At 56.6% G+C, this 130,780-nt stretch overlaps 5 protein-coding genes across 12 annotated transcripts; 1 reads left to right on the top strand and 4 right to left on the bottom strand.

The window, feature by feature from the left end:
- The first annotated feature begins 9,284 nt into the window (after nucleotides 1–9,284).
- Nucleotides 9,285–19,371, top strand: ACD (ACD shelterin complex subunit and telomerase recruitment factor). Its single transcript, XM_086620960.1, has 14 exons — nucleotides 9,285–9,309; nucleotides 10,767–10,896; nucleotides 13,361–13,485; nucleotides 14,049–14,139; nucleotides 14,688–14,767; nucleotides 14,951–14,995; nucleotides 15,572–15,606; nucleotides 15,991–16,154; nucleotides 16,325–16,412; nucleotides 16,518–16,598; nucleotides 17,182–17,280; nucleotides 17,488–18,209; nucleotides 18,591–18,667; nucleotides 18,762–19,371. Exons 2-14 carry the CDS (start codon nucleotides 10,789–10,791, stop codon nucleotides 18,823–18,825), a joined length of 1,779 nt encoding a protein of 592 aa, XP_086477086.1. The 5' UTR covers nucleotides 9,285–9,309; nucleotides 10,767–10,788; the 3' UTR covers nucleotides 18,826–19,371.
- Nucleotides 19,372–19,998: 627 nt separating this feature from the next.
- On the bottom strand, nucleotides 19,999–42,666 carry CARMIL2 (capping protein regulator and myosin 1 linker 2). Of its 4 annotated transcripts, none has more exons than XM_086620958.1 (40): nucleotides 42,627–42,666; nucleotides 40,745–40,836; nucleotides 40,571–40,621; nucleotides 40,231–40,290; nucleotides 38,943–39,064; nucleotides 38,577–38,674; nucleotides 37,949–38,019; nucleotides 37,270–37,343; nucleotides 36,473–36,548; nucleotides 36,308–36,396; nucleotides 35,879–35,973; nucleotides 35,628–35,714; nucleotides 35,287–35,396; nucleotides 34,873–34,950; nucleotides 34,572–34,648; nucleotides 34,379–34,483; nucleotides 34,066–34,135; nucleotides 33,776–33,857; nucleotides 32,155–32,251; nucleotides 31,817–31,874; nucleotides 31,162–31,334; nucleotides 30,384–30,452; nucleotides 29,631–29,724; nucleotides 29,446–29,541; nucleotides 28,928–29,056; nucleotides 28,083–28,196; nucleotides 27,823–27,998; nucleotides 27,275–27,362; nucleotides 26,727–26,843; nucleotides 26,200–26,266; nucleotides 24,938–25,209; nucleotides 23,273–23,378; nucleotides 22,431–22,852; nucleotides 22,087–22,206; nucleotides 21,721–21,757; nucleotides 21,472–21,540; nucleotides 20,908–21,213; nucleotides 20,618–20,725; nucleotides 20,277–20,375; nucleotides 19,999–20,174 (listed from the first exon to the last, which is right to left on the bottom strand). In XM_086620958.1, exons 1-40 carry the CDS (start codon nucleotides 42,664–42,666, stop codon nucleotides 19,999–20,001), a joined length of 4,470 nt encoding a protein of 1,489 aa, XP_086477084.1. The 4 variants fall into 4 exon arrangements, with proteins under 4 accessions (XP_086477084.1, XP_086477085.1, XP_086477083.1 ...); XM_086620959.1 differs by having other exon boundaries at nucleotides 22,431–22,836; nucleotides 23,275–23,378; XM_086620957.1 differs by having other exon boundaries at nucleotides 20,908–21,267; nucleotides 22,431–22,836; nucleotides 23,275–23,378; nucleotides 38,943–39,074; nucleotides 40,232–40,290.
- Nucleotides 42,667–49,500: 6,834 nt separating this feature from the next.
- Nucleotides 49,501–84,867, bottom strand: CTCF (CCCTC-binding factor). Of its 5 annotated transcripts, XM_086620993.1 has the most exons (15): nucleotides 81,924–81,996; nucleotides 80,450–80,595; nucleotides 76,079–76,191; nucleotides 72,281–72,375; nucleotides 72,101–72,162; nucleotides 61,259–62,051; nucleotides 60,419–60,589; nucleotides 59,357–59,490; nucleotides 57,335–57,455; nucleotides 56,351–56,500; nucleotides 54,796–54,956; nucleotides 53,625–53,807; nucleotides 53,124–53,259; nucleotides 51,569–51,736; nucleotides 49,501–50,165 (listed from the first exon to the last, which is right to left on the bottom strand). In XM_086620993.1, exons 4-15 carry the CDS (start codon nucleotides 72,348–72,350, stop codon nucleotides 49,984–49,986), a joined length of 2,331 nt encoding a protein of 776 aa, XP_086477119.1. In that variant the 5' UTR covers nucleotides 72,351–72,375; nucleotides 76,079–76,191; nucleotides 80,450–80,595; nucleotides 81,924–81,996; the 3' UTR covers nucleotides 49,501–49,983. The 5 variants fall into 5 exon arrangements, with proteins under 5 accessions (XP_086477119.1, XP_086477120.1, XP_086477121.1 ...); XM_086620994.1 differs by lacking the exons at nucleotides 72,101–72,162; nucleotides 81,924–81,996 and adding an exon at nucleotides 84,830–84,867; XM_086620995.1 differs by lacking the exons at nucleotides 72,101–72,162; nucleotides 81,924–81,996 and adding an exon at nucleotides 84,830–84,867 and having other exon boundaries at nucleotides 61,259–62,048.
- Nucleotides 84,868–92,026: 7,159 nt separating this feature from the next.
- Nucleotides 92,027–113,543, bottom strand: RIPOR1 (RHO family interacting cell polarization regulator 1). Its single transcript, XM_086620777.1, is given in 24 exon segments — nucleotides 92,027–92,131; nucleotides 93,668–93,758; nucleotides 94,050–94,133; nucleotides 94,246–94,442; nucleotides 94,749–94,907; nucleotides 95,019–95,121; nucleotides 95,123–95,181; nucleotides 95,324–95,459; nucleotides 95,599–95,773; nucleotides 96,122–96,261; nucleotides 96,986–97,783; nucleotides 98,597–98,737; nucleotides 98,905–99,034; nucleotides 99,163–99,311; nucleotides 99,496–99,621; nucleotides 99,832–99,875; nucleotides 99,954–100,017; nucleotides 100,104–100,256; nucleotides 100,366–100,419; nucleotides 100,903–100,926; nucleotides 101,229–101,307; nucleotides 101,465–101,614; nucleotides 103,692–103,818; nucleotides 113,505–113,543. Coding segments are annotated over 23 exon segments (3,255 nt in total). The 5' UTR covers nucleotides 103,793–103,818; nucleotides 113,505–113,543; the 3' UTR covers nucleotides 92,027–92,033.
- Nucleotides 113,544–124,739: 11,196 nt separating this feature from the next.
- Nucleotides 124,740–130,549, bottom strand: LOC104381717 (uncharacterized). Its single transcript, XM_086620905.1, has 6 exons — nucleotides 130,403–130,549; nucleotides 128,221–128,272; nucleotides 127,188–127,378; nucleotides 126,708–126,866; nucleotides 126,296–126,406; nucleotides 124,740–124,853 (listed from the first exon to the last, which is right to left on the bottom strand). Exons 1-6 carry the CDS (start codon nucleotides 130,547–130,549, stop codon nucleotides 124,740–124,742), a joined length of 774 nt encoding a protein of 257 aa, XP_086477031.1.
- Nucleotides 130,550–130,780: the final 231 nt, after the last annotated feature.

Raw genomic sequence — 130,780 nt, 5'->3', positions numbered from 1 at the left:
CTGTTCTCTCCTTCCCAAGGAGCCTGGAGGGAAAAGGGGAAACTCCAGTCCTGTTGGTTCCCAATGGGAGCTCTGCCCTGGATGCAGCTTGCGGATAGCAGCAGGAGCGGGCAAGTCTGTGCAGCGCGATTGCTGGCACAGGTGATGACACCCTCCATAATGCCTGCTACAGCGGGTCTGAGTCCAGCGCCATCTGAATCCACGCACAGCGCGCCTTCCTCTCACCAGGACCATAGTCTACCTACTGAGATGGAAGGAAGCTTTTTCCTCTCCATACTCTTGTTTCCTGAAAGCGCATCATCCGAACTTGGAGTCCCTTCACCATCGCTGGCCCAAGTATTCCTTTGCTGATTGCCAGACCTGGAACTACTCAAATCCTTGGGGAATAGTCAGTTCTGTCCCCTCTGCCAGGCTGAGTGAGGCTGGGCAACAGATGTCTCCTTTTGGGCACATCCAGATGTGACGGACCCATCACTGCTACCTTCCTCCTCTTATTTCCTCCCCCACCTTAAATTGAGGTTGCCTCAATTGTTTCAGCTGAGGCTTTTTCCATGGCAGCTCTTTGCTTCTTTTAGCACCTTACTCACTAAAAATTCCTCCTAAAAATTCATGCCCCCAGGCTGCTCTGGGCTGCAGGAGCTTTGGCTTTGGGGCACCTCTTGGTCTGATAAGCATCCAGCATTGTCCTGTAGTGAGGAGAAGGGTGCTGTCTGTGAGCCTGCAGCCCCAGCAGCAGGTGGACAGGCTGCAGGGAGCTGGGGGTCCTCTCTGCTGGCTCCTGGGTGCTCTGGGTGAAAGCCCTGGCATGAGTTGAGCTTGCAACATCAGGAATGCCCTCCTTGTGCTTCCCAGGCTGAGCTTTGGATTTGCATCCCTGGGTTCAACCATCCCAAACTCACCCCCCAAACTGAGAGATCGCTGGTCATAGCCAGATTGGGACCTGTTTTCTGCTTCCTGGTGGTGTTTCCACGTGCTCTTCCAAGTTTGTGGTGGAGGTGATCCTTCTCCATCAGTTACAGAGACTATATTCATGGTCACTGTAGCCCTGCCAGCTCGCTGCCAGATCTGGCCCTGGCTGTGTGGTCCAGCAGTGGGGCAGGAGTGCTCCGGCGGGGTCTCATAACCCCCCCAGCCCCACGGTTACAGCTGTGCCTGACCCAGCTGAGTGGGATGAGGCTCGAGGGGCAGACATGGGGCCCATGTCCTCAGTGTTCGCTCCTGGCCATGCCGATGGCTAGCCAACCCCTTCTCCATGCTGGGAGCATCCAGGATGGGGGGCAGTGCCTAAGTCCAGCAGCACCCCTTCTTCTGCCAGCTGTGGGGATGGCACTGTGCCCTGTCTGCTGGGAATGCCCCAGCACACCTCCCCCAGCAAAAACAAATCCATCTGCCCCATCTCCAGCTGGGGTGATTTGGGAGCAGGGGTGGGAGCTCTGGCCATGCTGCTGGTGGCTTTTAATCTCCTCCCTTGCTCCATCCCTTTGCTTCCAGGCCCTCCGGGAATTAGCTGCCCAGCACCCCAGCATCAAACTGGTTCAGCTAGGTATGGAGCGATCCCCCTCCTTGCACCCAACATCGCTTCTTGCCCTCCGCTCGCTTCAGGGACGGGACCAGGGGCAGCTTTTTCGGGCAGCCTGCCTTACTGCTGGCAGCCAGGCAGCTCCAGTCCTGCCAGATGGGGAGGGATGGGTGCACATCTGGGCAGGTTTTCCCCTCCAAGCAGAGCTGTCCTCTGTTTGGAAGCAGTCAGACCGGCTTTGGAGGCAGGCAGAGGTGGGTCCGGATACCTCGGCTGGGTGAGTTTCATGGGAAAGGCATGACCTCTGTTCCCCAAGACGCCTGAGTTTTGTGCTGGGACACGCAGGTTCGCAAAACAAAGCCAGGCAGGGCACAGCGAGCAAACCTACTTCCTAAGAAGGAGGGATAGTTTGGGGTCTGTTTGGAAGTGGCCACAGTTGGCATTTCCTTTGCTGCTGGTAAAAAGGGAGAAAAGAAATAGGCTAAAAGGATGCTTATGGGAAATCTGGCCTGGTGATGGTGGTGGTGGTGGTGGTATCCCAGGTTGATGCTCAGACCCAGAGGAATGCTCTGGTTCAGGATGTCCGCAGCCTGGACTGGGGAGATGTCCTTTCCCTGGCAGACCAGATTCAGTGGCCAGTGTCAACAGTGCTGCGGAGCAGCAGGAGAAGGTGGCAAGCAGACGAGGAGAGCACAGGGACTTGGGGGGAGAAAACGGAGAGCAGCCAGGGCAGCCCCAGATGTTGCCAAAGTTGGGGTATTCGCAGGCAGGAAGCTTCCAGGGTGCTGGGCAGGGATGGGGGCCTGCTGGAGAGGAGAGCGTTGGGATGAAGCATGGGGAGATAAGGAGCACCAGGCTGAGGACCATGGTTTCCTGCAGATGTGTCTTGAGGAGGTGGACAGCGGTGTCTGAGAGACCAGGGGCTGCTCACAGCTGCTTTTTTTTTTAAGAAGATTTGGTAAAAAAACCCCATCCAAACCCCAAAGAAGCGTTTCAGGGAAGCGTTTGCACCAGAATGGCCATCGCTGTAATAAATGAGGTGGGAAGTAGCCAGAGCTTCTAAATATTTCCAAATATTTCCTTAGAGCCAGTAACAAGAAAACTGAATCAAGGCAATTCAAAGAACTTATCAGTCTCCACCTACCTATTTATTTGTTTAAAAAACACCTGAAACGTTCAAGTAAATTTTTAGCATTTCAGAAGGCATTCCTGAAGTCAGGCTTTACTAAAAAGAGGCAGCAAATCTCTCTCTTACTATTAAATAGATTATTAAAGTAGAACATCTTCTCTGTGATAAAAAGTAGCATCTTTAAAATTACCTGGGAGCCCCAACCAGTAGTATGGGATGGGAAGAACATACTAAGCACGGCCAACATGAAAGGGACTGCCCACTAAATAAACAACCTTTACTGAAATAAATACATCCTAAAACCCAGACTATCAATCACATCTCCAAAAAAAGCTAAAAGAGATGAAACATCCAACGGCAACTTAAATAGGAGAAGCTGCTCCAGGTTGTCTTTCTCCATCTTAAGGAAAAGTGGAAAAGTTGGCTTCTAACTGGTAATAGGAACGCACTTTTCAGAAAGGAAAGTTAGAAATTAACTCCAAAATGCATAAAACTTCTTGCTTCCTCTCGTTCTCTCTTCCTTTCATTCTCATGCTCATCCCCTTATTTCTTCCAAGGAGACCAGAGTTTGTTCCTTCAGCAAATTTGGCTGGCCTAGCGCTGGAAACGTGCTGGTCCCACATGCCTGTGCCCTTGGAGCAATGACTTAGCTACTCCAAACAGAGCAATTAATTATTCACCAAAGCAACTGAAAGATCCATCACACATGGTGGAGTGATGGAATCTTGAAGTCCGTTCAGTTGTTATCCAAACAGAAGTCACTAAAAATCACCCTGTGATCCGTCCTGCAGCTGGCCATGCAAGTCCTCTCGAATCCCAAGGCTCCATCCCACAGCAAATCCTCTCATCAGATTCCCCCCAGATGTTTCTATGACCCTTCTACGAAGGTCTGCGTTGCACAAGGCAAGGTGGTACAAGTCCTGGGCCACTCAAATGCTCACTTACACCATAAAACCACCGGGCTAGTTAAAACTGCCGGGAAAAAGGATTATTCTGTGGCTCATCGGTGTACAAAATACTCCAGAGGAATCTTGGACCTTGCAAACTCTGCTAAGTCAGTCTTGTCGAAGCATGAGAACAGAAACATGGCTAGGAGGCCAAAGTGTTGCAAAAAAGAAATCCAGCTGTGCGATCCCCTCCACCCAGAAGGCTCATCAGATGAGCACCTGCGAAAAATGTGTGCGGAAATGGGCGCGGGGAGCGAAGGCGCACTCCAACATGTCCGTACACGTGAATATTCACGGTTATTAAGGGCTTGGTGGTGTACTGGGGCTATTATAAAGTTTAATATTGGTGTAACCGGCCCATTTCAGATCCTGAAGTTGTTTTAAATCCACAACAGCCACTCCACTGGGGCAACCGCCTGGCATGTCCTAACAGAGGCAAAGCCAAAAGCTGAACGCAAACTTAAAAAATCCACTCCTATTGCTTTAGCCAAGACATCCTGCAATTACAGCATGGCAGATTTTCAAAAAGATACCCTGACCGTACTGGCCAACCTCTTGCAGGACACCTCCGGCACCTTCCTGGGCTGGGAAGGGAACAGCCTGCTCCGGTGACGGATGGATGACAGCGCCTCTCCCGCTCGCCGGCTCACCCCTCTGCATGGCCACCCCACCCTGGGCTGCCAGGGAGAGGGGAAGGGCACGGGGGCAGCTTCTCTCCCCTTCCCCACCCCACACACGGCCCTGCAGACCCCCTGTACCCCACGCCTCTGTAAACGCCGGGAGCTGACGCCTCTCGGCTCCATGTCGGCACCCACAGCCTCAGCCCCCTGGCCGAGCCCAGCACCCGCTCCCCACGTGCTGCCCGAGCGCTGTGTGTCCGTCTGTCCCGCCTGAGACCACACATCCCCTGGCTGACGGGAGAGGGCAGCTGGTCCCTGCAACCCCCAGCTCCTCGGTCCGCTCAAGGCAAGCACAGCCCTGGGGGTGCCCCTCAGCCGGGCAGGGGGAACGGCAGCCCTGCGGATGCTGGGGATGTTCCCCAGCCCTGCGGATGCTGGGGAGATCTCTCTGCTCCCGGGAGAGGGGCTCTGCCCCGGCTCCGGTGCCTGCTGGAGGGGACATCTCTTAGAGGGCGGTGCTGGTGCCACAGGACCCACGGGCTGTCACTCGTGGGGATCCCAGTGAGAGCCGTGGGGTGGGCAGGCGGCTGCGGGCACCGCCGCACGCCGGGAGAAGGAGCGGGGCTGCACAGCAGAGCCGGTGGCTCTCGGGCATGGCTTTATTGAGGGCGTGGGGCAGGTGGGAGCAGCAGCACGGGGCCCCGCTGGCAGAAGGTCGGGCTGGCGTCTCACCAGGGCACGACTTTCCCTTCCCAGTCCCGGAAGGTGCCGGTGTCCTTCTCGGAGAAGGAGGAGAGCACCTGCAGCATCCCGCGCACACTGGTGTCCACCATCACGGGGGGCTGTGGGGCAGAGGGGCAGAGGCAGCCTGTGCCCGAGGCCTGGCAAAGGGCTGCCCTGGAGCAGCTGGGGCCGGGGGAAGGAGCTGCTCGAGGGCGAGGGGAAAGCCAGCGGCCCCGGGCAGAGGGGCTGAGCGGGGAGGCGAGGGCATGGGGGCAGCCGGCAGGCAGGGCAGGGTTGGGGGAGCTGCCCAGGCAGGGCTGGGGCAGGCAGGGGGGTGGTCAGGGGCTCAGGGCAGCACCTCCCTCCCCTGGAAAATCAGCCCAGGGGCTCTGATGGACCCACCCTGGCAAAACTCTTACCGTGTGTCCAGCTGCAGACCCCATGTCGGTTTGCACCCAGCCAGGGTGGAGAGCGGCGCAGAGGACGCCGTGCTCCTGGTAGCCCAGGGCCTGGCACCTGGTCAGCATGTTGAGAGCAGCCTGCGGGGAGACAGGGCAGGGATGGCGGTGGGAGGGGAAGGGTGGCTGCAAGGGGACACGTGCAGACATCATGGCAGGGACAGGGCAGGGGAGGCAAATCTGTCCCCACTATGGCACGGATGTACCTTGCTGCAGCGGTACGAGATATCTTGAAAGAGAACCCAATCAGTGAGAGAACTGATGGAGCCCACACAGCTGGACATATTGATGATGGCTGCCTTGCTGCAGCTCAGCGCTGAGCCCGGGCTCCCTTGGGCAGCCTTCTTCAGCAGGGGCAGGAATGCCTGCAAGGAGAGGAGAGGAGACAGGGGCACTGACGGAGGTGGCACAGGGGACAGGACCAGCTCCTTCCACAGCGGGCAAGGTTGGCCCCAGCACCAGAGCATCCTCCCTCCTTTTCCCACTGCCCCAGACCACCAGGCTCCAGCTCCTGAGCTCTGGCCCACGGCTTCATGAGCTTCTCGTAGAGTGAGTGCCCATCAGGCACTGGAGCAGTGGCAGCATCCTCTCCCACCTGCTCTTCATGCCCCCTGGCACAGCCCAACTTGGGTGAGGGTCTCACCTGGCCCATCAGCAGAGGCCCAATCGTGTTGGTGGTGTAAGTCTGGGACATGTCCTCCAGTGTCTCATTATCAAGTGAGTTCCACTTGGCGATTCCAGCGTTGTTGATGAGGAGGTTGAGCCCTGAGCCCCCCAGCTGCTCCCCGACTCTGGCTGCAGCTGCTTTGACGCTGGCGGGGTCGCTGACTTCTGCAGAGCCAACACAAAGCTGGTCTGTGTCCCCGTGGTGGCTCATACGCCACATGGTGCCAGGAGATGGAGACCCTGTGTTCTCCCAGGGACGTGCCCTCGGGGCTGGCCATGGGAAGAAGGGATGGCAGCACCAGAGGCACGGCTCCCTACCAGCACAGAGCACCCAGGGTGTATGCAGCACCGGGACACTCGCCAGGGGAACTGGGGTGAGGGACCCCCACCTCGGGGCACCTACCGAGCAGGATGATGAGCAGGTTGGGGTGCTTGGAGGCCAAATTCTGTAGCTCCTGCAAGACAGGGGACGATGTCGGCACAGTGAGGCAGGAGGGGCTGCGCACAGGCTCAGCCCTGCCCAGCTAAGTCCATGTCACTCTGGATCTGTCCTGCAGCACCGTGCACCCAGCACCCTGCTCCAGCTGCCCCGTTTTTGTTGGATGGGGCTCTGTGCCTCCAGCACGCACCCTGTGCCACTGTCCCCTCTGCACAGCCCACGCACAGCTGGTCCCACAGCTGTGCCAGCCCAGCTGCCCTGTGCCGTGGTGCCCGGCTGCAGCTGGAGCCCTCTGCAAAGCCCGTCCCTGCTCCAACCTGCTGCTCTGTCCCTCTGGCCCGCTCCGTCCCAGCCCAGCCTCACCTGCGCTCGCTGCCCCTTGGGGTCCCGACAAGCCGCAAAGACCCACTGGGGTGGCTTGGGCATCCCCAGGAAATGCCGGACGAGCCCCAGGCCGATTCCCCGGTTGGCCCCAGTCACCAGAACGGAGCGGACATGCAGCTCTGCCATGCTGCTCTGTCTGCCGCCGCGCTGTTCTCGCCCTGACTCTGCAGGTGACTTTTGCTATTCGGTTATTTCACATTTTCCCACGAGGGCTTGCATCAGCCCACCGCTCAAGGAAATTCTCTGCCTGTGCCCCAGTCCCTTGGCTGTGGTCCATACTCACGATCCACCTTTCTCATCAGCCAAGGAATGACGCAAGGGGAGCTGAGTGTTCTGCCCAGGCAGGGATTGCCCTGGGCTGGATATCTGGAGAGCTGCTCTTTGTACCTTCCCTGCTCTGTCAAACCTGAGCTGCTCGGTTTTCCGGGCCGGCGTTATCCCTGTTCCTCCACTGAGATGTCCCCCCCCGCTTCCACCCTTCCTCTTGGGACACCAGGCTCTGCCCTCCCCTCGCCCCAGGTCAGGTAGGCAAAGGGGGACTCGCTGACTTTGCAGAGTGCAGTTTCTTGGCTTTCATTTGTGCAATGTTAAAGGCAGGGTCAGGGATGGAGCAGCTGGGACAGGCGAGTATCCCTTGGCCACCATGACAGGCTGAAAAACCTAGAAAGTCCCCCGGACTGTTTGGAAACCCTCCATTGCTGCTCAGCGGAACCCCTTCCCCGAGGGCCTGCTCTAACAACAGCTATAGGATTTAAGTCATAGGTGTGATAGGAGGAAAAAATTCAGTTTTGCTCCCTGGGTATAACCATGGCATGGCCAGGAATCAGGGCTGTGCCCAGGTGCACAATGGACATCCATTCCCAGGGTGGTCCATGTATTGCCCAGCTTGTTCCTGCAGCAGTGAGGCACCGGACTGACCTGCGTGGAGGCGATGGTGTGAACTCCAAAGGAAACCTCTGATCGGTGGATACAGGAGCTTTGGGACAGGCCTGAGGATTCCCCGGGAGCTCTGGCTACGCCTGAAGTCAATGGAGAAGTGCGACCTGTGTGTCTCCAAGCACTGGTGAACGTTCTGCAGGCAGGATCTGGGCATCCCAGCTGCTTGAGAGAGTCCAGTGCAGGGCCACAAAGATGATGAAGGGAGTGGAGCATCTCCCTTCTGAGGAAAGGCTGAGGGAGCTGGGTCTCTTTAGCTTGACGAAGAGGAGACTGAGGGGGGACCTCATTAATGTTTATAAATAGGGGAAGGGTGACTGCTATGAGGGTGGAGCCAGGCTCTTCTCACTGACATCCAATGACAGGACAAGGGGAAATGGATATAAGCTGGAACGTAGGAGGTTCAGCTTAAACATGAGGAAGAACTTCTTCCCAGTAAGGGGAACAGCGCACTGGAACAGGCTGCCCAGAGAGGTTGTGGAGTCTCCTTCTCTGGAGATGTTCCAAACCCGCCTGGCCGCGTTCTTGTGTGATCTGATGTAGGTGGTCCTGCTCCGGCAGAGGGATTGGACTAGATGATGCTTTGAGGTCCCTTCCAATCCCTGACATTCTGGGATTCTGCGATTCCTGCTGCAGCGTCGACCAAACCGCGCACAGAGAATTCGTTAAGAGCAGAAGATACATATTAGGAGATATTTTGTACGTAGTTTAAGATAATTAATAACAGGTCAGGCAGGTGATTGTGCAGGGGCCGATGGCTGAAAGCTTGGGGAATCTCATCTGCTCCAGCTGGAGATGCTCCTACGCGGACCTTTGCAACGGGAGAGCGACCAACCGCCCCGTCCAGGAGCTTTGACCCTCCGTGCACCCGCTGCCCAACACAAAGCTCCCAACGCCTCACCTTTTCTCTCCAAACCCAGACCCTGCTGCCTGCTCTTCCCACGGACTCAGCCGCAGGCTCCGGCCCGGGGACGGGAAAACGCCGACCGGAGCCGGTCGGGAATTACGCGGCCCCGTTCCAGCCGGGAGCTGCGCCGAGAAGCGCGTTTGTGCTCCGGCCCCTCGGCGTGCGCCGGAGGTTTCCCGGCTCGCTGGGCACGTAAGGGGTTAACTCCTCGGGAGGCGGCACGGAGCCCGCGGGGGAAGGACGCTCCTTCCCGCGGGGACACCCGGGGGCCGCTCGGAGCTGTCGGGAACCAAAACCAGAGGAAACCCAGGGAAAACGCGACGGTTCGTCGTTCTGTGACACGGACCCGGCCACACGCCGCGGGACAGCGTGTGCGGCCGGCAGCGGCGGGAGGGGCGCGGCGGGCTCCGCCCCGGATCCCGGCGGCCCGACCCCGCTTCCTGTTCCCGGGTCGCGGCGCCGTCTCGCCCGCTGCCCGCGTCCATGGCGGCGGCGGCGGCGGCGGCCGCTCGGCCCGGCGAGGCCGGCGCGGGGGAGCAGCCGGGGGGCGCGGCCGGGCAGTGCCAGGCGCCGGGGCCCAGGTGAGGCGGGAGGGCCGGGGCGGGGGGCGCGGCAGCCTGCCGGGCCTCGCACCTCCCGCCTCATCCCAGAGCCCCCACCTGTCCCTAAATCCCCTGCCGGGCCTCGCACCTCCCGCCTCATCCCAGAGCCCCCACCTGTCCCCAAATCCCCTGCCGGGCCTCGCACCTCCCGCCTCGTCCCAGACCCCCCACCTGCCCCCAAATCCCCTGCCGGGCCCCGCACCTCCCGCCTCATCCCAGACCCCCCACCTGTCCCCAGACCCCCCTGCCGGGCCCCGCACCTCCCGCCTCATCCCAGACCCCCCACCTGCCCCCAAATCTCCTGCCGGGCCCCGCACCTCCCGCCTCATTCCAGACCCCCGACCTGTCCCCAAATCCCCCTGCCGGGCCCCGCACCTCCCGCCTCATCCCAGACCCCCCACCTGTCCCCAAACCCCCCTGCCGGGCCCCGCACCTCCCGCCTCGTCCCAGACCCCCCACCTGTCCCCAGACCCCCCTGCCGGGCCCCGCACCTCCCGCCTCATCCCAGACCCCCCACCTGTCTCCAGACCCCCCCACCTGCCCCCAAACCCCCCTGCCGGGCCCCGCACCTCCCGCCTCATCCCAGACCCCCCACCTGTCCCCTGCCCGTCCCATCCCCAACCCCCTTACCTGTCCCCAAACCCCCTGCCTATCCCCAGTCCCTTCCCACACCCCCCCATCTGATCCCAAACCGCCCACCTGTCCCCTGCTCGTCCCATCCCTAACCCTCCTACTTGTCCCCGAACCCCCTGCCTGTCCCCAGCCCATTCCCAAACACTCTGCCTGATCCCAAACTCCCCACCTGTCCCCTGCCCGTCCCAGCCCCAAATTCTTACCTGTCCCCAAACCCCCTCACCTGATCCCAAACCCCCTGCCTGACCCCAGACCCACCGCCTATTCCTGAACCACTGCCTGTCCCCATCCCATCTCCTCCATACCCCCCCCACCTGTCCCCAAACCCCCACCTGTCCCCTACATATCCCCAAACCCCCCGCTTGTCCCCAAACCCACCGCCTGTCCCGGCCCTTTATCCAGGAAAGAGTCACTCCTTTCTCCTTTGCAATTAAGAGAGTGATGGTTAAGGGCCCAGGAAAATAATTATTGGGGAACAATAAACAATATGGGAAGAGGTGGGAAAAAATGTCCTGAACTGAGTGGGAGACTTGCGAAAGGCCTGACCCAGCTCCGGAGCTGGCTGATGTCCCAACTCCGCAGCACGAGCGGGATGGTGCAGGACCTGCGTACCCTCAGCAGCACGTCTTCCTCGGCACAGCTCCCTTGGGATGGGTGTTCCTGGAGAAGCGAGCGGGTTTGGGCTGGATTTGAGGCAGGCTGTGGGGTTGTGGCTGTGTTTGGGGTGTAAAACCATTCCTGGGATGGCGGAGCTTTGCAGCATCTTGTTCTTCTGATTTGGTGTCTCGTCTCTTGTCCCGTAGGTTTGTGTGTGAGAACAAAGCCATGTCTTCTCCTAAAGTCTACGTCTTGCAGCCTTGGATTGTAAACCTCTTGGTGAATTACGAGCAGCTGGATGCCAGTGAGAATCTCCTGGCTGGGCAGGTCCTGCGGGTAAGTACCAAGGGAGATTGTCCTACAGTGCACCAACAGTGTTTGAAATCCGAATTCCTGGAAGTGTTGAAGGGTTCCCAGTTCATTGGTGGGCGACCCTTCCTCCTCAAAGTCCCTGATTATTGGGTTTTGAGGTGGAGGAACTTGGCTTTCTTCATTTCTGGTGGTTTTCGCTGACTTTTGCACCTCTGATATGCATGCCCTGTTCTCGTCCAAAGAGCTTGTCATCTCCAAGGTCAGCTCTCTCTTCTCCTAGCCTTGCCTTCCTCCTCCTCCTTGCATCCCATCCTTTCTTGTACCATGCCAGTTGATGGGTGGTCCTGACAGGGGTTAGCATGAGGCAGAAGCAGGACCTGCTGAGGTATCTGGAGCCTCGTCCTGTCTGGTGATGAGCCTTGGTGGAACCACGAGCTCGTCCTTCTATGGATGTTGGCTCTTCTGGGAGAGCCTGTTGCGTGGTGATTCAGGGCATGGGGCTCCGAGGCACAAAACCTGCTCCTGCGTAATTCCTGGAGAGCTTTTTGCACAGCGCTGGCGATGTCTTTGATGTTTGATCTGTCCTACGTGACAGGAGAGAGCTTTAGTCAGGGAACTCTTGCCTCTTTGAGGCCTGATGGGCAGCGGGAAGGAAGACAACCGAGCGGAGTCAGTGGTGCTGATCATTAGCTGTGGATTTGGAGGGATTGGATGAAGGTGCTGCGAGACAACCAGGTGCGCAAGCAGACGTGAGACCTGCATGGGCAAGGGCATGTGGTTCCTGGATGGGCTGCAGACATGACCTGGATGCTGGAGAGACCCATCTCTAGTGCTCTGGTTTGCTGTTCTCTCACAATCTTTGGGTGCTCGTAGCAGCGTTCCACCATGGACAATGATGCTGTTAGCAATCTCCTTATGGCTTTTGTGGACGAAATACTTGAGACAAGTCAGGTGTCTCCTTAGTAGGACAAGGAAGGAGAGAGATGGGTGTTGTGATTTAAATGGAAAGAGCAATGAGATGGGAGAAAAAAACTGACAGTGAGAGAGTGAAGACCCTGTGGTCCAGTCCTCCATCCCATCTGAAGACATGGAGGTGGTGAAGTCACTGATTCCTACTTCTTGGCCCAGTCCCCGCTCCCAAGCAGGAGATCTCTTGCACCTGGGTGGATGAAGACCCAGCAATGAATAAGTGGATCCCTCCTAGGGCTGGAGAGATCAATGAGGAGAGTCGCCTCACTGTGACTGCTCTCCAACCTACACCCACTTGATGAATGAAGGTTGGGAGCCTGTCTTGAGTAGCAGAACCTTTCTCCTGCTTGCTCTGGGCTCCAGCTGTACCTACCACCTTCTCTGTCTGTTTCAGATCCATAACTTCCAAACCTACCCTCCTTTTTACCTTGTTTTTCACCCAGTCCTGTGAGCAGCCCTGCCCGCTGCTGGTACCGGCACTGTACTTAGCGTGCGCTAAGCTGCTCTGTCTCCGAGAGTTGCCCAGAGTGAGCGAGCACGTGGTGGGACTGGCCACCCGCACGCTGGGCTTCTCCCACCAGGGCGAGGGGACGCAGCCAGAGGGGGACTGCTGCACGGCTGAGCTGTGATACTGAGGCACAGGATCCTGGCAGCGTGGGCATCCTTAAACCCAGCGACTGTACAGGGACTTCATGCAGTGGGGTTGGCAGGTTCTTCTTGTCAGAAGGTCCCAGCTGGTGCTGACCGGTCTCGTTAGCATGGTGGGCACCTATTGAAGGACATACGCACACCTCTTGTCCAATGGAGGTGGCGTTCATGCCTGATGGGACATACAATTACATCATGTCCCAACATCACCGGTCAGGTGAACGACATACACCATGTATGTGACCAGACCGTAGGTGTGTGATGGGAGAAGCCCAGGGCTGTAGGGATTGGGACAGGCCAGGACTGATCCACAGCTCCCAGCCTGCGGAGCAGGCAGGTATGGGACTCGGAGGAGCAGTTTATTGCTTCCCTTGGGGGTTGTTTTGACCCAGCATGGACGTGGCTCAGTAGAGGCTCAGGGCTGCTACACCAGGAACATCGTTCAGAAGAAGGCAAGGGCTGCAGCGATCCTGCTGGTTGCTGCTGATCTCTGTCTCCCTCTGCTTTGCAGAGGAGTGTGTGTCCCAGGCCTGCCCAGACCCCTTTTGCCTGGATTCCTGCTGCTGGTTTGGCTAAAAATAACGCTTGGTTGTGGCTCCTCTCCCACCTTTCCTTCCATTGCTCCCTTGCACAAAGTGGTACATCCCTTATTCTGTCTTGGGCTGAAGCCTTTTTGGTCCAGCCAGGAGGCACGAGCACATACTGGACCCCTTGGCCTTGTGGGAAGCTTTACCACCTGGCTTGATGGTGAACGGTGATCTTCTCTCCTAAGAGTCCAAGCCCTCAGCCAGGCATGGTGTCCTTTCCTTGTTCACAGAGAAGTCTGTAAATGAGATTTTCTTTCCCCCCCCCGCCCCCGATCTCTTGATAGGTTTTGAGTGACTCAGCTGCTCCGGGCCAACCTGAGGTCCTCCAAGATGCTGTCCTACAGGTGTCGGATGGGTCCTACCACGTCCGCGTGGTCATTACAGCCGAAGCTCTGCATGCGGAGGAAAAGTGGGTTCCACCGTGACTCGGCTGTGGCTGGGACAGCGGTTCTCCACAGCTGCTAGTGGGGCTCCTGCCTGGTCTTGTTTCAGGTTGTGTTAAGCTAAAGCAATCACAGGGTGGGAAGGCTGCATGAAAGAGCTGCTAAGAGAAGAAAGCCGGAGCGCCGACGCTCGGTGCTCCGGTTTCGGCTGGCCAGGATGGGCAGGGGTGGATGGTGGAAGCTGTCATGCCACATAGATGTGATTAGAAAGGACTAAAGAGCCCATGGTCTTAGCAAAAGGAGCCAGAGCATTAACTGTGGTAGCCTGGGCTGCTCCTTTAGTGCTTTCCTCAGTTTCCCCGTTTGGACACCCCTAGACTGGTGGGGTGCTGTTGGCAGAGCCAAAGATAAGCAGCAGGAATGAGTTGCAGGAGCCGGGAGCCCTCGGTCCCTGATGCTCGTGCCCAGAGGCGTGCCAGCGTGCCCCGATGTGGCTGGCGTAGCTATTTGGGGAGCCTCACTACGTGTCTGGGTGGTCCATCTCCATTTGTCATCTCTCCAAGACGTTCCTGCTCTGCTCTTTTTCTAGCACCCACATGCAGCTCAGGCTTTCCAGCCTCATTTGCAGAATTATCGTCTTGCAGAAGTACACGGTGTGTTTCCGGGAGGAGGCCAGGCTGGTAAGTGCTCTGCTGAGCAGAAGCAACTCCTTCCTTAACCTTACCATGCTTACCTGCTGCTTTGAGTGGCTCCCAGGAGCTGGAGGCAGATGAGGGGTGGCCTTTCTTCCTTCTTCTTCCACGTGCAGCTTCTGCGAGGGTCTGTGGCAGTGACGGTGGCTTGGCCTGGGTGCTGGGGATGACATGAGCCCTCCATGGAGATGTGGTGCATCTCCCCCAGGGCCACTGCCTGTTACCTCCTGCTGTTGTGCAGCTGCAGGAGGCCTGCCTGGAGCACTGGTGGCAAAGCTGCCTGCCGTCCCCTTGCAGGGCTTCAGGAGTGTCCCCTTGGGTTGGCCCAGCCTGGCCTGTGGCTCTTGAAGAGCCATTGACTGACGTAGGAGGGTACAAACCCCACGTCAAAGGGGGTTGTCCTCTGAGTGGGGGGGCCCTGGCTTTGGTTGGAGGGGTGGTGGCAGAGCTGTGGTGGGTGCTGGCTGGCCCTGGGGGAGGTGGGAGCAGAGGTGGGACTGCAGAAGTGCCTTAACGGGCTCCGTTTTTCCCCGCAGGAGGACTGTGAGTTTTATCTTACGGCCCAGCGGTTCATCGTGCTGCCCATGGAGAGGCAGAGGTTGGAGTCATCCGACGGGTATGGCCCGTGGGGCGGGTTGAGGGAGCTTCTTATCTCCCCAGAGCAGCACTGACCCTGGGAGCCCTGGTGTGAGCTGGTTGGGGTGGGGCCTTTTTGCTTTTGGAAAGAGGAATTGTCTCCATTGCGAGCCATGAAGGAAGGTGGGGACACGGAAGGTAACTGGCTTCTCTCTTGCTGCAGGAACCAGGAGCCCTCTGTGCTGCAGAAGATAAAGGAGCTGTGGCTGTAAGTATGGGGCTGGCTATGGCTGAGGGACACATCCAGACACCACGACGAGAAAATGCAGGCTCCGAGTGGGGCTGGAGCCGGCTGGCAAGGGCCGGCACAGGTTATGCAGCTCCTGGTAAACCTGTGGGACTCGCTGCCCCAGGACGTGACAGCTGAGTAGACCATGCAAAGCGAGATCCTGGTGACACGGAAGGTTCTCCAGCCCCGCCTTGTCCTCTGAGCTGGCAGAGCTGGGGGCAAAAAACCATGGGAATCTCCCTTCTTCCCACTGTGGGCCACGTGGGTGGGTGAAGCCCTGCACAGCTCATTCTTTGCTCCGCACTTGGAGCCCCAGCTCTGGAGATCCTCAGGAGGCTCGCCATGGGTCAATCTCCAGGACGAGGGCTCTCTGATGGGTGTTCCTGGGATACTGAGCAGTGACTGGATCCGGCACCCAGCAGGGAATCCACTCCTTGCACAAGCCGCTTCTTCCCAAGCCAGGATGCTCGTTCCGTGACCGAGAGCTGCAAAGGGCTGCTGGCCTGCGTGTGCTCCAGCCCTAACCTGGCTTTGTCTTCTCCTTGGTCTTTGCAGGAGGAGTCTCGCTCTGAAGAACGCTCCCAGCTCAGGTAAAGGCTTGTGAAGGGGCACACGATGACTTTGGCTGCCTGGTGGGCTCCTGGCTGTCCCGAGCTTGGTCTGTGTTAGGCAGGGGTAGCGCAAACGTGACCAGATCTCACCAGGCAACGTTGTTAAGGCCAAAGCAGAACAAGGTGGTGCTGACAGCTAGAGCAGCGTGGGCCATCGCGTGCCCGTGCTCACGCCGCTGGTCCAGGAGCTGTGCAGAGAAAGGAAAGATACAGTTTCTAGAAGCAGAGGAAATGCAGAATTTTGTGCGTTTCCATGGGTTTCAGTGCATGTGACAGTCATGCAGCAGAGTAAAAGCGTTTGTGAGCGAGGCTTGCCTGCGTTACGGTGTCTTCTCCACTGACACTCCTGTGCTCTCGCTCCAGAGCCGTCCATCTCTCAGCTGATTGATGCCATAGGACAGAACCAGCTGGAGGTTTTGAAGGAAAACGCGGAGGAATGCTTGGATTTACAGGTGCCCGAGGAGGCGCCAGCAACAGTGAAGGACGAGGTTCCTGTGACCCAGTGGGAGGCAGAGCGCAAGAAAGAGGTCAGTCCAGCTGCTGCGACAGCTCCTGGTGGGAACCCTGCGCTGGAGGGGTGGGAGAAGGAAGGGGAAGAGTGGTGGAGAGAGGTGGGTGTTCAGCTACCACCTCTGGGTGAGCTCCTGCAGCTCGACTGGAACTGCCCAGCAAAAAGCCACGTAACGTGTCATTTCAGCGAGGTGAGGACGTCTTCGTGGTCCCGGCCAACGCCCTGGTGATCCCTCCTGAGGAGGAGGCAATTGCTTGCAATGCTTTCAAGGCAGGTCAGTGCCCAAGCATGCAAAATAAGGGTCTACTTGGGGCGGGGAGAAGACTTCCTTTGCTCTGGCTGTGCTGGGACGTGACCAGCAGAGTCCCTTTCATTGCAGACACAAGTGAAGCAACTCCTGGGAAGAGCAGCGATGGCAGGACGGTGCCAGGCGACTCGTGTGTCACATTCCAAGCCAGCCGTGAGTAGCGGGACCTCCAGATCCCATCCAGCCTCTTAGTAGTTTCCTCTGCAGTTGACTCAGCTCATCTTCTTGGATTGAGCGGAGAAGGTACTGGTGTGGCCAGTCTTTGGGAGACCGGGACTCCAGCCCTGCCTTGAGCAGGCAGGGAATGGTCCCATTCCTGCAGCCCCCTGAAGCTGAGCAGCTTCGGTTCATCGTGCTGGGAGCAGAACAAGTGATTTTGTCCCTTTGATGCCATCACGGAGCCTGAGCCTTCTCCCTCAGCGTGGGCTCTTGGCTGGTTGTGTTTCAGCACTGGGACAGGCTCGTGTCACCTCACTGGGCTTGGTGTCACCGAGCTTTACTGCAGAAGTACCTGCAGGAGTTCCAAGTAGAGGAGGAGCAGAAGGGAGCTGCTGTCCTGGACAGCGCAGGGTGTAGGAGAAGGTCTTCCTCCCACCTGCCTGCTCTCTGGGCAGCGTCTGCCTCTCCGCTGCGTGCTACAGGGGCTGGCTGAGGTCGCAGAAGGAGTGTGGCTGGAGCTTGGGAGCGGGCAGCTGGCGCCTTTGCCAAAATCAACGCCCCGACTTGATCGTTGCAGCTGTAGAGTTGACAGCCTTGTCGGAGAGCTCGGAGGGATCCCTGGACAACCCCTGGAACAGGCTTCCCCCGCTATCCTTGACCCTCAACTCTTCGGACGGTGAGTCCCCATGCCCCAGGCAAGGAGACAACCCCTCTCCTCTCTCTGGGTGGCCGGCTCCTCCTGGACCCTGCCTTGCTGTGCTGTATCATTCCCCTTGCCCACATCATTCCAGCTCCGATGCTCTCCTGCCCGACCTGATGTGCTGGGGGTCAGGTCCCACCACCAGCCCCCTGCCCAAGCTGATGATGCCTTTTCTCTTACCAGAGAAGACCTTTGAACGTGACCTTTCGCTGAAGACCCAGGAAGACGTGGCTGCTGACAGCAACACCCCTGACTTGCTGGAACCGTGCAGCCAGGACTCTGCCAAGGGCTTGCAGCAGGAAGAGCCGGTGCAGACCTCCTCTCCTTCCCTGCTCAGCACCTACGGCCGTACCAGTCCGGTGGAGACCAGCACCACCCAGGCAACGTGCGCTGTGGAGGCAGCCCGTGATGCCGCCTGCCCCACTCGGAGCCTGGAGGTGTTGGGGGACTCTCATGCCCCACCGCCATCTCTTTCTCCAACTTTTTCCATCTTGCCCAGCGGCCGTTTGCAATCCCCACCCAAAGGGATGCCGCACAGGGAACCAGCGGACTCCAGCAACACAGCTTTCCCTCCGGATACGGTGAAGCACAGTCTGGCTTGTGCCAGGACCCAGGGAGGAGCTGGGGTGGGTGCCAAGAGGAAGCTGCTGGCAGGAGATGACCAGGAACTGCCGGCCCTGAGTGGGCAGCAGCATCCCCAAGGTCCCCCACGGGGCAAGGGCAAAGACGTGGGCAGGAGACTGGAGTTTGTGAGCACACGGGACGCTAAGAAGAGCAAAAAGCAGGAGACGGGGCTGCATCGTGGAAAGGAGCTGTCTGAGAAAGAGGAGGAGGAGGAGGAAGAGCAAGCATCCCCAGCGAGCGGCCCCAGCTCCAGGCCGGAGCAGCGCAGAGTTCTGCAGCCGGTAAAGATGGAGCAGCTGGTGGGGTCTCCTGGGGGGATGGTCCCCAGGGAGGCTCTCTGTGTCCCTCCCCAAGGCCTTTCCTCACCTGCCTGGTGGGGATGGGATGTTGAAAGCGGGTGTCAATGTAGATGGTGGCCCTGACCCTCCAGAAAGAGGATCCAGGGTCCTGGGTGAAGGTGTGATTGAGCCCGAGCTGGGTGGGAACCAACATTTGCTGGAGCGTCTTCCAGCTCTCCGGGTAGAATAAAATTGGAAGAGCAGGAAACGATCGGGGTGGGGGATCCGAGGGTTCCCCTCGGTGTCTCGGGCTGCGCGGTGGGGCTGGGCTCTGGGCTTTGTGGGGGGAACAGGGCAGCCTGACGCTCCCCTTCGCTTCCGCAGTACGTGAGGGAGAAGCCGGCGCAGTACAGGTACGAGGCGCCCAGCCCCGAGCTCTGCCAGCAGATACGATCTGTCAGGTCAGTGCCAGTCCTCGTCCCCCTGCGAGCTGACCCCCCCTCCGTGGGCCACGGGTCCCGTCTCACGCTGGCTCCCCCCTCTCCGGTTTCGCAGGATCTCGAAGGCGATGCTGAAGTGGGCGTGCTGGATAGTGGCAGACAGGGAGATGGATTCCTGAGTCCAGCCTGGCCCTTCCATGCTTTGCCAGTTCAGCGAAAAAGACTAAAAAATGATTTAGAGCTGCCTGGCAGGAGCAGTTGGGGGAGGATGGGGGGGTACACACACACCTCAGGCCCCCCAGTCCCCAGGGGGACTGCTGGAGTGGGTCGGCTTGGCCACAGAGACCCTGGCCCCGGAGATGCCAAGGAGATGACCTGTCGAAGGCCGACCAGCACCTTCCGCGCTGAAACGGGGAAAAAAACTCATCCGTTCAGAACTGGCTGTGCGTGAGCCGGTGTCCTGCTCCCTCCTCTCCCTCTCCGTCCTTTCCAAACGCCCTGGCCCGGTGAGCAGGGACCAGAGGTGACCCGGTGCCACTGTAGGACAAGCGGCAGCGACAGCAGAGGCCCCGTGCCCCGATTGTTGCTCCCAAGGCAGCGCAGGAGTTTGGATGGTTTATTGGTCCTGTGTTGTTTGTTACCAAAAAAAAAAGTATATCCTGCAGGGTTATGCTGTAGAAATGGAAAATAAAAATTGTATATTTTTTAAATACACACCTCTTGTATTAAAGAAGGAAAAAAAAAAAAAAAAAGAAGCATCTTGCTGCTTTGTCGTAAACATCCGTGTCAGGAATGTGTTTGGTCCGGCGTGGAGATTGGCATGGGATAAAGCCGCTCGGGTGCTGGGGTAACGCTGGTGCCAGCGGCAGAGCTGCGCCTGAAACGCTGTGAGTCGTGGTCCTGCCGATGGAAACCCACCTCTTGGGCTGAGGGGGCAGCTGGAAGGACGCGGTGCCCTACGGGGTGAGGAGCTGGACAAGCCGAAGGGCTGCTGGCACCGCCACTGCCTGCTCTGCCTGTGCCAGCTGCAGCCTAAAAATCACACCAGCTGCCCCCCGCGGCGACGGACGCCATGGGGGAAGGTGATGCCACTCGGCGCAATCCCATGGGTTCCGGCACGATCCCGGCACGGTCCCAGCCCTCCCGAGCGATGCTGGTGGCCTGGGCAGTGCTGGCGGCCCAGCCATCCCTGCAGCAAGAGGTGGCTGATGCCATCGCATGCCGGTGCCATGGCTGCAGCCCTGCGCCCCATCTCCGCTCTCCGCGCCCCGGCCGCCAAAGAGCCTGGCACCGCGCGCTCGCTTGCAGGGTGGTTTGTTTTATTGGGAAGAGCGCGGCAGCATGCAGGGGCTTCACTGTCCCGGGGCTGGCTGCCCCCGGCCTGGCACCGGGCCTCTTTGGTCTACGGCTGCTGAGTCTTGTGCGTTCGCAACGGTTTGTGCCAGGGCTCGCGGCGGCTCCTCTTCGGTGCCAGCTCCGGCATGTGGCTCCTCCAGCCCGGCGTGGGGTCGGTCCTGCGGCATGGCACCTAGAGAGGTGACGGGTGTGAGCGTGGGGTGGGTGGGGGGCACACGCCGTACCCCGAGCCCTGCTGTAGCGGGGTGTGAGGGAGGGGAGCGTCACGTCGCACCTGCAGCATCCAAGGAGGGTCCGGGCTCCGGGAGGGAGTCGTGTTTGGTCCGTCGCTTGAACACGGGCGACCGCCGCAGGCGCAGGGGGACGGTGGCCGCTGCAGGGAGGGGGGACACAACCCAGCCCTGTGTTACGATGGGGCACAGCCGCCTGGCTCCTGCCCCCTTCCCGCCCGAGCCCACCCCAACGCCAAGTCCCCCCATCTGGGATCTTCCCGGTTCCACGATGCCATCGTCCATCACCCACGTGTACGTGGGATGCCGCAGTGCCGCTGCCAGCCTCTTCGGGCACAGGATGCAAGGGAGGGTTGGGGGGTCCCACCCCAGCCCCCCCACTCACTTCCCAGCTCTGCTGGGCACTCGGGCTCCCTGAGCTGCTCTTCGTGGACGGACACAGCTCGGCGGCCAGTCCCCCGTGGCACCGCCAGCCGCGGCGTCAGCCGGTTGTCTGCAAAAGCAGCGCGGAGGTGCCGTCGGTGGGGCAGGAGGCTGCAGCACCCCGACCTCCCGGCAGCTCCCTGCCCATCAGCACCCAGCACTGGGGTTCCTGCTGCCCTTGGTTCCCAAGGGACTCCGGGAACATGCCAGTAGCAGAGCGGGGGATGCCAGCGGCAGCTCCCCTGTCCCTACCTTCAGCGTCCAGCGGCGCGGGCAGGGGGCTGCCGGCCGCAGCCTCCCCGCCGTGGCTGACCCTCCGCGGCAGGGCTGCCGGCGCGCTCCTCCCCGGCCGCGGCAGGCTGCTGCTCCAGCCCTCCCGGCTCCCCAGCTCCAGCAGCCCACTGGGCTCAGGGAGGACGAAGGATCGTCGGGGCTGGTTGGAGCCGGTGGCCTGCGCTTCGGCTGGTGGTTGCCTCCCGAGGGCTTTCCAGGCCGGCCGGGGCTCTGCGGGGCCGGCGCTGGGCTCCAGCGCGGCGGTCGGGCTGCGGAAGGGTGCGTCTGCGGGGAAGGCAGGGCAGAACAGTGGGTGCCCAGCGCTGATGGTTCTCGGTGCTGGCACCCAACACGCAGCCACTGCGGGGACTGGGCAAGGCACAGGGTTTCCATCCACCGTCACCAGGGTTGGGGACCCATGTTGGGCACGCAACTGAGGACCCCGGTCCCGGTTGGCCCCCAGTTCCCCATCACTAGTGTATGGGACGGCGTCCTCTGCCGTGGGGACCAGTGTGACCCCCTCGGCACCCACGGGTGACCCACCTGTGGACATGGAGTGTGTGCGAGCCTTCAGGGAGGGGGGGGAGTCTGCAGAGCTGTCCACGATGTCCCCTGCAAGCACAAGTGTCCCCCCGGCCAGGTCAGCGCACTGACATCTGTCCTGTGCCACCAGCACCCAGCGAGGGCGGGGGGACACGGCATGGTGGGACCCCCAGCCGGGGGCCTGCCCGTGCCCGCCCCATGGGTGCCCAGCTGGGTAGGGGTCAGGGTGGGGAGGTGGCAACCGCTCACCATCTGAGCCGGCTTTCTTGATCTCGCTGTCTTTGTTCTGCAAGGGAGAAGAAAGCTGGTGAGGGGTGAGGGTGGCAGCTCCCTGGGGGACCGTGGGTGGTGGAGGGCAGGGTGCTGCTGGGCTCTGGGTGGGTGCAGGGGATGGGTGCAGGCCAGGAAGGGAGGGACGGATGGACAGACAGACATGCACCGTGCACAAGCCTACACATCAGTCCCCTTGCAAAGGGTTAGGTGACAGGACAGAGGTTACAGGCAGTGGTGGCACAGAGCCAGGTGCTACCCATCCCGGCCCATCCCATGGACCCCCCCCTTCTCCACCCACCCTTCGGGCGCAGGATCCATCCCGAAAGTGGTGCCATTCCCCACCTGCTGCTTCTTGCCCTCGGCGGCCGGGCCCTTGGTGACGCCAATGCGGTGGAGCATGACCTGCACGCGCTGCTCGAAGGAGCCGGGCAGCTCCCCATCGCTCTTCTCCAGCTGCCTCTTCTGCAGGACGGATGCAGCACCCAGCACAGCACCCACATCCCCAACCCCAGCCACGTCCCCAGCAGCCGGAGGCGCAGCCACAACCCAGCGGAGACGTCCCCAGCCATGGCTCTGGTGTCCCTACATCCCCCAGCTGACCCCACCACCAGCACCCTCGGCTGGGAGCAGCACCCACCGGCCGAGCAGAGCGGTGGTGGTGGCTTGGTGCCAGTGCCAGTCCTTACCTTGTCGTGCCTGACCCCCAGTGCGTCCTCGTCCTCCCCAGGCAGCAATATGAGCGATTGGGATTTACCCTCCCGCGAGTACTTGGGTCGGATCCTGCGGGCAGAGTCGGGGGTCTGGCAGTGCTGGGGCTCTGCGGGGGGGTCGGCAGCGAGTCCCCCCTCCTCCGATTTACTCAGCGGCTTGCTCGCCTCGCCCGCCTTGCTGGGGGCCCGTAAAATGTCACTGAGCATCGAGCGCCTGCTCCTGGGGCCAGGGGGGCCGCTCTCGGGCTCCTTCTCGCACCTCGAGCCCCGGCTCGATTTGGGTTTCTTGAAGGCAAAAAAATTCCCGATTTTCTTCTTGAGGGTACGAGAGCCAGACGGGGCCAGAGGGGCTGATCCCGGGCAGGTTTCCGGAGCCGTGGGGCTGGGGAGAGATGAAGCGTTTGGAAAGGTGAGCTCCGGGCTGCCGAGGGGCTGGGGACACGTCCTGCCCCTCCGCCCACCCTAAAGGGACAGATCCAGACCCCAGACACACCCCGGAGCTGATGCTGTCCCAGCAAGGGCACCTGTTCCCACTGTGGGGTCCCCCATGGGTGCTGCCCCATCGTCTCCCCGCTATGGAATGGACCCCACAGCCCCTCCCCAGGCTGGTGGGAGTGGGGTGCTGGCCACATCCTGCATCCCATGGCTGCACCCAGCTCTCTCCCACCAGCCTTGCCCTTGGGCGGGGAGGGATGGCACTGGGACCAGGAACACTCGCAGGGCAGGTGAAGGCTGGGGGGGTCTGCCAAAACTCTGGGGTTGGATCTGTGCTGGGGTGCTGGGTGGGTGAGGGGGTCCTGGGAACCCCCCCAGTGCTTACGGCAGCTCCTCCGTGATGAGCCTCTTGGCGAAGAAGTCCTCCAGCCCCTCGTCCACGCGGGTGATGCTCCTGTCCTCACTGTTCTCAGAGGCCACGGGCTGCACCTGCCAGCGAACGCGGCCGTCAGCGTGGGGGCAAAGATCCCCCCCATGCCCACCACCTCCAGCTCGTGCACCTGACAGGACGGGTGCTGGCCCTCTGCATCTCGCCAAGAGCCAAACCCCAGTGTCATCAGGCACATCCCAGCTCCCATCCTGCACAGGCAGGGCCGCATGGCCACCAGCCCCCAGCACCCCGCTGGGTGCCACATGTGGGGTGCTGGTGGCTCCGGGCACCCACACCGTCTGTGTGTGCCTGTGACCCTCCTTGGGGACACATGGTGACAAACCCCGACTAAAGATCTCCTGGGGCTGGACCGAGTCTCCGACCTCCCCGTCCCCGTGGGAGAAGCCTTCCGCAGGGACCATCCCTCTGCCCTGAGGAAGGGACACCCGTGCTGCTGGCAGGTGATGGAATGGGTGCCCTGCGCCGACCCGTGTCTGCGGCCATCCTCAAGCTCAACCCCAGAGTGCCACCGCAGCCCGGATGAAGGCCATCCGCTCCGTCCTCATGGCAAAGCGGACCAAGCCTTCCTCCACGGCACCTTCCTCGCCCCGTGGACGAAAGGGAGGCGTTTCCCTGCCGGTGGCATTTCAATCCATAACGACTTTTCATTACGGCTGGATTGATGCCACTCAGGAGCTGTTCCAGCCATGCCAGCCCTGCTCTCCCTGTCACATCACGTCGTGTCCATCACAGCCCGTCCCCACTCAAAGCTCGCCCGAGCCCGCCGTGCCCCATCCCGCTGCGGAGAGATGCGCTGGGGTGATGGCCCCTGCCAGCCTCCACCATCCGCGGGACACAGCTCCCGCTTCTCATCCGATGCCCGCGGCAGCACGGGTCCCACCGCGGTCCACCACCGTGGCCGGGGCTCCCCGGCAGGTGAAAGGATCTGGCGGTGGCGTGGGAACCAGGCGATGCCAGCAGGATCTGGCCCCAGGGATGGCAACGGAGCCGGACTCTCTGCCAACTGCACCCAAAAGTTACTTTTCCTTTGGGAAGGGGGTTGGGAAGGCGCGATCCCCAGCCGCTCGCCCTTTGGTTGGCATCGCAGAGGGGGAGGTGAAACCCACCCCGCAGTGGCCGGTGGAGCCCCACCAGCATCACCAGCAGCCGCGGCGGCCACTGGCTCTTCGGGGGCACTGGGTTTTGGCTGGCGGGGGGCAAACGGGGCGCAGGAGGAGGAGAAGCAGCCAGAGCCATTGCCGAACGCGCCGGCCCTCTGCGCCCAAACTCTGCGGGTTTTATCATCCCCCCGCCTTTCCGCCAGCTCTGCATCTCCCAGCGGGCGGTAGGAAAAAGGGACGGATGATTTTTCCCCCCGGTGCCCCTCAGCCCATCCTTTCAGGCTGCCCCCCCCAACCCCGCTCCGAGGAGGAGGCTCCGGCAGCGGCTGAAATGCGGGATAATAAACCAGCCGCGGCTCCGCGCATCTCATTTCCCTGCCTCGCGACGAACGCCGGCTGCAATAATCCGCTCAATTAATAAAAAAAAAAGGAAAAAAAAAACCAAATCCACCCCCTCCCCTTTTCCAAGCGACCCTCCCCCCCAGCCTCCCCCTTACATTGGGCTTGCTGGGCGGCTGCTTGTGCCGGCGGTTGGGCCGGGGCCTGGCTTTGGTGCAATGCTCCAGCTTCTCGCCGGCGGTCGGCAGGTCCATAAGGGATCCGGCGGCGGTGGCGGGCTGCGTGGCGGGGAGCGAGCCGCTCGCAGGCTCAGCATCCTTTGTGGAGGCAGGGCGTGCCGGCGGCGCGGCGAGGCTGAGTGACGGCGGCGCCCGGTGAGCTCGGAGCCCGCTGGCGTCCCTGCCCGCCGCCGGCTCCAGCTCCGAGACACCTACGAGGGACGAGAGGGGCCAGCTTGGCCTTCAGCCTCGCCAGACCACCCCGTCATCGTCACCGCCGTCATCAGCACCGTCACCTTCGCCCACGCGTGAAGGGTTGGCGGGCTGCTGGCTGCGCCGCGCCGCGGGGAGGGGAGCGCAGCCGTGGCGGCCCCCCGGGCAGCAGCGGCTTAGCGGCGCAGCCGGAGCTTGCCACGGTGTCCCCCGGGGGTTGGTGTGCTGGGGGGGGTACGGCGGGGCGGATGCTCCGGCAGCGGCCGTATGGCACACGCTCTGCCGGCACTGGCCCCCACGAGCGCATCCCGTTTCGCTCCGCAGCCCCCCCTCGGTACCCGCCAAGTGGGGGTCAGGGTGCTGCTGGTCTTGGGGACGTCGGGGGTCCCCTGGGTGCCAGGCACTGGCACGAGCTCTGCTTCAAAGCCAAACATCCATTGTAGCCAAAGCCCCAAAGTTGCCCGCTGGCTGCTTGTTACCCCCAGCCCGCCCAGGTCCTGCCCCCCACCCCGGCACGCAGGGCTCCGTGGGGCAACGCCAGTGGTGGCAGAGCAGGTTGCAGCTCAGCACCAGTACCCGTGGGCAGCGTCTCCTCCTCTGTCCCAGGTCCCTGGGGTGCTGGGTGGGCTGGCAATGCCCATGGCCGAGTGGTCCCTGGGGTGGTGGGGGGACATGCCATGGCATCTGGAGTCAGGGACAAACCCTCCCACCCCTGCCTGGTCACACGGGGAGGGAGCTCAGGGCGTTTACCGCATGGGGGCTGAGCCAGCCAACCCCTCCAAAACCATGCCATGGCACCGGGAGAGGCTCTCCGAAGGGGCTGGATCCCCACCAAGCTCTGCCTGCTGCCCGTAGCATCGTCATGAATGGCTCTGCCCAGCAGCCCCCCGAAATCTCTGCTGCGAGCCCCCCGCCCCTGCCTCGTCCCGGCGAAGGCGGCACGGCACGCGCCGAGCCACGGCGATGGCAAAGCCGCGCGGTCGCCTTACTTCTCACGGTCGGCGTGGGCCGAATGCTCCGGAAATGCTTGTTTTTCCGCCGCAGGGCCATCGTGTACTGCGGGGAGAGAGGGACGCCGGCGGCTTCGGCGTTAAACCGGCCATGGCGAGCGGCATCCCGCGGCAGCCGGTGCCAGCCAGGCTTGGCCCGGTGGTGGGGGCAATCCCTCCATCACCCCCAGGGCTGCGTCCTCCCATCTCGGTCTGGCACCAAAACCACCCACGATGCCGGAGCGGTTGCTTTCCTGGCCGGGACCCTGCGCCGCGCTGGACCCCAGGATGTGAAGCAGTGGCTGAGGGGGCTGCACGTGGCCAGGACCAGTCTGGGCCACCGTAAGGACATGTTCCCAGTCCCATTTCCCAGCATTAATTGCCTTAACACTGCCCTGGCTGTGTGCCGGGGGTGGGTGCGAGCGGCCGGAGAGGCTGCGGCATTAAGCCTGGCATCATCCGGTAAAGGCGGATAAAAGGTGGTTACAGCGCGGGCACCGCACGGAGACAGCGGGGTCGGACCTTACCTCCTCCGCGGCGAGGTCCGGAGGATTCCTGCCCCTCGTCGTCGCGGCGGCATCGTCCTCAGCCGGCTCCAGCGGCAGTGCCGGGAGGTCGAGCCCTTGCTTGGGGAGGCTCTCCGCCTAAAACCATTAGGAAGTGCTTAAATTATCCCGGGGGCCGAAGCGTGCCCGGCTGCCCTGCGTGCTCCACGCGGCTCCGCTCGCTACCCGCAGCTGGGATTTGCGAGCGGATTTAGGCGTGATTAGCCGGCTGCCAGCCCCAGCGCAGCTGCCCCGCGCCTGTTTTGGTGCACAAGCTGCCGGTGCCCGGCTTCACCCCGGCACCCCCCACCACGCCGTGGCTCCCCGACTTCGCTCAGGGCGTTAATGCTGCCGTGACCGCACCGGGAGAGGATTACCGAGGAGGAAAACCCGCCCAGGTGGCACCTGTCCTGCTTCCCAGACAGCAGATCTGGGAATGTGGCTGGCACCTGGGCAACGCCGGGGTACCCAGATCCCCATCCTGCACCCCAGTCCCCATCTGGCAGGGGCCGGCAGTCCCCGGCGCTCACCAGCTTGCACTGGGCGATGGTCAAGTCTGCCAGCACGGCATCCACGATGCAGTCGGCCGCGGCGGCTGTGACGGACAGCTTGATCTCACTGGGAACAGAGAGGGGTGTCAGGGCCAGCACCCCCAGCCCCCTGCGAGCTACGGGGCCAGCCCCCACCGGGAGAACCTCGCTGGGGAGGTGAATGCTCGGTCGTGGTACCCAGGATGTGCCCTGGGCTCCGGCTCGCTGGGCGTGTGCTGCTGGAGCAGGAACGGGAGCATGCACCAGCTGGGATAGAAGATGCCAAGATACCAGATGCAGCACGGGGACGTGCTGCAGGAACATCACCCCGTGGCGCTTCCCAGCTCTGTAGGGACACATCCCAACCAGATATGAGCAGGAAGCAAAGCGACAGCTGGGAAGGACCCAGGAACAGGACCCAGCACACCACCACCATGTGGGGAGGGCAGTGGTTGGTAGGGACCCCCTCCCCAAAGCCCCTCATCCAACCCCATGGGCGAGAGGCAGCTGCCAAGCAAAGGGGAAGGACAGCACGTCACGTCACCCACTTCAGCTTGCTGAAGACATCGGTGACCATCTGGTCCAGGACGGCGCTGAGGTTGAGGTGGTCCTGGAGGTAGATGCGCTCCGACATGGCATTGACCAGCTGGTCCCGCACCCCACTCTTCTGCACCACGGCCGGGCAGAGGCTGTGCGCTGTGTCCAGCGCTGCCTGCATGATGGCCTGGAGTTTGGGGAGGAAAAGGGAGTTTTCAGTGTCTTTTCTATCAGGATTCACGTGGTTACCAGGAGAGCCGAGGATGCCCACCTGGATCTCCCGGCCACAGGTTTGCGATGCTTCCTCCATAAGACACTCCAGCTTGTGCTGCAGTTTGCCATTCTGGTACGGGGTGTTCCCGGCTTCGTACAAGAGGGGCAGGATCTGCCACGGGAAGAGAGATGGTGTGGATCATCCCATGGCACCTCATCCCAGCTTTCCATCCTTCCATGCACAGCCCATCTCCATGGCTGCCCCATGGAAGAGCATTATCTGCATCAACTGGGGAGACCCAGGGACCTTCTGGCTTTGCTGGACGAGGGTTGGGCATTCTGGCACCCAACGGTCCCTGTGTCCCACCTCAACTGCTCCCCACCACCCACCTACCCTCCTTCCCCCATCACAGGAGATCCTTTCCCATCCCTTTGACCACCTTTCCACCATCAGCATTGTCCTCTTAAATCCTGTCTCCGCTGTCTCCTACCCTACCTGGGTAGGGGGGTGCCAAGAGGGTCAGGAAAAAGGAAAAGGAGATGGTTTGAAGGGAAGTAGAGGAGGAAGAGGAGGAAAAGGTGGGATGGGGAGAGAGAAGTGAGACCAGGAGGATCAACCCTGGCTGACAGTGCCATGAGCTGCTCGGCCAACATGGTGGCCTTCATCACGGGCATGTAGGGTGGAGGGATTAGGAACTTCTGGGGATTTGTTCTCGGAGGAGATTGAGAAATTCGCAGCTGTTCTTTAACGTTTTGCCAGAGCTCGGTGACGTGCATCTGTTGCGTTGACGATCCTCATGTTCCCCGACTGCTGGTTAATTATGTCATTATCTAATCAATAACCCGCTTCGATCCTGAGTTGGAGCTGGGCAAGCTGAGGGTTTCCCTGCGTGGCCGACTCACGCTGACGGACAGGTTGGCATTCCTGATGGCCTCCTCCGCGCGGAGGATGTCCGCCTCCGCCTCCCTGCCCGGGCAGGCACTGAGGATGTCGACGTGCTTCTGCACGCTCAGGCAGATCTCGTTGACCATCTGGAGAGCGGAGAGACTGCGTCACGCGCCGGCACTGCCCATTCCCCTCCTTGCTGCCAATTCCAAGGAGAAAGACGCGCTGGCGCTGACCCATGGGGTGAGTTAGAGCCACTAGAGCATCCCTGCCCAGTGACTGGGGAATCACTTGTGAACGTGAGCTGGGACCACGCTGCGAGACATCCCGGCGTTGCATATGTGTTAAACACATGGATGCAACCAGGAGTGTTCCTTGGAGATACCCTTTCTGCCCAACCTCATTCTCATCCCTCCAGACTGGTCCACCCTCCACTCAAGAAAGGTGAAAAAGGGGTTTGTGCTGCTTGCGTGAGCTCCCAGGAGCCAACAGGGATAGTTTGGGGCAGCCCCATGGGGCGACTCTGCCGGCAAACCTGTTCGGAAGAGGTGGTGAGGATGCCCTGCTGCAGGCGGAAGGTCTGGGTGGGCAGCGTGCGCCGCAGCTGGTTCCTGGTCAGGCAGGACTGGAGCTGTGGTGGGCAAGAGGTGGTGAGCAGCTGGTGTCAGCGGCACCCGGCCCCGCGTCCCCTGCCCTCCCCAGCCCGTGTACCCCCCCAACCTTGTGCACCGCCTCCTCCGTTTTCTCGGGGTTGCTGCGGTACGCCTGCGCCACGTCGCTCACGGGCAACGGCATCGTCTTCAGGGTGTAATTCCTGCGAGGCAGCACGGGGGTGAGGGGGGTGCTGCTGGACCCTCCCTGCCCCATGGGGCTCATCCCCACCAAGCATTTCCACACAGACGTAACATCGGTCCAGAGCCCACCCGACGGCAGCCTGGACATTGCCCCAGGGTCCATCCCTGGAGATGGTGGATGGCCATTGGCATCTCTTTGGCCAAACTCAACCCTAACAAGGTGGCAGTGACCACCTGCCCAGGCACTCCATCTACCCCTTTGTCTTCAGACCTCCAGAGAAGCCACCCAGCCAAACGTCAGACCTGACAGTGTGCTCGGCAGGTGGACAACTTCTACCCGTCTTTCAAGGAGGGGAGAAGAGCACTGCATTTCCACCAACAGCCGATCCCCCTCCCTGTGATTGCTGAAGCCACCTTGGGCGATGCAGGACTGGAAGGCAGAGCCCAGGGGAGACCCTGAGGTTGGTCATGAAGGTGCTACCACCGAAAAGATGACAGGTCGTTTTGCTGGCTGCAAGATCCCAGCTGTAGACCAACTTCCTTGGGACCTGCGTGCAACTGTGTGACGCACTTGCTGCTTCGAGGGGACAAGTGGCCCTGAGGACGGTGACATCCTGATGCTAGAGGCAATTTTGCATGGCGGTAGCAAGCCAGGAGGACCGAGCTGCTCCTTCCTTACCTCTCCAAAGCTTGAGCCACCTCCAGGAGCCCATGGGCAGTTGTGTTGTTTCTGTCCCAAACCACTGTCCTGCAAAGAGAAGGACATGAGTGAGCCTCACCTGTGCCCACGCAGCTCCTGAGGTGGGTGCCCACCCGCCGGGCACCGCGGCATGCCAGGAAGAGTGAGGCCAGGGCTGACCCCCAGGCACCAGAAAAGTCTGGAAATGGGGTTAAAAATCTGAATCTCATGATTTGAAAAAAACTGAACTTGGACTTTGCAAGGAGTTGGGAAGTATATGGGTGCCTGGAGGGAGCGACTGGCAGGGAGGACACCGTGAGGCACCATCCTGCTGGCAAGGGCAGATGCTCTCCAGAGGAACAAGCCCTGGCTGGGAGACGCTTCCCCATCCCCTGCAGACCTCCCCACCCTGCCTTTGTGGGCACAACGTGATCAAAACTGGCATTTTAGGAACTGATGCCAGAGTGTGAGGTGAGGGTGGTGACCACAAGGGTCTGACTGCAGCACCCCGGGCTGTGCCAGAGCCTGGCAAAGAGCTGGCAAGTGCTGGGGCAGGGATTGAGCTGCTCTTGCCCTTCACATGTCCCCTGCCAGCACTGCCAGGTGGCTGCCATGACAGCAAGATACGGTTGCATCATCCAACCGCATGCCAGGGACGGTCCAGGGCCACATCCGTGGCCACCAGGAGCCATGAAAAGCCTCCTCTGATGGCACCAGCATCACGACCAGGACCACAAGGTGGGAAGGGCATCCGCAGGGCGAGGTGGGCTGCTGCTACCTGAGCTTCGTGTTGATCTGCAGGGCCTTGGCGAGCATCTTGGCCCCCGTGTCCCCCATGGCATTGCCGCTGATGTCCAGAGTGACGAGGCTGGTGTTGCTGCCCAGGGCACTCAGCAGGACGTTGGTTCCCAGCTTGAGGCGCGATTCGGCCACGGACAGAGACTGGAGAGGCTGGAAAGAGGAGGAGGAGGGGGGAAGAGATGGCCAGGACATGTCAGGATGGGCATCACCTCTGCAGACACAGCCGCCATCCCTGACCTGGCTTCGAGGAGCCAAAATCGCGCTGAACCCCCCCAAAAAAGAAGGGCAACGGGTGCTCAGGCAACACCCTGGATTTAGCTCAGCTGCTTGGCAGGCAGCGAGGAGGAAAGAGGCTTTTTCGGAAAGCTGGGCTGCAGCCAGGTTACACCGAGCATCTCCTCCGCGCCTTGAGCCAGACGCAGGCTCCCGCTTTCCCGGAGCAACGGGAACAGCTCTGGCTTCTCCGCCTGAGCATCTGCTTCAGGCAGGGGAAAATAAGAGCAGAAGGATTTGAATGGCAGCAGGAGGGAGAGAGGTTTGCTGGGAGGGATCCGGACGGCACCGCGGTACGGAGGGTGACCGAGAGGACACGGATGGGATGTTCGGGGAGGTTGAGGACAAGCCGGACTCACGCAGTCGTCCTCCTGGGTCAGCTGGACGATGCGGTGCAGGACGTCCACCAGCCCCTCCCTGCGGGAGAGGTGATGGAGAGGGGGTTACACGTGCATCCCTGGGGCAGCTGGCAGAGCTCCCTCCTCCCAACACCATGCCCATGACCCTGCAGCACCGGCGGGAGCCGGTGACGGTCCCCGCTCAGCCCCAGGCTCCCCGTTGGGTTGGGGCAGGCGGGATGGGCAGGCAATCCTTGGCATCGCCCACCAGCCCATGGGCTTGGATGGGGGGAGAGAGGCGAGGTGGGGGCAAGGCACCGGGAGGGCTCCCGGGTCGGGCGCTGCGACTTTGCGCTTACTTGGATTTGATGTTGAAGTTTTTCCCCAGAGAGACGTGCCGGATGGACTTGCTTCTGCCGATGGAGAGCACCAGCGTCACCATGTCAGGGTCGAAGCCTGCGAGAGATGGGAGACACCCACTGGGATATGGTCCAAGCTATCTGGAACGTAGAGGTGGAACCGAGGTGGCATGGTGGTCCCCCAAGGGACACCTGCAGAGCCACCAAGCTCCCACCATGGGATGGTAGAGAGATGTCCAGGGCAACTCCTGAACATCTTCCTCCTTTCATGGCTTCATCAAGGAAACAGAAGGTTTGTGCAGAGCCGAGGTTGCTGGGGAGCAATCGGGGTGGTCTCTGAGGACTCCTGCCATTTGGGGTGCCAAGGCCATGATGAGCCATGAGAAACATTTATGGAGCTAGAGACGGCACTTGCTTTCTGCCACCCTGCAGGGATGTGCCCTCCATCACCCCACCACTGCCCTGGACAACTGCCTGTACTCCTGTCCTCACGGCTTTGGCGTCCCCAGGGAAACTGGGCCCAGTGACATCCTTCCCGCAGGGCAGGGACCTGCTTGCCCAGCCACTCTGCCAGCCAAGGGCAGGAGGCAGCAAGACCCACCTACGAGACCGTCCTCCTGCATGGAGCTGCTCCACCAGGAAAGCCAAAAAATAGAAGCATGTTTTGGTAAAGGTTGGCCGGAGATTTTGGGTAAGAGAGTGAGCTTTTGGGGCACTGGTGGCCTGAACAGGTGTTTTTTGAATGAATTTGAACCATGCCAACTTCCCCAGAACCATCCGGCTGTTGAGCTGCTGCATGGTCTGCTGTGAGATCTCAGCAAGGCTGCTATAAGGTTTGGGGCCTTCTAGGTGAAATTAAGAGCTGGCAGAGGTGACATTGGTGATGATTATGGGTTGCTTGCCCACGGCTTTGGAATCCAGAGCGGGACAAACTTGCAGCTTCTGTTGCTATCTCTTACAGAGAGGTGGGAAGAGTTTCAGCTCAAGAGGACCTTTTCAATGCTTCAGACCCTGAGCCAGCAACACGAGACCTCCTCAGATCCAGTCAGCTGAAGAGGCTTGTACCAAAAAAGATGTGAAATGAGGATTTTTGGCAGGTCCTGAGGCAGGAGGGGATGCAGAAATCGCCCCACACCCCGTGCTTTCTCTCTGAACAAGGGGAGAAGTGAGGGCCACCACCGTGGGAATGTGGTGGAATTCACACTGGAATGTGATGGAAGAGGCCCAGAGTGCTGGAAAGGACAGCGGCAGAGCGAGAAGAGCGCATGTAAGGACTGCCTGCCTCAGGGAAGACGGGGGGTCTGTTGGTTTTGGGGGTAGAAAGCCATGAAGCCTGACGAGGTGGTAATTTCTCAGGTAGGAACCCACTGCTTGCTGTTGGGAGCCTTCATCCCCACGAGACACAGCCCATACACCACGGCTGCTGCTGCTGAAGGACTTTTACAGGTGACAAACGCAGTTTAATGTTGCGTTAGTCACCATGGTCAAAAGTCAGGCAAAAGCAGCAGATCTTACCCATCTTGGTGGGGCCTCCTACAAGCTGGCCTTGGCCCAACAACTCATGGTGGCTGGACCTGCAGATGGAGGTGGTCTTCTCCCAGCTGGGGAAAAAGCAACCTACCGTTGTCAGACAAGTCCAGGTGGCTGATGGAGCTGGCGTCGGGGATGAGATCCTGGATGACTTGGGCCCCCGCTGATCTCAGCTTGGAAGAAACAGCAAAGGCATCAGTACAAGGGGAGGCGCCGAGCCCTGCAAACGAGATCCTGCCATCGGGAAGGTCACCCCAGCCCCATGGCAAACAGGGCACGGTCCTACCCACACAGAGGTTGAACCCCCCTCCACGACTCCTCAACCACAGCAACAGGACCTCCTGGCTGGTCTGATGGCACCCATGGGTGCTGGCCCCTCACCTCACAGTTGCTGAGGTCCAAGTGCAGGTCGCTGATGTGACCGTTGTCCGCCAGCCCTTGCAGCAGCGCCCTGGAGAAGTCACCAAAAGCCACCCATCAGAGTGAGCACCAGCACCCACTGTGGGGCACCCCCAATGGTCCAGGTAGTGGGAGCGGGGTGCTGGAGAAGACAACCTTCTCAAACCTCTGCCTCACAGACCCATCCATCCTCCCCACCAGCCCTCTCAACGCGCGAAGCCCTGAGTGAGGTCCCCACTCCGTCCATGCTCACCCCAAATCCATTCTCCTGGGTGGACCCACAGCCCCACCTCACCTTACAGCATCCGCTGGCAGCTTGGTACCAGCCAGCGAGACCTGCCTGAGGGCACAGGCCTGGCTGAAGAACTCCTTGATGTCAGGGGAGATGGTTTTCACCTTCCTGAAAAGGATGGACACCACGGAGCATCATCTCCCACCCAACGCCAGAGGTGCTGCGCTCCTCTCCCCACTGCCCCGGGGGGCCTTACTTGTGTGAGTAGAGGTTTTTGGAGAGATCCAGCTGGACGAGGCTGGTGTGGCACCCATGGACCAGGGCTCCAAAAAGCTGCCAGGGTGAAGGTGCCAGATGTGTGCTCCTGCTGAACCTCAAGCCCCCCAACCCATCCGTGGCAGCAGGGAATTGCTGGTCCAGCTGACCACTGCCCCACACATGCTCTGTTCCTGCAGTCCTGTGCCAGCCGGGATGGGCTGGCAGTACCCCTGGCACGGTTTCGGGAGGGGGGCTGAGGGCAAGGGCTTGCTGCCGGGACCCCCGGTGTAGGTACTCACAACATCCAATGGGCAATCCGTGCCGGCCAGATTGAGGTGGGAGAGTGAGTGGCACTGGCAGAGGAGGGTCTGCAGGTTCTGGGGGCAGAGAGGGCTCAGTGGCTTTGCCCAGGACCCCAAACCCCCCACCCAGCACCCTACAGCCCTGAAATTCCAGCTCCTCCTCCCTCCTGCTGAGCATAGGGATGGGTCCTGCACAGCGGAACCCAGCTCCAGGTGGCATCTCCCACCTTCCCACCAGGTGATGGATCAGGATGTCCCCAGTGCATCGCCCAACCCTGGTGGGCAGGGAGGTGTCGCAGCTGTGACCTCCCCATCCCCGGGGTGCTGCGAGGCAGGGTGCATACCCTGGGGAACCCCATCGAGCCCATGCATGGGGACAGAGCCCTGGCAGTGTCAACCCCGGCCACTCACGTTGATGTCATCCCCAGCCAAGGTACCGGGGTTTCCGGAGAGGTCCAAGTGCCGGAGAGAGGATCCGATGGCTTTGTTATCTGTGAGGGCTTTGCATAACGTGCTCATCCCTGCTCGGGGAGAGGGGCAGAGATATGTGCCCCGGGGTTCCCTGCACCAGGGAGAGCCGTAGAGCAGAGGAAGGGACACTCTACATCTGCTCCAGCAGGACATCCCATCCTTGAAGATGCCCTTTCCGAGGTGTCCCTCCAGCCACCCCTCTGATGCCAGTTTGTCCCCGAATGCCACCACATCCAGCCTCCCAATTGTGCCCGGGCAGGGAGCGGGATGCTGGGCTATACCTTTGGCAGTCACCATTGTCCTGGCCAAGCTGAGGCTCTGCAGACCCTTGGGCCTCTTCTCCACATGCCGGCTAAAGGCAACGATCCCTGATGAAAGAGCAGAGAGCCCTGAGTGGCCATGCCTGCATGGATGGGCGTCCATCCCACCCCGAGATACAGCCTCCGCGGTGGGGGGGCAGCTGCCAGTGGGATCCGGAGTTGGACATCAGTTTTCATGGGTGGAAACTCATCTCAGCCCTAAAGTTGGGTACCTCTGTCTTCCAGCTGGTTGCCAGCAAGGTTGATGGTGTGCAGGACGGAGTCAGGGTGGTTGGTGAGTGCCTGGGCCATCCTCTGCACAAAGTCACTGTGGGGAGAAGGGCCACCAGCCTGAGCAAGGTACGGTCACCTCCAGGAGACGTGGCCACCAATCCTGCAGTCTTACGGGGATGCGCCACCAGTTCCTGCCTGAGTGGTAGAGCTGGCTCCATCTGAGGAGCCAGGAGAAAGCAAAAGCATCTCCAAGGGCGGTCTCCAGGCTACGGGAAGGTCTCTGCTCCCAGAGACTTCATGCTGAGGAAGCAATAGGGCACCAAACCCCTCCCTGGACCTCCCTTCTCCACACAGGTGTGATAAGCAGCACAAGGTTGCCGAGATCCTGCTCATCATCATGCCAGGGCCATGCAACACCCTTTGCTTACGCTTTCAACCCGCTGTTTTCCAGCACCAGCTCCTCCAGCGTCACCGATTTGCTGAGCATGTAGAGCAGCTGCTCCGAAATCTCCTGGTTCTGGCAGGGAAGAAGAAAGCCTTTCTGGAAACCCAGCCACCTCTGGTGTGACCAGCACCGTGGCACCAGCACTCACCAGCCTGAAGTCCTTGCAGGAGAGTTTGGTGAACCACAGGTTGAAGGACAAGGCGGCGACGCTCAGTGCCACGTCTCTGCAGGGTGATGAGGATGAAGGGGTCAAGCCTGGTCCCAAATGGGTGCCCCAAGACACCCAACCCTGGGGTGCTCCAACAGGGCAGGACCAGGCTCCATGAATTCGAAACAACCCACAGACACGACTCAGCTTCCCCAGGTGATGCCCTCAGGGAAAATCAAATTTAATCTGAATATTTGCGTGTTTCTGTCAAACACTTGTGGGTTTTATCTGAATCTCGAGCTCTCCCGTAAGGAGCAACACGGGTTTCGCTCGAGTGGAAAGAAGTTTCAAGCTGAACCCTTGCTCCGTCTTTCTTGGGATGGAGACGTGGCCAAGCTCCACGAGGATGACCATGACCCTGGGCACAGCTGGCGCTCGTGGCCCCGCTATGAGGTTATAACCCCGTCACAGCCATTGGTTATTTATATGTAAATATGTGAGGGGGAGCAGCGCCGACTGCTTTGCGTAGGGAAACACCTGACGGCCACCAGCTGCCGTGACATTTGGTTTTCCACCTTCATAAGCAGCTCACGGGCTTGTTTAAGCGTTCAAAAACGAAGAGGGGAGGTTGCCCGGCCTGGCGGGGCCGTTGCCCCATGGGACGCCTGCAGACGTGGCATCTTTGGAGCGTGTAAAGCAAGAAAAAGCTTCTAACCCAAGGGGAGGAGCGTGCTGGGCCAGCCCTGCCATGGACGGGGAGGATGAGGACGAGCGCTGGCGTGGCACGGGGGACTCACCGGCTCTCCAGGTGGCTGAAGTCCAGCAGGTTGAACTCCCGGCAGTCCTGGCTGTGGTAGATGTTGTCCACGTCCTGCCCGGATGGATGAACGCATGGATCAGGCTCAGCACCTGGTTCTGGGGAGGGCTCGAGTGTCCGGTGCCGCTGGAGGGAGTTGAGCCCTTGGGGAGCCCCTTGCCTAAACCCCCAGTCCAAACCCTCCCCTGGTGCGGTGGCTGCCAGGGTGCACGTCTCACATTGGTGGGATGGCTTGGTGGGTCTTGGACCTCGTCTGCAGGGACTGACCAGAAGAAGGCAACACGCTCCCAGGCTGGTGGGAATGAGGGCGTGGGGAGAGGTGGGATGGAGTCAGCGTCCCAGAGGGAGAGAGGGGCAGCTGGTCCTGCTGTGGCTAGGTCCCAGTGGGCTTCTCTGCTAGGCACACCCAGCAAGGTCCCAGATTTCCAGGGGCTCTCCTTACGTGACAGTCTGGGAAACAACCTGGTGCGAGGCATCTCATCCCTACCTACGCTTGGATTCCACCCCACCAAGAAGCACGGGGCACTCGAGCCAGGCAGAACCGCAGTTCCAAGCTCTGGGATGTCCTTGGGATGCTCCTAGCCCCAGCAGCCCCGTTCCCCACCTGCCCAGCCATACACTGATCATTGTCCCTTCTCCATGGGGCAAGGCCAGCTTACCCACTGGATCTCTTCGCGGAAGACAAAGCCGTTGTAATCACATAAGGCAGCGTAGGTCTCCGAAAACCCCCCTGCAAAGAGAAGGTGGTCTTGGTGGCAAGACCTTCCCATAGGAACATGGAGAAGAACTTTGGGGAGGGCAGAAGACAGGAGATGGATGGTAGAGGCTTCTCCTTTCCCTCCTCAAAGGGACCAGAGTGTCCTGTCTACTGCCAGCCCAAAAGCGATCAGACTGCTCCAGGGGCTGCAGTTGGCTTTGCTTGATCCATGTAGACACCAGGCAAGGTGTGTTGTGTGACCATAACAGAGGTATCCCACTCCAAATCAGGCCACGGGAAGAGCCCCTGGCTCCGCAGCAATGCCATACGAGGTGGGTGGAAGCATCCACAGCTCCACATCCTCATGAGTGGCCACCAAACATCCTTGCCCCACAGTTGTCCTGTTCCTTTCTGGGTAGCTACATCCCTTTAAACCTGCTCCTGCCCCATGGGCTGGGGTGAGCTGGTGGAGAGCAGATCCCACTAGCAGAGTTCCTTCTGACCTAAGCCACCACAGACTGATAGACACTGGGCTGGGATGGCCTCCAGGGTGCTCCAACCCTCTTGGCCCATGGAAGAAAGGGGCTTACCGCAGGGCCCGGGGCTGCTCTGCAGCATCTCCTCCAGCGAGTCCGTGATCTGCCGGATCCTCTCGTACAGGTTGGGGGGTGAATTCTTGAGCAGAGTCCTGGGGGAGGACCAGAGGGGTGCGTGGCAGTGTGCTGGGAGAAGAGCATCCCCACCGCTTTGTGCTTAGCTACGACCCCTCCATGTGTGAGGGCGGCCAGAAACGTTCATCCCAATGCAACTGGGGAGCAGGGTCTGGCCTCCATCACTATGTTTTTTCCCTGTTAAAAGGCACTAATCCCAAACCCATCCCATATTTGGGGTTTTTCTGAGCCAAGAGGTTCCTCTGGTACCTACACGGCTACCCCTGAGGAGCAGAAGACCCTTACCCAGGGGACGAGTCTGGAAAGACCTTCTTAAGTGACATGGTGACATGGATGACAACTTGCTCCAAATCATCGAAGGCCATGAACCGGAAGGCGTAAGACACTGCATCCGTTTCTATGACAACCTGTGGGGTCCAAAGGATGGGAGACACCCAAGTGAGCCGGTGGCACGTGGTGTGTCCCCGAGCCTGTGGCCACGACTGTGACAGCCATCGGCTCCTCACCGCAAACACCCAACCGCTGCTTATAAACGAGCGAGGAAGGCTGCGAGCACCAGGAATTTGGGATAAAATACATTAAAGAGACCGTGACGTGGCAGAAAAAGGCACGAATCACCCCAAAATTCAAACTGAGCTAATGCAGAAGCAGCCCAGAGTGGTGGAGGTGAAGGTGGCCTTGACCCTGCCCACAGCTGGAGGATGGAAGTTTCCTCTCCAAATTTATCTAACGGGGTTTTGAGGCTTTTTTGGCTTTCAGATCCTATCAGAAAAAAATAAAAAATCGTAAGAATCCCATGGCAACCTGATTTACTTACATCCTGATCGAGGCGTGGGAGCGAGACGGCAATTATCTGCCGGCACCGCACGAGGATGGCTCCTCTGCCAACGCCAGGCAAGGTCCTGCCCGCGCCATCAACAGCTTCCCGCACCCCAGCCGATGCCTTGCCCCTCTCCACCCCAGGGGTTTGCCCCCAGCTCCCCTCTCTCCCACCCAGCCCCTCGCCATTTCTCCCCCAGATTTGAGTAGAAACCCCCTTGAGAAGCCGAGGCCACAATCACCAATGATGCTCTAATGAGCAGAAGACAGACTGGGGGTTAACGAGGACCACGGCCCCGTTTCGGTGGACACATCCTAGCCAGGGCACCCGTCCCTCTCCTCCGCCGTTCCCACCCGCGGCGGCTGCCCTGCGCTGCCCTCTAAGAGGATTAACGGGGTTTAAAACACCCTCCTGCTAAATTTGGCTCGGCCCCGGTAAGCCAGCGGCCGTTGGTCACCTCGGCCACGCCGAGCAGGAGGTGCCACAGGCAGGCACCGCCGCGGGGAGGGGGTGCAGCCCCCACACCCAGCACCCCCGGGTGTCTCCCTGCACTATGGACGAGGCCATAAGAAGGTTTCGTTAGAGGTGGCAAAGGCATGAACACCCTCATGGATCATCATTGGTGACCTTCAGCGTGCGACGGGGGGTGAGGACACCCCCAGACCCTGCGGTGGGCTCCGAGCCAGGTTTGGCATGGGAGGAGGTGGGGTGGGTGCTTGGACTGGGTTTGCTGCGTGTGTTGGTGCCACTCACCACGCTGGGCTCTTGCACCGTCATCTCCCTCACCTCCAGGAAGCTGAAGCTGCTGTGGACCTGTGGGTGGGAGGAGTGGGATCAGCCCCAGCACCGATGGAGATGGGGGACCAGAGGGTGCCCCTCCAGCTCCCACCCTTCCCCACAGTCCCCCCAGCCTTCACCAGCCCCCTGACCCAAACGCCCTCTCCACTTCACCGCATCCTCCTCCTCCTTGGGGTTCTCCAGACCTGGTGGCCTGGGTGACCCACGGGACACCCCCCCAGTGCCCACGGCAGCTGAGTGATGCCCTCCCAGGAGCCTGGGGGCTCGACCGCAGCGCAGGGTCCCCAGCACTCACCCTCACCGGCAGCATGACTGGGAGCACGTAGGCTCGCCAGGGTGTCAGCACCTGGGCAGAGGGACATTGGTGTGACCGGGGGGACATGTGAGACACCCCTGTTCCCCACTGCGGCCACGAAGCGGCTGCCTGGGAAACTGGGAAAGCAGGAACCAGGTGGGATTCTGCACATACCAAGATGTAGTCGTCATACTTGGATTTCACCTGCAGCTGGACACTCATCACTAGGAGCACCTTCTTCGTTCCCAGGAAGGCGGTGATGCCCTCTGAAAAGACCAGTGTCTCCGTGAAGTGAGGCAGCCTAAGCCACCCCTGCTCCTCTCCCAGGTGCCCTGTTGCCTTGGGGACACCACCTGCTGTTCCCACCCAGACCAGCTCCTCTCCATCCACACCTGACCGTCAGACCCTGGTTGCCCTCAGCTGAGCCACACGCTTCTTAGTTCAGCACGAGCCACCAACATGTGCTGGAGGCCAGAAAGCCAGCTGTGTCCTGGGCTGCACCCAAAGCAGCGTGGGCAGCAGGGCGAGGGAGGGGATTCTGCCCCTCTGCTCTGCTCTCATGAGACCCCCCTGCAATGCTGCGTTCAGCTCTAGGGTCCCCAACACAAGAAGGACACGGAGCTGTTGGACCTGGGCCAGAGGAGGCCACAAAGATGATCCGAGGGCTGGGGCACCTCTGCTATGGAGACAGGCTGAGAGAGTTGGGGCTGTTCAGCCTGGAGAAGAGAAGGCTCCAGGGAGACCTTCCAGTGCTTAAAGGGGCTACAAGAAAGCTGGAGAGGGGCTTTGGACAAGGGGTGTAGTGACAAGACATGGGGCAATGGCTTTAAACTGAAAGAGGGGAGATTTCCATGAGATAGAAGGAAGAAATTTTCCACTCTGAGAGTGGTGAGGCACTGGCACAGGTTGCCCAGAAAAGCTGTGGCTGCCCCATTCCTGGAAGTGTTCAAGGCCAGGCTAGATGAGGCTTTGAGCAACCTGGTGTAGTGGAAGGTGTCCCTGCCCATGGCAGGGGGGTTGGAACTGGATGATCTTGAAGGTCCCTTCCAACCCAAACCATTCTATGACTCTATGATTCTTCACCAGCTGTGGGTCTCGTTTGCTGCTTGGGCAATAATCCCATCTCCTCATCAGCTTCTGCAGCCCAGCCGCGACCCCGGCCAAGCACAGGGTTTTGGGTTCGCTGCTTTACTCTGCCCGTGTTGCCTGGCTCACCAGGAGCTGGTGTCGAGCGGCAAGAGGGTCCCGCTTCCTTCCTTCCCAAATTTACCACCAGGGAGCAACTCAGCACCCAAGCCCTCCCTCCCCCCGGTGCAGCGAGGGACACATTCTGCTTCTGTGTTTTTTCAGCAGCTCTGCCAGCCGTGACGTGCGGGGGCAGTGGTGTGTGCCACCCTCCCCGTGTTTGCAAACCAGTCACTGCGGACCAGCACCAGCATCACCCCCGCCTCCAGCACCGCCACTTCCCGCTCTCTCCTGCTCCGCACTGGAGAAACGGCACCAGAACCATGGCCGTCCATCGCCACACAAAGCAAACTGGGTTTTCATGCCACTGCCGAGAGCCCCGCGGGTCCAGTGGCCCGAGCTGCGTGCCCCAGGGACCTGGCGCTGCCGCCACTCATCTCCTTCGCCGTGGGGTGGGGAAGGCAGGACCCCCCTGAGACCTCCGCGGCCTTTTGGTTTTGCAAAGGAGGGAAGGTCGGGAGCGCTGGTGCTTCACGCACCCACCACTGCCAGGGACCCCCAAGCTGCCCACGGGACCCCGAGCCCATGGGATCGAGCAGCACCAGCCCGTATCCACAAACTGGGCAGCAGGATCCGCGGAGAACCACATCCTCAGGGAGCCGGGCTGGCACCTGGGGGTGCTTTTGTCCCCAGCAGCATCCTCAAGCGCGTGAGTTTTGGGGCCGAGAGGCTCTCACACCCCACACCCCACCCAGACCCCCCCGAACCGCGGAGGAACCCAGCAGCGGCTCTGCCAAGCCCAGCAGGCCCCGTGCCAGCGCTTTCCATGTGGCACCAGTGCCCCGGCAGCGCGGCGATGGGCGATGCTTACCCTGCAGCTCGGCGGGGATCCCTCCAGGGGACGCAGCCATGGTCGGGACCCACGGCGGGTCACCCGCCCGGGCGTCAGGGCAGCATCCCCGGGGTGCCGCCGGGAAGTCGCCCCGGCGGGAGGAAGCAGAGAGGTGAGCGCCCGGCAGCGTCGCCGCCTCCTCCCCCCCCTCCCAGCGCTCGGTGCCTCTTCCTGCCCCGTCAGGCGAGATTTGCCGCCTGAGCAAGAGAAGAGAAATGAAAGCGACGGCGCCCGCGTCCCACCAGCCCCACCGGGAGGAGAGGGCATCGCTGCCCGGCGCCGTGCCCAGCCCTTCTCCCAGCCTAGGGACACCCCAGCAGTGCCTCCCAGCCAGGAGCGGCATCATCTCCCCATGGCTCCAGCCTTCAAGTGTTGAGGGTCCGTGACCTCTCCTTGCCCCACAGCCCCCCTGGGTGGTCCATGGGATGTTTCTGCTTGAAGATGGCCGGTGAGGGTGAGAAGAGCAGCTCTACCCTTCCCAGCGCCAGGAGGTCAGCCCAGCTCTGTTAACTTGCACTGGGCATCTGCAAGAGGAGTTGAAGAGGATGGATGCTGGTGGCCACCGTAGGGCGTTCCTCTGGAGGATGGGTGCTGGTGGCCACCGTAGGGCGTTCCTCCAGAGGATGGGTGCTGGTGGCCACCGTAGGGCGTTCCTCCAGAGGATGGGTGCTGGTGGCCACCGTAGGGCGTTCCTCCGGACGATGGGTGCTGGTGGCCACCGTAGGGCGTTCCTCCGGAGGATGGGTGCTGGTGGCCACCGTAGGGCGTTCCTCCAGAGGATGGGTGCTGGTGGCCACCGTAGGGCGTTCCTCCGGAGGATGGGTGCTGGTGGCCACTGTAGGGCGTTCCTCCGGAGGATGGGTGCTGGTGGCCACTGTAGGGTGTTCCTCCGGAGGATGGGTGCTGGTGGCCACCGTAGGGTGTTCCTCCGGAGGACGAGTGCTGGTGGCCACCATAGGGTGCTGCAGGAAGGGCTTCTCCAGGGCTGAAACACTCCAGATGTCACACCAAAATGACAAAACCACTGCCCCAAAGGAAGGGTGAGAGGCAGAGGCTTAGGTGGCCTCCTTGAAGCAACAGGAGCGACATGTGGTTCCGGACCAGGCAAAAAGCCAGAGGCATTCCAGGATAGAGCAGAAAGCTGTCCTGTGCCCTGTGCCACTCTGCAGGACTTTGCTGGACCCCACATCTCTCAGCGTTGGCTCAGCAGGCCGCACCAGACCCTCGGGAGAAGGTGCTGAGAGGGTCAGCAGAGCTGCTCTCAGGCAGCAGCCTGGGTTCCCCATGACCAGCATCAGTGGAGATGGAGGGTACCAGCTGCCTTGTCCCCCTAAATCACCCTTTTTGACAGGTCACGCTCCAGGCTGCCTGAGCTGCATCCTGCCAACCACGGGCTCCCAGAGGCGCAATAACTCAGGAGAAGGTGAGTCCCTGGGAGGGCTGGGTGGATGGTGATGTTCTCCTGCCATGTGCACCTGGGGCCACAGCACTTCCAAAGCCACCTTCAGCGCAAAAGCAAAGGCAGGAAGGCATCTCCCTGCAGGGATGGCACCGCCAGGGAGCCCAACCACAACACACAGTGGCTCTTCTCGAGGAGGTGGCTGGGGAGAACGTGGCTCAGGGCAGGGATCAGCCTCTGCCGAGGCACCTCCTCAAGCCTTCTGAGCTACGTCAGCAGGCAGATGAACAGCAGGAAGAGGAAGGGCACAAGGTGTTCACCACCCAACGCAGTCAGCTTCCGCCAGTGACAGCCCTGGCTGGGTCTCTGGCTTTTCCAAGGTGACAGGAGACCCGGCTACGGGTATCTGGATGTCTCAGAAGGGGCACCAGGTCCCAGTTTTGTCATGGAAAGATATTCAGGACATGGATGCAAGGGGACAGTTGCTCTCTCCATCAGAAGATGGCTTCTACCGAAGCTTAGAAGCACAAAGGAGCTCCAAGCAAGCCACAACCCAAGCTCATTCCCTAAAATACTGGGTCCCTGGAACACACTGAGCACCAGTACAGCAGAACATCTCCACCAGGAGTGGTGCAGAGGAAGACATCCATGTGCACAAGCGTTCCCTGCCTGTTGTGCAAGTCAGGATGTCCAGAGTAACCCGTCTCCTCTGTCTCTCCCCCGAGAGGACATGGGCTGGGCATTTTCAGCTCTATTCTAGAGTACCTTCCCAGAAAGAGGTCCTAGTGTTCCTCCCTCTCCATCCCTTGATCACCCTTGGGGAGTTGAAGCACTTACCATGCTCTGGGGGTAATGGTGGCAGCTCTTCACCGCTGGCTGCAGGACACCACTTCATCCCAGCCCCCCTCTCAGCCCTGATGCTCCGGCATCGCACTGCCATGGGCACCCAGGTGCCCTCCAAGGGACCATGTCCTGTGTGCTCTCCCAGTGACAGCTTCTCCCACAGTTCTCAACCACTACAGACTCCTTGAGCTGTGTTGGCTGGTGGTCGGTCACCACCAGGTCCAGCTCTCTGCTCTAGACTGGCCCAGTTGGGCTGCTCAGGGCCATATCCAGCTGAGGTCTGAAGATCTCCAAGGATGGAGACCCCCACAGCCTCTCTGGGCACCTTTTCCAGTGGTTGACCACACTTCCAGTGAGAAAGGTTTTCCTTAATTCCAGCTGGAGTTTCCTCTGTTCCAGTGTGTCCCCGTTGCCTCTTGCCCTCTCGCTGTGACACCTCCTAAAAGGGTTGGACTCCATCTTCTCCACACTCTCCCATCAGCTATTTGCAGAGAGCAGTAAGGCCCCCCCCTCGCTTTCTCTCCTCCCAGCTGGTCACACCAGTCTCCCATGGCCTCTCCTCATGCATCCTGAGCTCCAGTGGAAACCTGGATCTCCTGGGAACCTCTGCCGGGCTCGCCCCAGTCTCTCACCGGTTTCTTGCACTGGGGAGCCAAGATGAGACCAGTTGGCCCTACACGTGATCCCTGAGGAACAGAAACGACCAGCATCTGTTAGACATTGTACTGCTGACCACACTCAACAGGGTAGCCCAGCCAACTTCTCACCCACTCAGTAATCCTCTTCTCCAGCCCCCAGGTTTCCAGTTCTGCTAGAAGGAGGCTACAGGAGACCACATCAAAAGCCTCGCTAGAGCCCAGATGAACATTCCTGGCTCTCCCCCCTCATCCACACAGCCAGCTACCTCTTGGAGAATGCAAGGGGGTAGTTCCCCAGATCTTCCTTCTTACCCTTCTTGAAGGCAGGTGGGACATTGGCCTTCTTCCAGGTGCCACGAACCTCCCCAGACCATCCGGACTTTTCCAAGATGATAGAGTGCAATGACATGAGCTGGTTTCCTCAGCACCTTCAGATGTTTCCCCTGGACTCTGCCACCAGGCTTGGGCCCCGGGAGGTCCGAAGGCAGATCTCACCAGTCAAAAATCAAGGTAAGAGCAACACTGAGTACCTTGGGCTTTCCATGTCCTTTGCCACTAAGTCCTCTGCACCATTCAGGAGAAGGCCTGCGTTTTTCCAAAGCCTTCCTGCTGCTGCTGAAGCCTTTCTTCATACAGAAGCTGTCCTTTTTGTCCTTCATATCCTTCTCCAAGTCCAACTCCAGCTGAGCATTGGCTCTCCCAGACCATCCCTGCACACTCAAGCTCCTCCTGGGCAGCCTGTCCCCCCCTTCTACTTTCGGTATGCTCCCTTCTTCCCCCCTTCCTGCTTGCCCACATTGGCTGCCTACCACACCTGCCTGACCTCCTGCTGAAGACCTTGGATGTGGCATAGTTCACTCTGCTCTTAAACACATGCTCAGACCAGCAAATCCACCGAGCTCTTGCCTTGCGCCCACCACCACCGTTTAGGAGAGCATAGGACAGTTTAGTCCACGAGCCTGGTCAGGTCAGCACCAGTTTGGGTTCTGCCCACCTTCCACGAGCCTTGCAGGAGATGGGCAGCTTGGGAAACACTTAACTGCTCTACAAGGGTGGGCCTGGGTCCTTCACCTCTTAGAGGTTCTGCCAACAGCTGCGTCCCCACTGACCTAGATTTGTCTTCTCACCTGGAGAATCATCTGCTACAATGATGTGAAGACAAAAGAGTGGAAGGAGTCAGTAAGTTCATTAAGAAGGAAGCACACCATGGTTTGCACCAACAAAACCTCAGTCAAGCATCTCTGGCTAAGGAAGTGGGCTTGGGCACCTGCTTAATAACGGAAGAGGAGTCAGACCTGGGAGAGCTGGCAACCTCTGGAAGCCAACGGAGCCTTTGGCAGGCTGCAGCACCCATGCAGAGCCTGTCTCAATCCCTCTCCAGCCGTTCTCCAGCACGCCCTCAGGACAGCAGCCCAAGAACCGGAGATGGCAGCCAGGCCAAACAATTGGCTGAGGCACTGGTGCTCCTTGGACCTGCACCAGCCCCGGCTTTTCAGCCATGGTCCAGGACACAGAGGACGGATTTTCCAACACGGACAACAGCTCCAGGGTTGAGCAGAGATGTTCTGTCCACATTCAGGCTTGAGACGCTGCCCTGGATCCACGTCCTTGGGAGCAGGCTGTGACACTGCTCTTCATCTCTCTGGAGCAGCTCCACCAAAGGCAAACCAGAAGCCTGGAAGAGGCACGCAGCAGAACCTGCCCAAGGCAGGAGCCCCAGCTCACAGCAAATAAAACTCAGGCTGTGCAACAGGACTCTTGAGTGAGTGAGCACGGAGAAACCAGGTCAACTGAGCAGACCACAAAGCGACACGCCAGGCAGAGGAAGAAAGGAGGATGGTCACAGGGTGATTGCTCCCATCCCCACCAAAACCCTGCTTGGGTCTCTGGAGGAAGATCAAAAATGAGCAACCAGGTCCGCTCTAAACACAAGAACACTGCAGGTATCTGCTAACTCAACAATGCTAATTAGAAATCGTTTCCTCTGAGGAGCACAACAGACAGCACCAGCGGACCCCTTCGGAGACCAGCCTCACCATCCCTGGCCTCCTGCTGCGACTGGCAGGGCAGGAGCTGCGGAGGAACACATCACACCATCAGCAGATCCGACTACTCGGGAACAACCATACCTGTAGTTTTCGGATAAATACACCTCTCAGGTGCTCTTCCTTTCAGCCCACCATCAAGGTGTTCACACACAGCCCCTTCCTGCAGCTCCTCTGAGCTCCAGGAGAGCTGGCAACTCGTGTCTCGGGGTCACTCAGACCTGGGTACGACAGCACGAGCACATGGAGGTCTCGCAGCAGACCAAGGGAGACCTCTGCTAGAAGATGCTCCACACCTCCTTGGGACACCATCAGGGGTCACCAGTTAAAGCCACTACACCACCTTCCACGCTCTGCTCGTCAGCAGAGGGTCACCAAACATCTAGTGAAAACTAAGTCCAGCACCTCTGGTACTTTTTAAGATTTCCTTTTAAATAAGTATTTATTGTGCCGCTTGCAGCGACTCGCTCTGGAGGAAACGGTACAAGAGGTCCTATCCTGAACTTCCACAGCGTGCAGCTACCTGCCTGCATACTCTTAGTTGGCTCCAGGCTGCTTTCCCAGGACACCAAGAGAAGATACACCACGGAAACTCAGCCCCACTTCCTAGAAAGAAACGGAAATAACATTCCCGCTACCTAAACCGTCAGCTACAACCATTTAAACCCACAGCCCAAACAAACAACAACTACTCCCATGTTACTTCTTGCTCAAGCTGTAAACGCCGATGTTCACGGCCAGCCCACCACGTTTGACATCACCTCCTCTGTGCTGAGCGACCCCGGAGCTGCCGTACGGACACGGGGACCGTGCACCGGGCAGCACGCCACCATAGCATGGAGAGAACACCCACAGCCAGAGAAGAGCTGGTCCTCGTTCCCAAGCCCGTGGCATCCTCGGAGGAGCAGCTTTGCTCTGCCAAGTCGCCCCGTTCACGTACTCAAAGAAAGCAGCCCGTCAGCACACGTGTTAATCCATTATTATTTATTAGCTGTACAGCAGTATATTCTCCTTCCCAGCTTTCAAACCCCATTACATATTTTATAACAGTATTTTTTTTTTCCCCCATGTTGGCTTCCTAAAATAATGAAAAATATCACACAGTACAGCTAAGTACAAAAATGCATCAACCTAGAGTCTGATAGCTAAACTGATAGCTCTCTTAAAAGCGATACATAGAAGAAAAATTTGTTTGAAATCAGCAAGACTGAGGCTCTATAAAAAGCTTACATATTTTAACATGTGACAGTTCATATACAGGCATCATTTGTATTTCACATTATTCCTTTTTTTTTTTTTGTCTTTATCAGAGATCCAAAAATTGTATAATTACTGACCTATTAAAATTTCCTGGCCCAGGTTGAGGGCTGCAGTGACCCACTTCTAAATCACCACTTCTGCCTTAACGTAGGATTCATCAACACAAAAATACAGCTACAAGATAGAGCAAAGAAAACGTAGTCGTGAAATTGTAACTCAAAAAAGAGGGTTCATCGTCCGTGTTTTGAACGCCAGTTTTGGGTGCTTCAAAACCAGATTTCACACGTGGGTTTCTCTTGTTCTGCAAGCAAGAGCCTGGGTCCATCTCACCTCTATGTGATTGGTTATCAACAGCTTTTCCAACATTTACACTCCATCAATTCTCTTGTCACTTCAGTTTGAAAGGAATTAAAATCCTGGGGTTTATTTAAACCGCATTTTTGCATACCTCTTAATTAATGGAAAAAAGATTAAAATGTAAAAAAAGTTATTTACAAGCTTGACCATTACAGAAATGCTTTGCAGAAAGCAAAGCATATTAAGGACAGGAACCAGCTGGAGCATGCCAAAACTACCGTGTGCAGCCGACTTGGGGAACCGGAGCTAGTCAGTGGGGAAAAGCAAAAAAAAAAAAAACCAAAAAAAAAACAACCAAAAAACCCAAAAAACATTTTAAAAGTCTAGAACCCTCCCAAGTCTGCATTTACAGTTAAAAACACTACTGAGAGAGGAGGCTCAAGGACTCTGGGAAGTGGAAGGGCAAGTCCGGAGAGCGGTTTTCCACCTACTCCAGTCAAGGTTTCCATTTTTTTTTTTTAATATTAAAACTCCGTGCACGTAAACACGGCCCTGGGACCAGCTTTACAATGCGGTTCGGAGCAAAACTCAGTCAAGCATCTCGCAGGAAACCCTCAAGGACTCCAAAATATTTCCTAATGTTCCAAGATCCTGTAATGCTAACATAAAACAGCAAGTTCTAGTTAAATCACATTCTAACATCATTTTGAAGTTTTATTTCCCAGTATGTTTGGTAAAATGGTCTAAAATGATGCATTTCCCAAAGCCAAGAAAAAAAGGTAAAAGGAAAAATAGATTTGAGCCGCTTAAACACAGCCCAGGCCAGTTCAGTCAGCCAGCGTGGTCCTCCTCCATCACCGGTCCATCATGCTGAGAATCATCTCAGGAGTGAGGTCTCCATTGGGAGCTTCCACTACAGCAGGCTGAGCTTCCTCCTCTTCCTCTACTGTTTCCGCATCAGGTTCTTTCTTTACTTCTACTATAATATTTTCAATTTCACCAGTGTTCTGGTCTTCAACCTGAATGATTGCTGCAGCTACAAGGGCACAAAACAAAGGAGGAGGGGGAAAACAACAGGTTTTTTTACTGGTTCCACAGCTGGCCTGAACACCTCACCAGGTAACTTTCTGGTAGAATCTTCCATGGAAAGCGAAGGTGGGGCCCACAACTCACGTTCCCACGTTAGCGGGGAGCGATTCAACCTGCCTCATTCATCCAAGTATGGAGCATCTAGGGCTGGAGCACCTCTGCTATGGAGACAGGCTGAGAGAGTTGGGCTTGTTCAGCCTGGAGAAGAGAAGGCTCCAGGAGACCTACCAGCACCTTCCAGTGCCTAAAGGGGCTACAAAAAAGCTGGAAAGGGGCTTTGGACAAGGGTGTGTAGTGACAGGACACGGGGCAATGGCTTTAAACTGAAAGAGGGGGGATTTCGATGAGATCTAAGGAAGAAATTGTTTACAATGAGGATGGTGAGGCACTGGCACAGGTTGCCCAGAGAAGCTGTGGCTGCCCCATCCCTGGCAGTGTTCAAGGCCAGGTTGGATGGGGCTTTGAGCAACCTGGTATAGTGGAGGGTGTCCCTGCCCATGGCAGGGGAGTTGGAACTGGGTGATCTTTGAGGTCCCTTCCAACCCAAACCACTCTATGATTTATTTCCTTGCCCCTGCATGAAGACGTGCCACCATCACAATAGTTCCGATAAGCCTTTTGATATTAAGACATTATTCAAAAAAAGAATTTTGTAATCAGACAAGATCATATCCATGTACGGGCGTAAAGCAAAGCTTCAAGTTCAGCGGAATCCAGTGTAGCTAGTGATGAATTCAGCATAAAAAGATTGGTTCCATGGGCTGTAATTCCTGGAAGGACACAGGCCATGCTTGCCATCACCCCCTGAAGGAACAAATCTCCCCTTCCTGCTTCGTTCTTAGACTTTATTTACTTAGACTTTGCACAGTTCCCGATTTCTATTCTTAAGGACAAAACTGTAGAGTTGAAACAACATCTGCACTGACGCTACGCTCAGAACTACGGGCCTGAAGCACGTTCGTTTGGGGTAACACCTACGCAGGTCAGAACACCACAAGGATTGTACCAACACCTGCTCTACCAGGAACTGTTCACCAGTAGAGACACCATAACTGGTGCAGAACAAAGCGAGCAGTTCACTCATCTGTGAAATGGAATAATACTACGGAAAAAATAACGTCCTCTCCTCTTAGCACTGTCTGAAGTGGCTACAGTCCCTCATGACCAGGAAACCCTTGCCAGCAAACTTCACACAAAAGGTGAGTCTCTTATCAAACTAGAGACAAGTACAGTTGTCTGCTTTTTAAATGAGCTCACTTGAGGGGAGCAGTTCTCCTACAAGAACTGCCAAATCCAAGGAAAAAGCAGCTCGAGCAAGCAGTGTAACATAAGCTTCAATTAGTGACTTACGCTGGGATTGTTTTGGTTGGGTGGCAGCTTTGCCGGGTGGTCTTCCTCTTCGTTTCTTACTGGGAGGTGGTGCAGGAGCCTCTTGCTCGACTTCTGGCTCAGCCTCAATTTCTACTGCTGTCTCCTCCTCATCTTCATTATCATCCAAATCTGGTTCAGCATTTTCCTCTGTAAGGAACATTGTATCATGTAAGTCTTCAGTTTAAATAAGAATGAAACACATCTACAGGGAACCACCATCAAATCCTCATCCCAAAGGAGTCAACTCTGATGAGAAAGAAGGCAAACAAGGCCTTTTGAAAAGCTGGTGGCACAGATTGCTAGTCTGGTGCCCCCACATTAGAGAGAATAAGTTGTCTTTCAGAAAGCAAAAAGAACCATAATTGTGTTAGGCTATGCGATAAAAGCTCCTCCTGCACATCCACAAAGGAGCTCAGAGAGACCATGGAGGCAGGAGGACCTAGTAACACACTGCTGGGCTACTCCCAGGGCCATCAGAGGATCCATCAGCCCCTCAAAGTCCCACCTGCACAACCCAGAGGAGCACAAGGGCACACAGTGGAAGGTGGGAAGCCAAGTCAATGACTTCTGAAGAACATCTCATCTGGGCCACTCCCAGGAGAGCCATCAGCCCCAGCACCCAGGTGTGAAGCCCACCAGGAGGAGTCATCAGGAGCAGCTCTCCAGATCACCTTTCAGACTAAAGGGTATGGGGGAATTGCTGGCTGCGGGTGGGATACATAATGGGATGCAGGGGAAAGGCAGTTTTGGACCACACAGGTCTACTTATGGGATGCTTAGGGGAGGGGCTGAGGTGATTTGGTGAGGACTAAGCATCACATGGTGATCACTATCTACTGCAACAGTTTGCCATCTCTCTGTTCTGGAGAAGCTTACAGACAGTAGCCACCCTATTACAAATTGCACCTAACCCATCTTCTGGCACGTCGTTGAGGAAGTCAGAGCCCCTCCAAAGCCATCTTCTCAATACCAGCACACGTACCCATGAAGTGGAAGACACCACCAGCTCCTTGACCCTTCACTTGTCTCAGCAGGCCCTTCCCAACACTCCACAGATGGCCAGCACTATCCCCACCACTCTCTTGGACGCTGCCAGCCTCTCCGCAAAGCAGCAGCCAAGCCATTCAGCAGCAGGACTGTGTGGACATGCCACAGGCTGTCCCATGGTGGTGGAGCACCTACCATTTCATAGCAGCGCACCACAAACACAGAGTTTCTTCTGGGACACTGAAACCATTACCCAAGGATTTCACGCGCAGAAGAGCGGGCAGGACAGGAACTGCACAGCCCAGCCAAGGGGTGTCAGTGGTTTGTTGTTTTTCAGCCACTCTGTCTTGGAACAGGCCCAGGACAGCAGAATCTACACCATATCTCATGGGCAGTCACCTCTGCTCTTGGCCATGTACTATCTATCATTTTTTGCTTGCCAACGAGATAAAAAGTCTTTTGAGTGCTAGCAGAACCAGCAAGCTAAGAGCCAACACGCAGTGAATCCCAGTCTGTCACTCTCAGAACGTACTGAGCTGTTTCTTACCGCTATCAGAGGAATCTTCTTTCTTAGACCGCATCTTTCTCTTCCGGCCACGTTTGCCTTTCTTTGTCTCTCCTCCGTTCTCTCCTTCCCCACCATCTAGGCCAGAGCAGTTATCAGCATGTCTGGCCATCGTGTTCTACCCAGCAGAAGAGAAAAAACACAACAAAAAAACCACAACATGCATTGAATTCAAGATCAGATATTCTGGCTCTATTTTCAAACACGCTTCTGGTAACCTAGGTATTTTTTTTCTTAAAGGAAGAGTATTTAAGGCAAACAGGTAAATTTCATTAACTTTACGAATAAAAGTTGCATTTTCACATTGCTCATGATGTCAATGCTAATATGTGCTAGTACTAATTCTGAATTATACCAGCTCTCCCCCCACCCTCTTTTCCTCTCCGAAAGAAGTGCTCTATTTAAAAGATCAATATTGCGCCCTGTACTTCACACACCATTCCACCCCAAAACCCCCCAATTCGAACGCCTGTATTCCCTCACCCTGCGAGTGAATGTTTTGCCACACTTGGAACAGACAAAGGCAGCAGGGACAAAGTTGGGATCGTGGTATCGTTTGAAGTGCATGTCGAGGAGCTGTTTCTGACGGAAGGTTTTATCGCAATGGCTGCAGGCGTAAGGCTTTTCTCCAGTGTGGGTCCGTTTATGCATGACCATGTGCCGCTCCTGATGGCGACAAGCAAGACAGGAAAAGGAACTTGAGAACTACTCAGACATATGGATACAGAAGAGCAAATTTGCAGCTAAAAAGACACCAAAACTTTATCTTTAATATCAAGGAACGGATGATTCCACAGGAAGCTGAGAACGTCTTGACTGATGGCATATTCAGTCCCAGCTACTTCCACCCTATATGGACTCTTACCCCTTTCATAGATTCATAGGTTTCTAGGTTGGAAAAGACCTTAGAGATCATCGAGTCCAACCATCCCTAATCCCCATTAAACCATATCCTCAAGTAGATCATCCACCCTATTCTTAAACACATCCAGGGATGGGGACTCAACCACCTCCCTGGGCAGCCTATTCCAGTGGCTGACAACCCTTTCAGAGAAGAAATACTTCCTAACATCCAACCTGAATCTCCCCTGACTAAGCTTATGCCCATTTCCTCTTGTTCTATCACCCATCACTAATGTAAAGAGCCCTTCCCCCACCTCCCCACCATCTTTTCTCAAGTATTTATAGGCCGTAATCAGGTCTCCCCTCAGCCTCCTCTTCTCCAGTCTAAACAGCCCCAACTCCCTCAGCCGCTCCTCATAAGTTTTATTTTCCAGCCCCTTGACCAGTTTAGTCGCCCTTCTTTGGACTCGCTCCAGGAGCTCAATATCTCTCTTAAAGCGAGGGGCCCAAACTGGGCACAATATTCCAGGTGTGGCCTCACCAGTGCCAAGTACAGGGGCAGGATCACTTCCCTGCTCCTGCTGGTCACACTATTCTTGATACACGCAACAGATACATCAAGGCTGTGACACAGAAGGTTCTCTCTGCAAGGGAGCACTTCACTATCAAGAAGCAAAGGCCACTGAACTTTCCTTCACACCCCTCGAAAGATTCAGAGAGCTCATTTGATCTTGACAGCTGGTCAAACTCAACAGCTGAGATTTCCACCTCCTGTGAAGGCTCGGAAGGGGTGCCAGTCCCACCAGCTTACCTGTCTGCAGGCGTAATCGCACTGGTCACACTTGAAGCGCTTCTCATTCTTGTGAGACTTTTGATGCTGTATGAGGGCATAGCGCTCGTGAAACACAGCGTCACAGTAGCGACACTTCTTGCCCTGTTCGATGTAGGAATGCTGCTTTCGCAAATGCACACCTAAGGAGCAGAAGAATCGCAGGCTTTTATCACCATGGCTTCCCAAACATGACAGACTAGCCTACTCTGTCCCCTCAGCCACCTTCCCTTCATGTGCTCTTGAGCTCAAGCCAAAAAAGTGAAATAGTTAATTCAGGATTCAAAGAAAAGCCTAAAAGACTCGTAACTAAAAGCAACTAGAACAACTTCTAGACAGAAAGGTCTTGCAGAAAAAACTCCAAGTTTTTTAATGGGATTCTAGATTTGGTTATTAGTCACAACCTCTGCTGACTTGCATTTGGTAACGTCTAATTGTCAAACTAAAGTGCGTTGTGGACTGTTACGTTTAAGATTACTCTGATTTGCCTGGATACAGCCAGAAGCCAGGTAATATACTGGGGGAAAACAGGATTTTCTGCAGGATTAGAAGTCAGAGTGACAGGGCTGGAAGGCAACAGGGATACCCACAGATAATCCCCAACAGAGGTTTTAGTCACTTCTTTAAAAACCCTCCAACTAAGAGTGTACCACAGCTGCACGAGGTAGCTTAGGGCAGACTAAAGCATTATTAGAGAAAAATTCTTCACAGCTAACATCGTTTTTCCTCTCTTGTAAGTCAGCTCGCTTGCTCCCGACACCAGCTGACTGCCATCCTCCCAAACTGCCTCTCACTGCAGCACTTTACACTTGGCTTTGTTGGAAGGGAGCCTGCCTTCCCATTACTTGGGTGATATTCTGTTTGCAGACAGAAAGTTCTGCCAAATCGTGGCTTCTTCCTTCTCCTCAGCTGCTCTGGGTGCGATATTATTTTTCACCTTCTTGTAGAACGTAAGAGATCTTGCTTGCTGGAATCACACTGGGTACTGCTCACTAGATCAAGGCTCTTCTACTGCAAGGACTTGAGGCTTTTGTGACAAACTCTGTCTCCTACCTTGTCTGTGGCACACAGCTCCACATCCTGGAAAATTAAACCATTTGGTCTAATTCAAACCTTTTGGGTTGATGAAAATATCTCTGCACGAAACTTAACCTCCAACGTGCAGGAGGCCCAGCCAAGTGATCTTTTGGCTTTTCAGACCCCAATCCATATGCAGCTGTAATCTCAGTCCAAGTTCAATAAATGTCTTGCATCTATGGGCCTGAAAACAGTAACTTGCCCAGTATGCTTGGAAAACATGCTATATTTTCAAATAATGAAAAGAAACTGAAAATTCTTACAGTTTGCAACAGCTATTGTAAGCTGAAAGTGTGTATTATCAGTCACACATCGAAGTCTGTGCTTTGTGTTGCACAGTTACCAGAAGTATTAGGTTAAAAAAAAAAAAAAAGAGACAGCAGTCGAGTTATGTGACCTGTAATTCTGGGAAACGTTTTGTACAATCTTCACCAAATGGCAACTTTTGTGAGATACATACCCAGGTCACTCTTTCTCGCTATAACGGTATCACAGTGAGGGCAGTGAAATTTGGCCACGTTCTCCGTGTGCTTCTGCAAAATGTGCATCTTCATGGTACCACTCTGAGTGAAGCGAGCATGGCAGATGTAACATTCATATGGCTTCTCTCCTTCAGTAGCAGAAGTAAAAAAAAATAAGCACAACAAGTACTTTTATTATAAAGAAATCTCACCAAGAAGCCCCAAACAAAACAACCTCCCAAGAAACTTGCAACAGACAGCTATTTGACAGAAACACTAACTCCAGAAAGAGCCCAGTAACATCCCTTTCTCTACAAGTTTCACCTCCAGTACACATCCTTCTACAAAGAGACTCCAGTTCAACCTTTAAACAAATGAGTTAAATTATTATCCTTACTCTGAGAAACACATGGAAGACCTACATGCAGGCTGCCAAAAGACAGCAAGTGGCATCAGATTTTTTTTTTTGAGGGGGGGTGGGGGTTCTGAATGCTCATGTATACATGGCAAGGGAATTTTTCTTCCCTTCAATTTTAGCAATATGATTCATTTGGCACTTGAGTAGCATTCTGTGCTAAAACCATCCCTATTTCTATTGAAGAAAAAAATTTAGGATCTTTACAGACTAGCATGCATGAGATGCTCTTGCAACTACACTCAAGCATGAAACTGTAAATGGCTACACCCTTCAACTGATAAAAAGTTTCTTCTGTTCATACTAGAAGTGTCTGTATTTTATCACCTCACAGTCAAACTGGAAATCAGAACCTGCCAAGCTCGTTTCTCAGTGCAGCAAACACTAGAAGGTTATGAATTTACTACCCTTTAGAAATCACGGTGCATTCTCTTCAGCTACAGACTCTATAAAGCTTTTATATCAAACAACAAAATAATATTTCTTTTGCTGTTTGTTAGCACACACTGTACACAGCCTCAGCACTCTGACACTAAAACATAACACGCTAAAAATACGGTGTCAATACCGGAGTGGGTCCTCATGTGCCTCTTCAGTTTGTAGGTATCCCTGCTGGCGTAGCTGCACAAGCTGCACTGGAACGGACGCTCTCCGGTGTGAGAGCGAATGTGGCGTTTCAATTTGCTAACCTGGACGTCAAGAACGAGACTGAAGTTAGCACAGACGAGCAGGTCGGGTTGCCAAAAGTACAAGAAATCAGTCAAGAGTTTAAGGCAGCCTATTTTTATTTTTATCTTGCCACTAAAGCTGACAAGCACGTTTCCATGCCAGCCTCATTTCCAGTCTTGCTCGATGCTTGTTCCCACATCCAGCACAGCCTGATTTAGAGTCTCGCGCTCACCTTACTCTTACCGACCACCTCGGCATCTGAAGACACGCTAAAATTGGAAAGTATCCTGGAGAGACACAAGAAAGTGTTCTGGAAAAGCATGCACCCAAGGAACATTGTGGGGTGTTAATGGCCCCTGTACTGTGTATTTTTCTCCACGGGGTGCTTTGAGCCCTCTCCAGTTACTGTGAGATAAAATAAATCCATTTCTTCCTAATAACAACAAAAATCTAGTTCTACAATCAAGAAGCTGACTTAATTCCTTTCCTCTCCTGTTTTTACTTAGAAGGTACAAACCCAGCTCAAAGGTCAGCATGAACACAAACGTTACGGCATTCTCTCCTCCAGCCCGACCACGCTGCTTAATCACCAACCTATGTCTACAAAACACAGCACGACCTCAAATAAGGACCAACTCAGTTATTCTTTCCTAATTCATACTACAAAAACCACTGCAACACAATTCATTCAGCACTCAAACCACAGGGCCTGGAATTACAGCACCGCAGCCACAGTGTGGGAAGGCAAAAAAAAACACCCTGAAACCCCAACTCAAGCTTTCCCACTGTAACCTTCTTCCACTGCAGACATCCCATTTTTGTAAGATTATGTTGCTTATGATCTTGCTCTAATTTCCTACCACAACGTAAAAGCTGTCCTGTAGCACTGCATAGGGGAGGGCATTCAAGGAAGCTTAATTTGCTTGAGCAAATTAGACAATCATCCAGTATTAGCAAAGCTGCTTTTCACTAATATTTAGAATTATAGAATGGTTAGGGCTGGAAGGGACCTTCAAAGGTCATCTAGTCCAACCCACCTGCAAGGAACAGGGATATCTCCAACTAGATCAGGTTGCTCAGGGCCTCGTCCAACCTGGCCTTGAACGTCTCCAGGGATGGAGCATCCACCACCTCTCTGGGCAACCTGTTCCAGTGTTCTACAACTCTCATGGTAAAAAATTTTTTCCTAATATCCAATCTGAATCTACCTCCCTCTATTTTAAAACCATTACCCCTTGTCCTATCACAACTGGCCCTCCTGAACAGCCTCTCCCCATCTCCTCATCCCCTTGAGGTACTGGAAGACCACTATAAGGTCACCCCGGAGCCTCCTCTTCTCCAGGCTGAACAGCCTCAACTCTTTCAGCCTGTCCTCATAGGAAAGGCGCTCCAGCCCTCTTATCTTTGTGGCCCTCCTCTGGACCCTCTCCAACCGGTCCATGTCCTTCTTATGTGGGGACATTTAGGCAAAGGCTCATTAGTTTTGGCTACAGTCACCTTCACGGCACAAACAGATAACGTGCAGAATGCACATCTCTAAATTGGGAAGGCACCTGTCGTCTGAAAGTACATCCTTCTGCAGCAGGAGATGGCTGCCTCCTTCAACATGGAGCCCTGTGGTTCCTTAAAGGCCAAATAACTGAAGAAACAGTGACAACAACTATCGTCTCCGAAGAGGAAACGGGTATCACCTAGGATTTCTGTGCAAAAACGCTCTCAAACTGTTTTCTCATTAATTGAGGAAACCCCACCGTTTGCTTCCAAGAACAGACCCGATCCCTAACTATTTTTTTTTTGCTCAAGAGCCTTTTAAACAAACGGCCAGAGAGGAAACGCCTGAGAAGAGAGATTCTAACAGATGGTGGGCAAGCTCCGGAGCGCGGGAGGACGCGTTCGGCGCCGTGACAACGAGCTGCCGTACCTCCACGCTGGCGTAGTCACACATGGAACACTTGAACGGTTTCTCATGGGTATGTTTGTAGCGGCGATGCCGAACCAACTCCCCGCTGGTCACGAAGGCCATGTCGCAGTCTGGGCACTTGTGAGGGCGAGTACCTAAGCGTTGGCAGCAGAACGGGAAGAGGATGACATTCAGATTTAGTGGCAAAAGAAAAAAAAATACTAATAATAGCTGTTCCATGTTAAGTGAATTAACAACATTGCTTTCATGTTTCAAAGATTAGGTTAGAGCAGCAAGAAGTACACAGGAGTCTCAACTTTCACACACGTAACTAATGGACTGAAGGCCTTAGAGAATTAATATATCTTCAATGAGAAAAACACCCTTATTTTTGTATCACCTGATTATTTACAAATTTAAAACCATCCACAGTGTAGGTAGGCAGAAAAAATAAGAGATATGACACTTTTTTTGGCAGAAAGGTCATAAAAAGCTTATTTACAGTTCAATTACCTGTAGTTCTATAGCAGAAACTTATATAAGGAGAAACAGAAGTGTGCTACAATTCCTGGCCATACATTTTATTGTCCAGTTCATAATCTATTCCTTGGGGTTTGATTTTTGTCGCCGCTGTTTATTTTTCTTTTTTTTGGGGGGAGGGGGTGTGTGTTTGGTTTGGGTGTTGTAGTTTTATATTTTTCTTTTGCTATTTTCAACTCCCTTACGTTTAGCTCCAGCTCATTCTCATCTTACTCTTCCCAAGCAGCAGCAGTGACACAAAGCTTAGAACACAGTTGCCAATGCCCAAGACAAATGGAACATTTTTTATAACTTTGGGTAATTTCAGATCAAGCCCAGGATGGGCTTTATACCTATGTGCAGGATGAGCTTTGCACCTGACCTGGCCAGGCAGAAAACTGCATTCAAACGAGAAACAAACAGCAGCACTGGACAGTTTCTTCCTTTTGAGCTTGTTCCATAAGAGGAATTAAGACAGATTCAAGACAGATCCACCCTGTTTTAATATCAGTTCTAACCACAGAGCAGATCCTACAAAAACAGCGTATGCAAAAGCAAGAGTACCTGTGTGAGTGTTGAGGTGGTTCCTCAGCAACGTGACCGTCCGGAAAGCCCTGCCACAGAGATGGCACTTGTGTGGTCTCTCATCGGTGTGGCTTTTCATGTGGCGGTCCAAGTTGGAACGACGCGGACAAGTGTAACTGCACAGTTCGCACTGGAATGTCTTCTTTACACCTAGCCATGAAGGAAATCATCTTTATTCTTGACAGTACTGTGGTCTATTGCATAATGAAAGAGATCAGCAGGGAAAAGGAAAGATTCTTGGAGGTGTAAATACTACAAGGAACCATCGTGTACCATTAAATCCAACTGCATATCCTTAGGAACAATCGTTGCCTAGGGCTGGCTTGTCTTCAATTTTCCTTAGTATGCCAGCACTCAATGTTCCTGCTCCACTCTAAAAAGGGCTCCTTAATTTACAGTTTTAAGAAAAATCAAAAATCCCTATTGCTGTATTTTGCACCATCTAACTTACCCAGCAAGTGCTTAGGAAAAAGCCCACAGAACTAATTGCACGGTTGGTTCCTGATGTGAACCACGTGTACACAAACTCTTACATGTGTATTACAGCAAAGACAAGAATCTTTTCAACTGCAGTTGTATGGGAACACTAATGTCACAGCACCACACTCGAGGAAAGTGAGCTCCTTTATAGCCTAGATGGAGGAGATGGGAGGTTTGCCCAAGAAACAACAGAGTTGAGTGCTCTTACATAAAAAGTAAGTGACACTGGGCACATCAGGTTCACTCCCACTTGCATCTACTCAAGTCACTGCAACCATATTGCAAGGTCCCTCCATAACAAACACATTTTCAAAACCCACTTGCAGACGAGGAGCTTACCTTTCTTTTTGATTTTCGTTGGTTTGGGTGGCTTCATATTGCCCACCACCTTTTCTGCATTGACCTCGGACAACAAACCCTCCTGCTGCTCCTCTTCAAAGTCATACACAGAGACATCCACATCTTTGCCTTCCTCGGTGTAGCGAAGCTTACTCTTTTTGTTTTTCTTTGTTTTTTTGGCTGGTGGCTGATAGTCTGGATCCTTTTGCCAATTGGGATCTTCCTGGGGCTGGAGTTCACCTTGTTCCAGTGTCTCCACCTCCCCATTTGCACCCACTTTCACTACCTGGAAGCCTTCTGGTAAAGGGAGGGTGTGACAGATCATGGGCTCTCCCTCTTGCAGGCCTCCTTTGGAAACCTCGTTTTCGTAAGCTCCCTGAAGTTCTTCCACAGACGTGGTGGCAACAGGTACAGTCACTGGTACGGGTACTTGGACCAGCTGAAGCTCACCGAGGTTTATAGGCTGCTCTTCCATATTAACAACCTGAAGCGTTATGATCTGCGTGTCATCCACCGTAGCCTCCGCTTCTTGAGGCACCGCACCCTCCATTACTTCGGTCTTCATTTGAAGAAGAGTTGGATCCAGCTGTTCCATCATCACCATCTGCACGCCACTGTTGACATCCTGCACTACTTCACCTCCATCCGCTTGGTTTGGTGGTATATGACAAGCATCGTCCTCCTGCCCACCTTCACGGCGTCTTTGATAGGTTTTTCTCTCTTTTCCTTTAATAAAAGTTTCCGATTCCTCCACGATAGCTTCGACTGCCTCACCTTCCATTTCACCTTCCTGCTGTAAAAACAAGAGAATGAACGCTGCACACCATCCAATGTATTTTAACAACTGCACAAACCCCACAGAGGGACAAGTGGCCTAACTGAAAACAACCAGCTCAACAGCAGCCACGGGTTGCCATCATATGGGGAAAAGAGGATTTGAGAACTGCAGGTCTCCACCAGCCTATGCCCACTGGAAACCAAGGCACTCACAGAACGCTGCTTGAAGTAAGACAACTCTACCAGTTGCTTGGAAAGGAAGGAAAGGCAGGAGGAGAGATTAAGTGATACGCATGCTCCCGTTTCTCTAAGATGGCAAATCCCACAGGCAAGATGTACAGCAGTATTATTCCTTATTGAGCTTGTTTAGTCACTTCACATAGCTCAGCAGTATCAGAGGCAGTTTTTCTCTGTGAATTTTAAAGGCAAAAATACACTGTTAAAAGTAAAAAAGCCAACCTTAAAGAAAGCATTACATTTGGGAACCGCAGAACTTTTCCAGGAAGAAAAAGCACTAAGAATTTGAGCACAAGAACTTAAGTCTCACTTGTTTCACATCAAACAACTATTCCCTGTATATGTAAATTTCCCTGAACAATAAAAAAAATCGAAAATACATAATCAAGATAGTAAGTATATCCTTTGTAAGCAGCCTGGAGTCCAATTCCTGCTCCCACTTCTGGGCAGGGCCGGGTGCCGAGGAGCTGAGCGGAGGATGCAGCACGGTGCCCTCTTCGGGCGGCACGAGCTGCAGCAGGCAGACAAGGCTCAGGGAAAAATTTACTCCAATTTCAATGATGCAGACTCGGAGCTGGCGGATTTCTTGTGAGAACTGGGGTAAATCTATCCACACAGTCACAAACAAACAATACTGAAGCTCAGCATTTCAGTGGGTCTTAACTAACTCTGAAAATAGCTGCACACAAGCATAACACGGAGTTTTCCTTCCTCCTCAGACCATCCAGCATTCTCCTCTGCACTCAGGGTAAAATAGGAATTTCCTGTGTTCTGATCCTGCAGAAAGGTTGTTTCAACAGTAATAATAGCTAAAAGAAATCATCATTTTGCAGCTGTGTCTTTTCCCACAAATGAAAATAATGAAAATCATAGTAAAGAAGTATTTCCTAAGCCTACCTCTGTTTCAGCTGGTTTACTTTGGAAAAAAGAAAGCATTACACCTCTCACTAAATATTAAGTACCAAGGTCAATTTTACTGCTGAAACAAGTAACAAAGCCACCAGTTTCCTTACGAAGCTTGCGATAAAGTTCAGATTCCCGTTCCGGATTCGATCAGACTTCCATATTTTCCTATTAGATCGACTGGCCTCTCGGAGCAGCTAACCAAACCTATTTAACCTTGAGTCTTGGCAACTCAATGCTTAATTCTCTCATCACGGCACTTTCAAAATAGTACACTTATCCTCATTTTTGAAATACACAGCCGTTTATACATGAAGGAGCCGTCCGTCTTTGTTAGCTTTAAGAATTACAAGACACATACAAGTCCTTGCTTTACTCCATGACCTTTTCTAGCATCCTGCACCTCTGCTGTGAGAACAATATAGCTCATGTTGTTCTTCAGCCTGCTCAGACTAGGGACCTCTGTTAACGTGCAGTCTTGATACTCTTGATGCCGTGGGCAGCAGCAGTCTCCAGAGGGCACCAGATACCCAGAAATACGGACATATGGCTCCTCGTGCACTCCCTGCAGGGATCCGGCCTCTCCTTTCCTTCCCCACCCCAGCAGCTTTTCAAGTCAGAGCAAATCCATATGGACAAACAGCTGAAGTGCACATGATGATGTAAGTACTTAACACTAGTCAGCAGGTGATCAGAACGGAGCACTGGTCTTTGGCCTACAGCAACTGTGAAACAATCAGAGCAAACTGGTTTTCGATTATCTCAAGTATTTGCAAAGAGAGAGTGAAGGAGAAGTCTTTTCAGGTGACCAAAAGTCTCTGAACAAGAAAAGGAAGGACAGAGCTAAATAAAATACAAGAATGTGGTAAATGCTGGGTGGGGGGTAATAACAAAAGACTTAAGATGGAGGAAATAAATGGCAAAAGCTCAGCTGCAGGGCTAATGAAATCCCATTTTGGTGCCTTGCAGAGGAACAGAGCAGATGTCAGCAAAAGCACAGGCAGCTCCGAGCTGAGGTGGGGCTCTCGTAAGGGCTCTCACATTAACCACCACTATCAAAGCTGGCCTGGAAGCAAGCCAACAGGTCAGGATTTGCCAGTGCCCTCTAGGATCCTGCAGAAGCAGGTCCCCCAGCAGACTGACAGGAAAGCGTCATCTTGGACTCGTGCACCAGAAAAATCCTGTGTCCACCAAGGAACAGGTCACTCGTGTGAGGAGTTTGGCGTATGGGTCACGCTGTCAGGGAAGTTTGCTGGCCCAGGAACGCAGACCTACACTGAGACCAAATCGATGCCTGCAGGCAAGACTCTGAACAAAGGTTGTATGTGCGTGACACCCTTATTTCTTCCAGTTTCTTCTCCAATTTCCTCTACTTCATTCTGACTCCAACCTCCCGCATTTCAAAATTCAGCACACGGATGAGCATTTACTCCTGCTTGTTCCATGCTATGCCTTACAGTCTGTTCCCTTCAGTAAAAGTAAATTACTGTGAAAATCAGTGTTCTTAAACTAGGCTTTTGCCAGTGGGGAAACATTAGGGTATTTTAAAGAAAACAATAAACTACTCCAGGTTATACAAACAATCCCAGAATGTCAGGGATTAGAAGGGACCTCAAAGCATCATCGAGTCCAATCCCCCTGCTGGAGCAGGACCACCTAGATCAGATCACACAAGAACGCGGCCAGGCGGGTTCGGAACATCTCCAGAGAAGGAGACTCCACAACCTCTCTGGGCAGCCTGTTCCAGTGTTCTGGTACCCTTACTGGGAAGAAGTTCTTCCTCATGTTTAAGTGGAACCTCCTACATTCCAGCTTATATCCATTTCCCCTTGTCCTGTCATTGGATGCCACTGAGAAGAGCCTGGCTCCATCCTCATGACAGTCACCCTTTCCATATTTATAAACATTATTGAGGTCCCCCCTCAGTCTCCTCTTCTCCAAGCTAAAGAGACCCAGCTCCCTCAGCCTTTCCTCAGAACGGAGATGCTCCACTCCATCTTTGTGGCCCTGCGCTGGACTCTCTCCAGCAGTTCCTCGTCCTTCTTGAACTGAGGGGCCCAGAACTGGACACAATATTCCAGATGCGGCCTCACCAGGGCAGAGTAGGGGGGGAGGAGAACCTCTCTCAACCTACTAACCACACCCCTTCTAATACACCCCAGGATGCCATTGGCCTTCTCGGCCACCAGGGCACATTGCTGGCTCATGGTCATCCTGCTGTCCACCAGGACCCCCAGGTCCCTTTCCCCTGTGCTGCTCCCCAACAGTTCAGTCCCAACTTGTACTGGTACATGGGGTTGTTCTTACCCAGATGCAAGACTCTACACTTGCCCTTGTTGTATTTCATTAAATTTCTCCCCACCCAACTCTCCAGCCTGTCCAGGTCTCTCTGAATGGCAGCACAGCCTTCAGGTGTGTCAGCCACTCCTCCCAGTTTAGTGTCATCAGCAAACTTGCTGACTGCGCACTCTATTCCCTCACCCAAGTCATCGATGAATATGTTGAACAATACTGGTCCCAGTACCGACCCTTGAGGGACTCCACTGGATACAGGCCTCCAACTGGACTCTGTCCCATTGACCACTACTCTCTGGCTTCTATCCTTCAGCCAGTTCACAATCCACCTCACTACCTGATCATCCAGACCACACTTCCCCAGTTTAGCTGTGAGGATGCCGTGGAAGACTGTGTCAAATGCTTTACTGAAGTCAAGATAGACCACGTCCACTGCTCTACCATCATCCACCCACTGGGTGATGTCCTCATAAAAGGCTATCGGGTTTGTCAGAATACAATGTACGGAAATATACAGGAGGGTCAGTTGATGTCTTGACCAGCTCAAAAAATCTTGTCCTACTGCTGAGATTTCTCCCGAAGCAAGCATGGATCTTCAAATTAAAATACTTCTAGAGCTGGGGGGACAGAGGATGGCTTCTAACCTTAAGAGAGGTGGGCTCTCTCCTGTTAAATAAGCTCTTTGAAGAGATTCTTTGCACTGCCTGTCCATTTCACTTCTCAATCTCTGTCTTAAAGTATTTGCTAGCTTTTTTACTTACTTTTTTTTTTTAACTTAATCTTCCTTTTTCACAACGGGAGTTTTAGAGGAAAGTTTTCTATTTATTGGAGGAGTCACCAGAAGGTATCATCAACTCACTGGATGTTATCCTGCAGCTTGCTGAGGATTTTCTATTTGCACTAATTTTAACAGAAGTGGATCTTCCTCAACCATTTACAGATTCACACCCAGCCAAATTCTCAGAAAAAGTTTCTGATATTCCAGAGAAGACGTGTCATTTGCTACAACTAAGACCATTACAGCGGAACACTAAGAATAAACACTGCTGAATGTATTTTGTCTTACCGTTTTCCCAACCTTTTATTTCTGGCTTATAACTTCAGCTCTCTTCCTACCAGTTACTGTACCTTATACCAATAGCTTAGCTCCACAACAACTGAATCTAAAAAGGAAAACAAAGCAGCAGTTTAACAGAAGATTTAGTGAATCACGACTGAAGAAAAACGAATGAGAAGAGCTTCCAGAAAGAGAGTGACCAAGGAAAGACCAAGAACGCCTGAAATCAACAGCATAATTCCCATGGAACAACATATATTCACACATATGCTCGCTCAAGGGGCCCTACCAACTCGAGACTCTAACGTTTGGCTCTACCAACTCAAACGAGAGACGCTGCATCACTGAACAGCTCAATGCACTGTCACAACCCAACCAGCCAGGTAAAAAGTTGGGATGTCCAAAAGGCAGACCAAAGATTTCTCAAATAACTGATGTGCAGCTCATCTAAAAAAAAAATGAAACAAGCAGAAATCAGATGGGATATGCATTTGATTCAACTGACACCTTATTCCAACAAAAGGAATCAAAAGGTGGCTTGAGAGAAAGTAATTTAACATCAACAGCCTAACTGCAGCACAGGAGAAAGTCTCAGCCCAACTACAATGCAACCTTTTCCCATTCTGGGTCCTTTCCAGAAGCCTCATGCTTAACCAAAGTATTCAGCGTGAAGGTATAAACTCTTAACGTCCAGGAACACGATTTACGAAATCTTCTAGCACAGCAAAGCTGATAAAACTCACATCAACCCAAAAACTGAGATACAGCATTCAGTCAATGCAGTCCTACAACAGCGTTCATCTGAACTGTGGAAGCATTAAAGAAACTTGCTGTAGATGTCAACGCAGACAACACAAACCCAGAGACAGATGTTTATATACCAGGACGGTAAATGCCACTGCATGTTTTTCTAGCTGGGTTATTTATGATAAAGCTACTGGTACAAAGAGGCATTTGCCTGCTTCTCAGTCAATGCCAAAAAAACAAACCCTGAACTGCATCCAGCCTCATGGACCAAATAACAGCAGAATATATATTTTTGACCAAACAAGGCACAGTGTCACTAAATCTGTGAGACATTCAAAGCAACTGAAAAGTAGATTTGGTGCTGGAATATACAGTTCACTTCAGGAAAAAAAAATTAAATATCAATAGAAACAATGAAGCCAAATGCTAGCTGTCAATAAATATTTGGCATTTATAAAATAATGAAGATATCAGCAGCTAAATTAGTGCAAGCAAGAAAACCCACCCTGCAACACATTCAGACTTTGAACTCGAGTCAATCCACATACACACCCCACTCCAAAATTGTCATGGCTTTGACACTTACAGATTAGCCACTTACTCAAATTGATACGGGAGTGGAAATAAAGTGTTATGTTAAAACACAGGAGACTTGTGTTTCTCCTGCGTACCCTGTGAACCTCTGAAAGCTGAAACCTCTGAATAAGCAAAAACTTCTCCTGAGACTCTATAGTTATGCAGTATTTCTGCCACTTACAGCAAGAGAAAGATTTTTTTAAAAATACATCCAACAGGGTTTACGGAAAAACAGGTGTTTTTTTCTTTTTTTTCCTGCTTGCAGTCAATATATGTAAGTATTTAAGGACATTAGCAGGTGCAAAGTAACTGCAGGATTGCTTGGCCGTTCTCCATCACCAAATAGTTGTATCTTTCTTCTGAAAAGCCTCCCAAACTAAGCCTCACCAAAGATAAGGCAGTTTAACAAGCAGGCGGCCTTTGCTTTTCCTTCAGCAGGGCTTCCCTGATAAGAGATGAACATGGCATGAATGTAACTTTCTAAAGCAAAGAGACATATACAAACCACAAAACACTAAGTACAGCCTTCCCTAGCACTGCTCTTATTCACTACAATCCTTCCCAATCTCCTGGGCATATCAGTAGCACCTCTAGACAGGCAACAACTCCAGAATAAGAACCAGGTGTATGTGCAATCTCTTCTCAAAGCTACCCTCTCTTCGTTTAAAAGCAAGTCAATTCTTCTTTTCCACACAGTGTGGCACTAGAATAAAAGAAAAGTCCTGAGACATTGAGAAAGTGGCAGGAAGATGTTTGAAGAGCTCTGCGTAGGGCCACGGACCCCCAAGAAAAGTTTGCTGGCTTGGTCTCAGCACTTCACAACCACATCTACAGAGTTTTTGAACTCACAGGTGGTTCTAGGAGGAGCTCAGCCGTAGTAACACACACAAGAGGCTGCGCTGGATCCAAACAGGTTAGCTGTGCATAAAGCCAAAGAGCCACAGGTCATCCAGAACTCAGATGATATACATAGAGACTGAGATGTCCTGTCCATTTCTGTTGCTAACTGCCCACAGAAATATAGAAGATAAATAGTTGTGGAGTTATTTAGCATCCAATTATAAATAAAAGTTGCACGAAAACTTAAGTATCTTGTATTGAATTCTTTAGGGACCAACTTTATCCTCTTTTTCCTTCTAAAGATAAGCCTAGGAATGTGAAACTACTTGACAAAGCTCACAAAACTTAAGACTTCTTTTATTAAGTAATTTTCTCATGCTGGAAACGTAAAGCTTTCGTTTGCCTACTGCGTTGAATTCCACATCCACTGGTTACGACTGCTACGCCCATCTCCAGCTGTTTTCTCATTTCCTCCTCGCCACTTACTGCACTGGCACTGAAAAAAAAAAGATCCAATGCACTCCTTCAAACATATATTACAGCTTTAAATAATAATAAAAAAGCAGTCTCATTAATTCAACATTAAGCAATTACTTTGAGAAATATTCTAGCACCTTGGGAAGAGTAAGGAAAAGGAAAACCAAAAAACCTAGAACAGAAGAGTGACAGAACTTCATCGTGGGTTAATAAACACTTGTGCTTTTCCTATGTACGGAAAGGGGCTTGTCAAAGCTAAGAGGCCCCAAGAAATATATTTAAATAAAAAAGCTACAGGAATGACAGCCGCCAATTGCAAACACAAAGCTGTAGGATGGTTTCCTTAAGCACTGACCCTGCCCAGGGATCAGATACCGCCAGCTTTGGTAGTGCCTGGCTGATATCTGCACGGGGTGGCCTCCCTGAACAGGGCAGGGAGAGGAGTACGTTCTTCCAGAGGGTGATTCAAAGCTTTTAAGTGGATCCCTACACTAAACTACCATCTAGAGGAACCCACCTTTGTCCCCAGTGACCAGATGCTTAACTAGCATAATGCTTTCATAACCCCTGTAAGACAGGAAAACACAGCGCTGCTGCCGAAAGAGCTGCTCTCACCTTCTCCTCCGCACTGACAGAATAATTCGCTCACCATAATGAACTCAATCAAGACCTAATTCCAGCTGAAAGCTAATGCAGGGAAAAATAACAGTTACGTTAGAATACGTTCAGCTCCTGATCCAATTCCCCACACGAATGCTCGGGCAGACAGAGGCAGGGAAGGAGGTTAAGAGTGCCAGGGCCACCTCAGGCAGCAGTGCCAGCTTAGTGCTCTGAGCAAACCACAGCACCAAGAACCCTGTAGCCCAGAAGCTACATGGGGCTGCGTCCCTCTGCTTTGTGCCATCCGCCGAGTACGCGCTCCAGCGAAACTGCTTTCTCTCAAGCATCTTGCAAGCCTCTGGGTCACAGCCAGATTGTGGGCACCTTCCTGTTTAAAGTCAATAGCATTTAACTGTGATCAAACCCACATGCTACCGTTTTATTCAATCAGTTGGGAACGGCGAACCAAAGATACCTTTTAATAGCTTTTACCTGCGCTCACGTGAAGGCAGCACGCTTTGGGCCAGATGGTATCAGAAGTGATCTGTACCTTCTACCTTTCTGAAATCCCAAGAGCACAGCCAAGCCATCTCCCTGGCCACAGGATATTCGTTATCCACAGCTAGCTTGGTGCAGAAATAGAACAAAAATGCATTATGTGACATTTCTACAACTACCTTCAGCCTTCGGGTTCCCCCCGCGCACTCTGTTACCTACACAGAAGTCATGTTCCTAGTTGCTTCTCCTGCCCAGGGATCTCAGCAGAGCTCTTTCAAACACTCATCATGTCTCATGAAATAATCCCAAGTGATAAGAACCTTCAGTCAGCACCGACCCTTATTTTTCACTCAGTGAGTAGCACACACCTGTGATTTTCTGCAATCGATCCGATAAACGTAACCTGTTACTTTGGATCAAGAACTCAGAAGACACGTGCAAAATGCAAAACCAGAGTACACAGAGATTTACACTTTAAAAGTAGCAGAGGAATTCATTTTCAGCTGATGCTGGATCATAAAACTAATCAGTCTGTCCCTTTCACAGTTCTTCATATAAAAATGATGAAGGAGCTCACAAAAGATGACTCAAATACTTTAAGGCAATAAATTGAGAACAATGGAAAATTATTTCAGGCTATAACAGCCTGTAAAATCCACTGCCACAAAAAGTAAAGTCTAATAGTGTAGGTAGATACTGGAAAAGGTTAATAGTTTTATCAACAAGTATTTGTGGTTGTTCTCCCCCTCGTGCTTTAGTTTAGGTTATCAGCAAAATGCTAACAGAAAAAAAATAAAAGGTGTTTCTTCAAAGTCAGGCCAGAGCAGGATTCTTCGGCTATCTCATGCAGAGTTGCCACAATATTAAAACGGCACCACCAGACACTACCACACCTGAAAAGAGACCAGTGCAACAAGTTTCATGGCATTCTGGAGACTTCATAATAAGCTACAAGTATTTGGATTTTGTTTTCCCTCTAAGCCTTCATCTAGACAAACAAGTATCCAAGAATAAACTTTTGGGGAATGGCTATTCCTTTTATCTTTGCACGAGTACTCATTAAGCAGCGATACTCCGCCTGGACAGGGGAATTCAGGGTTCAAATCAGAGGAGCAGGAATGCTCATCCCTGGGATGGGAACACGGCTCCTACTCCATGAACAGCAGCTGCCCCTGCAGTAACTATTAGTCACCTCACAGATTACACCCTGATGCATATAAGGAAAACTAAAGTCAGTGCTAGTTAGCTTAATGTTAGGCTGTCAAATGTAGAGGTGTACTTTACTGTTGTTGCAGCAGGGACAGGAAATTCCAGGAGAGTTTTGGAAACACCTATGGCAGAAGGGTGGTGGACAAGACAAACTCCTCGAGCCTAAATTACACTGTTCTTGCTTCTGAATCACAGAAAAGTTCGTCTGATTAGTAAATATTGGAACAGATGCAAACAGAATAAAACCCAGGTGAACTAGACAGTGGCCCTCATGCTGAAGTTTTAGGTAGTTTAATCCATTTTATACACACATCTAATTCATTTGGACTCAGGTTCCAAACACTCTCATACACCAAGTCCTAAAAGTGCCATTACAATCAACCTTCAAAAAAGATGAAGCAAGAAAAAAAAAATCCCACAAAGGCACTGGACCTTGGAGGAAAAAAACCCTTTTCATCAGGAGTAAGGTCTCATTTTCAAACACACCAACTCCGTCAGAAGCCATCCCTGCCTTTAAACTGCCCACTCGGTCCCACCCACATCACCCCAACTGTCGCTCGTGTTAGTGCAACCATTTCTAAGACTGCAGCTAACTGGTCAGGAAACTCATCCAGGCCAGAACTCACCCAGCCAAAAAGATACTTATTCCCATCCAGACCAGGTCTCTGGTGTGCCCAAACACTCAGGCCAGCCAAAAGAGAAGCACGGCAAGAGGGTTTCTTCCAGCACAGTGTAAGCTTTAAGTGTTGAGGAAACTACTGCCTCGGCATGGAACGCATAGCACACTTTAAACCCCCTTAATTTACATTTATGTTCTTGACGCGTCTGCACTTCTGCCTGGACTGATTTGCTCTCTTCATGCTGGCTATTCTTCATGCAGCTCCTGATGGCACAACACCCTCTGGAACAGAACAGATGAGTTGTACTAGTGAAACTACATAAAAGAGAAAGGGAAGAAAAGGGGCGGGGGGGGGGGGAAAGCGTTGTTTGAATGTTTAATGCTTGTTTAACAGAAAATGTGTAGTCCCACACCTCTAAGAATGGCATTGATGGCTGCTTGAGGACCCCTTCACTGATCAAAAGAGCCTTAAAAAACCCCCACAAAAGTATTTTAATAATCTTTAATACTTTTCACCAGGAAGAATGAACTCATTTTACAAATTCTCCACCTCTTCTCAATCTCTTTAGCATTTACAGTTCTTACAACCCAAAACTGTGTGCCTCACATCGAATCAAGAGTGCAATACGACGGTTTAGAGCTGGTTATGCCTCCTTCAGATGGTCACCTTCTCCTCTGCTGTGGGATACCCAATCACACCACCAAAGCAGCTTTTACTGTTAAAGGGGCGTCAACTAGATCAAGTACAACCCACTACACACTGTCAACGCAGCAAGTAACACTATCAATAAAGTAACAAAATCAGCTCTAACAGAGTTCTAACCTCGTTAGGGTGAGGAAGAACAACCTCAGCTGGGTGGAAGAGTTGTGAAGTTGGCTTCATTACCCTAATCAATGAAGGGCTTAAAACACTGACATTCACAGAACTGAAATATTTACAAGACAGGACGTTATTTCTCATTCATAATCCTCTTCAGCCCTCAGCATGCACACATGCTAAAAACCCTGGGAACAGCAAGTAACTCCGCAGGAGTAATTCTAAAGCGAGGCACATACTCTTGCTGCACTCGGCGATGCGGGCCAAGCAGTGTTGAATTTCACACTAGTTCTACGCCCTTTGAATTTAAGTACCTCCTCTCCTGGTTCTTCTGTCATTTATTTAGTGCAAGGCACTCCAGCCTGGGTTCTGGGTGCATTTTTTTTTTCCTTGGCGAGTCTATTTTTAATTGTTTATCAAAGAGCGCTACTGATTAAGAAGTTTGTTGGAGATGCGGATGCTCAGTGATGGTAAGCTTTTAAGAAAAGCATTTGGAATCGATCTCTTTTTATAACACTTGTTCTGTAAGAATCACATATGCTGCACACATTCACTGACCAGAAAAGGGGATGCTCAGAGGAGACGTGGGGCGTGCTCCCCTGCTAAGAGCACACTAAGGCTGCTGACACGAGCTGCATCCTCGCCAGGTTCAGTGCTGGTGAGAGCTTGCGCACAGCAGCAGACGTATAAAATAGTTAAGAGCTGAGTTTTTATTCCTGACTTGTAACCCTGGAGAAGACTGCTATTCCCTAAAACTTAAAAAACCTGTAAATTAACACAGAAAAGCCTCACGAGCGAAGGACTTCTCCATTCAGAAGACACTTGATGGAAAGCAAACACCTCCCACATGGAACTGTATCATCTCGGAAGTTTCGTCACCAGATGAATCGCACCAGGACTCTTCAATTGAGCACAACTAATTGATTGGAAGCTTCCTTTTATCTACTGCTATTCTTTTATCTTAACTTTGGTTTTCCTGAAATTTTGAATCAGGAAATAGCTTTCTTTCAATTTTCAAAACCAAATCTTCTGCTTGGCAAATGGCTTAACAAGCAGAAAAATCTGTTTTTAACAAATATTGCACCCAACCTCTTAGTAGGGGAAAAGAGAAACCAAATAATAATTGCAGCTCTTTCCCCTATTACAGACAACACAAATTCAGAATAGTTTACAGGGGCATCTGCAGATTACAACTGATGGTGGGTTCATGCAACCCTTCTCTCTTCACCAGGTCCAGACTCTCCTTAACAAAAACAGGCTACTGGAGTTTTGAAGCAAGGAGCTTGGACACCACTCACGGAACATCAGCCTACTGACGTACAACCCAAGGAGCAAAGTTACCCAGCACTGCATATTTAAAAATTGCAAGGCATACTTGTTCTGAACCACTCCATGGTCATACCCCAGAGGGAAGAAAAGCCACTCCTGTCTTCCTTTACTGGAAAGGCAGCCTACTTCTGTTAGTGTCCAGTGTATTTTCTGGCATAAAATACCTTGCATGAATTTACATTCCAACCAGATCTTTCACATATGGGCAAGGTTTGGTAAGCTTGAAGGAAAACAGGGACAAGCTGGAAATTTAAGTGCTCCTCACGTCCCTTTCCGAGCTTAGTACACTGACATACAGTGGAAAGGGCTGCCAAAACGATGAGGTGGCCACAGCACGGTACCAACAAGAGCAGACTGACACAGTGAGCTGCAAGAGTGCTGAGTGGAGACCTTGCTGCTACCTTCAACTATCTAACTGGAGAGTAAAGAGAAGATGAAACCACACTTGGAGGTACACAGTGAAAGGACACGATGCAACAGGCAAGCTACACCAATAAGAGTGGTCAAACACTGGAGGAAGCTGCTCAGAGACGTTGTGGAAACTCTATAATCTTTCAGCTATTGAAAATATTCACTAAATACAACCCTAAACCACCTCATCTAACTTCAAAACTGGCCCTGCATTGGGCCTGGGGTTGAACCAGAGTCCGTTCCAAGCCAAATTATTTTATCATTCTCTGGCACTATAGAAAGTGAAGGATACACTTAAACTTCAAACACAAAACTGAGGGGGTTTTCAGCTATGCAGTTATAACTGTGATGTTCTTAGGCCAGAGAGATTAAATGGTCCCAGCACTCGCCTCCACACCGGTTCTAGAGGACCTGGAACACTTCTGCAGGATCTCCAACACTGATCAGTCCTTTAGTGTGCTGCTCATGCACACAAGTGCAGTCACTCTTGGCAATCTCCTAATGACCTGCGCTCTAGAGCAGTGAATATACAAAGCTGTCTGCTAATGCTATTCTCTTAAATACAAGGGCAGAGGCTTAGTGTACCATTGTTTAGGAGGCACAAAACCACACGTGATATGAAGCCAAACGGGAGCTGTACAAAGACCAGCATCAGACAAGGCTCCCAGATGAACTCCTGATGGAAAAGGTGAAAGCAGTACTGACAAAAGACTTTAAAAAAAAAAAAATAATTGCAGGAGAAAACCCAGGACCACAATGAGAAAATCCAACCCTATGAAAAGGAAAAATTTGCCTTTGGAGAAACAAGGACTACCATGTGCTCTTTTCTCCAGAATCTTGACAAGAGGCTGCGTCTTGAGTGCCAGGAGGTGGCCAAAAAGGCTCCCTGGCTGCCAGCACAGGACAGCCTGTTTGAAAAAGGCAGCTCTGGGACAAGAACAAATGGTAAAACACCGTACCAACCAACAGCTGCACTGGATCAAGTACTTCTAACCAGCCTGATAACAGAGTAGGTCGTCCAATGCTATCTCCTTTCTTTGAATCCCATGGAGCTGGAGAAAACAACCCTAAGGATTTGTTTGCATAAGCTACTCAAAGCAGATGTCTCCAAAAACATTACAGATGTCATGTCAGTCAAGTCAGACATCTGAATATTTGATAGTCTGCTCCATCATACTGTCATGGAACCCGCCAAATTCTTCTTCATGTAGGTCAAAGTGCTGGTAGAACAGGGAGAGGATGCAGCTGCTTCAACAGGACAAAACTATTTCCAAATACACTACAGGAGCCAAGTACGAACCACCCTGGGCTCATACAATGCTCTCGTAGCTCAGAGGAGGTGGGAGTCAACAGTAGTTATCCCTTAGCAGGAAGGAGAGGAGTGTGTTAACATGGAAGGTAGGCAAGGATCAAGTAATCAATGAGTACCTTTTGAGTATTCAGTATTGCCACAGGAAGCGATAAATCTCTCTTCAAAGATCAGAAGTGGCAGTAAGTTATCTACTCAGCAGGAATGCTGGGTAACACTAACTTCTTCCATCCTCCAAAAAGAAAAGAAAAGAAAAAAGGTTTTAATAATCTGATAAGCTTTGACCAAAACTACTAGCCTTCAAAAGTTTGATGGTTTTTTTTCCAACCTGTAATCTGGAAACTCCTGAAAGTGCCTCTAAAGGCACTGTACTCGCAGTACACACTAGGAAAGCAAAACTAAAGTTTATATTGCACCTCCACTGCAAACAGTTTAGCACGTAGGAAAAAGCTTCTATTTTCAAGTGTACTATTGCTACATTTACGTTAAGTACACACAACCCAAATCGGGGGGCATTTTTAATTCAGTAGAGTTTCCTGCTTTCATTTTAAATCTCTGCATGTTAGAGGTGGTTTCAAGGAAACAGCTTTGTAAATGGAATGCAAGGAGACAGAGAAACTCTGCAAGAAGGTGAAGTAATTGGCCAAAAATCACCACTGGTTCCACTGCAGTGAAAAGCTCTTCCAGGAGTCAGTCCAGAGCAACGATGTCTCTTTCATCCTTAAACAATGGGAGAATTCAATACCCTTGACAGTGATCTTAAACATACAGCAAACTTTACTGCTCTATTTCAAAAGAGTAAAAAAACATTTACAAATATCCAAATGCTGCCATTAGTGCTTGTGATCTCAACTACCTTTTCAGAAAACCTCTACCTATCCCAAAACACTTTGGGGCATGGTTCCACAATGGCTTAAATCAAACTCAGAGCTGCAGTTTTGCCAAATCCACTTACATTTAGCTGCCCCCCACCTTTCTTTTTGGGTGGCAGAACAGATGGATACACACAGGAAGCAAATTCAGCTGACCAACTCATTGCCTGGCAATGCAATTGCCAGCACACAAGTGAAAGAAGATGAGGTCACCACAATCCCAATGCAAGCCAACTTGATTTTCCAGGGAAACCATGGCTTTTACCTCCTTAAATGCTTTGGTGTTATTCCCAACATTGCAAGAGCTACAAATTCACTTGTATAGCTTTTATCAGTAGGTTGGGGAAAAAAAGCAAAATCAATTCTTTTCTCCAACACCAACATTAAAAAAATAAAATGCCCTGCAAGGACAGATCGGTGTCCACCTAGCCCAGCACTCTGTCTCCAAAAGCTCCAGCAGGAAAAGCTGTGTAGGGAGAGCCATCGGACATGTCTCTGGTTTACCATCCTCAGCCCAATGCCCAGCCATGTGATCAGGGATCTGTGCTTTTGGACCCCCCCTGATCCCTTTCTGAACCGACGGTGTCTCCACAGGCTCTTACCAAACCAAGTTTTCCATCAATTGTGGTGTATTTTCCCCATTTCTTCCTCCTACAAGCTACAGGCTCACCACAAAACTCTCTGCATCTACCTAAAAAGTCAGTCTTCTGCGAGTGCTAGGAACCACAGCATCGAACAGATTGGACACAGACTGAATCTCTGCAAAGAACACAAGCAGTAGCAGCAGAGTTACCCTATCTGCCTTCTTCCAAAGAGCCAGGAGAAACCAGAACTGCCAAACTCAAGCATCAGGTGCCTCTGTCGAAATTACCATCCAGAGGAGCACGTGGCTTATATGCAAGTTGGCTCTGCAGCTGAGAGTTCTCAAGCTTACATTTCCTCCTTCCCACCTCTTTAACATATCTAATAAATGAAAAATACTTTCAGCTATCTCCACCTAGAGATGCTCAGTCCACCATGAGGCTACACACAGCAACACTCTCTAGAGCTCAGAGAGTGTCAAACACTTGTATCAAGTCTCCACACATGATGCATTACCATAGCTCAAAATCAGTAAGTGTTGTTTACTCCTTCCACAGTTTTACTCTCCCTAGTTTCATTCCTGATTAATTCAGTAGTCTACTCAGCATTTGCTTTAAACTGAGGATCACTGCATATAAAATCATTTTACACAATATGTATAAATACAATATATAAAATATGATCCAATAATTATATATAACCCAAATAATTTTACAAAGCTATATTCTCTGAAGTGGATTCAACAAAAATCACCTTGCTTGACCCTCACTGAGCATTTTCAAGGCCAGGTTGGATGAGGCTTTGGGCAACCTGGTGTAGTGGAAGGTGTCCCTGCCCATAGCAGGGGGGTTGGAACTGGGTGATCTTTGAGGTCCCTTCTAACCCAAACCATTCCATGATTCTATGATTTTCCACGCTAGGAAATGGGAAAGAAGAATTCCTTTAATGATGCAGCCTTGGGACTGACTAGATGGAGAGCAGCGCTGCTGACGAGGTCCTAGGGCTGCACGGTAGAGAACAAGCTGAACCCGAGCCAGCAGTGTGCCCCAGCAGCAGATGAGTAACATTTATCCTACAAACAGCTCACTAATACTATAGTCACAGATAAAGACTTTTTTTCACAGTCACAGTTTGGACTAAATATATAGGACACTATTTTGACACACCTCCAACATGTATCAGCAATACCTGCTTACTTTCTCCTGTTCAGAAGATTTTACTGGCTTGATCATGTTCTAGACTTCTCAGGAAAAGTCCTAAACCTCTCTCTGTTCAAAAAGGGGGAACTGGGGAAAGAGAAGAGCTGCTCCCACCTTTTTTCTTTACCACGATCACCTCTCATTTCATCACTGAGTCTGACCTCTTATGAATTACAGTTCCCTAAATGTGTATGAAACAGAAGTTCAGTACCTTGCAGCTGGCTGAAGCAATTTTCAGATTTTTTTTTTCCACAATCTTGATTCAAAGATATTAAGAAACTAAGAAATACATGACTGCTCTTCATATCATAATCCAACAGCTAATCACTTTCACTGTGAAAAACTTAAGTCTTTTAATTTGAACTTATCTGGCTACAAATTCTTGTTGTGTTTGTCAGCAAGATTAAAAAAAAGCTCACTAATATCCAGGATTATCTTGCCAGGGAGATACATGAAGGCTCTAATCAAGTCACCTCTGTTTTGCCAAGAAGCTGCACAGTAAACTCTTCACACTCCACCACATGGCATTACTGCTCAGCTCTCCATCAAACTGGAGATCAATCCCCCTCGCAGACAGTCATTTTTTTTTGTTTGTTTTTAAAGTGCTGGTGCCAGAACCATACACAGTGTTTTGGTAATGGCTCCAACCCACCCCACACAGGCAAAAACGTACCGCTACTCATTCCATTAAGGCATCTGAGAATCACATCAGCCTCTTTGGCACAGCATCACCTTGGAAACTCGTGTTTAAGCTGTTTATCCCCCACGACTCCAAAATGCAGTTCAGCCACTGCTTTCCAGGATACCATGTGCCTTGACTTAAATTCACCTGAATTGCTGTGTTCCCAGGCATGTAGCTTTCTTGCTCCCACGTGTGGAGCTTTACATATGGCAGCCTCAGCACACCCACCTGATCGGATCTACTTCACCTGACAAGCACGATGGCTTCCTCAGTGCTGTTTGCCATTCCATGAACCACAATTTTAACATGTAAAAGTTTCAAATCAACACTTTCTGCACCAACAAAATCAGTAATGAAAACAAGCTGTGACAAGCAATTACCAGTTTTTGCTGAACATCCATGGAAACCATTCAGTCTTGTACACCCCCGGACTATTCCTCAACTAGCCTGAACTGAATGGCATTCAGTACTAATTTTTATATTTTGTAAGGTCCTCAACATAGAGAGACATCTTTAAAAAAGTTAAATAATAAATTTAACAAGCTCTAGTTCACTTAAAGCCTTATTTACTGGGATCCTTTTCTCTCCTCGTTAACTGCACTCTGTACTAAGGATAAAAGAAAGAGCTGGCAATAATGTAAACTATGTACAGATCAGCCTTATGCAGTGCTAGACAAATATCCAAGGTAGCTCAGGTGCCTCTGCACAGCACCACATCACTAGTTCCCATGTTCATCCACTCCATCTCCTTTTAATACGCCTACATCAGCACTTCTCAGACCTCCTAGAACTTCCATAGCATTTCAAAGTGCATCAACTATACAATATTCCTTCCAGTACTACAGCTGGAGATATTCCAGCATTAAAAGTGGGAAAAAAAAAAAAATACACTGGCCAAGGTAAACATCTCTCTCACCTCCCAATGTACTTTGGTGGTGGGTTTTTTTTGGGTGTTTGTTTTGTCTTGTTTGTTTTTTGTTTAAAAAAAACCCAAACAAACAGGAATTTCAGAAGCTTTCAGAACAGCAACCTAATTCTAAACACCTGAAAGAGGAAGTAAGGATTATTTTGACATCCCAATTAAGGCAAGTAATATTCTTTATATAATTGGACCAAGCTCTATTTTCTCCTCTACTTTACACATAGCTACTTTACCTGCTGATGTCTGAGACACATACAAGCTTCTAATCATGATGCATATTAATACAAAGGTGTATTTCACGCTCCAAACAATCTGTGATTTGGCTTCTGTTTTGTTAGAATTTGACAAGTTCAATGATGTCAACAGAAATTTTTAGATTCTGGGGAAAAAAAGAAGAGAGGTACAATAAGATTTTCAGTATAAGCTGAACTTAGTTCACAGTTTCTTTATATTTGAGACAAGCTTTTCAGTGAAACCCATGAAGCTTTACAAACTTCACGAGTTTGTTGCTATGGCAGAAAAATAAGATAATGTCGATAGCTGACTGACTAAATCGTATGCATTCGGCCACACTACCTGAACTATGTATGGGGTGTAAAGAAAATACCCTGTGGCACGGCTTGCTGTACTGCTACCAGTACAGTAGCCCTCCCCTGCGTTACCTGGTCAGCATATCCTAACTGATCACTGCACTTCTCATGCTTTTAAATGTTTTTAAACATACCTGGCCTCACCTCTTAACATCACCTCCATACAGCACACTGAAATCCTCAGGTAGCTAACAGCAAAAAGTGGGAGGGCTGGAACCGAAGGCTCTCTAAAAACAAACCTTTACACAAGAAATGTAACTGTAAACATCTATTGACTCACAGCTTTGTCTGTAGGGATAGATAAAGCACAATTCCTCAGGAATTTGTTCTACCAGAGATCTCCTCTAAGTAACACATGTTAACTGCACCATTCTACAGAGCTGTCTCTGTACTAACTTCTGTACTTTCACCTGTTAAGAACCATATCGGAAAGACATTAAGACTTGACACATTCCAAGTTTTTATAACACTAAATGAGGGAAACTTTAGTTTATATTAGACACCAAAACTGAGTTGTTCAGTGTACGTCTACGGGAATGTTAATATGGCCTGAAACATAAAACTCCCTCCTCACCTCTTGTTTATTCTACTCTTCAAAGTTATTGTTGTTAATCAGAAAATATTGAGATCACTCAGCTGAGCAGCTACAGTTTAGTTTTCATATTAAATATATCTAGAATAAGCATGTCTCTTAAATCCTGAAGAATGATGGATTATTGGAGAGAAGTGGGGAGCAGCAGAACAGGGTGTTCTAAATAAAATTCAAATATCCTTCAGTACAAAAGCAGCAACATCTTGAGTTACAGTCAGGACAAAGACACTAAGTTTTAGCAAAAAATTGAAAAAAAAAAAACCTGAAGCCATGTTCTGACCCACTTTTATGAAGAGTAAATATAACCTTTGAATAAGAAAAGGAAAATTCCTGGATCAGTGTGTCTCTCTAAGACCACGTAGCATCGCAGAGCAGTAAAGCTTGATCCTGTATTAAAACTTCACGGTTTAGTACAACAAAGAGGGAACTGGGTATCTGAACTAGAGCCAAATGGATGAACAGAGGTTTAAGGCTAAGCAAACAAATCAGTACAGCTCAGTAAGTCAGCACAAACAAAACAACCACCTAGTCAAAGCTCTGGTTTCCTTCAGCTCCACTGCAGAAGCTGAAGACTCGACTGAAGTTCAGTGCGTGTCTGCGCGTGCAGGTAGCAGCGGTGGTGGTTCCTTATTACACATATTTGTAGAGCACCTACAAGCACAGGAAGAAGCAGCATTTAGGATCTTAATGCTCTACTCCCTCAAGCACTCCACCTCTGGCAGAGAAGAGGTAAGAGAAGAGTTGCCAGGATGGGTGAATCAGGGATTCTTTATGTAAATATAGTCTATATAGATAAAGTATCTGAAATAGCTAAAATACAGAAAAAAAAAACAAAACACCACTAAAAAAAAACCACCATACATTCAGACGGAGTAGGAGGAGCTACCCAGAGGTCAGAGCTCAACACTGCTTGCTATCACAAGCTATGAAGAATCTGCCAAGGTATGAGGGATAAGGTCAAGGAACGTGCTGGCTCTTTCTTCTCAGAGAGCAGATAAGCCTAACAACACCCAACACCCTGTTTCTAAAAATCTTCATTAGAAAAGAAGCTCTTGGGCACGAAGTACTAGGTGGAAAAGAATAAGTTAAATTCTGAAGTAGGTCCTACACAGAAATTCCTCTGTTAGCTATCACACGGAATTAGATTTTTCAAGTAAACGATGAATGAACGTAAGAATAAGGTGCGCCAGCTTCGGGCATTTTCGAGACAACAGCGATGGTCCCGCATCAGGCAGGTATCCATCCGCAGGAGCTGGTAAGGACACAAGGAAATTAGCTACGGCTCGTATCCACGACAGGGCCTGCTGATAGGAAAAGCAGCTCGTGAAATAGCTCTTTCCCTCAACGACACCGCAGGCACGAGTTAAACTTAAGGCTGTAGTAAGAGCTGCCCAAGCTCTGTCTGAATCAGACGAGCCTCGCTGGATTATTTCAGTTGTAGGGCCGCTTGAGGCTGCAGGAACTCACATTTTGCACCTTTTGCTGAGATGTTGCTCCTCAAAAATATCCCACAAAGTTTCAAGAGTATTAATGAAGCCATTCTGTGCATCCTAATAAGCTTTCTCATGTACACTGTTAAGTGGAGACGACATTAAAATTGAGCTCGCCCTACACATCCAGAAGAGAAGCAAAATGGAAGTAAAAAAAACCCTCATCAACCTAAAAAAAAATAAAAATAAAGCATTGCTTTGCCTTTATGCTCGAATTGTCCCTTCCTTCAGTCTTAGTGATATCTTCTGTAGCAAAGTAAAATGCTAGATACAGCTTAAGTAAGAACTACAGCCTGGATACAACATGGAGCTATTTCTTACACCCAACGGACTCCTGCAAATTCAACAGGCTCTGCACGAGCAGAATGAACGGGGGAACTTGAGAAAAATATTTATGCGCTTCCTGCACTGAAACAAAACCCCGCATCTGCTGGAAGTTGTAAACAGCATTTTAGATGCTTCTAACGACACCTCTGGAGTTTGTTACCAGGATTCAGTAACTGGCAGGAGGTGAGGAACAGCCAGGCGTTTATTTAAGGGGGGGAGAAAAGACTGGGGTGAAAAAAAAAAAAAAGGGAAGTCACAAACAGGAAAGCGAGCTCGTTCTTACCAGCAGGCAAGTCCTGAGGATCACCCTGAGCAGAAAAGGATGCAGACAACGCGCCAAACCCCCTGTCTCAAAGTCATTTCACAAAGCTAAGGCCAAACCAGCCACCGAATAAATACATTTACTGAAGAAATTTACAGTCGATGCGGAGAACAAAACGCAAACCGCTCCGACACAGAGCGCGTGCGATTTCCTCTTCTGCAGCACAAAAAAAAGAATCGCCGTTTTGCGCTTCCTCCCCCCTCCCGCCGAACGAGCCCGGCGGGGAGTTCGCCGGGAGGGAATAAACCCGCGGTTGGCGCCGGGGCTTTCGGGCTCCATCCCGAAGCAAGAACCGGGCGGCGCAGCGCGGCCGCCCCGGGCGGAGCGGTGGCCGCGCCGAGCCGGAGCAGTGACCCAACTCACCGCCGGCTCGGCGGGCAGCCCCGGCGGCCTGAAGCCCCGCGGGGGCGCGGGGCGGAGGTGGGGGGGTGGCGGGGCACCCATAGCGCCCGCTCTCCAGTGGCGGCGGTGGTGGGGGGGGGGAAGGTGAGGCGGGGGGTGGTGGCGGCCGGGCAGCGCGGCGAGAGCGGGCGCCCCCCAGCCGTGCCCGCGTCCCGGTGCTGCATGGCGCTGCTCAGCCTGCCTTGCAGAGGGAGCTCGAGTCCCGCTCTGCGCCTCGCAGCGCCTCTCACTCCGCAGCACACGCCAGCGCAGCGAGGCGGCGGCCGGCGGGAGAGGGACACGCAGCCGCCGCCGCCACCGCCCCGCGGGCGGCAGCCGGCCGGACAGCGAGGGAGGCCACGGGCAGCGGGTGGAGGGCGCCGGGCCGAGCCCCGCAGAGGTTCGCGCGAAGGCGGCGGGAGAGGAGGAGGAGGAAGGGGGGGTGCGCCGGGGGGGGGGGGGGGGGGGGGGGGAAGCGGCGGCGCCGGTGCGGGTGGGGAGCGGGCCCTACTCGTCGGGGCGGGGAAGGCGGGGGAGGGGAGGAGGAAGGGACGGGAGGGGAAGGAGCGGGGGGGTGGCGGCGGCTCGCGTGGCGGGGAGGGGGCGGTAATCAGCCCCGGTGGGGCGGCGGAGGAGACAAAGGAAAGAAAAATGGAGTCCGGGCCCGACGGCACGGCCTGGCCGGGCGGGGACGGCGGGAAGGGAGGCCCGGGCGGGCCCGCAGCCCAGCGCCGCGCTGTGGGGAACGGCGGCGGTGGCAGGCTGGCGCCGGCCGCGCTGGGGACGATAGAGGGAGACAAAGCCCCCTGCTTCCCCGGCGGCGGCCGCTGCGGGGCCCCAGCCGAACCGGAGCCCCATCGTGACACCTAGAGGCCGGAGAAAGCGACTGCAAACCCCCCGCCACCGCTTACCTGCGCCCGCACCCCGCCGAGCTCGCTCCGGCCGCCGGGCCCCGCCGCCGCCCCGCGCCGCCCCCGGGCCCCGCGGAGCCGCCGCGCCCCGCACGCCCCGCCGCGGCCGCCGCGAGCGCCCAGCACCAGCTCGCGGTTTAATCGCTCCACAGTCGCTTCGGACACAAAATGGCGGCGGGCGGGCGGAGTGCGCCTGCGCCAACGCGGCTGCCGCGGCCGCCGGCCGGAGCGGGGAGGGGAGGGAGGGACGGCGCGCGGAGGAGCGGCCGCGCGGGGGAGGCTGGGAGCGGCGGGGCGGGGCGGGGCGGGAGGGGCTGGGGCGCGGATCGCGCGCCAACTTCAAACGCGGGGGCCGCGGGCGTCAGCCGGCGCGCGCTTGTGCGTGCGTGCGTCGGTGCGTCACGCGTTGGTGAGGGCGGGCGGGAGGCTGCGCCCGGCCGGCCCCTCCCTCCCCGCGCCCCTCAGGGCAGCCCGCCCGGGCCCGGGGGCTGCCGGCAGGCGGACAGCCGGGGCGGGACGGGGACACATCCGGGCTGGGCCGCCGGGGGCTTTGCGGGGCTGCTCCTGCCGCGCCTCCCCCGCTCCTGGTGCCGCAGCCGGCCGGGCGCTGAGGGCCCGCTGCCCTGTCACTGGCACCCCGCGTCGTAAGCGCCCCCCAAACCGCCGTGCCCGCGGTTCTGCGCGCCTCTCCTAATCTTCTCGTGAGCTGAAGCTGCCCCCTTCGCCTAAGCGAAACTTTCGGGCCTGCCGGAGCAGGAGACTGTGCCTGGGCCCTGGGGGAAGGAGCTCCTGAGGAGGATAAGGCCACAGCAAAAGTCCACACTGAAATTTGTGTGGAATTTATCTTCCTGCACACTGCGGACAGATTAACCAATCAAAAAACCAATACATTCCTTAAACTAGAAGCAAGGTCGGTGATAGTGTCATGAATTAATCACTAGGGAAGTTGTAGGGTGATTTGATAAATGCCAGCAAATTACTGGAATTAGGTGGTGCTTCCCTGGTGGTTTTAAAGGAGCTTGGGCTTGCCTAGCTCGTAATCAAGTGGGGCAAACTGCTCGAGTCAGCTTCAGCACTGCAGGAATGGTGAATGCGGTGCCAGGCGTTTAGTAGGGAGCTTCCAGGGAAGTTAACGAGGCTGGGTCCTGCCCGTCAGGAAACTGGGCACCACAACTTTCTCCCTCCACCCCTGAAAGCTGGAAACGGCCACGGCATCCATAGCAAGACACGTTCATTTGTATTAGAAAGCACGAGGGTTCGTGTGTCTCATTTTCTGCAGTTTCCTGTGTTGCTGAATCTTCTGGGTTTAACACACTTTCTCATCTCCTGTAGTGTTGTTGCAGACCCGTAGCTGATTGACAGGCAAGCTGAGAGGAGGAGAGAATTCCATGAGCTCGTGCTGCATCCCCTTTGGATTATAAAACCCGTGTGAAATGGAGCTAGAGTAAGGGGTTAAAATATTAATATTTCACAAATAAGAGGCATTGGAAGGAAGCTGCATTTTTTGCTCGTTTTACTCACCTATCGATCCCTGGAGGACAATACCGCCAGGAATTGAGAGAAAAGACTAAATTTAAAGAAACCTCAACACCAACCTGTGCTAGTCGGACTGATTGAAACTGATATTAAAAACCCTGCCCCGGATTTTTGCCTCTGGAGAGGTCACTGCAGGGCAGAGCGAAAGCTGTTCAGCAGCCTGGGCTTTACCCCAACCTGCTTAGCAAGCGACAAAACCGTCAGACAAGCGTAGCATACATTAACGTGTGTAAACTCTGCCCTTAAATCCTAGTCTGGATAATGCTTGCATCCAGTTGAGCTGTGTCGCGGAGAGGAGAAGGGTCTGCCAGGCTGCTGCTCGGGGAGGAGGGAGTTTGCCTGAGAGGTGATGGTGAGTGAGAAGACCAGCTCCTGACCCTGCTTTGTGGGTTTGTCCTGCCTGAGCTCTGCCAGTCCTTGCCAAGAAGCAGAGCACCGGTGGCAGAGTTGGGAGCACCGATACTCCTTTCGGGGCTGTTGACGATGACACCAAGCTCCCTTCTGAGGATTATGACACCAGGCTGAGTCCATTAATTCGTTGCAGCAGGGGAACTGTAGCTTAACGAGCGACCAGAGGGGACGAGCTGTGTTGAGTCATGAGGATGTAGCTCTGTTTCTTCAGCCTTGGCTGAAGGAGAGAAAAATGAGTTACAAAGTGACGGCAAAAAGTGAGCATTAATTACAAGGTGACAGGGTGTAGCCCACAGCCATGACCCTTGGGGTCTTCATTGCGGGAGAAATTTGAATCCTAGAAACAGAATATCCTGATTTGGAAGGAACCCACAAGGATCCTTGAGTCCGACTCCTGTTGGATTATCAAATGCTTTGCTAAAATCCCCGAAAAATCCACATCCCCTGCCTTCCTTTCGTCCGCTAGACAGGTAGCCTTGTCATAAAAGGAAATGAAGTTCCTACGGCACGAAGAATCTGCTAAGGACGTTTCTGGGGAAACGAGCTGCTGTAGTGTGGATTTTTAAAAAGTCATTTACGTTTATTCTAAGCTGTCAACCCATCAGTTCTCATGCTGTAATTTTGGGGAGGGTGCTGTATCGTTGTGTGTAGCCATGAATCCTGCTTTAAGCTCAAAACTGAGTTCAGGCACGAACCAAAATGGAGAGGAGCGCTAAGCTCTGTGTGGAATTGCTTCTTACGCTCCTTTAAATACTCACCGAGGGCTGGGAGTAAATGATCCCTCTGCCTTTCTTTGTAGCCATCCCCTGACAAACGGTGGTCACTTGTCTTTTGCAGTAGGAACGTCACTGCTTAGGAACCAGAAGGTGTTCTCGCGAACACCGATTCCCAGGATTTCTCCTGCCAGAAGTCGCCATCTGCCCACGTGTGCTGGGGGTCTGACCTATTGATCATGGGTTTCTCACTTGGAGACGCTTTCGAGCTGGTTTGCAGAGGCTTCAACCCCCAGCTTCAGTCCTAATTGTGGGTGCTTCTGAAAATCAGCCTCCGAGCCTGTCCAAATTAGACAGCCAGAGGCAGATGCTCTTTGGAGAGAAGTTGCCTGAGCGAGGCCTTCCCCAGAGACACCTCACCCATGAGCGGAAAGGCAAGAGCAGAAGCCAAGGAGCTCCCCACCACCTTGCTGAGGCCCGGGTGAGCTCGCTCCCCTCATTCCCTGCTCTTCCTGGCTCCCTGCTTTTGTCACCCTCACGCTGTGCAAGCCCTTGGAATCACCACCCCTCTCCTCGCTCAGCTCTAAGGACAACAGTAGTGGAGTTTGAGAGCCAGCATTAAATTGAGTTTTGGAGACTGCCTGGAGCACACTTGGGTCTCTGCATGAAATGAGGCCCCAGCTGCCACCCGAGGAGTGGTCCTTGGAGGACAAGCCCGTACATATGTGCCTGACGGCCCTGTCCAACTCTGAGACTGCTCAAGCTGGAAATTCCCAAACTACAACCCCTTAAAAACGACTTGGCGTCAAGATTTAAGTAATTTCTTACACAATGGCCGATTGGAGCTTGTAGCACTTCAAAGCAGCAGCGTCTGGTTGGGGTCATCCTGGCTGGTGGCTGCTCCTGGTGGCACAACCTGGGCAGCTCCACCAGCCCCGATGCCATCCAAGCGAAGGGTGCGTTGGCCGATCAGTTACTTTGTGCTGATGATCTGCAGGGGCTCCTCAGGACGCTACCCCGAGGCCACCAGCTAAAAATTGATCTGCAAAGTGCTCCAGAATCCGTATGCACCCCTCTAATTACAAGGAGAACAGCAGTAAATGGGGAAAAGGAATGTCTTTCCGAAGCCGGAGCACATGGGTAATGTAACTGTGACACAGACACCCTCCCACGGGCTGCAGCTCCTACAAGAAAAGCAAGTAGCTGCTGAGCACAAGCACGTCCGTGCGAGGGAGATGTTTGAAGCGCTGACACAGATTTGGCTGACAAAAAAACATGGTGCTGGCACGCTGCCTCCTCTGAAACAGCAAACACGCTGCCGCAGAACGTGCTCTGCCGCGCCGTGGCCGTCCCTGTGTGCTGTGAGCGTGGCTCCCGGGGGGTTCACCCCCCCCGGAGCGGTGCGGTTCCTGCGCAAGGGCTGCAGGAGACGTTAAGTCCCCGAGGGGAAAAGTTGAGTCCACTGCCTCCTTTCAAACAGCTGCCTCTTGTGATGGTCGTCCTGATCTGCTCCAGCCCTCAAATGAAAAAAAAAATCCAAGCAGGATGTGAACTGCAGTCGATGTTTTAAGTGAGTGCTGTCCAAAAGACAAGGCGCTTCCTTTTTTTGTTTATTCCAGTTAAAATGGCAATCCTGCAATTCCAGGTGACCTGGCAGTGTCTGTGGGGCAGAGAGACTTGGCGATGCTGGCACACACCCATTCGGAGCCAGAGGCTGGGCAATAGATCCCCAAATTAATCTATTTTGGTTTTTTTTCCCCAGATGTTCTTAAAGACACATAAATAACGAGATTATTCCTTGCAGTTCCAGGGGCAGAGTTGTTTTGTCCTGACCTGCAGCTCCCTGCCTGCCCTGGCAGAAGGCTGCTTTCCTGCTCAGGTCTCTCTCCAGCCAAGGCGTAGCTTATCTTGGAAGGTGGGATTGTGCTGCAGGGATGGGGATAGGTATCGGCAGGGTGAGGAGGACATCCACGTAGGTGAGTCAATTGAATTTGTGGCTCTGGCCACTGGAGGATTGGGCTGCTCTTATTTCTGGGAAATCAGAGGGGAAAAGAAACCAAACCAAACATAGAAGAAGGACATGGAGCTGTTGGAGTGAGTCCAGAGGAGGCCACGAAAGTGATCGAGGGCTGGAGCACCTCTGCTATGGAGACAGGCTGAGAGAGTTGGGGCTGTTCAGCCTGGAGAAGAGAAGGCTTCAGGGAGACCTTCCAGCAGCCTTCCAGTACCTAAAGGGGCTACAAGAAAGCTGGAGAGGGGCTTTGGACAAGGATGTGTAGTGACAGGACAAGGGGCAACAGCTTTAAACTGAAAGAGGGGAGGTTCCGATGAGATCTAAGGAAGAAGTTGTTTGCAGTGAGGGTGGTGAGGCACTGGACCAGGTTGCCCAGAGAGGCTGTAGATGCCCCATCCCTGGAAGTGTTCAAGGCCAGGTTGGATGAGGCTTTGAGCAACTTGGTGTAGTGGAAGGTGTCCCTGCCCATGGCAGGGGGGTTGGAACTGGATGGTCTTTGAGGACCCTTCCAACCCAAACCATTCCATGATTCTATGATATAAGATATCTGGGCCACTTTCCGCCTCTCACGTGTTCTTGTCCACAGATGTATGTGCCAGCTGGGACCCACATCCTGCATCTCTTGCTGCCTACAGCTGATGGTGTGATGCAGGTGCTTCCCTTCTGGGGCTTATCCAGCCCCCAAAGCAGGCAGAGGAAGGCCAAGGTAGCAGTGATGCGGCAAAACGTCCCCTGGTTGCAGTACCCACGCAATCACTGCCTGCTCCGGCACGGGGGCTGGCAGCGCCACAGGGCAGTGCCATGGGGGTCCCTGCCTTTGCTGCTCTAACCTGCTTCCTTCCTGAGACCATAAGGGCCACTAAGATGATTAAGGGATTGGAGCAGCTGTCATATAAGAGGTGGCTGAGAGAGCTGGGACTGTTTAGCTTGGAAAAATGAAGGCTTGAGGGGGGATTCTTATCCGTATCTATTAATACCTGGTGGGGGGTAAAGAAGAAAGAAGCAGATGCTCCTCAGTGGTGCCCAGTGAAAGACCAAGCACCAACTGAAACTGAAATCCAGGGATTCCAGTTAAACTTCAGAAAAGCCTTTTCTCTGAGGACGATCAAGTGCTGGCACAGGTTGACCAGAGACGTTCTGGCATCTCCAACCTTGGAGATACTCAAAACCCATCCAGCTGCAGTCCTGAGCTCTAGCTGACCCCGCTTTGAGCAGCAGGGAATGGAGGAGCGTTTCCAAAGGTCCCTTCCCACCTCGACTACTCCATGAGTCTTTGATCCGTCGTGGCTCAGTGGCAAGACCAAGACCAGGTGCCGAAGCTCCATGGGGGTTTTTCCACCACTGGTACAGATGACGGTAGAAACCAGGGCTGCCCCAGGAACAGCGACAGCGTGGAACGCTGTCGCTGTTCCCGGGGCAGCCCTGGTTTCAGTGGCTCCTTGGGTGTCCCCATCGTGTAGCCAAGCACACGTGGCCACAAAAGGCACCCAACCGATGCCAGAAATCACAATTATACCCCTTGAGACCCACCACCACCACCACCCTCCAGCCTTCTCCGCCAACCCCCAACTTACCCTGCCCCTAGACTAAAAAAACACCCGCACAGCGACACCGTCACTCATTAAAGGTTTGTTTTTATTTCTGGTTTAAAATCAAAATTAGTTGTTCTCTGTAATTACATTATATATAGATTTATAGAGACATTATAGAAAAGAATTTTTTGCTTTCCTTTTTTTTTTCCTGCAAAAATCTGTAAATAAAAAATAAAATAAACCAACAGAACAAAACAAAATGAAACAAAAAAGGTGGCAGCTTCTGTCCGTCCGGCTGTCCGTCCCTCTGTCGCTCCTCCTGTCCCTGCCCTCCGCGCCGCTTCCCGACAGACCGGGAAAGGCTCCGGGCTGGGCTCACATCTCACTACGCTCCCTACAGCCACAGCCGGGGAGGGACAGGAGCACGTGGAGCTGGAAAGAAGAAACGCCAGCAGAATATATTAATATCTCATATTTCATTTTATTTAAGTCCTAGGGACTCCGGGTGGCAAAGGGCAGCGAGTCCCCACGGCCCAGGCAACTCCTGGAAAGAAACGGCGTCGTTTCCAAAGTGCAGGTCCTTCCGCGACAGGGCGCGTGCCCTGGAGCAAGAGGAAGGCAAGAGGAAGGCAGAGAATTCCGAACGTCTCCCTGCCGCTTGGGTCCCAGCAGCTGGAGCCGACGAGGTGGGCAGGAAGAGTGGGCTCCCCGCGTCTTTTTAAATAGCGATCGGAGGAGGGTGGCATGTGCAGCGAGGTCCCCCCCTGCCCAGGGGCGCGTGGGTGGCACCCCGCGGGGCCGGTGGTGGCCGTGGGGCAGGGAAGCGGCGCTCCGTAAGGCAGTGTGCGGCCGCGGCGAGCTGCCGGCGGGGTGATACTGCGGGGCGCTGCCGAGAGCGGGAGCTGCCGGGGTGTCGGCCGGCCCCGGTCCGTGCAAGCCGGGGTGGCCCAGCGGTGCCTTTGCCCTCAAAGGGATGGCAGGTGGGGTTGCGTGGTGTCTCAGAAAGCTGTACTGGCCATGCTGGCTGGTGCAAAGATCCTCGGGAGGCTGTCCAGGGTCTCCTCCAGCCGCCGGTGAGCTGATTTACCGTCTTCCCCTGCAAGAACACGACGTGGTCAGTGAATCGAATGGCACAAGCTCCGGCCCCTGCCCATCCCCAGCCTTGGCCTTCCTAGGCAAACGTGGCTAACGCCCGGCAGAGCTGCGCCGGGGTGCTACGGCCACAGAGTGGAGACCTCTCTTGTCCTCCTTAGCACACCCTTGGGCAGGTCCCAGCCGGGATCTGGCTCAAAGCTCCTGATTCAGATGTTGCAAATCCTGATCTCCAGCTGCCTGCCGTAGCCGTGCCCACGCAGGGCAGGATCCCCCGCGTTTGGGGCCACAGGAGCGCTGGCATGTGGAGAGCCTCGCTTGGGGCGAAAGGGCCAGGGCTCGGGGCTCTGCCAGCTCCAGCGTCCCAACTGTGCTCCAGCTGTGCACATCAACACAAGGACATGGAGCTGCTGGAGCGGGTCCAGAGGAGGCCACAAAGATGATCCGAGGGCTGGAGCACCTCTGCTATGGAGACAGGCTGAGAGAGTTGGGGCTGTTCAGCCTGGAGAAGAGAAGGCTCCAGGGAGACATTCCAGCACCTTCCAGTGCCTAAAGGGGCTACAAGAAAGCTGGAGAGGGGCTCTGGACAAGGGCATGTAGTGACAGGACACGGGGCAATGGCTTTAAACTGAAAGAGGGGAGATTTCGATGAGATAGAAGGAAGAAATTCTTCCCTCTGAGGGTGGTGAGGCACTGGCACAGGTTGCCCAGAGAAGCTGTGGCTGCCCCACCCCTGGAAGTGTTGAAGGCCAGGTTGGATGAGGCTTTGGGCAACCTGGTATAGTGGAAGGTGTCCCTGCCCATGGCAGGGGGGTTGGAACTGGGTGATCTTGAAGGTCCCTTTCAACCCAAACCATTCCATGGTTCTATGATCTGTGCATGGACTGGCACGGGGATCCCAAGGGCTCCCCCAGGACCCCTGGGCACACACAAGGACGTACATGTCCACGTAACAAGCTGGCTCTGAGATCTTCACCCGGCACCCCCGCACGCCAGTCTGCCCACAGCGGCCATCCCCAGCAAGAGATGGTGACATAGACAATCTGCTGGGACACGGGACACGAGGTGCCTACATGTGCCGGGGTGCCACGGGGATGGGCTCTACGAACGACCAAAACACACAGACTCCAAAACAGGACATGGCTGACAGGCTCTAAGACGGAGACATTCGTGAGCAAAGCGGCAGGAGCGGGGACGGTGCAGGGGGACACGAGGACAGCTCACATGTCCCAACCTGTGCAGCAGCTGCCGCGATCTGGAGGCCTAGAAACCCGCTCAGATGGTTCTCTCAGTGCCATCTAGCAAATAATAAATAACATCCAGGCTTAGTGCTCTGTGGCCACGGGACGCCTGGCCCTCGCCGCCCGCTGCCAGCTTGCTCTTGCCCGCCAGAACTCAGGGCACGATGAGCCAAAGTGCACAGGGTAGGCAGGGACCAGCCTGGGACCCTCTTCTCCTGCGGGCGCCGCTGGCAGCGGGAGATGCCGCTTGGTGATGCCGTGGGTGGGGAGGGAGCAGAGAGGTGCGGCGGGACACTCACCGCACAGCATCAGGCTCTGCTTGGCCGCCTCCCGCACGGGCTCCTTGTCGGTTTGGCACAGGTAAACCAGCTGCTCGATGCTCTCCTTGGCCTGCAAGAGAAGGGACGAGGGGCTGAGCGGGGCTGGCAGGGCTGGCAGCAGGGACCCAGCCCGGAGGCACTGCAGCCCTATGGTGCAGCAACGTCCCTTGTCCCATCCCTTCCCTCCCATCTCCCTTCCTGCTCTGCCCCTGCCTGGTTCTCCAGCACATTTGGGGCACCTCCAGGTCCCCTCTCCCGGGAGCGGGAGGCTGTGCCAGTGTGTCCAGCCTCGCCGGCCACGTGCGATTCCTCTTCTTCTGGAAGACACAGCTCTGCTGCCTCCTCCCCACGTCCCTCTCACCTTCAGGCAGCCCAGCGCCGCGCACCCGGCCACACGTGTCTGCACCTCCTCATCCTCCAGCTGCTCCAGGTAGCACACGAGAGCCTGGGGGACACATGGAGAGGGCTCAGCACCACCGCCCGCGCAGAACCGGGCAACGTCACCCTGGGGAACCGTGGCGCCAGCCCACCTCGTCCTCGGCTCGCCCAGCACGTACCCGTTGGCGGAAGCGAGGGTTTTCTGCCAGGCTGCGGAGCTGGGCCGACACGGCGCTCACCACCTTGCTGTTGCCCTCCACGAGGAGCAGGCTCAGCGCCTTCAGACCCTCCTTCTTCAGGCGGCCCTCGGGCACGCGCTTCAGGGCACGCAGCACCACGTCCTGGTCGTCCGAGTTGAGGTTCTGTGCCAGCAGCGCTGTGGGGAACCGCCGGCTCAGCTGAGGTGCCGGCAAAGCGGCGGCACCGATCACATGCCCCCGCTGCCGCGGGGAACCCACCGCCCCGGGCACCCTGCGCCCGCGCCGGCAGAGGTGGCCCCATGCAGGGTGCCAACGCTGAGATGCTGGGGACCTACAGCAAGGAGCCAGGGTGCTCGGAGAGGCAATGCACCGGATCGGACCTACTTGCCCACCCTGAGGATGGCTGAGCCTCTGGGTGATGCCCCTACTGTGATGCTCCGGCACCCCATACCAGGTTCTCATGAGGGTTTGAGGGCACCCACCTTCCTCTGCCAGCTCCATCACGTAGGCATCAAGCACCAGGGCGCCGAGTGACTCAAAATGACTCCAGTACTGGAAGACGGTGACTTTCTCGCCCTGGGCACCGCCGGGCCGCCGAGGCAGCCGCCGATTCAGCACGTCCTCCACCAGCTTCACGCACACTGCAGGGAAAAACGCTGAGCTCAGGGTGCTCAGGCTCCCGGCACCCACATACCCCGACTCAACGACCACCGAATGAGACTTCCCCAAATTCCCCCGCGCCGCCCGCTCACCAGTGTCGCCCAGGCCAGGGTGCCGCTCGCTGATGGGTGCTGCGTACTGGGAGCTGAGCACCTGCAGGAACCGCTCCACGGGGCAGGTGTAGATGTTGGGGTCCTTCCACGCAGAGGTCCCAAAGAGGCAGGACACCATCTTTCGGCGTCGAGAACTGCACCACTGCGGGGACAAGCGCCATCGAGTCTTCCCCGGGCCACGGCAGTGGGCACAGCCTGCCCGGGGAAGACTCAACAGCACTTGTTTGCCCAACCATGCCAGCACCGAGGTGACATGGATGGTCACCTCAGCCATCTGTCTCTACCTTCGGCGGCACAGGTGGCTGCTCCCGCTCGTTCCTCTGTCAGCTGGCACACGATCTCCAGCACCTGCGCTTCCCGTAGCAGCCTATCCAGGGCGTACATCTCCTGGCACCGCAAAGGACCGAAGGTGCCCAGCTTCTGCAAGGCCACGGGCAAAGTGGGAGAGCTCAGTGCCCGCACCGTCCTGCAGCAAGACCCTCCTCGAAACAAGCACTGCCCCCGGCCCACCCCAAGCGTTTCCCTCCCCTGGCACCATGCCCCCAGCTCCCAGCCTCACCAGCAACAAGCAGTTGCAGTTGTTGAGGTGAAGCACCAGGGCTTTGTCCAGGAACTCGTTGCCGGTGCTCATGGGTTCCGTACTGGCCTCGGAGCCGCTGCACATGCCGGTGTCATCTGCTCCCGTTTCGGTGGCGCTGGGCACCCTGCTGCCGCGTCGGGGTCTGCCAACCCGCCTGCAAGGCAGGGAGAAAGCGAGGCAGCGGGTCAGCATGGGAAACATGGATCCAACGCTTCCCCACCCATGGGGGCAATGTTTCTGTAGGACCTACAGTACCACGGCATTGGGGCTGGGCAAACGAGCAGGTCGCAAGGGCACAGGGCGTGGGAGCTGCCTCTCAGCCTAGATGCAGGGTGGCACCGAAGGGCCAGATCCTGCTGCTTCTCGAGCTGGGACTGCTCTGAGCTGAGCTGGGCCGGTCTCGATGTGCGTGGGCACCCGGCAAGAGCTGGGCATCCTCCATCTCAACTGCCCCAGGGCCGCATCCTGCCCCGCGCCCCATCCTGCAAGCCCCACTGTGCACCTCTCATCTTGGAGAGGTTCCTCCTCGGAGCCCTCCGAGTCCTCCATGTCGGAGGTGTTGAGGAAACTGAAGCTCTCCAGCGCGTGCTCCACCGTCAGGCTGATGCTGGAGGCCCGGCTGAGGAAGACGCCTTGTTTCTGCTGCGGAGGAAGGCATGGCAGGGTCAGATCCTGGCTCGCCAGCCAAAACAGCCCTGCCACCCACGTCTCTGGCACTGCCAGGAGTGATGGCCCCGTCCCCATCATCCCTGGGCACTGTCAGCAGGGATAGACCTGTCCCCATCATCCTTGGGCACTGCCAGCAAGGATGGCACTGTCTTCCTTGTCCCCAGGCACTGCCAGCTGGGACAGACCTGTCCCCATCTTCCCTGGGCACTGCCAGCAAGGACACCTCCGTCCCCATCATCCCCAGGCACTGCCATCAGGGATGGCCCTGTCCTCCTTGTCATCAGGCACTGCCAGCTGGGATGGACTTGTCCCCATCATCCCTGGGCCCTGTCATCAGGGATGGCCCCATCCTCATCATCCCTGGGCACTGCCAGCCGGGATGGTCCCGTCCCCATTGTCCCCGGGCACTGCCAGCCGGGATGGTCCCGTCCCCATTGTCCCTGGGCACTGCCAGCAAGGATGACCCAGTCCTCCTTGTCCCGAGGCACTGCCAGCCGGGATGGTCCCATCCGCATCGTCCCTGGGCACTGCTGGCGGGGACAGCCCTATCCCCATTGTCCCTGGGCACTGCCGGCTGGGACAGCCCTGTCCCCATCATCCCTGGGCACTGCCAGCTGGGACAGCCCTGTCCCCATTGTCCCTGGGCGCTGCCATCAGGGACAGCTCCGTCACCCTCGCCCTGCCAGGAGCCCCTCACCAGCAGCATCTCCTCCAGGCGCTTGAGCTCCCGTTCGAGGGGCTGCAGCTCTGGGAACTGTCCCCGATAGTCATCCAGGGCTGAGCCCAGGAGGCCGATGGCTTCCTCCAGACCCGAATCCACCACCTTCCCCCGCGGCACCTCGGTGATGCCAGCAGGCAGCGGCGGAACTGGGACGGGCCTCTCCTCCGTGGGCGCTTGTGCCAGCGCCGCCGGGACCCCGGTGCCGCAGCCGCCCCGTGCTGGAGCCTGGCTCTGCACCGGCTCGGCCCCGTCAGTCTCTGCCCACGCCGCGGCGGCACGGGGCTTGGCCTCGGCGCCCCTGTCCCGCCCAGCCGCGGCGGCTGCCACCGCGGCGCTGGGCAGGGGGTCCGCATCCCGCTCGCCCGTCCCTGCGTCCTCCGGGCTGGCCACGGGCTCCCAGAGGCTCTCCACCGCCTTGGCCTCCATCGTGGCGTCCACGCTGGCCTCGCTGATGTGGCTCAGAGTCCGGGAGTAGGGCACGTGCCCGTTGGCCACCGTGTCCTTCTTATGGTTGCCCGGCTCTTCCGGCTGGCTCCCGCCGGGGGAGACACCGATGCCGCCGGCGCCGGGCCCAGCTCCAGCTTCCTCTGGCTGCTGGGAGAAGGAGATCTCGATGGCGGGGGCAGAGGCCTGCACCTCGGGCTGCACGATGGGCTTGTGCACGGCGTGGCGGGCGCTGCCGGACAGCTGGGGGCTGGAGGAGTCGTCCGAGGACTCGGAGGAGATGGACCAGGCTGTGCCGTTCTCCAGCTCCTCCTGGCGCCGCAGCATGTTCTGGGGAGGAGGGAAAACAGTGTCAGACAGGACCCTCCTGCCAACCCCGCTCCTCCAGCTGCATTCCCTTCAACCAGGGGCCGGATCCGGCCAAGACAGAGGGCATCGAGGACACTGCAATGCCCGGTGCAGGCTGCTGCACCACCCTGGCTCTGCCGGCATGGCGAGGACCCAGCAGACCATGGCTGCCTCTCGCAGCACTGCACCCCACGCCATGCCAGGGCAGGAGCCTGGCCACGCACGTCCCGGAGCCCCGGGGTGCCCACAGCTCCCCGGCACAGCTCCAGCACGGCCACGACGTGGCACACGTGGAGCCGAGGAGTCCACCCACCCCGGCTGCAAGGTCAGTGACAGCTCCATCACGCCAACATCACGCCAGTGGTTCACCATCACTGAACCAGCACCACGCCAACGCCATGTCAGCGTCACACCAGCACCACGCCAGCACCTTCACGCTGGCACCTTCATGCCGGCACCATCACGCCAGCACCATCACACCAGCACCAAGCCAACGCCACGGCACAGCACACCACCACCACCAGCGCAGGGACATGGACCAGCCTTCTACTCACTAGTGCCCGGCTCTCGCACGAGGGCGTGCGGGCGGAGGAGCGGGCCGTCCCGTGCAGCCCAGGTTGCCCCAGCCTGGGTGGGGACCATCTCCCCAGGGCCAGCCAGAGCCCAGCCTGGCAGGATGAGACCTCCGGGCATCAGCAAGGTCTAGCGAGTAGGAGACAAGGAGCGGCTACGGCTACTGCGGGACCACCATGCCGCCGGGCTAAGCTACTGGCCGGCTCCAGCCCTCGCACTTACGCGGCCCTGCTGCGGCCATCTCCCGAGCTCGGCCGAGGAGACGTCGCCGCAGGAGCAGCTCTGAGACAGCTTCTCGAAGAGTGTCTCCCGAAAGATGTCCAGCAAGGACCAGTCATGCTTGTCGGCCGCCCGCCCAGGGCTCTTGGGCAGAGAGAAGAGGGAGCTGTGAGCGCGGGAGGAGCGGGTGCCGGTACCAGGGAGCCGTGGCCGTATAACTGGAGACGTGTCGCCCACCCCTGTCCCCAAGCTGTGCCACCCTCTGGGTCATCCCCACGCGGTCACCTCGCCCTGCCCAGTGCCACGCTTACATAGAAAGCCTGTTCCCGCAGGGACGGCGTGTCGGGCGGGCTCTGGTTGTAGGTGGAGAACCTCTTGTTCACCGTGGAGGCCTTGTTGACAGTGCTGGCTGCCGAGGGCTGGTCGTCCTTGTCGAAGGGGCTGGGGAGGAGAGCGGGGAGGTGAGGGGTGTGTGCCAGCCCAGGGGGGGTCTCGACCCTGCTCTGTGGTGAAGTCCCCAGGACCCCATCCAGTCCAGTGCTATCAGCAACACCGACTGAGATACTCACTTCCAGGTCACCTCCAGGCTGAGTTTGAGGGTGCCCAGGTCATTGATATCCACAGCCACTACCTGAGGCAGAGCCGCAAAGAGGTCCTTGGTCTCGCAGGACACGTTGCCCACCACAACGTGGTTGGCCAAGCTCTTCAGCTCCGTCACCTGGGGAAGGAGAGGGAGGAGAGGATAAGATGAAGCCATGGATTTCACGGACGCCGTGTCCATCCCTGTTGTGTGCCAGGACACCACCACCACCAGACGGCCTCTTCCCACCTCAGTGAGGATGAGGTTTAAGTGAGGTCCTGGTGGGAAGCTCACCCCGTCCCTGCCCCCTTCTGCACTCTACCTTGATGGAGAGGAACTCGGTGACGAGGGGCAAGAAAACCATTTCCTCGCTGTCCCACACCTGCTTGCTGTTCACCTCGATGCGCCCCCGCAGCTTCCACCGCTGCCGTCCGTACTTCATGAAGATCTGGGGACGCAGAGGCATGGGTACGGGGCAGATACCCCACCGGCATGGTGGGTGCTCTCTGTGCATCCCCAGGCATGACTGGGAACCCATGCCACCCAGCACCACCCTGCAACATACCCTCCACGCCAGCAGCCACCTATGCCCCCCAAGCACCCCAAAGGACCACAGGGCAGGAGAAGAGCAGATCCCAACCCACATGGTCCCACCAACCTCATACTGGTCACCAGCACAGAGGCGGGCAAAGCCTGCCAATCCTGCAAGAGAAGGCGGAGAGGCGTCAGGAGGCAACGGGCAGGTGGGCGGCGGGCCGGGGACGGAGTGAGACCCCTTACCTTTCATCCGGACGTGGAACTCGCCCAGCTGGCTCTCCAGCTCGTTCTCCAACAGGCACATGTTCTGCGGACAGACGGACGGACAGCGCCATCAGCAGCTAGCCATGGGACCGAGCACCCTTGCCAGCCCACCCTCGCCAGCTGGCTCACCTCCGTGTACTCCTTGTAGCCCTTGCTGGCCTCGGCCAGGCTCTCACGTGCCTCCCGGCTGCCCGGCGAGCCCGTGCTGTAAGCCTTGACCATGTTGTGGGCTCCGTCGCGGAGGCGCCGCTGGATGCAATAAGCCTCGTAGAGCTCATCTATCTGCGAGGACGGGCCCGAGCCGTGGTGAGGGGCAGGGTGGGCGACAGCACGGCCCTCCCAGCGCTGCCCCGAGGGACCCCCAAAGGTGACCCAGGTCCCCAGCGCTCACCTTGCTCGCGTGAAACTCCAGGCGCCGCAGGAAGCGCTCGATTGACTTCACTTGCTGGAAAAGCAGAAGAGACGGTGTGAGCGTCAGCCCAACCCCTCCGGAGAGGAGCTGCAGGTCGAGATGTGCCCCGCTGTGTGCCCGTGCTGTGCTTGGGATGGATCCTGGTCACCAGCCCCGCCTGGGAGGTGCAGGGTGGCAGCTGGTGGGGAGCGGAGGCTGCGCTTGCACCCGTGTGCTGCAGCATCCTCCAGCCTCCGCTGCTCCGCAGGGTCTCCCAGGAGACAGGCCAAGCTCCAGGGTGCTCTTCTCCCAACCTCAGAGCTAACCCAGGCTCAGCACTTCCCACCCATGGCTTTTGTTTGCACGAAGGGGGCTACGAGCCCCTGCCTGGCTCTGCTTCACCCCTGCCCAGACCCCCCTGCCCGCAGAGCGCCGTGCCCACCCCACCCAGCGCAAGCAGAGAAGGGGCCAGCAGGAGCCACATCCCAGGCGCCAGGACTGGGGAGGCAAAGGGGCCGGGGCGCTGCTCCCGCTTACCTTATCCAGATCGTAGAGAAAGCCCTGGAGGAGAGAGGAGAGGGATAAGATGCAGCACAAAGCCAGCTCTGCCCACCCAAGGACACCCAGCACATCGCACGCCCACCACCCGTAGCGTGGCGGCAGGGGCACACAGGACCCAGCCAGGGCTGGAGAGCGCATGACAGTAGGACAGGAGCCCCGTGCAGCCCAACACCGGAGCCCGCGCCGGCCCCTGATGTCCCCAGGGGACATCGATGGATCACCAGCTGCCCCAGCTGTGCCCACAACCGCGGCCGTCCGCCCAAAGCACCGCTCCCCGGAAGGTTCTTCCCAGCGACGCTCACCAGGCGCGAATTCCTCTTGGACTCACGGATCTGGGTGCTGAGCTTCTCCAGTTCCAGCTGGTGCACCTCCAGGTAGGCTCTAGGGGCAACCACACCGTGAGGGTCAGGCTGGGACGCCGTGCCCAGGGCCCCTGCCACCCACAGCCCATGCCAACCCGTCCCTGCCACCCCACACCCTGCCACCCCACACCTCCCCGCGTCCAACCACCCAACCAATGGCAAGCCCCAGCACTCACGTCAGACCCTTCTTGAGAGCTTCGTACACCTCGTCCAGGCGGTTGGGCTGAGGCACCTTGGGTGGTGGGGATTTGTGGGACATTGAGAACATCCTACTGACCCTGGAGCCAGTCTTGCGGGAAACAGTGGGGGTGAAGGGCGAGAGGTTCCTGGGGAGAGACACAGGCACAGATGGGGTGCCCGGAGTCAGCACACAGCACCCGCACCCACCTGGGTGCCCCAGCCTGCCAGGCACCCTATCGCAAGACAAGGAGCTCCAGGATGGAGGTCAGGTCCACCTAGACCCACCTGCCTCTCCTAGGACTCACTGGCAGCCAGTCTAACTGGCCAGCAGGTGCTGCCTGCACCCCCCTTGATGCCTTTGGCTGCCCCAAAGCCATGAGAAAGACAAGGAGAAACCCACAAAGCTGGTGGTGGAGAAGAGCGGGGAGGTCAGCCATCCCAGTGAGATGCAGGAGCTGGCCGTGGGGCAGCCTCGGCAGAGGTGTGGGCGTCCCAGGCGCCGGTCAGGGGTAGCAAACGGGGCTGGCACCAGCCGGAGCCAAGCCATGTTCCTGGAGTGTCTGTGGGGCATCTCCAGCCCTGGCCACCCTCTGATGACTCTGCTCTATCCTCAGCACCTCGAGTTGCCAAGGCACACGGAGATGCACCCTGTGGGCTGGGCACCGTGGAAGGGGAACATGTGCCACCATCAGCTTGCTGCCCTGCCACCGCGTGCTGCCAAGGCTGGGCAGGGATCCCAGTGGGTGGCAGCACGGCAGCGTCCCAGGGACAGGCAGTCTGGTCACCCCGTCACGCAGTGCAGCAGGATGGGGCACGGACATCCTCGCTGATGCTACGCCTCTGCCAATGTCACCGACCCCGCCGTATGGAGCTGCCTCACCACCCCACACTGCCCCAGTGCCCGGGACCAACCACCACCCACCCTTCCTGCCTTGTGCAAAGGAGTCGCTCCCCAGCCCTGCCAGCAACGCCCCGCTCAGAGCAGCTCTTCCCTTCCTCCTCCCAACGCATCATGCCAGCGGGCCGGACCTCCCATCCTGTGCCGCTCTTTGCAGGAGCAGCCAAAAGACTTCCCCGAATCGTTGGTGGAGGGAAATGAATCTCTTGGCTCCATCCCAAGCTGTGGTACTGGGTAAATGCTTGGTTCCACCATCCCTCCTCGTTCCTGTCCTCCAAGGTCTGGGCAGGCATCTCCCACAACCATCTCCCCACCAGCCGTTTGGCCATCCCCAAGCCGTCCTCTCCAGCACCCCTGGATCCAGCGACGTGCCGGTGGCCTGGAGCATGTCACTTGGCCCAGAGGCTGGACAGGACCCGGGGACAAGAGCGGAGCAGGGCTGGAGATCAGCTCCTGGGCACAGGGACGCTCTACCTGGGCTCGTGCCCACCCAGAGAAGGTGCCCATAGGCTGGCAAGGCAGCTTGGCACTGCTTTCTCCAGCCATTTGGCTCAGAGATGTCCTTCCCGCGGCACCAGTGGGTGTGCTGGGAGGTGAGGAGCCTGGCTGGGTGCTGAGAAAAGGCATTAAAAGCATTAAAACAGGAGTCTCCCAGCCCAAACCCATGGCATGTCCGTGTCCTGAGAGGGTAGCTGGGAGCTAGGCACGGCACAGAGGAGGGTGGCAGGGCTGAGCAGCACGTGGGGTAGCTCTCACCAGCCCCAGGTTCAGCAGGGAGGAGGAGGAGGAAGGGTATGATGGGACCGTAACATCACCAGCAGCTGGAGAGGATGAGGAGGGAACCGGCAGCCCAAGAAAACCTTTCAGCAACAGGGTGTGAACTGACCCAGAGGGAACCCCGACCCGCGCCGGCGCTCAAACCCCGACACCGGTGGCCGCAGGGTGCCAAGGCGGTCGAGGCACAGACCTTCAAAGCTGCCCCAGCTCCTTCACTGCACCCATTAAACATGACAAGACGGTCACGGGGAAGCTCTTGAGAGCCAGCAGAAGCACGAGGGTGAGCTCCACCTGCCCTCTCCGTGCTCCGGTGGCCACAGGGCTGCGGGGTCCTCGCCCGGCCCGGGCCATGGCACAGCAGGGCACTGGGGGGATGGACCTGGCTCCCACCTGGCCTCGATGCTCCCTGCAGCCCCTGTGCAACATCCCCCGGGTGCCATGAAAGTCCCTGCAGGTCGGGAAGGCACCTCAGGTCCCTCTACCACCACGGCCAAGCCTGTCCCTGTCCCCATGCCCCGTGGCAGGCGGCACGAGCACCCATCTCCTACCTGAAGGGCCGGTCGGCCGTCGAGTTCACTCCGGCGAAGGACTGGCTCCTATTGATCTTGGCGACGAGGACTCGGCGCTGCGGCCGCACGGACAGTGACATCGTTGAGTGTGACCTGGAGGGTCTCCCTGGGGGGCACGAGAGAGCAGGGTCACCAGCGGCACCGCGGGGAAACACGCCACCGGGACCAGGACGGGAACGGCACCCGCAGCCCAGCGTGGCTACGGCACCCACGGGCTGGGAGCCTGGGCTCCCTTGCAGCCCACAGACGCTCCTGGTGGCACCCATGGTGCCCTCAGCGCTGGTGTCAGTGCCCTGCCCTGGGTGAAGCAGGGCTCAGGGCACCACGAGCGCTTGACAGGGACAGACAGACGGATATGTCCCAGCTTGGCTCCCTCCTGGAGCCGCAGGAAGGGGCTGATGCCCAATGATGGCCCTTTCCCAGACACGACCATGGCAAACCCTCCGCTGTGCCCCAGATCAGCCACCTCCTTCTTGTCCCAGCCCGTGTCCCACTGTCCTGCCGCTGCAGGGGCAGGAAGGGTGCGGGGCCGGATCCGGCTGCCCAGCCCTTCGCTGTCTCCACGCTTGCTTCCGCTCGCTCCGGCAACCAGGAGGGAAACCCAGGGACAACAAAGCGCTTTGGAAAGTCCCCGGCTTTGCCAGGAGCTCTGCGTTGGCAAAGGAAAGGCCGAGCCATTCCCTGCCGGACCCTGCAAAGTCCGTGCAGGCAGCACGTGTCCAGCCACAACCCTGCCCTCGGCTCCTGGCAGTGCCAGAGACAGTGCCAGGAGCCCCAAAACTGCTGCCAGTACCTGCCTGTCCCCGCTGCGGCCGGTGCAGTCGATGCCGGCCAAGACGGAGCAGATTTCTGAGTCCCGGGGCCCGGACACGGCTGCCACCCCGTATCACAGGGAGCATCACTGCAGCCCTGGCCGGGGGCAAGAGCCATGGGGTCCAGGGCTCCTCTTGGCCATGCCACCTGCCGCAGGGCCGGCTGGGCACACGAAGGAGCCCACAGGATGATCCCACATTCATCCTTCACCCCATGAATGCTCCACTTCATCCCAGCCACCACTGAGACCATCTCGGTCCCTCTGGCCCCACCAGTCCCCAGCTGCGGGCTGGGGATCCAGGAGCTGCCAGGGATGAGCCCACACGGTCTCCTGCAGTCGCAGCCACTGCCAGGAGAGGCCGGGCAGGGCCCTGGGGACACAGGCACACATCTTCCCCGACTGGCACATAGGGCGAGCCACCTCCCCATGCCTTGAGGAGCTTGCTCTGCCTTTCCTCCTGCCCCCAGCATGGCTGGCAGTGACCCCCCCCCGGCCCCAGCCAGGGATGGCAACAGGAAGCCAGGTGCTGCTGGGGCTCCCACCACTATCTTCCGGCACAATGGTGCCCAGCTCGAACCAGCCCCACATGGCACACACCTGCTCAGCCGCCGGCGGGCATCTCCCTGGTGCTTCGCTCCCTGCTGCCCCGCAGCCATGCCACCGCCGCCGCTGCCTCCCCACACGCTGGGCAGAGACTCGGCATTCGCAGCGCCCAGGATGAGGTGGGACCATTCAGAATCCAAAGCAGCCACCGCCAATAACCTCCATCCCAGAGGAGCCAAGATGCAGCAGGTCCGTCTGGTCCCCCCTTGGCACCCGGGTCCCAGCCCGGGACCACGGAGCCCCTCTGTGGGTCCCGCCGCCTCCGTGTTATCTCAGTTCCAGTCCCCCCAGTTTCCAGGACAACGCTGTCCCAATTAAGCTCATTAAGAGGAGCTGTAATCCCTGGCAGCCCGGCTGACCCGCAGGGTGTGGGCAGATTACCCTCCGCAGGGCTCTTTAATCTGCTCCCCACCGAGTGAGCAGGGCCCATGGCACCGGTGCCCATTCTCCGTGGCACGGGGGTCTCCGCGTGTGGGGCAGGTCACAGCTCCTCTGGGGTGAGCATGGCCCTGCCAGCCCAGCCTTCCCCAGCACATGCTGCCATCCAGGGGCACGGCGCGGATCTCAGAATGGGCACCCAGGCAGGAACCCACCCTGGGGAGAAGGACGGGGAAATGGGTGCTGGAGAAGCCGTGGGGAACCAGCACCTGGCACAGCTCCCCAGGAGGGTCCGACCGATCCCCAGCCGCTCACCCAGGCACCCAAGGCTCAAGCACTGGCACGGGGAGCAGTGCCAGCAGCGGTGGCCGACAACAGGACCATGTTCCCGTGCTCCGGCCCTGAGACCCAGCCTGGCACCCTGCAGCCCAGCCAGGACCCGAAAGGTCCTTCCCTTCAAGGACGGGGACACCATGTCCCCACTCCGTGGGAGTGATGCCCCGGGAGCCTCGGGGATGCTCTGCCTGGGATGCGGGCAGCCAGCCGGGTGCCAGAGGGCAGCGCTTCCTGCGGGAGGCAGGGCGAGGGCGGGCAGGGTGTGGGGTCTCCCTGCTCCTGGCACGCTTGGCTCACAGCGGAGTAAAAAACCAACCCCCGGCGTGGTGCATTCCTGACATTACCGAGATAAGAGGTACCTGGTACCGCAGCAGCACGGCCAGCCTCGGCAGGGAGCAGAGCCCGGGGCACGCTTGGAAGGGGCAACCGGCCGCCACATCTCACCCAGGGCCCTGAGCCCCACGCCAGGCTTACTGGGAGGCTGGCACCGGGCAGGGCACTGGCACCCTCATGTCCCTGCCGCGGGCTGAGCCCCGAGCGCATCCCTCCCTCTCCTGAGAAGGAACCACAGAGGTCCTGCCCCAAACATCCTGCCCCAAAGGTCCAGTCCCTGCCAGCCCTCTGCCCTTAACTGGGGTTTCGGCACTACCGAAGCCACCTCCCGACCCAGCTTTTCACCTTGCCGTGCCTGCAGCTGTCCCGCCTGTAGGAAATGCAATCCCGGGAGTCCGTCCGTCTGTCCGTCCCCGGCCAGCGCTGCCCGTGGGCCACGACCGAGCGGGCAGAGCAGCAGGGTGCGAGCAGCTGGGTGGGCGCTGGAGCCCACCCTGGGGCCTTCCAGCCCGGCCGCCGGCTCCTCTCCCGCCGCCCGGTGCTCCGGAGATGATTGGGATCCCAGGAATGCTGGTGCGAGTGGCGGAGGGGGCAGTCCGACCGGCTGGGTTGGTCCCAGCTGGTTTCTGTTTCCGACACTCAGACACCAGCCTCAGGTCGCTCCGGCGGGTTTATCAACACCCCGACCCACCTCCCCCTGAACCCTGAACCCCAGAACTGAGGGTGCTCTGACCAGTGCCTCCAGTAATGTCACCCATTGCGGCGGCCAGCAATGCCCGGGGTGGCTGACCCAGCGCCCCCGGCCCCGCGAGTGGCACCCGCAGCCACCCAAGGGGCTTCTGCCATCGGCATCCCCCAACCCCGTGGCCGCGGGGTGCCCATGGCGAGTGGGGGGGGTCCTGCCACCCCACACCGGCGGCACCCCCCGCCGCGCCCCGGCACCCTTAGGCGAGCAGCCCTCGGATGCACGGCGGGAACGACCTCGGGAGCCTGCGAACTCGGCCGGTTGGCGCGGCTCCCTCCAGCCTTGTTTGCACAGCTGCGGCCCCCCTGCCCCAACCCCCAGCACACCCCCCCCCGCCAGCACCTTCCGGCCCTTGGCCGGCTCCCGCCGTGGGCTGGAGCGGCTCTTCCCTCCCATCACCCCTCATCCCTCCCCGGCATGGCGTGGGGACGGCCGCCGTGCCGCCACGGTCACGAGGAGCCTGGGAGCCACCGCTTCCCTGACCTCCTCCTCCAAGCAGGCAGGACCCCCCCTCTGCCCACCCCCGGTGCCAGGCGAGGACGGGGATTGGGGGTTTTTGGGGAGTCGGATGAGTCGGCAAGCGGCATCCCGGCTCCCGGTGACTCCCGCGGGAGAGAAACCCGCGGCCGGAATGTCGCAGCCGCCGCCGGAGCAGGGGCTGGGTGCTGCGGGTGGGGGGCTGGAGGGGTGCCGGGTGCTCTCGGCCCCGCGGCGGTGGGGCCGCGGTGGTGAGACCCGCCCTCGCGGCCGCCGAAGGCCAGTTTGGCCCCTTGGGCCAAGCGGGAGGGCGGCAGGAAAGGGAAGGAGCTGCGAATGGGAAGAATTGGAGGAAGCGGTTATTTACCCCGCGGAGCGTCCCCGAGGAAGGGCAGGGCCCAGCACAGCGCAGGCGGATGCTCGCGGCCAGCTCCCCGGCCGGGGGTCCCAACCTCCCACCCCATCACCCATCCCAGGGGCTCCCAGTTTGCAGCCAGAGGATGAAAATCCCAAACTGGGAGCCAGGGATGAGGCCACTGCTGGGCTCGGGGGGTTCCCCGAGCTCAAGCCCAACCTGTTTTCTAGGAGGGCTCCTGGGAACCAGCCCAGGACCACCGTGAAGGTGGGATCCCACCACCAAAGGCACGGACCCAGCCCCCAGCCAGGATCCTCACGGCTTTGGAGACCTGGGGGGCCGTAGCTGACCCCTGTGCTCTGCTGGGTGGGACTGCAGCCCACCCAGGGGCACCCCATCCTGCTCCCAGGTGGGCTGTGACCCCTTTTGGAGGTCCTGAGCACAAGGATCTTCTGCTGGAGTTGGCAGAACCTTGCCAAGGTCCCACATGGCACCTTCCCACCCTCTGGCTCATCTCCAGGATGCTCCACTGGGTACCAGTAACTTCCCCCCCCACTCCCCAAATCCTGCCGGGGCGACTTGGTACCCATGTCCCTGGTGCCCCCTCTCCCCCTAGGAAAGCCGCACGCCTAAAAAATCCCCCCGTGAGCCTCGCCACGTCACCCCAGAGAGCTGGGGGGTCCCTGAATTAACGGCGCTTGCTGGGGGTCCCCAGTGCCGCCGGCGCTCGGTACCTCTCGGTTTGCCGTTCATGGTGGGCAGCGGCGGCACGGCGCCCCAGCGCTGGGGTCAGCGGCCCGGGCGGCTGTCGCTCTCTCATGCCGTCCGTCCGTCCGTCCTCCTGTCCCTCACCGTGCAGGGGCCAGGGTGCAGCAATCTCCTCCCACGTTTCCCCTGCCCACAGGCTGACATCACTGCCCAGCGCCGCGGCCCCGGCCGTGACTCAAGGGCTGGGGACGGGGGGACGGGAGGGATAGGAGGGATAGGAGGGACAGGAGGGATGTCTGTCCCCCACGGAACGAGGGGACCCCACCAGCACCAGCTGCCCTGGGAGTCGGGACGGCGCAGCTTGCTCCCCATCCTTCCCTCTTCACTGCCCTCCTGGGGAAACTGAGGCACAGGGGAGGGGCCCACACTGCAGGTCACCCCACTGCTCGCTTCTGTATTGCTTTTTTCTTATAAATAAATAAAGAAATAAACAAATAAAAACCTGCCATGGCTTTGCTGTGGGCTTCCCACGGCTGAATAAAGGGCGGTGGCACAGGGCATCCTGTGGCATGGCCGTGGGCACTCTGCAACACCCAGCAGCGCTGGGAAAAGGGGTTTTCCTTGCTCAGACACCCCTCGAGCTTGTGTCACCTAGGTCCCCAGAGCCTCGCAGGGCTCATGAGAGGTGCTGGGTGCCATTGCCATGTGGGAACCAAGGGTGCCCAGCTCCCCACAGGGCAGTGAGATGGACGCACCCGCCCTCCGTGCCAACCCCTGCAGCACCTCCTGGCCTGGCAACCCCCTGGAAGAAGGTACGGGGCGGCCCTAAACAACCAGGGGACTCTGTGGCACAGACAGGACCTCCCCTCCGGCGCTGTAGGTCCCTGCCCAGGCCTGGCACCCCCTGCCAGCTCCAACGGAGGAGGCTGGAGCAGCCAGCCCCAGCCAGGCTGGGACTGGTTGCCATCCCCACGTCATCAGGGCAGGAAAAGACACCTCCCTCCCAGGCTCCTTTCCTGTTTGCTGTTGCTTTTTCGAGTGAGGTCAGGCCAGATTCGGGAGGAAAAGCATCGGCGCAGAGTCTTGGGTGGGTGCTTGCGGCGATGGGGGGTGCCTTGTGAAGGCTCCCGGACACAGCTGATGCCCTCTCGAGAGGGTGAACCACTTGTGGGGCTGTTTCCCCCAGCCCAGAGCTGGTCTCCTCCACGGTGGTCCCTGCAGGACGGGGCAGGGGAGAAGCATACGGGACTGCCTGGTAGGGTGGCATGGGTCTCCCACCACGAGCACGCTCATCCGTGGCCCTGGAGCCAGCCACGACCAGGCTTGGTGAGCTGCAGATTGCAGTGGTGCCACCAAAAGTGCTGCATCCCCAGAGACCCTCTTGTCCCGATGCCCGGGTGGGTGCCCGGGTCGGTACCCCAGTGGGTGCCTGGGTGGATGCCCAGGTGGGTGCCCAGGTGGGTGCCTGGTGCCAGCCCCATTGGGAGAGCGGCTCGGGGAAGGGCTGGTGGGACTGGGCTGGTCCCAAGCAACATGGCAGGGGGAAAAACCATCCAAGCACTGGCAAACGGAGGTGTTTCGTCACCCACCTGCCTTCAGCCTCTGTGCCAGCTTCATGGGCATGGAGGGGAGCCAGCAGCCTGGTGCGCTGCGAAGCATGGCAGGGGAGTGGGGAACCATCTCCACCTAAAGGGGCTACAAGAAAGCTGGAGAGGGGCTTTGGACAAGGGTGTGTAGTGACAGGACACGGGGCAATGGCTTTAAACTGAAAGAGGGGAGATTTCCATGAGACAGAAGGAAGAAATTTTTCCCTCTGAGGGTGGTGAGGCACTGGCACAGGTTGCCCAGAGAAGCTATGGCTGCCCCATCCCTGGCAGTGTTCAAGGCCAGGTTGGATGGGGCTTTGGGCAACCTGGTGTAGTGGAAGGTGTCCCTGCCCATGGCAGGGGGGTTGGAACTGGATGATCTTTGAGGTCCCTTCCAACCCAAACCATTCTGTGATTCCATGAACTTGCATGAAGATGACATCTGCCACCTCGCCTGGTCAGGATGTGTCCCCCGGCTCTCCCCACTGACGGGCAGAGTCCCGACCTGGCGGCTGCCATGTGCATGGGGCCACCACCCAGCTTTTCATCCCTCCTGGCTTCACTCTGGGGGGAAAGCATTGCTGCCAGCACCACTCCGGCACTGACCAGCCTCCTGCAAAGCCCACGCCGCGCTGGCAGCCATGCGGAGCCGGTGCCCGGCACACGGCCGGGCATTGCGCCCGCGGCCACAGCCTATGCCAGCTCATTTGTTCTCATTAAAGGTTAACAAGAAAAGCCACGCTAAAGCTGCCGGGAGCTGCAGAGAGGCGTCCCCGGTGCCACACAGAGCGGAGGGACATCCAGGACCCTAGCAGGGGGGTGACAGCCAGGCTCTGCCTCTCCGTAGCCCCGGAATGGGCCATGGAGCAGCCAATGTGCGGGCAGTGTGGGCAAGCTGCGTGGCACAGCACCGTGCTGGGCATCGCCCATGGGGAGACAACTGGCCGTGGGCAGACAGGAGGTGGGGTGGTGCCACTGGAAGGTGGCAGAAGGACATCAGAGGAGGACATGGGCATGCGGTGTCCAGATGTCTGCTCTGAGCACCTCATGGCACCCAGTGCGGTGCACGGCACAGCTCGCTGGCTCAGGGACGCCTTGCCAAGGGAGGGCACGAGCTGAGCCAACACTGCCAGGGCCCGGGGGGTAATTGAGTTAAATGAAACCAACCCCTCCATGGGCAGCCGTGCTCCAACACACGCGTGTACAGCTGTGGCCAGTCCGTGAGCAGGCAGAAGAAAACTCCAGACACCCCAGGAGGACGTTCCCATTTCTCTGTCCTCAGTAGGACACGGCATCCGCATCCCAGACACCCCACATCCTGCCACTGCCGGGTCCTGGGCAGGTTCCCCAGCTGCTCCATGCTGGCTCTGGGACCACCAGCACCGAGGTTGTGCCCACCCAGCATCACCCAGTCCCTGGAGAAACCACTCGCCCTGGGAACACGCCCCCTTGGGTGGCACCAGCACCAAAGGCCAAGGTGATGAAGAAGTTGTTCCCGGACAAGCGCTGCCCGGACACAGACGCCTTTGCGTGACCAGGAATGTCACCGCAGCTGGAAAGGCGGCACACAAGGGCACACGCCAGCACACGGAGCAGAAGACACCAGTGGCCAAACGAAGCTGGGGAGATGAGTGTGGCACGTAGCCACCAGCCTGGTCATGGGGGAAACCTGGAAAGGGGCAGGAGGTGACAATTCTGGCAAGAAGCCCCACCATCATGGCTTGCAGGAGAACCGCGGTGAGTGACCGAATGACCAACCCCGAGCAGGGTTGATGCCCCAAGGGCTGGAGAAGGACGGGTCCTTGTGCCAAGCCAGGCTCTGCCCGCAGCCGGGCTGGCACCGCCGCCAGTGGCACTGTCCCTTGCCGAAGGGGCCGGGCACCTCGCATCCGGGCACCGGGGCTGCGGCAGACTCAAGCTCTTCCTCCTCCCTCCTCGCTTCCTCGCCTCGTCCCCACACGCCAGCAGAAATAGAAGCGATATAAATGGCAGCCCTATAAATAACCCCAAAGCACGAGGCGGGGAGCTCGTCCCAGCCCGGCAACGGCCTCGACCCACGCAATGCCCGGGCTGGGTCTGCCTTCGCCGTCCCCCAGGGACCCCGAGTGCCAACTCCCTGCCTGCAACGGCTCTCCCGGGTCCCGTCCTTTGAGCCAGAGCCACAGCAGGAGCTCCGAGGCAGCATGGTGGCATCTCCGGGGGAATGTCCCCATGGCCCTGCCCTGCTCTTCCCGGGGTAGCAGCAGGCACTGGACAGTGCCCAACCCAGGCTGCGGATTCCCGGGCAAAGCCTCAGGCAGGGTTTGGGAAGAGATGCCCCTGTGCCCTCTGCACTGTCCCCGCCGCAGATCAACGGCCATCCCCCAGTTGCACCCCAACACCCGCCGCAGCAGCCCGCCCAGTCCAGCATCCCCTGTCCCCACCCTGCCTGTCGTTCCTCATGCTCAATCCCAGCATGGCGTGTCCTCCCTGGGGCTCGGCCACCACTACCCCACCCCTCCGGCCGGGGGGGACCCTAGGAAGGCCAGCACTTCCCAAGTGGTCTCAACAGTCTCCTCTGGGAATCTGGCGAGGGTCAAACCCGCTGAGGCCGTTGGGAAGCGCTGGGCTGGCCGGAGGAGCGGCAGGGAAAGAGTTAACGGTGCGAGGCCTTCCCGAGCGCTTCTTGGCAGGCTGGGGAGGGCCGGGACACCGGAGGATCGGGCCAGCAACAAAGCCAGATCTGTCTCCTTAATTCCTCCGAGCATTCCTCCCTCCGTCACCCAGGAGGAGGAGGAGGCAGCACCCAGCTGACGGGTGCGCCGCGGTCCCTCGGAACCCCCCCGCTTGGGTGCGAGGGGAGGGGAGGGGTGGGGGGAGATGGGTGCAGCATCTCCCATGGGACCGGTGTCCCGCAGAAGCTCGGGAAGGGCCGTGTATGGCCACGGGCAGCGTCCCCTTCTCCTGCCGTACCCCCCGGGCGCCGGGGCGCAGGGCACGGCTCACGCCACCGGCTCCTCCGCGGAGTAAATCCAGCGGCGCCAGGCGCCATCCCAAAGCCGGGAGCGAAGCAGCGGCCGGAGGAGCCCAAACAGCCCGGACAGGGGTTGGGGGGACACACACACACCGGGTGGCTTCACCCCAACATCCCACAGCCGGGCGGTTCCGCCTCCAGTCCCGGTCCCCGTCCCGGCCCTCCGAGCCGCGGGGCGACGGGGCGGAGGCGCAGAACCCCGCGGCCCCGTCCCCACCCTCCCCGCCATGACCCAGCGCCCCTCCGCGCCCCTTCGGGTGCCCACCCCGGGGCCGGGCGGCGGGTGACAGCCGAGGTCGCTGCCAGGCGGTGGCACACGGCCCCCCGGCCCAGCCCTGCCAAAGCCCCCGACCCCGCTCCCCTGCGATCCCCCCCCCCCCCGGCGCCGTGACCGGTGTCTTCCCGGGGGCAGGCGGCGGTGCCCGGGGCGCGGGTGGCACTCACATGTCCCGGGAGAGGCGGGGGGCGACGCGCGGGGCGAGAGCGGGCCTGGCTCGGTGCATCCCCTTTGTTCCACTCCCATGGACGGGGAGCAAGCGGGGAGCTCGGGCAGGCTCTTGGCAGCGCCCACCCCGGCTCTCTCCATGGAAACGCGGGAGCCATGTGATTTCGGCAGGAAACCACGGCGCAGCCCGCGCCAATGGCGGCCGCACGGCCGGCAGCGCCTCCCTCCCCGCCGAGACGGCCGCCGCCACCGCCATCGCTGCCGCCGCCGCCACGGCCGGGCGGGGGTCTCGTCCCCACCGTCCCGGCCCGACGGCAGCCCACCGAGAGCTGGAGCGAGCTGCCTGCTCCCCGTTCCCAGCCCTGCCCGCACCCCCTTTTGCCCCCAGGGCGGGGGGGATCGGCTCGGCTGGCTCGGCCCCGGCCGCTTGCCCTCCTGCGGGCACACGGCACCCACAGCCTCGCCCTGCCAGGCAAGCAAATAGCTGGAGCCGCCCCCCCACTCCTGCCCAGGCTTCTGCTCTCCCGGAAAGACCCCGAGCCCGTCGCACACCCCGCTGAGGGCAGGGACAGCGTCTCTGGGAGGTCAAGTGACGTGACCAAGGCTCTGCGGTCAGTCGGTGGCAGAGGGCTCTTTGCTCCCAGCTCCGTGGTACCCAGCGCCCCACGCTGCCTTCTCGCCCCACACCTCCTGACCCCAACTACGGGAAGCAGGAGCCGTGCTCGGACCTCTGCCAGTCGGCAAATCCACCTTGGGAGAGCAAAGCGTGGGCACCGACCCACGTTGCCCGTTCCTGCCGGCCTCCAGCCCCCACGGGGAAGGAGCAGAGGGGCTCTGCCACCGCCCCAGCTATGAGACGGGCAGCCCTGGTGCCAACGCAGGCTGCCACCCTGACGTGTGCCACTTCCTCACAGAAGGTTCTGGCTTCCTCACAGACCATCACGGCTGCCCTGGATCGGACCCTGCCCTGCCAGTCCACATCCTAAACCCTGACAGCTCGGAGCATCCCTGGCGCTCTGGGTGGAGGGGAGGGAAGAAGCCAGGCTTCTCGAGCCTGCTGGGGGCATGCCCCCTGCTCCTCTCTTCCCTCCCACACCCATCTTTCTTCTATCTGTCCTAGATCCTGTCGAATTGACCCAGTTTTAAATGGGACCAATGCCTTCGTGGCCCCGGCGAGACGTTCTCCTGGCAAGGACACAGTGCTGCAGCCAGCCCTGCCGTGCAGAAGCACTAATTAGACCACGGCGGGTGTCGGAGCTCAGCGGAGTAGGGCAAGATCGGCGACAAGGAGACCATGGCACCACTGCTGCTCTCCTGGGGCCGCACCGAGGAGCAGTGAGAACCAGGACATCCCAGCTCCCGGCCCCCCAGGCTGGCCCGGTTATGTGGTAGGAGAAGCTCTGCAAAGATGGGAGAGAGGACAGCAGGGAAGAGCCAAACCAAAGGGCCAACACAGGCAGAGAGGACGTGTGGATCCATCAAGCCAGCTGGTTGATCAACCAGTCCAGGTCCCTGGCCCACCAGTATGGTCCACCATGTGCCTGGCGTGGCCAGCACCACCGTGCCACGCTGTCAGCGTCCCACGTTGATCAAGTTTGGGGCTGGATCCCACCCATGCCCTGTGGATGGTGTCATGACCTTGGTCACCCCCCACAAGCTCTCCAAGAGCAGCCAGTTCTTGCTGTGTGGCCAGGAGGGTGAGGTTAGCAGGGGCAAGGCAGGAAACGTCCTCTGCTAACACCCCATCTCTGCAGGCATTCTGCCAACCTGCCAGACCAGCCGCCCCACCGGCAAGGTGACCCCGTGGACTCGGTATGCACCCACAGCTGGCATGACCTGGAAAAGTGGGCACGTCATAGAACAGTTTGGAAGGAACCTCAAAGACCATCCAGTTCCAACCCCCCTGCCATGGGCAGGGACACCTTCCACTACACCAGGTTGCCCAAAGCCTCATCCAACCTGGCCTTGAACACTTCCAGGGATGGGGCAGCCACAAATTCTCCGGGCCACCTGTGCCAGTGCCTCACCACCCTCATTGTAAAAAATTTCTTCCTTCTATCTAATTGAAATCTGCCCTCTTTCGGTTTAAAGCCATTGCCCCGTGTCCTGTCACTACACACCCTTGTCCAAAGCCCCTCTCCAGCTTTCTTGTAGCCCCTTTAGGCACTGGAAGGTGCTGGAAGGTCTCCCCGGAGCCTTCTCTTCTCCCCATCCCTGCTCTGCGTGGATGCATCCCACCCTTCTCATTCCCCCAGCCTGGCTCGGTGGGCTGCCCAATGCCCAGCACAGCTTGCCTGGGCTCACCCACCCCAACTGAAGACTACCGAGCTGGTCCTACCCAGCAGCAGGGTGGGTCTTCAGACACAGAGCTTGGGGACGGAAGAGGGGAAGGGAGAGAGGAAGGGAGAGGGGAAGGGAAAGGAAAATATTTTGAGTTGGAAGAGACCTACAAGGATCACCCAGTCCAACTGCCTGACCACTTCAGGGCTGACCACATTAAAACCTGTCATTAAGGGCATTGCCCAAAGGCCTCTTAAACACTGCCAGGCTCGGGGCATCGACCACCTCTTCAGGAAGCCTCTTCCAGACACTCTCAGCAAACACGTGGGGTGCCTGGAGGTGGACTGACCCACCCCACCCCGTTTCGCTGACCCACACACTGCCATTGCCAGGTTAAACACTGTTCCCCTGCTGGCACGGGGAGCAGCTTCACAGACCTCAGGAGAAGGGACCACACCAAGGCCGGGGCCAGCGGTGCCGCCCATACAGCCTGTCCCCTGGGCCATGCGCCGCCAGCCCTGCCAGCCTGGCTCTGCCGAGCCCAACACCACCTCTGCCAAGGCTGGGGCTGGCACACCGCGCGGGCTATTCCAGGTCACCGGCAGTTTGCTCGGCGCAGACCAGCTTTGCAAACAAAAGCAAGGGCAGGCTTGGCACCTGAGGCCCTGCAGTGACCCCCTGCCCTCCCTGCTCCCCAAAATCCCTCCTATCTTGGCTTTAAGGAGGGATGATGCCCACTGGCAGGCAGGGTTAACCTTCCCAGGATGGATACAGATACTCCTGGAGCCGGGGAGGACACTGGGTGCTGGCATGGGCAGGAATCGCTGAGCCAAGGGCACCTTGTCTGCTGGCATCGCCCAGCACCGCATCACACCTTGCCAGAGCCCAGTGAGCCAGGACCATCCTAACCACGTCCCCTTCTCCCTGGTAGCTTCAGCAACTGGCTGTGCCAGCTTCCCACATCTGCCTGTCGCCGCGCAGAGGAAGGCCGGGGCTCCAGGTGGACCCTCACACCGCGAGTCTCTGCCCAAATCGCTCTTCTCACCGCGGGCTGGGCTTGGAGCCACGGCATCTTCCCCTCTCTCCGGAGGGCAGGAGGCCAGCGCTTGGCTCCAGCCCTGCCTCCCTCCGCCGCTGCGTGCTCAGCATTCCTGCTCGGCGTTGGAGCAAGGCAGCGAGCACGGGCTGGAGCTTCAGACCTCCGACACCTCGCGCCGGGGACAGACCAGCACGCTGAGCACCTTCGGAGCTCGGCCATCATCCCGATCGCAGCCAAGGCGCCTGGGCTCGGCGGAGCCTGCCGCCATCCCTGCCGCGGGCTTGGAGCTTGGCATCCTGGCATGGGGCTCCTCGCCCCTCCGGGTGTGCGTTTTTGGGGAAGGCAACTGGGGAAAAAGCAAAGGGATGTAGAGCGGCACTGGGTGAGCAATGGGAGGGATGTAGAGCAGCACTGGGTGAGCAATGGGAGCAACTCCGGCTGAGTCACCGGAGCCTTGGCCGCGCTCGGGAACTGGCCGGCAGCGGGGAAAGGCTGTGCCAGCGGGTCCTCTGAGCTCTGCTGGAAACCCTTCCTTGGCACGCTCGGGGCCAGCTGGCAGGAGCAGGAGGCCAGGGCTCAGCCCTGACCCAGTCCGTCCCTCTCTGCGGGGCAGAGCTGCCTGTCCCAGCACTTTGCATGTCCGCAGGGTGGGAGGAAGGAGGCGAGGACATCCCCGGAGCGGCCACAAACCTGCTTGGTGTTGGCCAGCAGCGGGTGCCGGTCAGCTCGCCCGGAGTCTCCGGCTGGCCAGCAGGCACCAAGCCAGGGCTTTGCAGCAAAGCCAGAACATCCAGATCACGGCTGCATCAGCTTCAGCCCCAGCTGGTCCAAGGAGCTCCAGAAGGACACCATGGGCTAGTCCAGACTCTCTGGCCACCAGCCAGCTGTCCCCTCTCCTAACTCCCTTCTCCATCCCAGGAAGGTGTTGGGCAGCATCTCCAACCCCTACCCCAACTCAGCCTGGGGGGCTGAACGTCCCCTGGGACCACGTCACCTCCTGCAGCCGGGCAGCCGTCCCCACCTCGGCACGGTGGGAACCATCTCGCGCACACCCTGGAGGAATCACTCCCAAACTATTTGTGATTCACAGGATTCCTGCAGCCCTTTGGGGACCGTCCGACACCCAGCAGGAAAGCTGAGATCATGGACAAGCCCAGCGGCCAGCCTGGCGATTCGGCATCGCGCCGGGTAAAGCTCAGCCCGTGGAGTCACTGAGCGGCTCCGTGGGCACCCACATTTGTCTCCCAGAGGGAGAAAGAGCTCCCTGCAGCGAGCAGCAGCCTTCGGCAAATGATCCCTCCCCTCCAAAGAAAACAACACAGAAACTGCTGGGATGGGGATTAAGGAAACGAAACCGGCTGCGCGGGGTGAGCAGGGAGAGGAAGTGGCTGTAATCACCTCCTGGCCTCCAGCTCTCCCAGCCCGGAACCCGTGGCGAGGCATGTATAAACCCCGGGGGGAAATCACGTGCTGGAGAGCGTGTCGGACAACCAGGAGGTTTCCGAGCGATCCTGGGTCCTGGGATGGGAAGAGACACCCGGTGAGCCTCCATGCTCCCAAGCCTGGCACTTCCAGGAAGAAGAAGATGCGGGGAAACCTCCTGCCAGCATGAGCTGTGCTCTGCTCCTGGAGCTGGCACCACGAGGTGGCATCTCTGGAGCTTTACCCTTGTCCTGCACCTCTTCTGCCTGGCCTGTGCTGCTGGTCCAAACTGGTTCCCACTGGGACAGATGTCCACGGAGGAAGGCGGTAGCAGCCAAAGGGGCAGACTGGGGGGTAAAACTGGTTGCTAAAAGCCACCGCTGAGGTGGGGGTAGCAGAGCAGGGGACATGCCGATAGCACGGGTCCTGCCCCATCCTCCCCATCCAAGTGATGCTCCCCTGAGCCCTAGGACGGAGCAGGAGCGGACCGATTCAGGCTCTCCACAGGCCAAGCCCCCTCTCACATGCCTCTCCCGCAGCCGGCGATGCCACCAGCCCCGGGGCCAAGGCTCCAGCCGGTCTCTCCAGTTATCCATCACGTGCCCCGGTGCGCCGGGGCCAGCTCTGTTTACATGTACAAGTCTCATATTCTCCTGCCGGGGGTGAGGATGACTCAAGCTTCCCAGCAACACCCCGCCGAGGCGGCAGGCAGTGCCGCGGCCCCCAGCGCTGCGTCACCAGCTGGCGTTTGCCTTCCCGCCGGCACGAGGCCGGGGAACGGCTGGAAAGGGCTCGCGCAGCTTTTCGCTCCCCATCGCGCTCGGCACGGGAGGTGCTGGAGGCCGGAGCTGGCTGCCAAGAAGCTCTCCCTGGCTGGGCTCCACCAACCCGGCTTCCTTCCCCTCTGCTCCACCGGCACGTCGTGGCTCAGCGCAGGGAGGGGGGGGTCAAGCTCTAAGCGAGCCCCCAGCCCCTTCCAGAGGGACTTGTGGGGCGGTGAGATGGGTGCCAGCCCCGTGCTGCCACCCTGCCCCTGCACTATCTTCCTGGTGGGAATCAGCAGATTGTCCCCTCTGGAGGGTCTCCAGCTGGCCCTTCTCCAGGAAGGGGTCAGCAGACCCCCCCCAGCCTCATCCCAGTCCCCCTGCCCTTCTCTTGCTCCCAGCCCATGCTTTCTGCTCCTTCCTCCCCACGTATCCCAGAGCCAGGAGAGCTCTCCCTCTCCGGAGCAAAGCCTTTTCCCTTTATTCCCAACTTTCCCAGAGTGGGAAAAGAGCCTCGAGGCTCCTCTTCAGATCTCCCCCACCCCATCTGCATCCCCCTCGCTGTGCCCAGGGCTGGCTCCGGATGAGCACAACAAGAAGGAGCGTGTTGGAGCCGTTGGGAAGGAGCGATGTTCCCGGATGGTATGTGGCCCTGACAGCACTGGCTCTGCTTTAAAGGCTAACTTTATCCTGGAATAACAAACAATTGGAGCCAAGTTCCTCCCTGGCGTCACTTCCCTGGCTCCGAGGAGAGGGACACCGGGGAGAGAGCTCGGATCTTGTTCTTCGCTATCATTGGGGCTCAGTCCTCTCCCTAGAGCTGGTGAGGGGGGAAGGATGTTCCAGGGCAGCAGGGCTGGCATTCGAGTGGGCATCCCGGCCACCCTGCTCCACATCCCCAGCAAAGGCTGGGACGCAAAGCATGCGGCTGGAGAAGGTGGGATGGTACCTGCTGGTCTCCAGGGACATCCCCGAAGTCCCTGTGCCACTCACCGGGTTTGCACGGATGCATTGGGGTGGTGACACGCCAGGGGACAGAGGGGGATGGGCAGCAGTAGGGCAGCCCCCCAACCCATGGCATACCCTGGGCAGCTTGACTCAAGCCATCATCCCCACAGCCACCTGTGCCCTGCGCTGGACAGGCACACTGGCACTTGGTGCGGCGCCAGCTCCGGGTGCAGCCGCCTGGGAACTCGTTCTGCAACAGCTGGAAATTCAAGCCCAGCCGGTGCCAGGGGACAGGCAGGGAGAGGCTGACCTGCACCAACGCCCCGGCAGGACCCTTCAAAGCAGGATGTGGTCCTACAGCCAAGGACCCGCTCCGGCACCATCGCCCCTTCCGAGGTGAAGGCGTGGGCAGAAGCCCACGTGCAAACTCCTGTGCCAAGTTCAGGGGCCGGCACAGCTCCCGGACAGGGCTTTTTTTTTTGGAAGATCCATGTTCATGGCTGTGCCAGGGCCCCGGAGCATGGAGCTGGCTGGCCCAGGCGAATGGCTGGTTTGTGCCAGGGGTGCCCAAGGGGCACCAGGGCATGCAACAGGCACGTCAGCCTGTGCGATGGATTTGCAGGAGGGCATGGAGCGATTCCGCGTCGCCCCGGCGGGCTCGGTGGCTGGGTGACCTACCTCTGCTTCCACATGGACACCAGCGCTCTGGAGAGGTGTCCCGCGGTGGGCAGTGCTGGGAGGACACGGCCCCAGCCTGTGCTGATGGGACACTGAGGTCCTCTCCCTGCCAGAGAAGAAGAGGGGGACAATTTGGCCGAGTTCAGTTGCAGGAGAAGATGAGCTGAAGAACGTTGCTGAGATGTCCATCTGATTTCCACTTACCCAGGGAGCGGCAGGAAGCACCTCCGGACACCCTGGGGTTCAATTAAACCCTGACTCGTCAAACGAAGCTGCTGAAGTGCTGCAATTTTCTTCTCCAGAATGGATTTCCTCCGAACCCTTTATCAGGTATTTGGGTTAAATCTGCACGAAGCTGGTAAAGCTGGCAGCTCCATGGTGCCACCTCCCCAGCAGAGCAGAGAGGCTTCCCAAGGAAGCACCAGGCAGGATGCAACCAGCTAAAAGTGGGAAGAGAGAGCAAGGAGGGAACCACCAGTCGCTAAAACATTCAGGACCTTCTCTCCACACCGAGAGATGCCAACGCCAGCGTCCACCCTTTGCAAAGGGTGGCTGTAGGAGACGGGAGGGTGACGATGTGGCTCAGGGGTGACCTGCTGGGAGGTGCCATTGGTCGCCAAGGAGGTAAAGCTCCTGCTACCAAACCAAACTGTCCTCCCAGGGCAGCTGTGGAGCCTTCCTGGCTCTGGGCAACGGGAGCAGAGAGCCACAAACCAGGCAGCAGTGGGTTAAAAGCTTGAGGTGGGACTCGGGTGAGCTGCTTCCTCCCCACCAACAATAATACATGGAGAGGGAGAAGGGAGGAACGGGGCTCTGCGGGGCCAGATAGCGACAGAGCAACCCCGGCCCCGCAGCTGTGGCGGTGCTGGAGGAAGCCTCGGCACGTTATCTCCTGGCCACACTTGGCTTCCTTGGGCTGCAGGGACCGGGATGTGCTTCCTCCTGAGCCGCCTTTCCCATGCACCCAGGCTGGGTCCTGGTGCTTTAGTGGCAACCGTGTGCCCCAGCACCCTCCCGGCACTGCACCCCCCCCCAAGAGCTGCAGGTGCCCAGAGGATCCAGCCTTCCAAGCATCGGTCCACCCCACTGCTGGTGGCTCTGGGAATGGTCACCCGGGGACTCTGAGCCACAGGACTGTGGTGCCACCTGGCACGGAGATGTCCCCACCATGACCATCCTGCTGCCCTGTCCCCCCATGCCACAGAAAGCACCCGCACCTTGGATGAACGAAGAGCTGTTCTGGTTGGAAGAAGACTCCTGCTGAGGGGACCTCCAGGTCCTGGCTGAGGTCCCTGTGGTTCTGGTTGTCTCTGCTCTTGGTCCTTCCCCGGCCAGCAAAGGTCTACAGCACCTGGAGCTGCTGTGACTGGCCGCGCTGGCCGTCCTTCCGCTGGTGTCCCAGCACTTCCTCGTGCGCTGGTGTCCGTGACCTGCCTCCTGCTCCACCTCCACAGCCGCATCTGTGTCACAGGAGCAGCCCTTTTCCGTTCCCAGGCTCCTCTTGCCCCTCTTCCTCCTGGAACGGGCTTTGCATTTCATGGCAGCTCTGCCCACTGGTGGTCGCCCCACCTGGGCGTAGGAGGTTGCTTCTCAAAACGGGTCTTACCCTGATCCTGGCAGGTCCTGCCAGGGCTCTCCGTGTCCTCCCCACTCCCGTCCCAGCCCGTGGACATGTCTGACCCCATCCTCTGCTGCAACAAGTCTTTGCCAGTGCTGTTGGTCTGAAAGTTCTGGTGGAAGACCTTGGAAAATACGGGACCTTCTCACCACTGAAGTTAATCCCTGGAAGCCAGAGAGCTGCTGGGCTCCCCAGAACAGGGATGAGTTTGCCCCCAGATGCTGCTCTGGCTCCACAGGGGCTGGTGGAGGCAGTCTGAGCTGCTCCATGTGACAACCTCCCCACCCATGGTCCCTGCAACCCCCAGACTTGTTCCTATGCCCTTGCCCAACTTCTACATCAAAGGTCCCTGAGGGGTTGCCCAGATTTCCATACTGTCAGACCCGGCAGCCCCCTGTGGCAATGCACTGGTCCAGTTGGCACCTGTCCCCCAGCTTCAGAATAGCGATGGGTCAGCTGCTAGAAGCAGATGGATGGCAAATCATCCTTGCCCTGTCCCAGCTCGCCCGTGCTCCCAAGGAGCTGCTGGATGGCCAGGTGGAGCTGGCATCCCAAGTGTCCTCTGGGGCACTGGGCTGCAGCCCAAGCAAAAGGACCTGGGGCTGCGTGTTGCCATCACGGTGGGCAGGGGGCATGCTGAGGTCTGACGCTGCCCAGAGCCGGGAGATAATCCTGACACAAAGGGCAAGGCGGGCAAAAGGGAGCGAGCGAGGCAGGAAACATCAGGCAGGAGAGGAAACGGGGAGATAATCAGCTGCACCAGCACAAACACCCGGAACTTGTGCAAAGGAAAAGCCGACAGCGCTTGGCAAGCGTTGGAGCAGGGAGACCTGCCCATCTGGCCCCTCACCGAGGCTTCTGGAGGAGCACGTGTCCTGGAGCACCTTAAGGTGTTCAGGCACCCCTGGCCACCACATTCCCAGGGCTGGTGTGGTCCCTGGCAGCTCAGCTCCAGCATGTCTGTGCTCCCTGGGATGAGGCTTGTCTTATAGAATAGAATCATGGAACGGTTTGGGTTAGAAGGGACCTTCAAGACCACCTAGTTCCAACCCCCTTGCCATGGGCAGGGACACCTTCCACTACACCAGGTTGCTCAAAGCCCCATCCAACCTGGCCTTGAACACTGCCAGGGATGGGGCAGCCACAGCTTCTCTGGGCAACCTGTGCCAGTGCCTCACCACCCTCAGAGAGAAGAATTTCTTCCTTAGATCCAACCGAAATCTCCCCTCTGGGAGAAACGAGGAGACAGGTGGGCAAGCCAAGGACAGGTAGCTCCAAACCAGCCTGCAGTGACTGACCAGGCTCCAGCTGGCTCATGTGGAGCAACTGAGGCAGGAGAACCTCTTCCAAGGGGCAGGAAGGGTGCTCAGCACAGGCTTGGAAAAGTGCATGTCATAGAATCCTAGAGTGGTTTGGGTTGGAAAGGACCTCAAAGATCATCTAGTTCCATCTGTGTAAGCCTGGGCAGGGAGAAGACAGTGAGATTCAAACAGCCCAGGGGCTTGGCTTCCTTTGGCACGCCAGGTGGGGGGGGCATTAGCCCCTGTGCCAGGGATGAGGCAGCAGAGCCACAGCTTTGGGAGAGAAGTAAGACCCAGATGGTACCCTGATGTCCCAGCTCCTGCAATGGCTCCAGAGAGAAGTGCCAGTGACAGACCCCTTATCCATCCTGGGGTGCTCCCAGCACTCCTCAACTCTGCAGGGGCATCTTGCCTCTCCTCCCATCTCTGGCTGGGCACCTGGGCTGCTTGGGACCCTCAAGAAGTGGGTACAAGGAGCCAGGGGTCCAAGTTCATGAGCTCTGGCAGTGCTGCTACCTCCAGCCATGGGCACCCTGTCCCCACACCCAGGCTGGCACCCAGGCTACAAATGCTCCCTGCTGTCCCCTTTCCCTCCCAGCCTCCAGAAAGTCAAGAACCATCCTGGGAAAACCCAGCACTACCCTAAAGTCCTTTACTTTGGGGGTGTTACCACCTCCTGGGCAAATCCCTAGCAGAAGCCCAGAGGTTCTCAGCTTCTCCATCCTGCAGAACTGCTGTTCCCAGTTGTCCTCCCCCATGGCACTAGGTTTCCCCCCACCCAGAAGCAGCTCCCAAGGACACCGCAGCCAGCACAAAGTCTCCCCAAGAAATCTGTAGCTGGGACACCACGGTTTGGGTGGGAGCATGGCAGAGACCAGGCAGACCTGTGCACAGATAGCAGAAGACAAGGCAGACAGGCTGCCAGGTTATTTTTTGCAGGGGCCATCTCCAGGCCGGGGCAGAAACAGCATCAGTGAGGGCATTGAAGCCAGGAGAAGGCAGAGGTACTAATTGACTTTATTAATTAACAACGTGAAGGCAGGGATCACACGCTGCCCTGCACGCCCGGTGCTGGAGTCCCAAGTAGGTCCCTTGCAGAACGCAGAGGGTTGAGCATCCTGGTGCTCCTGGGCACCCGGAGAGTCCCCTGGCACCGTGGGGTCTCTTGTAGGGACAGAGAGCGGTCACCAAGGAATAGCTTTACCTTCCCAGTTGAGCAGGATCCCACTGTGTTTCTCGGAGAGGGTCGGCAGTACAGACAGCAGCCCCCGCACGCTTGTGTCCACTGGCAGGTCAGCCTGCAATGGGCACAAATGAAGAGGAGGACTGAGACCCCACTGTCATTCAAGTACAGGCTGGGTGGAGAACGGATGGAGAGCAGCCCTGAGGAGAAGGACTTGGGGGTGCTGGTTGAGGAGAAGCTCAACATGAGCCGGCACCATGCGCTGGCAGCCCAGAAAGCCAACAGTGTCCTGGGCTGCATCCAGAGCAGCGTGGGCAGCAGGGCGAGGGAGGGGATTCTGCCCCTCTGCTCTGCTCTCCTGAGACCCCCCTGCAGTGCTGCGTTCAGCTCTGGGGTCCCCAGCACAAGAAGGACATGGAGCTGCTGGAGCAGGACCAGAGGAGGCCACAAAGATGATCCGAGGGCTGGAGCACCTCTGCTATGGAGACAGGCTGAGAGAGTCGGGGCTGTTCAGCCTGAAGAGAAGGTTCTGCGGTGATCTTCTAGCAGCCTTCCAGTACTTAAAGGGCCTACAAGAAAGCTGGAGAGGGGCTTTGGGCAAGGGTGTAGTGACAGGACCCAGGGACAATGGCTTTAAACTGAAAGAGGGGAGATTTCAACGGGATCTAAGGAAGAAATTTTTCCCTCTGAGGGTGGTGAGGCACTGGCACAGGTTGCCCAGAGAAGTTGTGGCTGCCCCATCCCTGAAAGTGTTCAAGGCCAGGCTGGATGGGGCTTTGAGCAACCTACTGTAGTGGAAGGTGTCCCTGCCCATGGCAGGGGGGTTGGAACTTGATGCACTTGAAGGTCCCTTCCAACCCAAACCATTCCCTGATTCTATGATTCCCAGCCATCCACCAGCACTCACTCAGCTTGTGCACATCACCAGCAAGGCTCCTTCCACTCAGACCGAGTAGAAAGCCACAGGAGATGAGATGGGTCTGTTATACAGAGGATGGTTGGGTATCTGCATGTTCACTGCTGGCTTGGATGGAGGTGGCTTGAGTTGGGAAGCCACCTACAGGTTTAACCAACAGGACATGTAAAAGATCCCTGCTGCAAGCGGGATGCCATGTGCAGCCTTCTCAAAACTCCAGGGTTGTAGGGACCACCCCCACCCCAAAACAGGGATCCTGCAGGATGAGTGAAGGAGACCTCTTGGACCTGCAGCTCTTTGAGGAAGGAGACACAGGATGGGACAGTGCGGCTCGTCTCCTCCCAGCTCTGTTGGATTCTCTGCACATCTCCAGGCTGCCCAAAGCCTTTTTGCCCCTGACAGACCTTCTCCTCACCATGGATACTTGTCAATACTATCTCCTGGGCAGCACTCACACGTTCTGCAGTGGCCCAGCACAGATGCAGGCAACTTCCAGCCTGAGAGGCAGCTCATTCTCACATGGATCCCTCATCCCGACAGCCATCCCAGCCACTCAAGGCACCTCCCGTGCCACTGCGAGATTGCAGGTTCGGGTCTCACCCATGGGTCCCCCCTCCTCAACCTGCTCAGCCAAAACCCACCTCTTGGCTGCCCATGTCAGTTTTCACCCAGCCAGGGTGAAGTGCCACGCAGAGGATCCCGGCTTCTCCGTAGGTCAGAGCCTGGCACCTGGTGAGCATGTTGAGGGCAGCCTGGGGGAGGAAGGAAGCATTGGCCACAGGCAGCAGAAAGCTCCACGTACCAGACTCCCCTCCCATTGCTGCCTCATGGCAAGGGAGAGAAAGCAGCGCCAGGTCTTCAAGAGATGGTGTGTGTGTCACCTAGGTGGGCAGCAGCTGGGCATGGAGATGCCCAGGGAACTCAGGCAGCGATCAGCATGGATAAGCCCCTCCACCTCGTGATCTCAGGTCCCGCCCCGAGATCAAGCCTGGCAAGGGGCAGCTCCGACTCCTACAGAGCTCGCGAGCGTGGGCAGGTCCCCAGCCTCCATACCTTGCTGCAGCGGTAGGAGATGATAGGCTTGTAGTAGGACTCAGGAGTTTTCTTGATGGACCCCATGGCGCTGGAGATGTTGATGATGGCCGCCTTGCTGCAACTCAGTCCTTTTTCAGTGCTCTCCTGGGCAGCCTTCTTCAACAGGGGCAGGAACGCCTGGGGACAACCGACCTTGTGGGATTCCTGCGCCACGGACCAGCCCCACTTATGGCAACGGCAACCCAGCCTGCCTACGGCAGGGAGGATGAGGAGGAACAGCGGGAAGCCAAGAGAGCCTGGGTGTTCTGCTGCAGTGGCCCAGCACAGGGTGGGCTACAAAGGGCTTGGGCTGGGAACACAGCCTTGGCACTGCCCCCTCCCTCCTGCAGTCCCAGGAAACCTGGCAAAGCGCCCCGAGATCTCCATCGTGACCATGGACAGCCCAGAGTACCCTCAAGTTGGGCTAGATTCCCCCTCCATGGTGAGCTTCATCCGTACCTGGGCCATCAGCATGGGCCCCACCGCATTGGTCTCGTATATCCTTATCATCTCTTCGGCGTTTGCCGTCTCCAGCGACGATGTCAGGGTGCAGATGCCGGCGTTGTTTATGAGGAGGTTCAAGCCCGTGCCACTCAGCTTCCCCTCCACCACCTTCGCCGCGTCAGTAACCGCTGAGGGACTTGCAACATCTGCAGGGGAAGAGAAGAGGGTCTAAGAGCCATGAGGTCCACCCGGGGAGCCTGGCGAGAAGAGGGAGGTGAAGATACTGAAGATCAGCGATGGATCCTGACCTGTGTGGCCTTCCGCCTGTGGGCACCAGATGGAGCTGTGCGACCAGCTCAGAGCGCCCCGGCACCCACAAGCTCCAACTCATCACAAAACTGCCTCCTCCACCGCGCACAGGGTGCCCCACCACCGGCAGCTGAAGGACCCTGCCCTGGGGCAGCCCACTGGGCAAAGCCACTCTGGGGACAGCCCCGTGGTGGCAAAGCGCTGCCATGACTCCCACTGCTGTGCCAGGTACCAGCAGCCTCCTGGCAGTGGACAAAGTCCGTCCCTGAGGAAGCTCTGGAGAACCCAGGGCAGTCTTGGAGGGGATGGTCCCCCACGGGGGTTGTGCTGGGACCTGCTGTGGGATGGCTCTGCAAGGTCCTACAGCTCCTGCCCAGGCTTGGGGCCGATCGCACGGTGTTTCCACAGGAGATGCTGTCCTGGGATTTGGGATCAAGGCAGCTCAGCTGCATGGCACGGCAAGAACACAAGCCACTTGGCTCAGGGAGCTGGAGGCGGCTCAGGATGGGTCTCAAGAACCTCACAGTCCTGTGGCCATGGGGCAAGGAGGCTCCACGGAGCAGAATATTGGGGCTGAGACAGGTCTGAAGGTGCTGGGCTTTTGGCAGCAGGACTTGAAACAGTTCTGAAGAACTGGATCCCCATGTAGAGCCTGAAGGTGGGGAGGGAGGGAAGGAGAGACAGGGCAAGCGTGGCCAGCAGCCACAAATTTACCAGCTCAGAGGCAGAACACACCTACCCAGCTTCACAAGAACCAAGTTTGGGTGTTTGGATGCCAGATTTCTCAGCTCCTACAAAAAGAGACATGGAAACAATCAGCAGGAGGCAAAGGCGATGTCAGGCATCATCCTGGACCAGCAATGGTCCACCTGAGGGAAACATCTTCCAGATGTTACTCAGCACTTGTGAATGGCTGGTCTGGAGACCTGTCTGGGTTCTCCAGCTTCTTCTAGGCTCCACAAAGCAAAGGGCAAGTGCTCAGAGCACGGCATGGCCATAAGTGCAAGATACTATGGCCACTCTCCCAAAGGGTCTATGTGCACAACACAGCCAGAGGCGCAGCAAAGGATGAGAGCCAACTATTGAGGACCAGCTCACCCAGGACAGGATGCAAACTGGCTGGGGATACAGCCAGAAGCACCTCCCAGAGGCTGCTGGAAGTGAGATGGAGTGACACCATCAGACTTGACATTTGGGGAAGTCACATCTGGATCCAAACAGTCCAATCCCAGGATCCACTCTGCTCTGGACACTACGTCTCACCTGCTCAACTGAACTGAAGCACTTTGCACATTTTTTTTTATTATTTTCACCAAACGCAGAGGATTCAGAAGCCGAAAGGGATAAAAGATAAAGCTTTCAACTTAACAGCTCCTAGCAGCTCTTTGCTCTGAGATTTCTTCAACTATAGCAGGTTTTAGGTGACAGAAACCAAAACGCCACATTCAATGTGTCCAAAACTATTACGTTTAGAACTAAAAACCTCTTACAAAAAAGCCCACCGAGAATGCTACAGAGGAAATGCAAGTTGGTGGATTCTTGTGAAGGGACACTTCCCCTGGGACTCATCCCACCAACATGGAGTAGGAGAGCTGCTGGCACTGGCTGCGGTCCACCTTCAGTTACCTCTGGGCTTTCCCACCAGGCCTCATGTTCCCACATTCCCCCTGGGCACGGGAAACGATGGAAAAATCCATCTAAGCAATTTGTGATGGCCAACAGCCGCTTCTCCTCCCCTGTTATGCCCAGCCGCTGGTCTCAGCAGCCTTGTGCCATCCTGGCGCGAGTCCAGCCTCACTCAGCCCAACATCCGATCTGGGCACAAAGGGGCAAGAGGAGCGATGCGGGTCTGGTGGTGGCACCAGCCTGACAGTCGGTCACTCTGCCCTCAGTCTCCTGTGGTCACAGACTTCAGCAGCAACACCTTGAAGACACTGCCCTCACCCTACCACAGCTCAGAGGAGCATCCCACGGTGGTGAGCAATGTGCACGGACCACCTGGAGGAAACCAGCTCCAGCCCAGCCCTACAAAAAGTCCTCTGATCTCATCATTGCCCAAGCCCAGCAAGTTGGGGAGGGGGAAGAATGGTGCAAAAATAAGAAACCTGAGCTAGCTTTGACCCAGCCAATGTGGGCACCAGCAGGAGCTGGGCACCCCTGGGCTGGTGGCAGGGCAAATTCTCACTGCACAGTGATTACTCCTGAGCCAGAATAATGCCGGCAGCAAGCTCGTGAAGAGCATCTCTAGGACTTCCTAAGGCATGATCCCTGCAGGTCCAAGCTGCCAGAAGACGCGGGAAACAAATCTGCTGAAGCCAGGATCTATCGGAGAGCAAACATCTCCCCGCTGGTGTTTCAGTGGGTCACAGTTAAGTAGAAGGAAACCAAAGCTGGACCGAAGGAAAGCTGGAAGCACGGTCAGGCCTTGCTCCTGTGATTTCCTGCAGAAGCAGCACGTGTCGATCTGTCTCATTTTAGTGAAGTGGAAAGCAGGGCAAGGAGGATCCCGTGGCTCCACGGGCCACCAGTTAACAAACCCCCAGACACCAGCAACACATTGCAGAACCACCCAGAGCACCCTCACAGCAATTCGCACCAGCTCAGCCAGCCACAACCATCGACTCCAACCCCGCTCGGACCTGACCCTGCACGACCCAGCACGCAGACGATGTCTTGGCATGGGACGGCTGGCTGGGGCACTGCCAACGCAGCCTCAAATAGCCCAGCACCGCAGTTTTAAGGGTGACACGGCTTGTTCTTCACCCGCCGCACCACCAGCCTTCGGAGGACTCTCACGCCGGGCAGGGCACGGCACGAACGCCAGATCCCCTTCAACCACGACACTTTCTTCACGTTGGCAAAGCCAACCGAGCACGTAAGAAGTCGCGTCCACTGGCACCCCCCGTTTGCCCCGCACTGACCTGGGCCCCCGGCCCCTCGGGGTCCCGGCACGTCGCGAAGATCCAGGCGGGCGGTCGCGGTGCCGCCAGCAGCTGCTTCACCAGCTCCAGCCCGATGCCGCGGTTGGAGCCGGTCAGCAGCACCGTCCGCGCTCGTACCGCCGCCATCTCAGCGGGGCGGGCCCGGCCTGGCACCGCCTCCCCGGTCCCGGGCTGCCCAGGGCGGGGGATTGCTCAGCCACCGGTGGGGGTGTGTTTTTTCCTTCCCATTTAATATTCAGTACAAACACACCGACCGCATCCCCATCCCGGGGCATCCCCCTGGGAAGAAGCGACGGCTCCCAGAGAGATGCTTTGGAAGGGGCAGGAGGGGAGCCCCCCCCCCCAACCTCTTCCCAA

The sequence above is a fragment of the Tauraco erythrolophus genome, chromosome 15 (genome assembly GCF_009769465.1).
Source record: "Tauraco erythrolophus isolate bTauEry1 chromosome 15, bTauEry1.pri, whole genome shotgun sequence".
Lineage (NCBI taxonomy): Eukaryota > Metazoa > Chordata > Aves > Musophagiformes > Musophagidae > Tauraco > Tauraco erythrolophus.
The sequence above is the reverse complement of the archived record's forward strand: the minus strand, read 5'-3'. Positions and strand labels throughout refer to the sequence as shown.

Excerpts from the sequence above, each read along its gene's own strand:
- ACD (XM_086620960.1), top strand. The coding sequence starts at position 10,789 with ATGTCTTCTCCTAAAGTCTACGTCTTGCAGCCTTGGATTGTAAACCTC. Across the intron at positions 13,486-14,048 it reads GCTCTGCATGCGGAGGAAAA|CACCCACATGCAGCTCAGGC; the intron begins GTGGGTTCCACC and ends CTCTTTTTCTAG. Across the intron at positions 18,210-18,590 it reads AGCGCAGAGTTCTGCAGCCG|TACGTGAGGGAGAAGCCGGC; the intron begins GTAAAGATGGAG and ends TCGCTTCCGCAG.
- CARMIL2 (XM_086620956.1), bottom strand. The coding sequence starts at position 42,666 with ATGGCTGCGTCCCCTGGAGGGATCCCCGCCGAGCTGCAGG. Across the intron at positions 34,951-35,286 it reads TGGCTGGGGATGACATCAAC|AACCTGCAGACCCTCCTCTG; the intron begins GTGAGTGGCCGG and ends CTCTGCCCCCAG. Across the intron at positions 26,844-27,274 it reads CCATCGCCCAGTGCAAGCTG|GCGGAGAGCCTCCCCAAGCA; the intron begins GTGAGCGCCGGG and ends TAATGGTTTTAG.
- CTCF (XM_086620993.1), bottom strand. The coding sequence starts at position 72,350 with ATGAAGAATAGCCAGCATGAAGAGAGCAAATCAGTCCAGGCAGAAGTG. Across the intron at positions 62,052-72,100 it reads ATAAGTATCTTTTTGGCTGG|CAGGAAGGTGAAATGGAAGG; the intron begins GTGAGTTCTGGC and ends TTGTTTTTACAG. Across the intron at positions 51,737-53,123 it reads AGAAGATTCCTCTGATAGCG|AGGAAAATGCTGAACCAGAT; the intron begins GTAAGAAACAGC and ends TGTTCCTTACAG.
- LOC104381717 (XM_086620905.1), bottom strand. The coding sequence starts at position 130,549 with ATGGCGGCGGTACGAGCGCGGACGGTGCTGCTGACCGGCTCCAACCGC. Across the intron at positions 128,273-130,402 it reads CCGAGGGGCCGGGGGCCCAG|GAGCTGAGAAATCTGGCATC; the intron begins GTCAGTGCGGGG and ends CTCTTTTTGTAG. Across the intron at positions 126,867-127,187 it reads GGCCCATGCTGATGGCCCAG|GCGTTCCTGCCCCTGTTGAA; the intron begins GTACGGATGAAG and ends GGTTGTCCCCAG.